The 144179-nt window shown below is 41.3% G+C and overlaps 3 protein-coding genes across 8 annotated transcripts; 1 reads left to right on the top strand and 2 right to left on the bottom strand.

Annotated features, from left to right (window-relative positions):
- Positions 1–958: 958 nt before the first annotated feature.
- On the bottom strand, positions 959–69234 carry WDR37 (WD repeat domain 37). 3 transcript variants are annotated; one of them, XM_043509585.1, is made up of 15 exons: positions 68981–69225; positions 60437–60468; positions 57266–57443; positions 50529–50625; positions 46330–46425; positions 46103–46167; positions 40843–40978; positions 38923–38994; positions 33805–33849; positions 31223–31299; positions 26872–27109; positions 25970–26111; positions 9135–9269; positions 8653–8767; positions 959–4736 (listed from the first exon to the last, which is right to left on the bottom strand). In XM_043509585.1, exons 3-15 carry the CDS (start codon positions 57401–57403, stop codon positions 4605–4607), a joined length of 1488 nt encoding a protein of 495 aa, XP_043365520.1. In that variant the 5' UTR covers positions 57404–57443; positions 60437–60468; positions 68981–69225; the 3' UTR covers positions 959–4604. The 3 variants fall into 3 exon arrangements, with proteins under 3 accessions (XP_043365520.1, XP_043365522.1, XP_038247036.1); XM_043509587.1 differs by having other exon boundaries at positions 58808–60468; positions 68981–69182; XM_038391108.2 differs by lacking the exon at positions 60437–60468 and having other exon boundaries at positions 68981–69234.
- A 15332-nt stretch (positions 69235–84566) lies between these two features.
- IDI1 (isopentenyl-diphosphate delta isomerase 1) lies at positions 84567–98562 on the top strand. 3 transcript variants are annotated; one of them, XM_038388804.2, is made up of 5 exons: positions 84567–84789; positions 88343–88506; positions 89519–89611; positions 92915–93045; positions 94239–98562. In XM_038388804.2, exons 1-5 carry the CDS (start codon positions 84665–84667, stop codon positions 94554–94556), a joined length of 831 nt encoding a protein of 276 aa, XP_038244732.1. In that variant the 5' UTR covers positions 84567–84664; the 3' UTR covers positions 94557–98562. The 3 variants fall into 3 exon arrangements, with proteins under 3 accessions (XP_038244732.1, XP_038244733.1, XP_038244736.1); XM_038388805.2 differs by having other exon boundaries at positions 84568–84789; positions 88346–88506; XM_038388808.2 differs by lacking the exon at positions 84567–84789 and adding an exon at positions 86705–86723.
- Positions 98563–99082: 520 nt separating this feature from the next.
- Positions 99083–121812, bottom strand: GTPBP4 (GTP binding protein 4). 2 transcript variants are annotated; one of them, XM_038388802.2, is made up of 17 exons: positions 121615–121812; positions 118928–119098; positions 117437–117540; positions 117221–117357; positions 115707–115807; positions 115240–115332; positions 112751–112942; positions 112599–112664; positions 111719–111808; positions 107666–107776; positions 106148–106225; positions 105972–106023; positions 105240–105340; positions 103146–103343; positions 101689–101754; positions 100098–100241; positions 99083–99321 (listed from the first exon to the last, which is right to left on the bottom strand). In XM_038388802.2, the coding sequence occupies exons 1-17, from the start codon at positions 121660–121662 to the stop codon at positions 99169–99171; spliced, it is 1905 nt and encodes a 634-aa protein (XP_038244730.1). In that variant the 5' UTR covers positions 121663–121812; the 3' UTR covers positions 99083–99168. The 2 variants fall into 2 exon arrangements, with proteins under 2 accessions (XP_038244730.1, XP_038244731.1); XM_038388803.1 differs by lacking the exon at positions 121615–121812 and adding an exon at positions 121412–121614.
- Positions 121813–144179: the final 22367 nt, after the last annotated feature.

Here is a 144179-nt window from a genome sequence, read left to right on the forward strand (position 1 = left end):
TCTCTTTCACACCCTGGGCTCCTCACATAAGTCCCATTCTCCTCACCTAGCCACCCATGTTTCCACTTCTCAGGCTTCTCACACAAGTCCCCATCTTCTTGCCCAGCAAGTCCTTGTCTCATCCCTCCAGACACCTCTTACCAGTCTCCCTGCCACTCCCTTGCCCAGTCATTCCATTTTCCCACCAGCCCTAGTCTCCTCACCCAGGCAGAGATCCTTCCCTTCCCCAGTTCCTCTAGCAATCTGGTCTCTCCAGTCTCCTTCCACAATAACCACATTTCTCCACACCCAATTGGTTCCCAGTCCAAATTTTTCTCCCAGTGCTCCTCATCTGAATTCAGTGCCGCCCCCCTTCCCCCCACAAATACTCCTTGTCCCAGTCATCTCACCACATCCTGGCTCTCTCCTGCCCCCATCTCCTTCTCCCTCCTCACTGGTTAGTCCACTTTTCTTGACCAGCCAGATCCAGTTTCACTTTACCCACCCCAACTCCCAGTCAGTTTCCTTCCCCACTCTGCCCCAGGCTCCTTGTCCCAGTAACTCCCCTTCCCATAGAGTCTGTCTCCCAATCTACTCCCTCCCCCTGCTTGGGTCTAGCTCTTGCCCATTCAAGTATTCAAATCAGGCAATATCCTCCCCTCCCAGTTGCCTGGGCCCAACAAGGGGTATATTCAGCAACACCAATTAACACTAGTTCAGAGTTGGAATAGTGCCACCTATTGTATCCTGAGCTCCAAACCCATACCTATTCTAGGTTTTTCTCCTTGAAGGTTTTGCATCCTATTGCTTGCTAGACATGACCCTGCTTAGCTTGTGGGACCAAACAAGAACAATGTGGAATGTTTACATGATACTGACAACTCTACATGAACATTTTAGAATGGATTTGAATTCTGCAAGGTGTTTCCATAGCAATTGTCATTCATTTTTACATGGATGTTTGAATCTACAAGATCACTTAATCTTTATTTCAGTTTATTGTAAGTGATATCAGTGGTAAATTAAAATTGTACTGTATTCATTTTAACTAGTTTCTTTAAGCACAAAAATCAATTTCATACAATGTTTTTTAAAAAGGGTGTTTATAACCTGTGCAACAAGATGCAATTAAAGGTTTGCTTATATGGAATTTTGGGGAAAAAATGGAAATAAAAGACATTTGAGCCCTTTTAAAATCTATATTGAACTGTCAGCGTAGCAAATTACAACACAGAAGTCATATTTTCAGCTTTAGCCCTTTTCCAGCAGCAATCTTCCTGCCATTGCCTTGGAAACTGAACTAGAGTAGAAGAAAGAGATCAGGGTTGAAAATTATGGTGGTGGTGGGGAATCATTTGATTGCTTTCCCATAGGCTGCAATACTGAGTTAACAGCAATACTAAGGTAATAAGAACAGAGTTTATGAACAGCAAGTTACAAAACTCTGTTGAATGATTTAATGCATTTTCAAACTGTAATGAAGAAAACACTAAACATCTAAAAACAATCAGCAGAATACAAGTAAATAAAAACAAGTAGTTTCACATATTTATAAATTCAGGATTTTTCCCAAAAGAAATTGGTTTTCACAGACTTCGACAACAAATAAGATGTTTCACACCAAATTATTCTGACTGTGAAGTATGTACAGAATTAGAGTCTGTGAAAACCAATATGCACTGCTTATGGGGAAACACCCTCCCCCTCACAAAAGACCTCTGAGTTTGTTCAGTGATGCATCCAAGTGACGTTCTGCATCAATAATGAAAATATGTAACAGCAACTTTCCTCCATTTTATGAAATGTTGAATTTGTTCAGCACTCATTAGCTCTCTTTTGAACACTCCGGATTCCATGCATAACCAAAACTGAAATGCTTACACATGTTCAGTCAGCGTAACATTGTCCACCACCAATCTTTGCGTTACTGGAAGGGGAAATGTATGGCCTCAATATTTCATCCAAGTAGTAGAATATATAAAAGTTAAAAGATGGTACAGTCATTCAACTGATTAAGTATTAGTCTGCTCCTGAGAACCCGTCTCTAGCACCTTGGTTGGTTCCTCCACTCCATCCCCAGAGAAAATAAATGTATACTCCTTTCTGATGTCAGAGCTTGATCACTCTGGTGATATAAAGGCCAGCAGCCACTGGAAACAATTACAATTAAACTGCATAGATTCTAATGGCTGTGTTACATATGTGTATGTTAAATACAGTTTAGGATAGTAGAATCACACTATTAACCTTTCCTCCTACCTAAGTTTGTCAAGTCCAAGCAAATTAAATGGTTAATCATTGCTCAGGATACTGGATATGGACCAACTTGGAGCTGCTTTGATTCTATTAGCAGGAGGTGCACATGGCAAAAGTGTGAATATTTTTTTTTAAAGTATCCAGACTGCATCTGTGTTTATGTTTCTTTTCCTTCCTCTCAAAAGTATGTTTTAGTCTTGTCTGTAAAAAAAAACATGTCTGTAGCCCAACACCAACCCAGTGTGTATGCCCCAGAGTAAAAAAAATAAAAAAATAAAAAATCTGATGAGAGTTTAAATTCTATCTTCCAAATTGTTAGAAACAAAAAATCACTTGACAATTACCATAGATACTGTGACAGGGTCCTCTAAATAAAAGTCTTCTGATACCAGCAGTTAAAGCCTACAGCAGATCATCTGAACCCATCACTATCAGGTATGAAAGTGTGGCAATTCTGAAAGACTACATATATACTGTTACTCAGAAAAACAAGTGTTTTGAAAAATCAAGCTACTGTAAGATGTTCTGCTCTATGAAGTCGCCACATATATGCTCTTTTAAGTCTCTCCATTAACTACCTCACCCCTTAATATCCTTTCATAGTTTTATGCTTCAGCTTACTGCTAGGACCCCAATTTTTTCATAATTACTTAATGGTGCACTTATTCTCCCCTCCTACTGCACCTCTTTGCCTTCATATACTAATGAATGAAAGATCCGATTAACAAATCAGCCTCTCAACTTCACTCTAAACAATGCTGTAGAGGACTCAAGCTCACCTTTTGTTTCATATAATCATAAGAATGTGATTAGAAGATCATAATACTTAATATCTTATGGCAATCCACTTTAAATATCCTACTATATAAGAAGCCACCATCTAATTACTTTGATCTTTCATCTTATGCTGTGATATGTCATACACGTAGGGGCAGAGCTAAAAGGTCGGTCTAAAGCAGCCTTCCTCTTCCTTCTGAAAATGTCAGCTGTCATAAGCATTTGCTTATTTAAGCAACAGCTGGGAATAACTCAACACAATGCCAGTTCAAGGCTAAACACAATGAGGAGCAAAGCCAGTGAAAGATCACTTGGGAGTAAGGAGGGAAAAGCTACAGAATTATTCCCTCTGGAATGGAGAAGGGACTGCAGCAGCCCTAGTTAGAGCTGAAAGAAAAAAGATGACACATGATGTTTATCTGTGGTATTGCCCCATTAGCCTTAAGTGTTAATTATCTTAAAAATCACATTTGGCATGATTGTCTTTCTCATCTTAAAGACAGTATTTCAGACACAGACCAAAAGCACTTTCTCAGGTTATGGAAAGACTCAATTTATCCTGACCAAAATTCATTTTTTGAGGTAGTACTCATTTACTTCATATTGCTGGCTCAAAATAAAAATAGGGAAATGAACCCATTTAAAAACATGTTCACTGAAGATGTAAAAACAAACAAAATTTCCTTTCTGGGTAGGTAACCAAAAAGTGTCAAATCCTTCCTATATAAGTCAACTCACATTCAGTGGAACATCTGAAGCTTTCATAAATGGTTTATAACTATAGCTATAAACTAAAGTGCTTTAAAAATTTGCTTGAATAGATTTCAGTGATTAGAATCATAATATTCTGGATTTTTGCTCGTGTGAGATGATAGAAGATTGGAATGAGCTTTATGCATGAAGGGCAGAATGAACATTTTCTTGTTCTTTTTCAAGAGAAATGTGCAAAAACATCCTGACTGTTTTAACGCAGCATTCTATGCACACTACAAGAGGCTGCTTGTTTTTTTCCTTTCTCAAATCCATGTTATTTCTCCAGTAACTAGAAATAAAATTGGAGTTGAAGTTACACTACATTGCAGCACTAAAAATCATACTTCGGACAGATGCAAACAAGAAAATATGTTTACCATGATACTATTACTGAAATTCACACTTCTTGAAGTTCAGCCCTGCAGACTCCTTTTAACACAAGGCAGATATGTAAAATTATGGAAAATGCAATAGACTACTATATATTCTTTACAATAAGTATATAAATTTCACATTTAAGTCACAAATGTAATGCCCTACTGTTCATCTAGCAAATGCTGAATAACTTACAAATACTTATGTGCTCTATATAACAGTGAACTCCTTTCTACTGACCAGTGGATGCTAAGATATAAAAGTTCATACACAAGACAAACTAATTTTTAAAAAAGTCACATTTTCTGTACATTACATGCAAATGGTGCACAATGTGGTAACAACAAAGCGCTCCTTTTAAGGGAGAACTTTTACAATGAAGGCAGACTAATATTCAGAAGAGTCTGCAACAACAAAAAAGTTTACAAGTCCATGGCAACAAAAGCAAAAATTCTTCCAGCATCTCATTTTTCCTGTAACAAGGCAGGGATGTTGATGTTCCAGCCAATAGCTTGACGATCAAACCCACAGGTAAATAGGTTACATATTGGATGGTCTTCACTCCAAGCTGAACAGCAAACCATTCTTCTATGGCCCTATTACAATTTAAATAAATAAATTAGTATTACATTAAACAAAGGTGTTTTAAAATTAGCAACCTATTCACTATATTAATTCATGATGAACTGATATAAGTATCTGTTTGCATTTACCAAATAAGCCTATTCAAATAGATTTTTTAAAATTATCTAAAAGGTCACATCAGGATTAACCTTCCAGTATCTTAAGTGCTAGTGTTTAACAGAACACAGAACGTTATTAATTTTTATTAAAAATTCCCAATCTCTCTCTTGCCATGCATACTTCTATCAGAAAAAAATAGCTCTCAAATATAATGAAGTACATTTGGCAAGTTTTAGAGCACAAAAAAAATATAGAACAAGTTAGTTTGTAAAATGAAAGTTTATATGCCATGAATAAGGCTATGTTTTAGTCATGGGTATTTTAGTAAAAGTCATAGACAGGTCACGGACAGTAAACAAATATTCACGGCCCGTGGCCTGTCCATAACTTTTACTCTGACTAAAACAGGAGGCAGCCCTGGGGGCACCGTGGGTGCTGGAGGAGGTGTTCCAGGTGGTGCGCTATTGGTCCTGGGGGCACATGGCCAGGGGCAGAAGGGTGTGGTTGCTGGGGCAGGTTCCCTACCCGGCTCCTGGGAAGCAGCGACCTCCAACTCCTAGCTCCGTGTGCTGCCTCTGCTCCATCCCAAGCCCCAGTTCCGCAGCTCCCATTGGCTGGGAACCCCGTGTGGCACCTGGAGGCAGAGGCAGCATATGGAGCTAGGAGCTAAGGGAGAGGAGTTCTTGTCGCCCTACCGGGGAGCCCCCACAACATACAAGCACTGCCCCACACCCCAATCTCCAGCGCTGAGCCCCCCCCCATACCCAAACTTCTGCTGCTGGGGGTCTGGGGGCCCGAGACTGCCTCAGCAGCGGTCAGTGCACTTGGTCCAGGGGTTGCCTGAACTGCTCAGGCAGCTCCCAAGCCAGCCACACAGGCTGCTACAGAAGTGATGGAATCTGTGACAAACACGTAACCTTAGCTACGAAGTCTGATGTGGATCTCTTGGAATATTGTGAAAGACAATAACTTTGTTTAGAAAAGCAGGCATTGGACTTTCTATAGAAAGTTTCACAATCATTTTAGTATGACCATACAAATCTGTGCTGCTGATATTAAAGTACTACTAACCTAAAGGAGCATTTACAGTCCAGAAAAATCTACATCCTACAGAAAAAATTTCAGAGATTTGTAAACATGGTTTCTCCAGAACAGCAAGAGTTCTGAAGGACTTTGTTCCTTTTACTTATTTCCTGTAAAAATGTATCTACAAATTTAACAGAAAAGAGCATGAAACTATGAAAATCTCTCAATCCCTCTCCCCATTTCTATAGTCTTCAGCATTTTACAGATCAAGTAGCACGAAAATCCTCAATTTAAGAATTACATCCTCTGTTGAACTGCTTTGCTGCGACCTACTTGAATTGCTTTCCTGATGCATTTTAGAATTAAAAAAGAAAAGGAGTACTTGTGGCACCTTAGAGACTAACAAATTTATTTGAGCATAAGCTTTTGTGAGCTATAGCTCATTTCATCAGATGCATTCAGTGGAAAATACAGTGGGGAGATTTATATACACACACACACAGAGAACAATGGTTAACAGCAGTTAACAAGAACTTAGGCTTGAATAGAGACTGGGAGTGGATGGGTCATTACATAAAGTAAAACTATTTCCCCATGTTATTTCTCCCCCCACCCCACCCCCCACTGTTCCTCAGACGTTCTTGTTAACTGCTGTAAATGGCCCACCTTGATTATCACCACAAAAGGTTTTCCTCCTTCCCCCCCTCCTTCCTGCTGGTAATAGCTCATCTTAAGTGATCACTCTCCTTACAGTGTGTATGATGAAACCCATTGTTTCATGTTCTCTGTGTGTGTATATAAATCTCCCCACTGTATTTTCCACCGAATGCATCTGATGAAGTGAGCTGTAGCTCACGAAAGCTTATGCTCAAATAAATTTGTTAGTCTCTAAGGTGACACAAGTACTCCATTTCTTTTTTGCGAATACAGACTAACATGGCTGCTACTCTGAAACCTGTTATTTTAGAATTAAAAACAGGATTAATGCCATATCGCAAAATGTTTTTAGTTATACCAAATAAAAGACAGAAACCACTTCTCTCTCAAACACTGCCCCCTAAGGGTGTGTCTACCCAACAACAACAACAAAACCCTGTGGCAGAGAGTCTCACAGCCCAAGTCAACTGATTCGGGCTTGCTCTAGCTCTACAGTGCTAAAAACAGCAGTGGAGATGTTTGGGCTCAGGCTGAAGACTGTCCCACTCTCACTGGGTATCACAGCCTGCGCTCCAGCCCAAGCCTGAATGTCTACACTTCTACATTTAGTCCTGTAGAATGTGCCCAAGTCAGCTGACCCAGGCTGAGACATACTACCACGGGGTTTTTTTGGGTTTTTTTTTTTTTTGCTGTGTAGATGTACCTTAATAGGGACCCTAAAGATCATTTGTTGGTCTCACCTGAAAGGTGAAAGTTCTTTAGCACACAGTATCCCTTAAAACTATGCTGGGGCACTGGTAATACTGGCTTATATGAAAGAGTATCACCAACTGAATCACCAGCACCCTGGATCCTGCCTAATTACTGATCTTGCCCAGAAGTCTTAATCTACTTTTGTTTTTTTAAAAGTATTATCAAAAGTTACTTTCTGTAAGAAAAATAATAGCAGCCTGTTCAGTCACATTCCAATGGCTCTGCACTCACAAGAGATTTGGTTTTGGTTTCTGATCATTCATTCTCTTAACAAAGAAGGGCTAATACTACTGTGGAGTCATGACATTAGTGCACTGTGGGAGAAAAATAATGTCTCACAACAGCTACCCCTCAAATCAATTAACAAGCAGTCCCAAACAGAATCCTTGCCATCCCTCAAATCACAAGGCTGAAGCATCAAAAAACCAAACTGAAATACTGACACTTCAATACTCCCCTCCCTGTTCCTTATGGTTAAACTATTCTTAAAACCCTTCCTTTAAACTGTCTTGCAGTGTTTTATAGCTGTTGCATTCCAGCCCCAGAGTGGGCTGAGTTTCAGTGGCATGCAATATGATTTCTATACATCTACTTTCCAGGAATGTTGTGAGACGCAGAGTTTGTAAAATGCTTTCAGGTCCTATGGAATGCCTGAAAGATGCTATAGAACTGCAATATTAAGTAAGTTTACTCTAATTTTAAAGGGTAGTTATTGTTAGAACAAGGGACTATATAAAAGTGGCACCTAATTACTCAGATCTATTTTGCGTCTATTATGAGTCACCTAGCTGAATTTTTCAGGACCGTTTTTACTACATATTCCAGTTAACATATTCCAGCCCCCTACACAAAAGGAGAGAAAAATGTTGCGGTTTTTTTTTTTTTTTAAACCTACACATCAGCTCTATTACTAAGTCCCAAGTCCAAAATGGATACTAGCACAAGCATGGGAAAAAAGCATCACTATCAAAAACTTCAGTTTGCAGGATGGACTGAAACATTTTTTTACTTGTCAACTAAACAAATTTAATAGGCAATCACTGAGAGACCTGGAACTTCAAGATGTTATCTAGTCAGTCATTTTTCAGAGCAGATCCATGTTCTAAGATACACTTTACATTTAGACTTCAAGTGGTTTTTAAACATTCTTCACCTCATTTATAACATTTTAAAAAGTCAGAAACACTTCAGCACAGAGAAGTCAAGGTGAAACCAGCTAAATTGAAAATATACATCATACATATTTTGAGGATTCAGTAAAAAAAATTAAAATATTAATTTATCTGTTCCAAAGTTTGCAAGATTTACCCAAATTTAGAAAACTCAAAATGTTTTGAATTAAACACTAATTTTCAGTAACTGACAACATTTTCACTCCAGAAATTCAGCTACCTGTCTGTTACTGCGAGGAAGCCGTGCTAATCGCACTCCTGACATGTCAAATAATCTAACCTGACGGTTGTCATGTGGAAGGGCAATGATTCTTTGGCCAACACATACATTAATCCTGCATAGAAAAGATAAAAGTAGGTTATGTACAAAACTGAGCCTGACAAACAGGACTTGACAGTACAAGTCTGAGTTCATTGACAGTGATGTGGTTGAATATTTACTATTAAATTTAACAGTATAATGAGTGTATTACAGCAAAGATTTTTTTTTATTGGAATAAGCTTGATCATCTGTGGCACACGCACACGGATGCACAACTACCACCAGAAATTCCAGGAAAGCAAAATTATCTGCTTTATAAGAAGGCTTTTTACAAATCCAACCGAAGCTTTGTTTTCACTCTTGATCATTGAATTTTAGTTTAGGTTCAACACATTTTAATTGAAATTTTTTAGGGTTAATTCAATTGACTATTTGTTTACCTGTTCACTGCAGAGTCTGTACGGATAGTAGCAATAGGAGATCTCATATTTTTCAAGTCCCAGACTTTTACAGTACGGTCATCGCTACCCGAAACAACATTGTCACCCACTGTGAAAACAGCTGATGTCACGGTGCTAAACAATTGGGAGTAAAAAAGAGTAATAATCAAAGCTTCAGGAAGAGTTAAGGAACCTTGATTTCAAATTCTTCTGTTAACTATTCTTACGTTCTTTTAAATGTGTAATTTGCAATAGATAATTTTAAACCAAAGTGACTAAAAATTAAGGCAATCTTCAAGTGAGAGATATTAGACTTTGAATAGGTTTCAGAGTAGCAGCCGTGTTAGTCTGTATTCTCAAAAAGAAAAGGAGTACTTGTGGCACCTTAGAGACTAACAAATTTATTAGAGCATAAGCTTTCGTGAGCTACAGCTCACTTCATCGGATGCATCCGATGAAGTGAGCTGTAGCTCACGAAAGCTTATGCTCTAATAAATTTGTTAGTCTCTAAGGTGCCACAAGTACTCCTTTTCTTTTAGACTTTGAATAAACTCTCAGTGGAAATGAGGGAAGCCAGGTCACTTGGGACATAAAGCTAGACTGGACAAAGCCCTAGGGGAAAAAACAACACTGTAGAGAAAAGTGCTCCACTGGTACAGACAGACTAGAGAAACTAAGTAGTCATAAGAACTGCCATATCCGTCAGACCAATGGTCCATCTAGTCCACTATTCTGTCTTGAACAGTGGCCAGTACCAGAGCTTCAGGAGGAACATACAGAACAGGGCAATTTTGGAGTGATCTATCCCATCCTCCCCTTGCAGTTTCTGGCAGTTAGAGATTTGGGATTGCCCAGCTACAGGGTTGCATCCCTGACCCTCTTGGCTAATATCCCATTGATGGACCTACCCTCCATGAACTCATCTAGTTCTTTTTTGAAACCAGTTATGCTTTTGGCTATCACAACATCCCATGGCAATGAGTTCCACAGGTTAATTGTATGTTGTGTGGAAAAAAATTTCCTCTTGTTTGTATTAAACCTGCTGCCGGCTAGTTTCATTAGGTGACTCCTGGTTTTGTATTGTGAGACAGGGTAAAAACACTTCTCTATTAATTTTTTCCTCACCATTCATGATTCTATAGATCTTTAACATATGTCCCTGTCCACCCTTGTCTCTTTTCTAAACCCTTTCCTAATGGTTCCTAACACTGTTTGTTTCTTTGACTGGTGCTGCGAACTGAGCTGAAGTTTTCAGAGAACTGTCCACGGTGACTCCAAGACCTCTTTCTTCAGTGGTAACGGCTAATTTAGAGCCTATGTGTATATGTGTGTAGTTGAGATTATTTTCTCCAATGTGCATTACTTTGCACTCACTGTTTAATTTCATCTGACATTTTGTTGCCCAGTTTTGTAAAATATCCCTGTAATTCTTCAATCAGCTTTGGACTTCACTATCGTGAATAATTTTTATCATTTGCAAACTTTGCTAGTTCACTGTTTACTCCCCTTTCCAAATCATTTATGAATACACTGAACAGCACAGGTCCCAGTACAGAGGACCCCGCTGTTCACCTCTTTCCATCTTGAAAGCTACCTTTGTTTCCTATCTTTTTTTTAATTAGTTCCTGATCCATAAATGGACCTCTGTCTTATCCCAGGAATGCCTGCTTTTCTTAAGAGCCTTTGGTTGGGATCCTGTCGAAGGGTGGTTGAAAATCCAAGTATAGTACATTGACTGGATCACCCTTATTCACTTGCTTGTTGACACCTCAAAGAATTTTAATAGACTGGTAAGGAATGACTTCCCCTTTTACAAGAACGGTGTTGACTTTTCCCAAATAAATCATGTTTATCTATGTCTGATAATTCTGTTCTTTACTATAGTTTCTACTAACTTGCCCAATCTTCCATCTCTAATTTTAGTTATCAAATCATAACAAATCCCTCTTCATTCACTCTGGTCACGTTGGCAGAAGATAAAATACTAAACTATTCATTAAATGGAATGAATGCTACATTTAAAAGGTAAAATTAGACTATTTTAATCTCCCAGTACCCAAGCTTCTATATTTTTCCTGCCAAACTGAATTTCTGTACTGCTTTAGTCATTTGTGTTGTCCACATCAGGAAGAAAATTAAGCTCCTTTAGAGACTTCAGACGAAGTTAGAAAATGTTTTGGTTTAAAATATTTTTAGATTTTATTGTACACACACACACACACACACACGCGCACACACACACACACACACACACTTGTAATGGTATATAGACACATTTCATGGGTGCATTTCAGATACTGCTAGAAGATTTGTCAGATCATCAGCTGATACTTAGGATCTGACCCATTATACCTAAATCTGTGATATGCTAACATAAAAAAAAAAAAAAAGTATCAGCACCCGTAAGGAAGAAAAATGGTGCCAAGAAATGTAAATACAGAATGTCAAATATATTGCTGAACTCTAATGAAGGATGAAAATGTTATGATAAGTGACCATAAAGAATACTCATTTAGTTGTTAAACTTAAAACGATAGATCTCAGGGGTTTTGACCTATTTCTTCAATTTTATTTCATTAATATAAACACAAATTCTCAACTAAAAATTTGTTGGCTAGTTTCCACGTATCCAATGTACTTTCTTCCCTCTCCTAAACCATTAAAGTATGCTTCTCAGCTCGGTTTCTATGGATATGATTTAATGACCTATCCTGTAGCTGAGGTCAGGCACATCAATTTCTTGGAATTTAGTAATTTTAATTTAAGATGTCAGTTGTTCCTGTCATTTCTGTTGTACTGTGAGAATTTGATTTCATGTCTATTCAGACTACTGATTGAGATTAGCACTATCCAGGTCACAACGGACCAGTTTACGCAAGCCCTCTTAATTTAAATTGACATCAAATTAAACTCTAATTAGGTCTCAACTCCACTGTATTAATGATACAAAGTTTCTTAATGCACTATTAGAGTGCAACTAAGCTATCCAGGAAATTCACACAGCATGAATCAAAGGTGTTCACAACCCAATCTTCAGAACTCCATGCTCCCCAGCACAAAAATAGAGACATTTGTGCACCTAAATAGGACTTTGGGGCCACAAATACCGAAGGCACAATCTGGTTCCCACCAATCACAATTGCAGGATGGAGCCCTTGGACAGCAAAGTAATAGATGCCCTAGATGACTGGAATGAATACCCTTTCCTTGTAAAATTACTTCATTCTTGGGCTGGAGAATTTTATATGGTACATGTATTTTCCATACTATGCAACAGAGTTAAACAAGTAGTAAAGCTTTCCTCCGAAGTATAACCTACAAATACATGGTTTCTGTATGATGCTACACTAGCTCTTTATGCAACTAAGAAAAAGAGTACTTGTGGCACCTTAGAGACTAACAAATTTATTAGAGCATAAGCTTTCGTGAGCTACAGCTCACTTCATCGGATGCATCCGATGAAGTGAGTTGTAGCTCACGAAAGCTTATGCTCTAATAAATTTGTTAGTCTCTAAGGTGCCACAAGTACTCCTTTTCTTTTTGCGAATACAGACTAACACAGCTGCTACTATGAAACCTGTCATTATGCAACTAAGAGACTCCTCAGTAGTAAGTTTGTCATAGGGTTTCCCCAGAAGCCATCAAATTAGATTTTTCCCCCTCCACCACATTGACTGTTCCCCTCCTGGATCTCTTCAATAGAGAGGAAAAGAGGGTATGTCTACATTGCAATTAGACACATGTAGTGGGCCCATATCAGCCGACTTAGGCTTGTGAGGCTCGGGGTAAGGGGCTGTTTAACTGAGGATCCCAGAGTCCAGGCTCCAGCCCAAACCTCAACATCTACACGGCAATTAAACAGCATAGGCCAGCCACAGGTTTTTAATTGCAATGTAGACGTACCCAGAGAAGGTGCAGTTGCCACCACCTCCCTGCAGACAGACAAGCAGTAAATTATCAGTGCTTAAACTACTGTTAGATAAACAAGTTTACTAAGCACCAATTCTAAGTTTCTTTAAGGTGGAATGCATTGAATGAAACATTCAAATTGCTTGTAAATTAAATTCAGAAATGGTTGCAAATAATACCATTGGCCTAAGTGTGTGGGCCGGTGCTGTGCTATTCTCATGCAATTCAAATCATAGCTCACTTGAAACTCCCTATTATTCCAATTTGGGGCTTTTCTTGATATGAGACTGGTAAAAATCACATCAAACTGTAAGACAAAATAGGAACAACAAAAGCCAACATTTTTCAGTTACGAACTAAAACAGAACTTGAACTCAGGGGGTTTGCTGAAGCAGCCAGTTAATGTGTTAGCACCAAACGTTTGGAGACCTAGAAGTTAAAAATAAATAAATAAATAAATAATTTAAAAACTCAAGCTTTAGCTGTACTGAATACAAACCATTAATGTAAGAAAAAAAGGAAGAGATTAAATAACTTCTCCCTTCTTCTGCTTTTACTGGCCTTTAAGTGGTTCTAACCAAGTTAAAACTGTAGTTAACATCCCCTAGTTTAAATTAATAAAATGCATCAACAAAAGATCATTAGACCCTGTGTTAATGGAATGCTAAAAGACATTAGGTTTTTAATAACTCAAAAGGATGACAGGCATTGTAGGACAAAAAACTGGCAAAGAGGCAGTCGTCTTATGACACCTTAAACCGTGGGTCCCACAGGGAGTTTGGTGTACTACTACTGTTCTCCAGGAAAGCTTCAGACTCTGCCAAACCCCAGCAAAACTCATTTATCTTGTCGTAGCGAGCAGCCGAGCATATACTTCCAGCTGACAGCGTGGCACTTTCTCACCACACACCACTGCCTGATCTGGAACATTCTGCTCCCTCCGTGGGTCTCAATCAACGGAAATACTGTAATGCTAGCACTCCTCATTAGGACTAACAGCTGTCTCTCCAGTCACACAGAGACACAAAACTATTTTGCATAACAATCTGCTGAAATTTCACACACAGGAAAAAAAATGATGTTGAAAATGTTGGACCATGAAATGCCGATGCAGTATGCTTTTTGGCACCATATCAAAAAAATTAACTCTATAGTTTCCTTTATTTGCAGTACACACTATTTTAGAAAATGTTAAACATGTAACAATAATACAGTGCTTTTTGTATCGAGGAAGATGCCTGTATGGTCTTGAACACTAAATATTTTGTGAGAAGTTATGACCAGGTACTACTAGGGTTTCGTGCAGGCCAGCTAGTTGAGCTTCCTTCTGAAACTGGACTTACAAAGAAAGACAAACCAGACATTGTGATTAACTGATTTTTTGCTATTCAATAAATTACTACTCAAAAGTGTTATTTTTATACAAATGCAGTGTAGTTATAGTCAGGTCGGTCCCAGGATATTAGGGAGACAAGGTGGGTGAGGTAATCTCTTTTATTAGACAACTTTGTGCTGGTGAGAGACAAGCTTTTGAGCTTACACAGAACTCTTTCTTCAGGCCTGATTACCTTTCCTAGACCTGAAGAAGAGCTCTGAGTGGCTTGAAAGCTTGTCTCTCTCACTACACAGAAGTTTGTCCAATAAAATATATTACCGTGTTTATATAAAGTACAAGTTATAAAACTTAGAAACATGACAGTTGAAAGAAAAAAACCCCACATTTTCTCTTAGTAGAGCAATAAGATACAGAATAGTTATTTGGAACATAAAGGAGATCTCCTATAACAATTCCTCCATATACCTGATTTTAATGCAATTAAAACAAATGCTGTACACCACTATTATAGAAAATGACTATTAAAAGCACTTTGAGATTATTAATTTGATTATGCTCTCTGGACAGACATAACAATTTAAGAAAATGTCTAGTTAAAAATTCAGTGTAATGCTCCCAATAAAAACCAACATTACATATTTCATTATTTAAAAGTAGAGACAGTACAGTTAGACAAATTTAAATTCTAATTATATATCTGTATATCTCAAATTATAAATTTGAAATAATTTGCTCAGTTTACATTTTAATATTTTCCCCATTAGTTTGGTGACAATAGTATTTTCCCACTGTAAGCATTAATTATTAATTTCAAATTAGTTTAGATTATAAACCAAAATGTGTTGTATTATTACAGCAAAAGTGATAATTTTTTATTTTCCTTCATTGGAGTTATTCCAAGTCAGTTGAAATGAAATGAAACGAAATGAAATGAGAGAAATGTGTCCATTTACTGACAGGAGGAGGAAATGTATGATCTTTTCCATTCATGTGTATCTCAAATATCCGAAATCAATTTAAAATCTTATCAAATGCCAAAATGTTGGTCCACTTAAAAATATTGTCAAAACTGGTACAAATAGAGTCTTTAGCCCACCTGCTGATGCGGCGTAATGGCCAGTAACTGCCTCAACTGTCAGTTTCTTTTTATTGCAGTTGCAATGAAAAACTAAAGAAACTGTTATGCCCAACTCTACAGAGAAGGTGGGGAAGGGTGAGCACATAGGGAATATGTCAAATACTTGTAGTAATTCTTGTCAGAAAGCAGTAGGAAAACGATATTCCAGAGCATATACTGTATTAGATCCCAATATAAAGACTCAACATCTCCACAGATGACTCTAAAAAGGCCATAAAAATAGGTAAACAAGCTTGGAAATTATTTATACACAAGAGTGTGGAAAGAGTGTGCAAGAACAAATAAGTACCACAACTCACAACACTGCACTAGAGACATTCAAGACATGTTGGCCATAGTATCCAGAAATGTCAGGAAGCTATTGGGGAGACACCCTAAATTTGGCAAGAGTCAAAACCATACTGCTTAATATACAGTGTATAGATAACTTGATACTGCTGTTTTGCAATTCTCTTGGAACAGTTGTCTTAAGTTAGCATCACTGCATGTTGATTACATGCACATGCATATGTCTAATCTGTGAATGAACATCTAGTATTTAAGTTTCAGAGTAGCAGCCGTGTTAGTCTGTATTCGCAAAAAGAAAAGCAGTACTTGTGGCACCTTAGAGACTAACAAATTTATTAGAGCATAAGCTTTCGTGAGCTACAGCTCACTTCATCGGATGCATTTGGTGGAAAAAACAGAGGAGAGATTTATATACACACACAGAGAACAAGAAACAATGGGTTTATCATACACACTGTAAGGAGAGTGATCACTTAAGATAAGCCATAGCTCTCCTTACAGTGTGTATGATAAACCCATTGTTTCTTGTTCTCTGTGTGTCTATATAAATCTCTCCTCTGTTTTTTCCACCAAATGCATCCGATGAAGTGAGCTGTAGCTCACGAAAGCTTATGCTCTAATAAATTTGTTAGTCTCTAAGGTGCCACAAGTACTGCTTTTCTTATCTAGTATTTAGATGTACAAGTTTAGGACACCACAAGTATACATGGAAAATCTGACTAGAAGATTCAAGGTACAGGGCTAAGAACTTATTTTCAGTGCTCAAAAGTGTGCCAGACACTTTACAGTACAGACAAAAATACATGGTTCCTGTTCAGAATAGTTAATCCATTTACAGATGAATTGCGAAGCAGGGTAACAAAAACAAAATGAAGGAGGAAAGACGAAGGGTTACAATTATAGGATCATACAGGTATTAATTAGCGGTTTGAACACATCATGAAGCTAAACATTTTAAGAAAAAAAAAGTAACATATGTGAACACTCGACCAATTTCTTATCGATATTGCAATAACAGAGAGGGTCTTAATGAGGTTATATGAGAAAGTAGTCTGGAAAAACCAGTCTTAGAGGGCATTCCATGCACAGGGACAGTAAGTAACTACACAGTCATAGACAAAGAAGAAAGCCTCAATGCTAGCATCACTAGCAGAGTGAAGGAGGGGGAATAACCTTGAGAAGTAGACATGCTCTAACCAGTTGTATTGGTGTCAACTTAAATCCAACTTTGCAATGTTTCATTTGTGTGTAGACCTTGTCCAGGTCCTCTGCACAGAGGTGAACTTCATTCAAAAGCACATAACCAGCAGATATTTCCAGCAAGGTTAGGAATTACATCTTAGAAATGCTCATTTGGAAATTTTCATTGATCAAATACTGGCTGAAGTCCCCAATCCGGGATGGGTGATATTGGACTTTTGACAGGTTTCAGAGTAGCAGCCGTGTTAATCTGTATTCACAAAAAGAAAAGGAGTACTTGTGGCACCTTAGAGACTAACAAATTTATTTGAGTATAAGCTTTCTTGAGCTACAGCTCACTTCATCGGATGGACTTTTGGTATCAGAAAGTAGCTGGAAAAATACAAAACACTTTGTAGGTAGCATGGATTAGACAATTTTTGCAAGAAGGGAATGGATTTTTCCATCATTTGATATTCCAGATAGAACTGTACTCACATGAGCTTGGTGGGAAAAAATTGTGGGCTTTCCTGGATGCTGATTCAGTAACCCTCAAAAATACTTAGCACCCACAAGTGTCCAAAGATTAGGGCCAATGATGGTAGAAGGTTGCTTATCCTCCAGGTCAGAAACTGATTGCTTACCTGTTCTACAGCCTTTCAAAAACAAAAGGTTGGTACTGCTTGGGAGCATGGGGCTGGAACCAACAAGGGTTATTTGCAAGGTGTTCTGGACACCCCTGAATTCCTACTACTGCACTTTTAAAGGCAAGGGCTGGATGATTGCACCCAGTTGACAAAGTGTGGCTTTATTAACATGTGTTCCACTCTTTCAAACCCCAGAAGCACATCCTCTACAAGAAAAGAGGAGATTCCCTAGTTTCTGCTGAAATTTTTGAGACATCCCCAAAACCTGTAGCCAACGCACGCCTAAAAGCATAACTCCAAGACAGCAACTCTCATTTTTGTAATACAAGCATCAGAAGCTGCCCTCAATAAGGGTTTTTAAGGAAATGAAATTTCAAGGCTCTCTTTCACAGAAAGAAAGACTCCCAGAGTTTCACAATTTCTCTTTCCCATAAAGCTTGGTATTTTTTGCCTAGAACCACTACAGAGAATTAGTATACTGTCAATCAGGAGGGAGGGTCACAATTTTCTGACAGTTCCAAACTTTCACAATTCTCTTCCTCATGAATGTTCCTCAGTTCCAGTGTGAATTTATTAGCTAATCTCTCCTGAAGAGCTAACGATCCTGTAATGATACTTTGGGAATCGGAGATAGGAACGGAGTATAGACAGCTACATAATATTGCAGCTGGAGTGTGAAAATAGGTAAGCTGGTAATGGGAATTACATGATTTCAAAGGTCTAACCTCTGACTGTAAAACAACCGAAGAGGACAGATAGCATTTCTCTACATGCACTGTTTTTGAGGTGGCTATACTGAATGATGGAATAATTGGTAGGAGCAGGTTGGAAGAACTGTCACTGATACGAGGAGTTCACATGTACTTTGAAGGATCAAGTATGCCTCATTTCTGGAGTTTGCATCAGCAGCTGCACACGGAGGTAGTCTTGTTATGGGGACTGTCAGCAGTCTGGTGGCACACACGACTTTTGTCTCTGGTACGTAGTGAGGGGTAAGCGGAGGCAATGTTTCTGCAGGAATCCTCAGGTCAAGGGTAAAGGCACGGTTTGTGTGGAGTAGGCAGGTTCAGTGAGAGTCTGACAGCTCATGTTGACTATGCGTAACCTAACCCCAAGTTTTGCCTTAGAACTAAAGTGTTAGACTTTGTCCAAGTGCTCATGTATTCCATTCCCTGAGCAGTCCATAGCATGTGTGTTATTGGAATGTTGGGGCATCACTCGAAGAGGGCAGAGTAAGGTTATGTTGTAGAGTAGCATGTGCCTTAACTCTATTTCCTGATTTTCAGAAGTACGAGCATATCTGAATGAGACCTGTGACGGCTTGACATACTACTGAGCAACCTTAACTCTGTTGTAAAGTTCTTTGGCATTTAATTCCCTTTGTTTAAAAAAAGAATTATTTTTTTTCTCAACAGACCCATGGATCACAGCCCAGCTCTCCTTGTCCACCACTTCTGGCTCCATAGCAATGATTATCCAGGTAACTGAATGCCATTGGCTGTACGTTATTCCCTTCACTGTTCCTGCATTGTTTCCTGTCTCTCCACTTGTCCCAAACAGCCTAGTCCTCCCTTCTCAATCCTCCTCGTCATGCAGAGACTGGTGTTGGCATGAAACTTGCAGGCTGAAGTGCTAGAGTGAGGAGGCAGGTACAGTGCAGGGACAAGCACAGAGTCAGTGGGGACATGTTTTGAAAGAGGACAGACTTTTCATGGCATGAGTGCAGTGGGGAGTTATGAAGGGTAGTGCTGAAGCTGCCAACATCCCCCACTGAACAGGTCTACTCCCTCCATTCCACCCCACTCTTCCCTGCACAGTTCCAGCACCTCCAACATTCTTCTTCTCTCCATTTCCCCTTCCAAATGCTTAGGCAGTGCTCCAATTCCAATGCTACCTCCATCATACCTCCACAATTTGAGTAACCATGTGGATTTTAGAGCACTCCGCAGCTCTCATTCAAAGCTTCTGACTCGATACCAAACTATATTTTAATTAAGAAAAAGACAGTTACCTTTTCTGTAACTGGTGTTCTTCAAGATGTGTTGCTCAGGTCCATTTCATATTAGGTGTGTGCGCTCGCCACATGCACTGGTGCCAGAAGTTTTTCCCTCAGCAGTGTCCATAAGGGACCGGTTCTGGTGCCCTCTGGAGTGGTGCCCGCATGGTGGGGTATAAGGGCGCTGCCGGCTCCCCGCACCCTCAGTTCCTTCTTGCAGAAAACTCCAACAGTAGGGAAGGAAAGCAGTCATGGAATGGAAATGAGCAACACATCTTGAAGAACACCAGTTATGGGAAAAGGTAACTGTCTTTGAGTGCTTAATCTGTCCATTCCATATGAGGTGACTCCCAAGCAGTACCCCTGGAAGTGGGTAGGAGGTCACGGATGAGAAGATTGCAACACAACTCTGCCGAACCCAGAGTCATCCCTGGCCTGCTAAGTGATAGCATAATGAGTAGTAAACATGTGGACAGAGGACCACGTTGTGGCTTGAAGGGCTTCGGGCGTCACTATCTGGAGTCACAAGCAAAGCATGGGATGGGCTGCACCACTTGACTTGAGCTGGGGCCCAACTTCCCGAGTGGGATGTTGAGCTGCCCGACACAGGTCTTGGCTCTCCCCATGCCCTTTCCGTTCCCTTGCGGGAGGTAGGAGATCTTCTCCTCAGTGTCTTCTTGAGCTGAGCCATGGAGGAAGACTGGTGCTGGCTCGTGGACGGCACCGGGGGAGCACTGCGCAGTTTCTGCACCACTGTGTTTGGTGCAGAGTTGGACCACTGCTCCGGTGCCAGAGTGAGTGATAACTCCATTAGGAGTGATCTTAGATGGATATCGCACTTCTTCTTTGTCCTAGGTTTGAAGGTCTTGCAGATACGGCACTTGTCACTTATGTACACTTCATCTAAACACCTTAGGCAGCTGGTATGTGGATCGCTGACAGGAAGAGGCAGTTTGCAGCGAGCACAGGGCTTAAAGCCTGAGGACTGGGGCATGCTGCAACCCCTGGATGAGTCCTGTCCCAGACTAATGAAGAGTTCAAGAACTACTACTAAGTTCAAGAACTAACTACTAAGGGTAACTAAAACTACTAACTATATATAATTATTTTACAGGATTTCAAAGTTCGCAAGAGCAGAGAATGAAACTTCGCTAGCTAAAGCAGTGGACGTACTAGCACCGTCACTTGCGGCAAGAAGGAACTGAGGGTGGGGGAAGCCGGCGGCACCCCTTATACTGCACAGTGTAGGTGCCACTCCAGAGGGCGCCAGAGCCGGTCCCCTATGGATACTGCTGAAGGTAAAACTTCCAGCATCAGTGCATGTGGTGAGCACACACACCTAATATAGAATGGACATGAGCAAGCACTTGAAGAACGAGAACATACAAAATCAACATGGCACATATTAAATGGATTAAAAACTGGTTAACTGCAAATAGGGAATAATCAAGTGGTTTATTTCTAACAAGGTCCTCAATGATTGGTTCTTGGCCCTATGCTTTTTAATATTTTTATCCATGACCTGGAAGAAAACAGTATCACTAATAAATTACACAGATGATAAAAATACTGGGGACATGGGAAGTAAACAAGAGGACAGGTCACTCATACAGAGCAATCTGGATTGCCTAGTAAGCTGGCTGCAAGCAAACAATATGCATTTTGAATGTAAAGTATGTAGGCCATACTTACAGGATGGGACTCCTATCCTGGGAAGCAGGGACTCTGAAAAGGACTTGGGGGATGATAGTGAATAATCAGCTGAACATAAGATCCTAGGAGTATAAACTGGGGAAAAAAGAGGAGAAGTAGTAGAGAGGTTATTTTACCTCTGTGTTTGGCACTGATGCAACCACTGTTGAAATACTGTGTTCAGTACTGTTGTCCACAATTCAAGAAGGAAATTGAAGAATTGAAGGAGAGGGTTTTGAAAAGAGCCATTAGACAGATTTAAGGACTAGAAAAAATGCCTTATAGTGAAAGACTCTAAAAGCTCAATCTGTTTAGTTTAATAAAGAGACGGTTAAGAGATGACTTGATCAGTCTGTAACTAACTACATAGAGAACAGAAATTTGATAGTAAAGGGCTATTCAATCTAGCAGACAAAATACAATAGTTGGAAGCTGAAGCTAGACAAATTCAGACTCAGAAATAAAGTGCACATTTTTAAACTGTGAAGGTACAACTCACCAAAACTCATTGGAACAACTCACCAAAAACATGCATTCTTTGGAAGTAAGACTAGCATTTTATCATGTGCCTAGGACATCAAGTCTGGAAGTCTGATTTAGTTACTTTTGAGAATCGCACCTACTGATTTCTCTTAATTACGTCTGGTATACATGGATCAAACATGAATGGTAGTCTAATTTTTCATTATGTTACCTTTTTAAGACACACAGCAAAAATTCAAGAAGTATTTTTAATGTAGAGTGCTTTTATAAAAATGTAACATGTTCTAGAATTAGCTTAGAACATGTGCAGCATTATAATAATTCAATATTCAACTTGAAAGACTTAGAGGATAGCTCTCAGAAAACATGCTATCTGCAATTTATGATTTTAAAGATGCTCGAACAAAAATCAGGTGACATTACAGTTTGAACACAGATTTTAAAGACTGTTTTCCTTCAATGTGGACAGAGACACTGTACTTTTAAGCCATGTTATATTTTGAGTTTTAATATAGTGCTGAGAAAAAGCTTAGTTTATCATATCATCTAGTTCAGATTCCCTCCCTCATGCATCTTTCCAATTTTTTTAAACAAGCAGCTGTTTGATGCATAAACCTATCTAAAACAGAGAAACTGTACTGTCAGCCCTAAGTGGCTAAAGCAATGGATGCTTGAGGAGAATTTCATTCTGGTTTGTTTTCTCTTTTCCTAAATTTGGGACTCTTCTGGAGGCTGAGTGCCCAAGTGTTGTCATGGAATATTTTCAGCATTTAATAAAGGGTTATGGTGCCATCTGTTGGAAGATGATCTGAAAGCAGTTTGAACAATATATTGCAAATATTTAACTGTAGGGCTCTGTGATGAACGCTCTACATGGCACAGGTAAGAAGAGTATTCAGAATTCCTCTGAATTATAATCCTACTGAAATTCACATTTAGTCTCACATTACTTACTATCTCCTACTGATTAAGATTACAAAGCAGATGCTAGGCCCCACTTGAACAGGAAGTGCAAAGTTTTACTCCCACTTTAGAGATAAAAGTGACTGAAAAATCATTTCTTCTGATGGGGGAAGAAAAATGTACTTCTGATCCATGTACCAACAGGATCCAACAGTGGTTTTGAATCTCAACCAGAACAAGTGGGAATAACAATCTGTGACTTCAGGGGGAAAAACCACAAAAGTGGCAAGTTAAATCATGTACGTGAATACTATCTATCCTCACAATCTACATCACCCACACTACTTTTATATATTTATACACATATACAGTCAATTTTTAAAAAGTACTTGTATATTCCCTTGGATCTTTTAGATAAAAACAGGTTACATATTCCCAAGTTGATCAACCTATAAACTGCATGATAATTCTTGAAGATGTCATGTGAATAGTATCTTAGAAAAAAAATTTCTGGAATACAAGTAGGAAAAAGGAGATTGCTCCAGTCACCCACCCATAAACTGACACTTAAAAAATTGTTAAGCAACAATGCCAGAACTAATAAATTTGTTAGTCTCTAAGGTGCCACAAGTACTGCTTTCCTTTTTGCGAATACAGACTAACACGAATGCCAGAACTGCAAGCTTTTATGATTCTACTTCTGTCTTCAACCAGCTTACAAAACCGGTGCTGACTAGGAACCACCAATGACTAGGTCAAACAACAAAAAACTACCCACTCCCAGAATTTAAAGTGACACTCTCTCAAGAGAGCCTGTAGTTGTTCAGTGGAACAAGCTACACACAGGAAACTGCTGGGGATGAAGAAGTAGTTTGGCCTAGAAGGAGTACTAAGACTTTAGGTAAGATAGACATGCAAGCAGACTGTTTGAAAACCCTTTTTCTCTAAAAGATTTGTTCCTACCGCTAAACAAACAGTACTTCTGATGTAAGAAAACTTATGGTCACTATATACCACTGGTCAAGACTCCCAAAGGGAAGAATCACAGGTGCCTAACTCAGACCTCTGGCTGATAACAGTGGATACACAAGTACTCTAAGCCATGACATGGGCTACGAGTGGGAGAACTGCAAAATTCCAATCCTGGATAGGTAAAGACACAAGAGACCCAACACCTGATGGGCTGCACTCAGAGATCCCAAGGGGGACAGAGGCAGCTAGCCTTGTCACCATGACAAATGCACTATTCCTTTTAATGTGTGAGCCTAATAAAATTCTCAGTGCCACAATGGGGTAATTTACACCTCCATCAATTCCTTCTGTTATACCTCATTCCAGTAGGCAAAAGAGCTGCTCTCACACTACATAATGGGAGCAGAGCATACCCAGCTATGCTAGAACATTGTGGGACTTATGTGCAGCACATAAAAACAGACAAACGGACCAGAAGTATGTCATCTATGAACTACGGCGCCTTCCTCTTACAAGCAAGCTTAGGATCTCTCTCAGGTATAATATCCTGCTTGCAGCAAAGCATCATCTCTTCCACAAAGTAAGAATTCTAAGCATCTCTAGGATCTAAGGCTGTAAACGCATTCTTCTGACATAAAGGTACCAAAAATAAAGTAGATAAACATATAATTGATATACAGTAAAGTAAGAATTTTTTAAGTTAACTATTGGCAGGAGAGAAAGTGCTATATCAAATCAGTCAGATAATGCTGACCAAACTCTGATGCAGGACTCTAAAGGTGACAAACATGCAAAAGAATGACACACAAAAAAGGGAAGACAAATGGAGACAGGAGTGATGGTTGAAAGCTGAAGAAAGTGTGACCAAAAAATGGTCAAAATTTGTCTCTAGTGTTAAAAACATAGCCCCCACCACAATCTGCAATAGTTCAGATGGTAATTTTTCATCTTCAGTCTTCGATCCTTTTCAGCTTTTCCAGCCTCTCAAGATCCATGCGATTTGACATCATTGAGTATATAGTGACGGATCTCGTACACCAGTAAAGCATTAATTTTCAAATCACACTTCTTCCCTCTGTGCTCTGTATGTATAACCTGTGAGTATTAAAGCACAGGGGGAAGGAGTATGAGCAGCACAAAACCTAATTCCTCTTATGTATAGGCCACAATTAACAAGTCCACAAACCAATTCAAGCCCTCAAGCCATGGTTCAGTCTACTCTACTGTAAGAAAAAAACAGATCAGTAAATGGCTAATTGTGATACACTGGCACCCATCATAGTTTGGAAGTCATACACTTGAGATAGTGTATCTGAGTTTGGAACAAGGAGGTGGACACTTACAAAAAACTATTGATATAGCAAATTTCAAATTATTATTAAGCAACATGGAAATATCTAAATGAGAATAAAAAGAAACTCCCATTTAAGTCAGTGCTCACCTTTTGGGAACCCCTGCCCCCACACATACATCCTCTGATAGTCAAGCTTTGCTTTCAAACTTCACAAACAGCAAGGGCTTTTAAATCTATACCACTTTCTAATTTGGTTAAGATATTTAGGATGTTTGCCTTCTGCTTTCCTCACCTCCCTCATTTTTGTTTTACTTAAAATAAGAGTATGCTTTGCCACCATATTCAGAGATTCATACAGCGACTTCCGTTATCTTCAGTAGAAGCCAGCAGATAAGCATCAAATCCCATAACTCATCACAAAAGTTTTAAACACATCAGTCATTTTTGATAGGTGAAACAGTGTCTGAAATATTTGCATGCGTCTAATTTGTAAGTATAAGTTGTGAAGTTAAAAATTACTGCAAAATGAAAAAGAGTACAGAAACTTAAAATGTTGCCTTTAATTTGTTTTCTTGGCTCTGTACAAGTCACCTTTATTTCACAATTAAGACTACAACAAATAAGGGGGGGGGAATTTCTCTTAATATTTTACAGCAGCGTTCCTAAACTACACACAACACTGCTTAAACAAGAATTTACAGTAAATTTAAATGTAAAGAGCATGAACTACTTATTAAAGATGCCTAATTAAAAAGAGACCTATTGTGTAAGCAACAACACAGCAAGTGCAATTATTGCTTTTTTAGCATTTAATGCCACAGTATTATATTTGCAGGAGAGTATTAAAGGGTTTCTGTGAAAGGCAAAGTTTCCTAAACTAACACAGAGATGGTCTTAATATCATAAAAACTACAGGAATCTTTTGGTACAGTTTATCAACTCAATAACATTCATCCATTCTAAATACGTAAAAAACCTGTGAAACAACTGTCACTTACTCTGTGTGGCCCTGAAAGACATTCACAGAATGGATAGAAGGATCTCTGAAATCCCACAGACGGAAGGTTGTATCACGTGATGATGTCACCACAAGACGTTGAGTGGGATGTGTACAACAATGGGTTAGCTCTTGGTCATGCCCTACAACCACAGATGAGAACATTTAAGGTAACGAAAACACAAGACTTTTCATTTCCACAAACATTTGGAATGAAATGCTGATCAGACACAATTTTTGTAAAAAAAAAGTAATTGCTCTGGTAACAGTAATTAGTAATATTACTGCTGTTGCAGACATTTAGAGCTGTATTTGAAAGTTACAATTTAATGACTAGTCATTTAATCTGACCATTAAGTAGCAATATATTACTGCTACCTAAAGTAGCAGAAGAATGAAAAACAAAACTTAAGAAGTACTAAGAAAAACTGCAGCACTAAGTTTCAAAAACAATTGCTCAGTTTTATAGGTTATATCAGATGCTCAAAGAAGAATTACACGTTCATGGCATTCAAGGAATTAATATCATACATAAATAGTGATAGGTTTCAGAGTAGCAGCCGTGTTAGTCTGTATTCGCAAAAAGAAAAGGAGTACCCGTGGCACCTTAGAGACTAACAAATTTATTAGAGCATAAGCTTTCGTGAGCTGCATCCGATGAAGTGAGCTGTAGCTCACGAAAGCTTATGCTCTAATAAATTTGTTAGTCTCTAAGGTGCCACGGGTACTCCTTTTCTTTTTTTATAAATAGTGATGTAATATTTATGCTTATGTTTTTTAAGTCCCTGCCTGCCCCAAAAAGACACATTACTCATCCAGAAGATTTTGATGTCTGGAAGGAGTGATCATTACCAAGAAACAAACCAGCAACCTTAAAAAGCTTTCATATAAGCAAAGAGATACCTGTCAGTGAATGGACAAGTTCAGATGTCTCCACATCATACAGATTTGCTGTCCTATCCCAGGAAGCTGTTATAGCTTGCTTCCCTCCAACCAACCAGTCAGCTGCTATGACTACTCCTTGATGGCTTTTCAGGGAGGTTAACGGAGCTCGGATAGTGGGACAGTCACTGGAACCATCTGCATCTCCATCAGGTTCATCTTTATCTGAAAACTCAATTTCATCTTCCCCAGACATTTGCTGTTAATCACAAGAGTATAAATATGAACATTTTTTCTATTTATCAATGGAAAGTTGTACTCCAAAAAGCCACTCGCTTGACATAGCAATACCAGCAAAAACAAAAACAAAACAAAAAAAACCCTATACTCAGACAGCTATACATGGGGGAGATGGTTTAACCGTATTCCTTTTGCTGGCATAAGCTGCATCTCCACTAAGGGGCTCTGCTGATATAACTATACCAGTATAGCTGTTCCAGAAAAGCCTTTGTAGGGTAAGCTACCCCTTCGTAATGCACTATATTTCACTAGAACTTATGTATCTCTCAGATGACACTGAGCTATATATCATGATTAAGCACTAAATAATTAGGGTAAATAGCATTTACAGTATTATTGAGGGATGTAGGGGGAAGCAGAGGAGTTGAAGGCAAGTATATGTAGAGTCACAGAGAGATGTAAGGGGCAAAATCAGGAGAGGGGAGGATGTGGAAGCAGAGAGGGGTCTAGGAGGAGGCATCAGGTCACAGTCCCCATAGACCTTGCCCCTCCCCATTTCTTACTCCACATGGCCTCTCTGCAGATGGTGTTTAGGATCCCGGTGCCTCCCCGACATGAGCAACTGCTCCACTTCCCATCCCACAGCAGCTCCTGTGCCTTGTCCCAGCTACAACTCAGAGCCCCACTGTATCCACTAGCACCAGGCACTGCTGAGCCTCCTTTCCTGGGGGTCGGGGGGTTGCAGGAGGAAGGCAAGGGCCAAGCACTTCCTCCAGAGCTTGCTGGGCTCCCGATATGTCCGGTGGCTATATCCCCAGGGCCACTTTGACGTGGACTGCACATGGTAGTGGTACCTCCTCCTCAACTGAAGTTTCTCCCCAGAGGGCTGAGCTTTGGGGGTTACCTCGCTCCCCATCTTCCCTACGAGTTGCTGCATCCCCTGGACTCCAAAGCAACCCAAGCAGCTTCCTCGGGACCAAGTCCAAGCCTCTCTCATTTTACTTTCACTTTTGCTGACAAATCCCACTGCGTAATGGGTGCTATCGAGTCCTGTTCCAAGGCCAAAGCATATTCCCAGGCAGCCCCCCAATAGAGACACCCCAGCATCTTCCTGCCGAGATTCCAACACCCCCAAGTTCTGGGAAATCAGAGAGATTCAGAATCCTGAGCCTTATAATGAGCTGAGATCAAACACCAGATCCAGACACTCTTTTCCCCTCACACCCCACTCCTCCTCCACATGCTGGGTGAGTCAAATGTCATTCTATGAATTTTGGAACTTCCCCTGTTCTCAACCCCAATCATATCAGGATTTGGTCCCCCATGCAGAAAAGGCTGTGGATGCAGGGAAGACAGGAAGACAGGGAAGAGTAAGCGAAATCATCCAAGTTTAGTGTCAACCCATGACATACACACCAAGAGATTAATTTAATGTGCGACACATAGTATGCAACAAGGTATGAGATTGATGTTTTACAGAGACCCACAAGACATGGGATCAATGCATGGATGGTGCACACATACCAGTTAGATGTAAATAACGTGTACACCTTTTAAGTGAAAGTAATGAACTATTGAAACAATTTACAAAGATGCAGGTGGATTCTCCTTCACTGACAATTTTTAAATTAAGATTGGATGTTTTGGAGATCTACTCTAGGAACTGTTTTGGGGAAATTTAAGGGCCTTTGTTATATAGGACATCAGACTAGACGATCACAGTGGTCCCTTCTGGCCTTGGAATCTATGAATCTATTACCCCTTTAACTCTTCAACAGGGTTATACCAACATAGCTATGGCCCTGTAGCTTTCCAGTATAGCCTTCACAGTGTAGACATCCTCTTCATTTTTTCATTTGCAAAATAAAAACATTACTTTCCTACCAGATTTGGATGCTAGGAGGAGCATTTATATAGATCTTTGATAATGGAAAGTGCCAAAACAAGTAAACCACCATATATAATTAAAATTTTCAACCTGAGTTTGGTAAAAATTTTCCTCTTTCTTTGCCACTAGCTAAACTGACTGGGGAAAGGGGCTCTCTCTCTCTCTGAAAATCTAAAATATATCCTTGCTAACTTGAAAGGGAATTTATATTTGCCATGACAAATCAGTGAGAAATTATCTGAAATGGCTGGCATTCAGACAGCTAAAAATGGAAGGTTACAATAGAAATACTGACAGTATTAACTGCATATCCACTCATTGCTTGACTAAGTTGCATATTAGCTCACTATTCTGTTTTGCCCCTAATTTATGGAACTATGGTATAGGATTCTTTGCACGGAAATCCACTAGCAAAATATCCAGTTTAAACATACTTTTACGCAGCTTTATTTTTTAGGTAGAAGTATTTGGTTTGATAACAAGTTAGAGGGACTGATAAAAGGTTATGTGGTTAACAAAAATCAACAGAACAATAACAATTTAGGCCCCAAATTTCAGTTATTAAAAAAGGATTTAAACACCTCTAGAAGTGTTTCCACTGAATTTTTAAACATGTCGAAGACACCGTTGGAATGAAACATTTCTTTACAGTGTTTGTAACCAAAACGCTACAGCACAAGTGCATGAGAATCAAAGTTAAAACAGACTAGTCTCTCACATCTGAAACCCTACTGTGCCATTATCACACTAATAATTCCTACGTACCCTAGCCTCCAAGGACAGACTGGACATTAACCTGTAAACCATCTAACTTACCCTACGCATAGGTCACAGATGTCAGAGTGGGCCTGAAATCCAGATACACTAGTACCATAAACCAGAAAGGTGGGTGAAGATACCTCATACAATAGAAGACCATACCTTTAAGTTATACATGCAACAAAAAACTAGGGTTCCTTGTGTGGTAGCTGGTACATTTCAGCCTAAAAGGAAATGCCCAAAGAGCAAAGAAAAAGCCCAAGTCAGCTGGCATGGGCCAGCCCAAGGTTTTCCTCTGCTGTGTAGACATACCCAAAATGTATAGCATATACAAGTACACTGATGGAGCTCAGTCTCATTAGATTCTGTCTATTTGGCAGATCAAAGAAAACACTGCACCAGAATCTGTACCGTAGAACACAGCAGCTTTGTGATTTAGCAAAATTAAGTTAGCAGGTGTCTGTGATAACTGACAGTTTCTCCCTAGTTCTTGGCAAAGATTTAATAGCAAAAGACTGAAGTGTGACCATAATAACTAATATTACACTACTTTTAGAAAATATACTATAGTACATCTGTATAATGTTTTAAAATAAAAAATGTCGACTAAAACTGATCTATACTTACTAAAATAATGAAATACATAGAGGCGTTATCCTTATTATATTTGCTCACTTAGACCCCAATGCAGAAAAGAACTTAAGCACATGCTTAATTTTAAAACATATATTTAAGTCTCTTTGAGGCCCATACATAAGTGCTTTGCTGAATTTGGGACTTATGTAAGCCCAGATACTGTAAGACTCACTAAATGTGAGTAATTTTACATTTGTGAATAGTCCCATGGATGTATATATTTAAGCATTTTCAGGATCAGGGACTAATTCAGGAAGTTTGGTAATCCATAATAGGTCCTGCTGTTATTAGTACAAGTTAGTGAACTACTACTGAATTCAGTCTAAGTATTGCGGAATGGATACAAGATAAAGCTAAATCCTGAATACCAGTTCATTATTCATGCTAGTTAAGACTGATACATATGGACCCATAAACAACCTACTAACGTGTCTCAACAATTTTTTTTAAACATGGTTAGAGGTGCACTCAACTTTAATCTCATTTTATACAACTTTATTAACAACTATATTTTGGATTACAATGCAAAATTTTACTTGTCACTATTCTGTTTAATTATTATTTTAATCTTTATTTGGAAAAAAAAATCAACGAAGTCAGTTGCATTTTCAGATTCAGTGCTGCAATATATGTCTTGGAAACACGAAAGGAAGGCCACAGAAATTAATCTATTGACCACAGAGTTTTGTAATTGTCTTTTCACAAAAATGTAACATTTGGGCCAAATTTGAGTTGAAAATATCCCTTTAAATAAGAGTGTCTATTACACTTCTATATGTAATCATGCCACCTAAATTGGATGAAGATGCCCTAGAATCATTTTTTAATCTGTGTAAGTTTATTGCTTACATTGCAGTCTGCTGTTGGCTGAGGCATGGGCAACTGTACCATGTATCTCCAAATGTGAGCCGTCTGGTCTCCAGATGCTGCACAGAAATAAACTGAATAAGTATATTTCCATAAACACAATACAGAAAATGTTTTGTTTTCACATTTTGGCTATGCTGCAGGAACAACACTTTTTTCTAACAAATTTTGGTAAGACTCAGCATAAATGGTTGTTTCCAAGGCTTGACAGTTTGCTGAGAACATGATTCATTATGCAAAAGGGGAGAAGTCATCCAACTTAATTACACCTAAAATGAAAACATTCACTTTCTTTTCGGGAAAACACACTGTTGAAAACAGTGTATACGTGAACATTTTATTAGTCTTCTGTTCCAAAACACTAAGATGTTACTAGCAAATTTTAACATGGATTTTATATTAATAAAACAATTGATGTGTCCTCAATGTTTTAGGAAATAAAAAGGAATTTTCTCCCCATGTTCTTTCCCATTGTCATCCAAGGATTTTTATCATCAGACACAAAAATTAAGTACGATTATAAGAAGAATCCAAACCAACAAATATGTTTCTACCTTAAGTAGCTCAAGGTAGCATCAAATTTTGTAAGGTTACAGACCTACCAGTTGCTGCATAAAGGAAAACTAAATCTCGATAGCATATGTGAATTAGAAACAAGGTAACTCTCACACACCCGTGGCCTATACAAAGTACATTCCATGAGGATTTCAAGTTCTTGTGAAAGTACACAGGATATTGTGGGATCTGCTGCCCAACTGTGTAATAAGAAAAGGGTACAAGCTGGTCTCTGTTACCGCCCCTATGAAAAAGTATGAAGCGAGATGGCTTCTAGCTCATAGTGGAATCTCCAGCACATATGGCTGGTAGATCTAAATGAGAAGTATTCTTTGGCATGTTTTTTCGTGAGGATTTGAGGCCCTACAGTGATGCTAGAAGGAGGAGGATTGGTAGAAACAAGGCTACACTCAAGGTTGGTGTTAAAACTTTATCTGATAATTTCCTACCTTCAGCATTCTGGGTTTATTATTTTCCATTATAAATTCACTTCACATAGAGGACAGTGTAGAAATAGCTAGAGGTTAAGAACTTTGCCATTTTTCAGCATCCCATATCTCAAAAGTGGTTTGTTTGAGCAACTTTAATTTAAACAGAGAAAACTCAGCTTTGGCTTTTGGAGGAAGGAAAATGAGGTTTATAATTGCAACAGTATTTCAACCTTACTGCTATTATTAGGGCTCTACCAAATTCATGGCCACGAAGAACACGTCACAGACTATGAAATCTTGTCTCCCCTATGAAATCTGGTCTTTTGTCTACTTTTACCCTGTACTATACAGGTTTTCATGGGGGAGACCTGAGAAGGGGTCCCACCCCAAAAAGGGGCTACCAGGGTGGTGGTGGGGGGTAGGGAGAGGAATCGCAAGGTTATTGTAGGGGGACCACCACCAGCAGCAGCTCTGCATTCCGAGCTGGGCTCCCAGCCAGCAGCCATAGCTCTCCAGCCGCCCAACTCTGAAGGCAGCGCTACCGCCAGCAGCAGCACAGAAGAAAGAATGGCAATACTGTGACCCCCCTACAATAACCTTGCAAATCCCCTCCACAGAACCCCATTTCGGGTCTGGACTGCTACAGCTACACCACTGAAATTTCTGATTTAAACATCTGAAATCATTAAATTTACAATTTTTAAAATTCTATGCCTGAGAAATTGACCAAAATGGACCTGTGATTTTGGTAGGGCTCTAGCTATTACATAACTCTAAGCTTGAGCAGATTCAACTATAAATGCTAGAGAAAAACCACCACAAAAGATTGTCTGGGAAGAAATATTTACATTCATAGGTACGTATATGGTCCCCATAACCCTTGTATGCCTCCCAATCTTGAACATGTTTTTCCTCATGACCCCTGTTTAGCAGGGAAGTTCCAATATGTCCATTTACCTATGGGGAAGTAAGGCACAGAGATATTAAGTAACTTGCCCCAGAGGTCACACAGGCAGCCTGTAATAAAACAGGCAACTGAATCTCAGTCTCCTGAATCCTAAAGCCAACACCTTATCCCTGAATCATATGAACCATAGGATTAACCACATCCTACAGATTTGAACACGATTCTGTATTGATAATGTTATGGCCAATGAAAAGGTTGTCACACTCGTAACATATATCAGCCACTATACAGAGAATATCCTTCCATTATTGCCTTTTGAAGTCTATAGTTTCTTCATTAATATTAAAAAGTATCATTAGGTTTTTCTTTATTTGAAGAAAATTAGAATAGAAAATAAAAAAGTAAAATGGCAATGAGATATTTATTACTCCCATTTGCACACTAAGGACTACTAGATATTTCCCAAATCAGAAAAGACATGATCTCTGCACCAAAAGCTTATTAAATTAGAATGAGTTGATAAATAGTAGGGAATTGGAGAAGGAAAGATGGGGATAATATCAAAAATATCTGCTACTCAGCAAGAGTTAACACACAGTGTTACAGTAAAGTGTGGTTTATTTTTACTTTCTTATGACTAGCACAATTCATGAAACAAAAATTCTACATACCTGTAAGAGCTACTTGCTCCGTTGGATGGAACTTTATAGAATTTACTGTGTAAAACAAAACCAAATTTTAGGTGAAAGTTACAGGAAAAAATCTTTTAGAAGTCAGTTTAAATGGTAAAAACATTTAAAAAGTAGGGAAGAGTCGAATTTTATCCTGAAGGCTTGTGATAAGATAGTATGGTATAAGTACTAGTCAGCATGGATTTGTGAAGAACAAATCATATCAAACCAACCGAGCAGCTTTCTTTGACACAGTAACAAGCCTTATGGAAAGGAGAGAAATGATGGATGTGTATATCTTGACTTTCAAAAGATTTTTAATATTGTCTTGCATGACCTTCTTATATAAAAATTAGGGGAATACAACCTAGATGGAACTACTATAAGGTGGGTGCATAACTGTTTGGAAAATTGTTCCTCAGAGTATTTATCACTGGTTCAGAGTAAAGCTGGAAGGGCATATCAAGTGGGGTCTGGTTCTGTTCAATATCGTCATCAATGATTTAGATTATGGCATAGAGGGTACACTTACAAAGTTTGTGAATGTTACCAAGCTGGGATGGGTTGCAAGTGCTTTGAAAGATAGGATTAAAATTCAAAATGATCTAGACAAACTGGAGAAATGGTCTGAAGTAAATAGGATGAAATTCAATAAGGACAAATGCAAAGTATTCCACTTAGGAGGTAACAATCCGTTGCACACATACAAAATAAGAAATGACTGACTAGGAAGGAATACTGTGGAAAGGGATCTTGGGGGCATAGAAAATCACAAGCTAAATATGAGTCAACAGTGTAACACTTGCAAAAAAAAAAAAAAAAGGCAAAACATTCTGGGATGTATTAGCAGCAGTGTTATAAGCAAGACATGAGAAGTAATTCTTCTGCTCTATCTGCGTTGATTAGGCCTCAAATAAGAGTGTTGTGTCCATTCTGGGTGCCACATTTCAAGAAAGATGTGGAAAAATTCAAGAAAGTCCAGAGAAGAGGAACAAAAATAATTAAATATCTAGACCTATGAGGGAAAGGGTTTGTTTAGTCTGGAGAAGACTGAGGAGAGCACATAACAGTTTTCTAGTACATAAAAGGTTGTTACAAGGAGGAGGGAGAAAAATTGTTCTCTTTAACCTCTGAGGATAGGACAAGAAACAACAGGCTTAAATTGCAGTAACAGCAGTTTAGATTGGACATTCGGAAACACTTCTGAATTGTCAGGGTGGTTAAGCACTGGAATAAATTGCCTAGGGAGGTTGTGGAATCTTCGCCATTGGAGATTTTTAAGGACAAGTTAGACACCTGTCAGGGATTATCTAGATCAGGGATCAGCAACCTATGGCACGCATGCCAAAGACCGCACGCGAGCCAATTTTTAATGGCATGCTGCTGTCTGCCAGACCCCAGCAGACAGCAGCGTGCCATTAAAATTCCTGCCTGACCTGGCCTGCTCTTTTCCGCCCCCCCACCCACCACTCTCTCCTTGCAGGGCAGGCAACCTTCCCCCAGCGTGCTGGGTTCCTGGCCCTCCTTCTCTTCCTCCCTGCTGCCGATCACCTGACGGCCCTTGCTACGGAGTGGGAGAGGGAAAAGAGGAACCAAAGCACACTCTCTGCTCCGGAGACCTTGTGGAGGGGGGTAGAATCAAGGGATATCCCCTCCAGCCCCCTGCTGTGAGCTGCTCGGGGCAGAGGGCTGGAAGCACCCCCACGACCCCAGCCCACATCCCCAGCCCTCTGCCCTGACTCCTGCATCCCCTCACACACACCACAGCCCCCTGCCCTGACCCCTGCACCCCCCTCACACACCCCCAGCCCTCTGCCCTGACCCCTGCACCCCCCCACAATCCCAGCCCTGACTCCGGCACACACCCCCCACAACCCCAGACCCCTGCCCTGAGCACCAAACAGGAGCTCCTGCACACATACCCATATTCCCACCTGCACCCCTCACACCAAATGGGAGCTGCCCAGGTAAGCGCTCCACACCCAAACCTCCTGCCCCAACCCTGAGCCCCCTCCCTCATTCTAGCTCCTGGCCAGATCTGCACCCCAACCTGCTCCTTCACCCCCAGCCCTGGTCTCAGCACACTCCCACCCTCATCTCAGTGCAGAGAGAGGAAGAGAATGACTAGAACCAGGGAGAAGGCAAGTACCTATTCTATGTGGACAGGCCAGGACCCCTGGCCGGCAGCGGGCTCAGCGGAGCCGGCAGCCAGGACTCTTATCATAGAATAGAATATCAGGGTTGGAAGGGACCTCAGGAGGTCATCTAGTCCAACCCCCAGCTCAGAGCAGGACCAATTCCCAATTTTTGCCCCAGATCCCTAAATGGCCCCCTCAAGGATTGAACACACAACCATGGGTTTAGCAGGCCAATGCTCAAACCACTGAGCTATCCCTCTCCCCCCGACTCTGGCTAGCAGGAGTCGGCAGATGGAACCCCAGACCGGCAGCGGGCTGAGCGGCAGTGGACTGAGCTGTTCAGCCCACTGCTGGTCTGGGGTCCCGGCCACTGGCCCTGCTCAGCCCACTGCTGGTCTGGGGTTCTGGCTGCCGGCCCCTTGCCAGCCGGGGTCCCCGCCACAGGCCCCGCTCAGCCTGCTGCTGGCCTAGGTGAATGGAACCCCAGGCTGGCAACAGGCTGAGCAGGCCAGCGGTGTAAGATCAGCATTTTAATTTAATTTTAAATGAAGCTTCTTAAACATTTTGAAAACTTTGTTTACATACGACAATAGTTTAGTTATACAATATATGGACTTAGAGAGCGAGACCTTCTAAAAAACATTAAAATGTATTATTGGCACGCGAAACCTTAAATTAAAGTGAATAAATGAAGACAACACACCACTTCTAGGGTTGCCGACTCCTAATCTAGATAATACTTAGTCCTGTCTTGAGTGCAGGGGCTTGGATTAGACCTCTCGAGGTCTCTTCGAGTCCTACAATTCTATGATTCTAGAATTATTAGCCACATAAACCTACGTAGACTAGTTTATACACAAAGATAAATGTTTCTCACTTGTGACTACAATTAAATAAGCCACCTAGTGGATACAGCAGAAATATTTAATGTTTAATGACATGAGCAAGTAATACAAGTAACCTTATGGCTGGCAGATGGGCCTTTTTCTACCTTAGTGAAAATTTCTTAAGATCCACATACATTTGCAGGACCACAGAAGTCTTCACACTCAGTGTTGAATAATATAAGGTAATGAAGAACTCTTTATACTAGAGTTATTGTATTAAATTCATTTTTACGTTTGAACAAGGAACGTATACTAGATTTCATGCTAGCTTTTTCATCTTCCTCTTTGGCCTCAGTAAACAATTAGTTGTTTGCTGAAGGACTTCAATCAAACAACTTCCTACAAAGTTACTAATAAGGGCTGGTGAAACATCATGTTAAATAGAACATAACCTTGCAATAGCAGAGGTCAATATTGGGCCTACCAAAGTAGAATGCCAATAAATCCTTTAGACTATGTTCCAACAACTGAGAGTCAAACATATTTTTTCACTACACATTTCTAATAATTTTTTTCGTTATCTGTATATTGCCCTTCTGAAATGCTTCATGAAAAAACTGTCACTTAGAGTAACTATTCTATTTAGTAAAAAGTTGTTTAATTTTTTAGAATGCCTGTAATTTAAAAATATTATGGAAATGTTTTAAACAAGTTCTTGGGGTTTTTGTAATATATTTACAAAGCTAGCCCTGAAATTGTTTATACTTATTAATTCACAGATCAATTCCACATTGCAATGATTATTGCTGTTTTACTTTACATCTGATGTATTCCATTTTAATTGCTCACAGAATATGAATTAAGAGAGTCATACAAATCAATGAGAATTGTATTAACATGATAATTTAGGACCTTCATCGTGTTTAAGTGTTCTGCATATAAATTAAATACATTTTAATTGTTTGTTTTAATAAAATTGACTAGAACCTTTGCAACTTTCACATTTAATTATTCAGTAACTCAAAAATGAACATCTGTAAGCAAATGAAGTGGTTGAAACTTTCAACATGATTTTTATAAAGCTACCATATCCGTAGCAGCTTGAGATATTTGAAAGCCTAGATATTAACAAAGCATGTTTTAATTACAATATTATTCATTTTTATATGTTTTCAAAAGAATCAAATACATTTAAGAGTTACCTATTATACGCGGGGCAGGCATCACCTCCCATTATCAGGTTTGCCAGATGCTTCCCATCATAAGACTCTGTTTTTGACTGCTTTTAACTTTGCAAAACTAACTGTTCAGGCTAAAATTTTCATGCCAGGTGTCTGCCTCCAAGTGAGTATTATTAGATAATTTCAGCCAAAACAATTCTGCAATTTCCAAGAAAAGGCTAGGAAAAAGATACATTTTGCCCATGTTTAAAAAGAATCTGTCAACTGTCTTTGAGAAAAGCTAGCACTCTCCGCTTTGGAGCAAGGACCTGAAATTTGAAAACAGGGATGCTGTTATGACAAGGATGTGCCGTTTGCTATTCCAGTGAAAATCCACCTGTGCAACCTTTATTTGACTGCCTTGTTCATATGCATTATGATAAGATGTGATTATGTAATTAAAGACTTTTTCCCCCATACGATCTCTTTCATTCAGTGCACAGGACAGACCTTTTTTGGTGATGAATCAGCACTGTGTAGCACTGTACACTATTTTCTGTTGGACCTGTAAAATGGAGATGATATCTCCTCATCTCAATGAGGGATTGTAAAACTAAGTTCATGTTTGTGGAATACTCAGATATTATAAATTAAAGGTTGCACAGACCATCGTGATTCTAGCATATTCTACATTTGGAGTGCATGACTTGGCAATCTTAATAGTGTTCTTTTAACAGTTTTTGTCTGTATAATGTATTTTATTCTCAACATTGATAGAAGTATTTTACAAGTTAGCTTTAAAGAGGAGCATTGTCAGAAAACATTTTTGTAAGACAAAGATTAGGGAAACTTTACAATGGAATTTTCTAATGGAGTTGGGAACATTTATAATGGAAGCCATTATAGAAAGATTAACATGTATGTATGCATACATACACATACATATATATATGTGCACCCAAACCCCATTCCAAGCACCTTGTATGCTCTTACCTGATCCAACATGTCCTACATATTTGACAAGGCACTTTCCTGTTTCTATACTCCACAGCAAGGCAGTATGGTCTACAAAGGTTAAAGCAGAAGCATTTGTAAGCATTTCAAATATATGAAAAATTTTATTTTTCAACTACTATTATACAAGCCTTACAGTGAAAAGCATAATTGCTAGCAGGACAAATGAAATAAGCTTCAATTGACTAAGTACTTAAAGGAAAGCTGCATTGTATTTTCAAAGTTTCCATTCACTACACCTTGAAAAAAATGGTTAGTGTCAATTATAAAATTTAACAGGAAGCTGCTACTTTAAATCAAGTTAGTTTGAGATGAGTTTTGACCGGCATGTTCTACTTCTAGAAGTTGTATTCTATTACTTAGAAAAAGATGAATGGAACTACGTACCCATCAAGTTTAGGCTATTTTTATGCCATTAAAAACACTGCACAACTGAAGTGATGGGAGGAAAAAAAAGTCAACTTAAAATGGAACCCACAAGAGTGTTTGCTTCTTTCACTCAAGAAGGCCTTTCAACAGATAGAAAAGGAGTACTTGTGGCACCTTAGAGACTAACAAATTTATTAGAGCATAAGCTTTCGTGAGCTACAGCTCACTTCATCGGATGAAGTGAGCTGTAGCTCACGAAAGCTTATGCTCTAATAAATTTGTTAGTCTCTAAGGTGCCACAAGTACTCCTTTTCTTTTTGCGAATACAGACTAACACGGCTGCTACTCTGAAACCTTTCAACAGATAGGAGTCCTCAGATTGCAAGTAAAAAGCATCCAAGCTAATCTGTTGCAGAGATGCAACAAAAGGAGAAAAGACGTTTCTAAGTTGAATCAGGACCTAAAACGTACAGGGCTTTGTAAATTAAAACAACTCATTTGTACCTAGAAGCAATAGTTCAGTCTGTAGTGCACATATGGTAAGTGCTGCATACACTGAACACCACTAAGCATCTCCACATGCTGATCTACTCTACAAGGTAACACCAATTAGAACATATTATCCAACCTAGAGGTAACAAAGCTTTACTTTCTCAGTGTCTGTCCAAGATAGGGACTCATATGGAGGTGATGCTGCTGTTGCCAAAAAACATTTAAGTGTGAACTGACGGCTGTAGTATCTGCCTCGCAACTGAGGGAGAATATGCATTAATAAGGTCCTCAATCTGTGATCCTTACAGATCTTCAGCTGCTTCTAGATGCTTAGGTAGCATCAAAAACCAGGATTACTTTCAACTGTATGCCTCAGACACCATACAATTAAATGTATGGAAGCAAACACTACTGCACCTCTGAAGAGAACTGTCATCACTATATTAATGATTCTGCTTCCCAAAGGGCATTAAACACACACAAAACCAGACACAGGCTATATGTACACAGTTAACAATAGGTCATCTCCCCCAATTGTTGTATCCCATGTGAGTACCCTCCAAGTTAACAACAACCCAAAATTACCTTATGGGATTTCTGAGAAAGGAAGGGAAAAAAGGAGCTCCCTAAATGATACTACATCCATTCCTTTTAGCACACTGAATAGCCATTAAATTGTAAGTGGATCACCGCTAACTCAGGGTTGAAGGCTAACACACAACTAGGATACTTGAACTTTCCCACATATATCCAGGCTAAACAGAATTTCAGATAAATCCATTTCATTTTGTTTAGAGAGTTTAAGATGTCGAACCTCCTTAATATAAATCTATCATCAGGGTAACTATATAAACTACTTGAAAGGACAGTTAGCCAAACAAATGCAATTAAATCAAGATCTAAAATAAAAGACCCATGAAGACATACTCATATATAGAATGCAACTAAGCTTTCACTTATGCTTTAAATCTAATCACACTACTTACTAAATCTAACACAAACATTGTGAGAGATACTGGAATTAAAACAAAAAATTACCAGCAGATGCCGTCCCCAACACCACTGGCTGAGTTTTCGTGACACTGACATCCCAAATACCATCCCTGTGGCCAACATACTCCTTCACCAGTTGACAGATTGCCCTCGATGTTGTAGTTTTGAAACTGGATACAATCTATAATAGCAGAAAGAACAATTTATTTTTCCTATCAATCAGCAGATAATTGTTAATCACTCCCCAAAAGGCACTATGCACAGCCTTTGTTAACATAAATAGATAACATTTTTCTTATAGTTCATTATTTATCAAGAGTTTCTTGACCTTTAACTGAAGAAAAATAAGTCTTTTGATGCATATGCTCTCAATGTTTTCTTATGAAGACAATGGGACACATTTTGTCCTGGGTTAGAATAATGTAATACAAATGAGATGGCACAGATACCACCGAACAGAATTTGGCCCAATGTCTACGCTTTCCATTCAGTTTGGTAGGAGGTCCTTGGTTATAAGAATTTCCCTTCCCCTCTCCACAAATGGTTATGTGCCCGAGGGTAGCTTGTATTTTGCTGTCTGATGTGAACTGTATTGTTATATAAGTCTGGGAAAACTGGTTTTCCATACAATATGTAGAGCTGCCAAAAATGTGTAAAACAAAATTCCAAAAATGTTAAGCCACTTTTCTTCAAAATTGCAAAAAAATTCAATTAGTTTTAAGTCTTTAACATTTTGCAGTATATAAGAATTGACCAGGAAGCATATGCAAGCAGTTCCATTTGCATGATAATGAAGCATTCTTTCACAAAAGTGTCAAAAAATCAGAGGCTAACAAAGTTATATCTGAGCCACTTGCTGGTCAAATTCCCTTAGATTCAGCGCTGTTATGAAGAACTTTTTATTAAATCAAAATTAGTATTTAGATAAGTATTAACAGAACAAGAAAGCAGATAACAGAACCCAGGGAAAAATACCCATCTTACAGGAAAATAAATGATTATATTAGTGCAGGAACACTGTACACAGTGGTGACCCATCCATATTAGGGTATCTGAATTGGATAAATTCCAGATCAAAAGGAAGTGGAAGCAAGATAAAAATAAAATTTGCCTTGCCGAAACATGACAGACTTCCAGAGACACGCTGAAACTAAGCACGTACAAACAAAAAATCCCCCAATATAAAGGGGATAAAAAACAAATTTCGCTCATCTATGATGTAGGTATTACTCCTTCATTTTCACAAGCTTTGGGGCTCATTTAACAAGTGTGTTAATTGTGTAAACAAATTGTGTAAATAATACATCCTGAAAAAATTCTTAACAGAATGATAATTATGAACAGATATTTTAAGTTATGTAGTCAGACACTGGTTAATTGAAACCCTAAAATGTCTGAACTTAAAAGCAAATAGGATCTTAAATAATTCTACATTTCAGCTACAAAGAATTTCCTCTATTAGAGGTTTTACTCTGGAAAAATATTACTAAGAATGAAGTCCTATTAATCTGTGATGACTGAACTAGACAAAGACATGGAATTCAAATATCATGTGATTAAAACAAAGTGAAATTGTTCCAGGAAAGAGAGACTTCATAAAAACAGAGAGAGCCTGGAAGAATATTGAGAATTAAAATATTCCCAAGGGGTTTTTTTGCATGTTGTCTTCTAATGATGAAATCCTCTATAAAGTCAAAATTTAATTGTTAATAAACAGAACAGCTTCAAATCAACAGAAGCAACAATCACTTAAGGATGCATTTAAAAGGAAACAGGTTAATCCTCACAAAACAAGGTAGAGATTAGTAGTTTAACCATACTGCAGAATTAATCAAAAAACCTTCAAGACAATCTTAAAATGCAGCTTTCAGATTTAATATACTCCTTAAAACAAAATGGAGCCATGTATGCAAAGCAGAATAGTAGAAGGAAGTTACAGGAAAACATACCTCTCAACTGCTTATCATTTAAAAGTTACATATATATACATCTTTCAGCTCTTGAGCCTACACTCCCCCCTTGAAGATGCCATTAAAAGTAACCTAGGCAAAGTCATTTTATCTTCAGTTTTGGAATATGATTCTGTCAGTTTAAGTTCTTATGCATTTTCTTCCCATTGTCATTAAAGTCTCTCTGAAAAAGAGCTTCAACAAGGCAGGCTTGTCAAGCCATGTATTTAGACACATCATACTTTGAGCATCTGGCATTTGCCTTCATTTTTAAAGCCCTTTTTAGTAGTCATTGCTATATTTTTCTGTTAGAAAAATCCTTTAATTACTTACTCTTCAAGAGTAAGACTTATGTAAAAAATGGTGCTCATAGAGAAGAGCTAATTATTTACCTTGTAATTCTGCTTCTCTGAAAACCATTTGGCAGGAATTCACCGATCCACTTCCCACAGATTTGATGGGTTTGTTTCAGGTGGTGTTTATGTTTGAATTCTAAGTTTGTGGTTTCTGATTTTGAGCCATGATTTTTTCTATGCAGGAGTTCTTTGGGGATTGTCTTAGTTTTCTGGAAGGAGCCTTCCCAGCACCCCACCACCACCAATTAAGAATTGACTGTAATGTTCAAACACAGTAGCTGACTCTCCTCAGTTTGGTGTGTGGCCAGCACTGATAGTTGACTCACACCCAAGACCACTATTACTGACTTAGTGATAAACTTTTAAAGCCTGGGCAGTTTTTACTGTGCCACACTGGGGAGCTAAAACTCAGGAATAAGAATTCTGTACCAGATATTAACTTTACATGAGAGGTAACAAATGAAATCTGTTTTCCTTTGCTTTCTCCCACTTCAAGCACAGGTGGTTTTATTTACTGGAATATTTTACTACTACTTCCACCTCCATGAACTACGGTGCAAAGAGGAAGCAAAAAAATTATTCAAATACCACTGAATCGATTAAAAACCCCTTTCACGGGAGAAAACTTTCAAATATACCTTCCGTGGATATTAATTTAAGATATACCTATTAAAAATATGCCCTGTCACTTGCTATTTAAGATATTTTAGATAAAGTCTTCTTTCATAGAACTGCTCACTTTCACCTTCTTGATCTTGTATTGACATCTTAATATTAAGCCAGTTACAAGTTATTTCCATTTCGAAAGGCGGATGCCAAAATGGCATTTAACTACACTACAGCATCAGTAGAAAGAAGAATGAAGAACCTGATCAGTCAAGCACAATACAGCAGTCTGACACTTAAAGTGGAAAATTGAGGCTCCATTCCCTCTGACTTAGCCATACAGTTGCTATCCTACAGCTCTTTGGCAGATTTCCCTATGGAGTTTGAGTGCAAGAGAATTTTTTTTAAACCAGATATTATTCTGTATATCTTTCCTGAACTTCTGTCTCTAAGCGCACTGTAGTTTCTTTGTTTTACAGAATTCAAAGAAAGAGTGACTACCTTCCCACTCAGAAAAGTGACTGTTCAAAACGAGCACACTCCCACAAACTGCAGAGGTTAAACTCGGCAGAACACAGTGGGAAGAAATGCTACTAGTTCAGTCTTTTTTACTCTTCTGATTCATTGTTTTGTATATACAAGCAAGAGCAGTAAATTAGTAATAATAAAGAGTGTAAAGTCTTCTGACATGGCACAGTTGACAGATATGATACCCATGAAAAATTATGAGATTCTGCATGTTCCACCATTCGCCATTACTTAGCTGTACATGCATACTGGCACACTGGGAAGCAAAGCAGTTACCCATGAGTCTCCACCCCATATTTCCCAGCTTCCCACGTAGAAGTTGCGAGGTCCACCTGCTTTGCCTGGGAAAGAATTTGAGCGCTACATTGCAAGCAATTAAGAGAAGATAAGTATTCAACACCTGCTTTACAAACAGTAATTTCTGCATATTCATCGAAATGAAAAGTACTATTCTGTGACTACAAAATAGCTGTACAATTAATCCTATGTTGCCCATATTTTAACTAGCCTTGTTAATGAATTTGCAATTTATGCATTACAAAAAATGGGGGTATATTCTCATCACATTAGTACATGCAGACTGATCCACGACAATAGGAATTTTATAAAAGTCTTCAGGGACTAAGGGAATAAACTTGTTAGGTTGGAATAAATAATAAAAAACAATACCCCGTTCTTATCCTTTTGTTTCCCCATATATGAATTTTGTCTACAGAAATCCATACACATTAAATACAGACTTTAAAGCCAGCCCAGTGCATCTCCTTACTTTTTATTTATCTAGATTATATACAAAATATTAACTTTGAATCACCCAAAAAATTAGCACTGTGTTAATTTTTAGCATTTACTTTCTTATACTAATGTTTTCACAGCTTGTTGGCAGGCCTTTGAGATTGTCAGACTAATTCAAGGGGTAAAAGGGAGCAGAGAAGAGAGTGGGGCCTGAAAAAGGTGCAAAAAGGTTAGGTCTGCTTCACCATACTGTATTCATATTACCACACTTCCAAGTAGAGAAGTAAATGGCTCCTGTAAAAATCTCCCACAATGCCTCTATACTCCCACAGCAGCATATAATGCAGCTAACCATGGGAACAGTCAAGTATTTAATCTACAAGGTCGGGCACCATTTTTCATTGCAAACGCATCTGCTGCCCTTCCCCATGAAGCTACCAATGAATGACCCTCACACCAAGCAAAAAAGAGCAGCGTGTAGACATCTAGTGGTTTGGGAATGGGAGGGAGAAAAGACTGGTAGATAAAAAAAAACACAAGATACAGGAATACAGAAAAATAAGACCAAAAATGGAGAGAAATATCAACGTGGGGACATAAATGGTAAGACTGTGGCAACTGTGAAGAGACACAGTGCAAGAAGGGGTGCCTGTCTGCCTATTGGAAAGGAGCATGATGGAGAGGTTGGGAACTTGAAGATCAAGAATAGACAACCTTTGATAGGAAAAGCTCAAAACCACACTACATAGACAATCAACCAGTTTAAATCAATTCAGCTGCAAGGCCTTCTAAGGATAGTTTTAGAGGTCATTCCCAAAGAAGTCCTTAGTCAAAACTTAACAGTTAATTTTGTATTTTCAACATGAAAATAACAATAATTCTTTTGTAGTTTACACTACCACAAAATCCCATACTCCAATTTCTATTAGCATTCTTAATCATATTTTCCAGAAGTTTAGTATAGCACTTCTGAAGTGAGGGATAATTGCTGAATCCAAGATAGATACTACTCTTTACTAGGCATGTTTATTTAGAAATGGAACTATACCGCTTAACATACAATACGTTATCATGTAAAAACAGCCACGTTAGTCTCATGAACGTTAAGAAGAGGTTTAGTTTGTCTCATACCTTGCTGGTAGATGCCTTGTAAGTGGTCTTCAATTTCTGTGAAAGCTGACTGGTACTATGACTGGCTGTTGAGACAAATAAGTTCAAAGGAAAATATTTCGGGTAATAAGTTTGTTAACTTATTTGTGCAATGGTATCAATTCCCTTTAACTAAATTGTAAATTTTCTTAAGCTAAGTAGGAAAAGCAAGCTACAGAAAACCTAATATTTGTTAATATTTATCTTACCTTTTGTCTTCAGTTGTCCTTTGCTCAGTTCAGCTCCGTCAATTGTCTGTCCTTCGACTGCTAAGCGCTCATTAAGTGTATCGATCTCTCGACGTACTAACAGTAGCAAAAAAAGTCAATATAAATAAGCAATTAAAAGCACATCATTAAAATATTGTACTCTAAGGAATTTTGTAGTATTAAGTCATCTATTTTATGTTACGAGTCACAAGAGTAGTTTATTATAATCTTATAAAAGCAGTCTGCATGTTCTAAACAAAGAAAAAATGTCATGCTGAACTTCCCAACCAAAGATAAACCTTGACCCAGGTTCCAAGGAAACTTTGCCAAATAGTCTTATCACTTCTCACTACAGTTTGCTAGCAGATGTGACTGAACACTAACAGGACAATACCTGTAATGTGTGTAGAACTCATGTATCAAACTAACTCCACTCAAAAAATGGAAATTCGGGAAGTGAATGCAAGTCTGTGGCCTCATAGCAGTTATTTCATCCACAATTAGCAAATCATTTCTAGGTTCTATTAAGTTATAAAGCAGAGTTTTTCCTTCTGTATGCTATCTATTTAAAGCTAGTGCACTGCTGAAAATCAAAAAAGATACTGTAGGGCAATAGCATATTGAAGCTAATTAGATTAAACAAGAACACTCATTACTCCTGGGGGAATTCTGCGCTACTGTGCATGCGCATAATTAATGAGCCACGCATATTTTAAATTTTTTGCGCAAAAAAAAGCTTCTGCCAAAATGTTACTGCAGTTCCACTTTTGCCCACCATATGCACTGTGGAACTAGAACACAGCAGCTCCCAACCAGCTACGGAAGAGAAAGAGCCTGCAGAGACTTCTTCACAGGTCAGGAGACAGGGGCTACGGAGAGACAGACAGTGTGCGGGTGCTAGTGGGGGGGTCAGACAGGGGCTCACAAGGGCTAGTGCAGGAAGACAGTCTGGGGCAGGGGCTGAATGGGAGTGGAGGTGCAGGTCCACATGATGATGAGGGAAGTGGTTCTGGGACACATAGGGACAGGGGAGTGGCTGGGTTGGGGCACAGAGCCACATGGGGATGGGGGAGGGGGTGTCTGACTAGGGGTGGAGAGACATGTGGATAGGGGGGTGCAAGGACTCATGGGGATGCAGGAACACATGGGGACAGGGGCAGATGTGCCTGACTGAATGGGAGAGGCTAAGGGTCAGCCAGGGTCTGCATGGGGGAAGCTCCCTAACAATCCCTCCCAGCCCCCACAAAAAACCTGTTCTATGCTTTTCCCCACCCATACCAAACAACACTCCAAGTTCACACCCAGGCTCCTTCCCAGCAATTTACTTCCCTCTCCCTCAGCACCTCTGTTATCCTTGACTCCCCCCAGCCTTTGCACTGCTTCTGTGGAGTGCAGGAAATACTGTTCTGTATAACAGTTTAAATGAGTTATTACTCAAGAGTTCTGTATTAATATGCCTAGTAAGGAATCCATTTGTCAAAAAACATTTCCTGGACCTTTGTTGTCTGTATTGTTACAGACATACTCGCTGACAGGTATTTTGAAATAAATGACCAAAAATAATTGAAACTGGTGTGATTGTATTGTGTTATTTTGACAAATAAAATATGCAGAATTTTAAAATATTGTGCACAGAATTTTTAATTTTTTGGCATAGAGTTCTCCCAGGAGTTACTCATTTTATTCCTAGAAGTATCTTAATTAAGATTAACTTATACTTAAAAGAAGAATTCAACGTTTGTACTACACATTTAATGTGTGTCATTCAAGTGTTCCGTAAACATTTACTGTAATACAGAAGTAGTTTTTGCATGTAAGCATAAAAAACTATGTTCACAACATGAATGAGAATCTCAACACCACCTTTGATACTGTGTGCATACAGTATTGCACAATTTACTTTTACTATTACTTCTCTAAACCACCCATACTCACCATTTGTACTATACAATTTTTTTACAAGCAGGGCTGGTAGCACCACTAACTAAGGTTACCCAATACTTCCTATGATAAAACACGGTTTTCAATGTTTTATACCTTTGCCAAACTTAATTGCTTGGCTGAAGTTTTCCATGCCTGGTGTCTGCCTCAGGCTAAAGTTTATTAGAAAATTTCAGACAAAATGGTTCATCCACCTCAGAGAACAAGGCCAGGGTAAAATATGTTTTGCCCAAGTTCAATTCTGAGAACTTTTTCTTTTAAAAGCTCTTACTCCTGTGTTTTAGAGCAGAGATTTGAAATTTGGCAGAGTGACCTTTGTGCCAGGGATGTACAGTTTGCTGTTTCTATGAAAATCCATCAACATTTGGCCAAATTACAGGCATTTGGAAAAAAAATAGCAAGTTTGCACATACTCAGTAGAAACCTAGATTTGAGCACCTAAATTCCCTGAAGATTCCGTCCACAATGGGCAGTCTCCAGCCAAGAACTGAGCAGGACTTTCCCTGAAACAGCTCTGGGTTGCTGGAGGCTGTGCCATGTCTGGGCATCTAAATTGAGATCAGGGACACACTCTCTCCCCTGTGCTCTCAATGACCACTCTGCTGGGCTCAGGCAGCATGGAGGAGGAAGCTGGTTGATTTGAATGTAGAGGGAGACAAAGCAGACGTGTTGGTTCAGTAGAATTGGCACAAGGAGCCCGGGGGAAAGGGAAGAGGGACTGGCTGGACAAGGAGAGTAGGACTGGGAGCCAGTAGGTGGAAGAGGAGACAAATCAAATGAGTAACTGGGGAGAGAGCCAGGGAAAAGAGACCGTGACAATGAGTGCAGGAGCGTGTATACGTGGAGGGGGTGGGATGGACACTGCAATTAGACAGGGAGCTTTGGGATGGGAAGCCAGAGGGGATAGGGAACGTGTGGGATGTAATGGTAGGCCAGGGCGGGGACAGAGATCAGATGAAGAGCTGGGAGCGGAAACTGTGACTAGCTGGGCACTGGGGCTGGAGACAAGGAGCTGGGAATGACTGGACAAAGAGACTGGGATTGGGATGAGAAGCCTGAGTGGAGAGTGGGACTAGCTAGATGAGTAGAATGGAATTGAGACACAGAGCCAGGGCGGGAAAGAGAGAACTGGAACAGGGACAGATTGGAGTGGAGGGAGTGGGACAAAAGGGGTCATACTGTGGGGGAAAAGAGGGAAGAGCACAGTCCCCTCCAGAGTCTGGAATGGAACCCAAGACAGCCTGGTCCCATCATTCCTCTGTTGTCAGCAAATACCTGCAAAATCCACTGGCAAAATGTCCCATATTCCCCTCTAGTGCTAATTCACACAGAGGATGGCAATCTACTATTGCTACCAGTTACTCCTAATTACAAAGGGGTGTGTGGTGGCTCTGAAGGTTCCAACCCTGCTGATGAATGATGTGGGCGTCTACTAGATGCCAGATTTTTTTTTCGGTTTGCTTTTTAAAAATACCAAGAAATTACACACACAGCGTTCAAAGAACTTTAAGGCTGCAGAGTTGAACACTCAAAAGTTAGGAAATATCAGAATTAAGGTTTGCTGTCCAAGCTTAATTTGAGCCCTTGTGTATATGCATTATGATGCAGTCTTAAATTACATGATCACATACTTTTTTTTAAACCAGACCCTAGGCATTTCCCAACTTTTGAGTGCTTAACTTTGCAACAATGGTCTTTTAATTTTTGTGCGAGTATAATATACTAACTAATCAGGAAACCCCAGGTATTGACTAATGCTAATATATGTATTGTGAATCCTCTTTACTAAAGTAGCCCACACTAACAAAAAATAATGGTCTGTAGACATACTAGATCTCACAACCTAATCAGGGTTATGTCCAATTAATACCTTGATTGGAGACCTCTAAGAAAACCTGTGTCATGCAGGAAGCTTTACCGCTGATATGGGAGACAGCAGGCTTCCCTTTGAGTCAATACTGAAACAATTCTCCAGTATGGTGCTAAGGAGCACAATGCTGCCAGAGTTCTATCTTTCAGGTAAGACACCACAGGAGTCCTAACTCCTTGTGGAAAAGATCCCAAGGCACTTTTTCAGAAAAGGGGCAGACTCCAATTTAGGGATATGATTTTAGGTGATTTGTAAATTCTTCACAATGAAAAGTCCTAAATAAGGGTACATTAGTTTCTAGCATACAGAGTATTTTATGACCACAATGAATCCTACTATAATCTAATTCCATATAGTTGTTTTCAAGTTGTAAGAAAACCATACTCACATTCCAAATTTTCAATATAAAGGTTTTCAAACTCTCGCTCTATTTGCCCAAAAAGCTCCAGAAGTGTATTCCGAACAGATGAAGGAAGTTTAGTATCCTAGAGGGGAAAAAATGTTAACACTGATACCAAGTTTTAAGTTTATTTTTTAAAAAACTATCAGCAGTTAATTCTGTAAATACTGAAGTTATGATATAATAGGAATGTTGGGGTGCTGAGGACCAAAGATATTTGTTTTAATAAAGAAAATCATTTCTGAACATTAGTTTGTTAGCAGAGCATTTAAATTATATTTCTACTGTAGCATGCTTATATTTTCACTTAGTCTGAGGCTGAAGAGTAGGACAAAATATGGTACTTTATTGTAGTGATCTGAGTTTTTAAACTGGTATTTTGTTTAAATAAAGCTATTCAATACCTATGAAGTTCTATAACTTACAACATCATACATTTTAATTTCTTATTACATTTTTAATAGAGCAAGTCAGCAGATACACGGGCAAAAGTAAAAACATTAAATTATTCAAGTAATTCTAGCTGTAATAATTAAAAGCCTGAAACCCCAAGACTTCGTGGAATCACAAGTTCAACTGCTGTCAATTCACACCCTCCTGGCTGCATGAGATTTTTTTTTAATTTAAATTCCAAAGGAAAGTTTGCTTTTAACAAAACATTCTCCAGCAGTGCTGGCACCCCAAATAATGCAACATTATGATAACTGGAAATTAAATTGAAGAGAAAGGAGTTTATTTTCTTTGTCCAAGATGAACTTTCAAGTTGAACTGAAAGAAAGAACAGAAGCGGAGCCCATGTTCCTGCATGTAATGTTTCTGCACCAGCCCAAGCACAGTGTAGCTGAAAAACGGACTCCATTTTTCTCTCGTCTACAGCCTTTGATATCACCATCCTCCTAATTTCCCAAGTTTTCAACTTGTGATTCTATTCAAGTCTCTCCCTACATATATAGGCTGTAAGCAAGTCACATCTGATTTCCTGACATCTCAAAATCTCAGTCATTCACACCTCCATGGCTAAAATTCTTGCTTCCTACACTGACTACTACAGCCCCTTCTTGCTCTGCTCAAGTTCATGAAAAATGCCATAGCTAAAATCTTCTTTTCCACAACTAACACCACTCCTTCTCAAGTCTATCACTGGTCTTCTTTCAGCGTCTACATCAAAATTTCCTCATTCTCAGCATCAAGATTTTGCACAGCTATCCCCTGCCTACCTCTCTGTTCATTTCTTCCTACTCCTCCGCATTACCTTCACTCTGTTCAACCTCCTGTCCCACTGTTCCTTTTGTATCATTTTATGCCATCTAAATTCTCTTCATTCAAATCCCTATTTAAAAAAAGGAAAAAACTCACCAACTTTCCCCAAAACCTACCCAGGTTAATCACCATAAGAAAATTATTCTCCCAACTTTCAGCAAAAACACAAGTGTGAGTGGCACTGAAACCTAAGTGTAGCTTCCCAGACCTAACTTAAAGGAGAGGAGATGTTTACTCTTTCAGAAAGAGCTTTTTCACCTAGTAATCTGGAGTCTTTAGTTAAACGGGTTTCAACAAACAACTCAAAAGGTATAAACAATTTGACTAAACCTCCCCTTGGAAAAGGGAAACTACAGCACCAATTTCAATCTCTTAACTCAATCTCAACAGTTCTTCCATTCTCCAGTACAGAGGAAAACTGGTATTTGTAATGTAAAACACAAGCAAGAAAACTCTTGGGCTGTATTTTACACATAATAAAGTAATAATGGCTTCATTTTCAAGCTGTTTTCCCTGTAAAGGAGAAATATCAAACCTGCTGGGTTAAATAAATTCCTTATTTTCTGCTATAGGGCAATTTATACCAAGATGCTGCTTGTTTTTTCCTGTGTAGATGGTTTTAAAAATTAAAAGTGTGTGTATTATATTATATCTTAAGGTGTTTCCAGTTTATGAAGTAGTCATACCTTGGAAGTACAAAAAATGAATAAAAAAGTTGAAGAGCTTATTAGCTTGAGATGTGGTTATGACCTAAAACAGGAAGCACTCTCCAATTGAAATAAACAAAGTATCAAATTAAACACATACAAAACAAAATGTTGCCAAACTTCAAAAAACATTCACTTTGAACAGTTAGCTATTCTGGCCACCCATCATCCATCTCCTCTCTCCTTTCATCTCATTATTTCTAATACATCTCCTTTCCTCCCTACAGATCATCAAGACTTTTCTCTCCACAGTAAATGCAACACATTTCTTTACACAGTATTCAGAACTGAATTCGAACAGATGAGCTGGGATACTTCCCTGTATACACAAATGTGACAATTATTCAAGAGAGAAAGGGTGTTCTTGTGATAAAAGCACTGGACAGGGACTTAAATGATCTAGGTTCAATTCTAAGCTCTGCCACAGAATTCCTGTATTGACCTTAGGCAAATCTCTTGTTGTTTCATCGGCCCATCTGCAATATGGGGATACATAGTACTTTTCTCCCACTCTGTCTTATGTATTTAGACAGTAATGTCTTTGGGACAAGCAATTTTCTCACACTCTGAGCAGTGGGATTTCTATGTGCTGTTCATAATACAAATAGTTCTGCTACCAAGGCCTTTGGCTGCTTTGCTGAGAGGATGGTGAGTAAACCAGAAGAAAGTAGGTAATGAATCAAAACGATTTAGCTTCTTTAAAAAGATATCATTTCACTTTCTTCAATTTTACAGGACATTTTTTGTTTCATCAGCTTTACAGGACATTCTTTCATACATGCTGGAATCTCTTTAGATAGAGTGAAGGTGAAACAACTGCCTGTTGAAGACAAACTACTTAGAATTGCTAAATACAAAAGTGTACTAGAGAAGGAGGATTATAAATAGCCAGAACAGAGTGAAAAACAGCTATACACAGTGATTATGCAAATCAGTTACCTAAACTCAATGAATTGCATATTTGGGGCAAAATTGTATATTTATGTCTCTAACTGTTAAAATATCAGGTTTCAGAGTAGCAGCCGTGTTAGTCTGTATTCGCAAAAAGAAAAGGAGTACTTGTGGCACCTTAGAGACTAACAAATTTATTAGAGCATAAGCTTTTGTTAGTCTCTAAGGTGCCACAAGTACTCCTTTTCTTTTTGTTAAAATATCCTTGCACTACGGCTGAGACATTTCTCTTTCCTTTCTTCTGTTGTTGATATTACACAATAACTGAAGGTGAGCTATTAATTGTGTGTGTTAAATTTTTAGTTTGCCAGTTGTATGTTTTATGTTAGAGACGTTTTCACTAAAGTGAGAATTACTATGCTCACAAGATATAAAGCAGCAAATTTAGTAATTCCTCTGTGAGTGCTTTAAGCATATGGGAAATAATTTCCATAGCTCAAAACTCTGAGCCCTTAAACCACAATCATCTGCCTGACCAGGTGTTCCAATAGCCAGTAAAAGGTAAGTAAACTTAAGTTTCTCCAAAGATACATTTATCAGACGCTCCAAATGGTGATGTCTCTGGAAAATGGGAACTAGCAAGACATGTTATAAATAGGATAAAGACCACCAAGTGACAGCATCTCTTAAATCCACATAAACCTATGTTAATGCAATATTAAGGTTGAAAACTGAAAATAATCTAACATTAACTCACTTACAGGAGTTATCCTGTGCACACCTGGATAAGTTTAGGTTCAAGTATGCAATACATGCAATGTAGCCACAATTACATTGAGAACATTAACTAACTTCCAGACTCATGTTTCAATCTGCAAACCTCAGAACGGGATTCATAACAAAACATTTTATAAAAAGAAAAGTGAAGAGGCAAAATCCAAATTTGTAATCATTTAAATTTCAAACCTTTGCCTCTATTTCCTAGTTTAAGCAGCTACAAAGAGCACATTGTGAAGACTGGTTTCAAAGTGGTAGCCGTATTACTCTGTATCAGCAAAAACAACGAGGAGTCCTTGTGGCACCTTAGAGACTAACAAAATTATTTGGGCATAAGCTTTTGTGAGCTAAAACCCACTTCATCAGATGCATAGAGTGGAAAACACAGTAGGCAGGTATAAATACACAGCACATGAAAAGACCCCCCAGTTAGTAAGGCAACTCCCATCTTTTCACGTGCTGCGTATTTATACCTGCCTACTGTATTTTCTACTCAATGCATCTAATGAAGTGGGTTTTAGCCCACGAAAACTTATGCCCAAATAAATTTGTTAGCCTGTAAGGTGCCACAAGGACTCCTCGTTGTTTTTGATCGTGCAGACTGTATCAGATAAAAGGAAAACAGAGCCAGGCAACAAAAGCAAGTGGGTGTAGTCCCAACTTCTGTTGTGAAGATGACAATAAAATAGGGGCACTCTAAAATTTAGGTCAGGACCTACCTACTATCAGGGAAAAGGGCACTACCAACAGGCTGCACTGTCAGCTGTTTCAAAGGCTGTTTCGGAGAAAGCCTAAGCACTCAGATGAAAGGCTGAGGATAAAAGGATCCTCAAGAGGCAACAACAGCTTACTTCACTTGGTGGGGAAGTGTACGCAACCAGGAAGTGAAGTACCTAGAGTCAGCAGTCACTGAGGACAGAGCAAGTGATACTGGAGAAACCACTATAGAACGGAAAATCTAAGTTGGGAAGTGGAAAAAAAAAAACTTTTTGGGGGTGGGGGTAGAGGTGGACAACAACGAAATTTAAGCAATGGAACAAATTACCATATATTTTCATAAAATAATAAAATTTCATCTAATTGGGATACCAAGGGGATTGACTTGATGACCCAATATACGTGCCATCTTTAATCAACCTCTAGTCTCAAAAACTACTTTGTTTTTTGCACAAACAAAAACCTCAGAATTTAATGTCCCAGCACAATCCATGACAAGACAGGACTGGGGATAGACAAGAACAACGGTTAAAGAAGGGAGACAAATTAATCAAGTGTGGTCTACAAACAAACGATGTGAATTTAAATCAATTTAGTTACCTTCAGTGCAAGTTATCTAAAAATGACTTGAATCACTTTTACTGTGAAATAAAAGTGTTCACACACAGACTTTTATAAAACAGATTTAATTAAAAGTTTGTATGTAGACCAGCCATTAGACAGCCTTATACAAATGTGCTTGTCAGCAGAATTTAGCAAATTTACCAGGAGCCTACAACTAAAGAACGAGCCCTAGTCAAGGCCAGAAAATCCTTAACCTAGGGTTAAAATGTAATTTAGACGCTCAAACCCAGGGTTCCCTGACAGACGTCAGCTAACTCAAGTCCCACTAACCCTAGGCTTACATTGTTGGGCACGTATACCCTTAGTTTAACAGCCTGCTAACTGTTTGTATTCTTTGATATTAAACAAAAACTACCCATCTTTAATTTATTTTAATATTTACCATATAAAAATACAAAATGTCAGCAGCTCTTAACCTCTCAAGCTTTGCCCTTGTTGTCCTGGTTGCTTTTAGACCAATGCCTGGAGTAATCGAAAATAACCTTTCTGCTAGTCCAGTATCTCAGCTGTCCCTTATCACTGCTTGTTTAAGTCAGGAAGGAAGGTAAGAAGATATCCTTTCTGAGACTATTACCTATTCACAAAAAGAAAAGGAGTACTTGTGGCACCTTAGAGACTAACAAATTTATTAGAGCATAAGCTTTCGTGAGCTACAGCTCACTTCATCGGCTGTAGCTCACGAAAGCTTATGCTCTAATAAATTTGTTAGTCTCTAAGGTGCCACAAGTACTCCTTTTCTTTTTGCGAATACAGACTAACACGGCTGCTACTCTGAAACCTGTCATTACCTATTCAGTACTTCAGAAAATATGAGACACAAAAATGGATGTTTTATATAATGAGCTGAAAAAATACAGGTACTAACTATAAGGATTAACTTTAAACACAGTGAAGGTTTCTTTAGAAGTAAGTTGCAAACTAACCCAAAACTTAGAAAAAGCTAGTTACCAACTCTAAATGAGTAACATTATGGGCTTGATTACAAGGATTTTTGCTTTTGTCTAGCAAAATGAAGCAATATACCTTTGTCTCCTCAGAAAGGGTAACTTTTCAGAGAGCCTCGCACAGTTAGACCTATTTTTCCTTTGAAGATTTATGACTACAAAGAAGTTCATGACTTCTTTATCTGATATTTTGTTCTTAATATTTCAAAGTCATCTCTCCTGGACAATTCAGTTAGAAGTCTGATATTCTTTGCCAAGTCCATATTGCCCAGTATATGAAGTTAATGGCTGTTTGGAACTTAACTGCATTATGTTCTCCCACCCCATTTCCTTACAAACTCTACATTTGTACTGGAAGACTTACTAAAGCATTCAAAATCACTTCAGGTTAAAATGGAGTCAAGTTTGTATCTGTTATCAGAGTTCTGGGCAGGTAAATGAAGGTTACACAAGAATCCTGGATTTGTCATTCTCTGCCCTGAAGAAAGTACACAATTATCTCATTTATACTTGAGCTGATTTGTACAGACTGTTTTTAACATGGCTTGACTGTTAAAACCAGTTTCCCAATAAATGTGGCTAGGCTATGTTCTTAGGGGCATTTATTTTATGGAAGGGTATTACAGCATAATTTGTAAAGTTTTCCCATTAACATCTGTCCACTTAAAGTTCCAGTTTAACTAAATATTCTTCATGACTTAAGTCTGTATTTATTTTTCGGTACACAAAGAAATAAGACAGTTCCATTATTTATTTGTAAAGAGTTTTAAGAAATTAGTTCTTGAATATCAAACTGTTAGTTTACCTGCCCTTCCAACATCTCTCTTTGCAATCCCGTCCTTTCTTGCTCAGAACTGTTGGTTCTTCGTATAGAAAGACTGTGCGATTTGCGCTTCTGCTTTGCTTGCCGAGCAGTTGCACAACTTCCACTTTCTGTGGGCATTACTTCAAGGAAATAACTTCACTGAGACGCCTATGATAAACTAAGGACAAGTATTAAGCATTACAATTTGCTCTACATAACAGGCCACAGTAAGAAGTATTTCTTGGAATGGAAACATTTAGGTCTATTGAATTCTAGTTTTGTTTTAGATTTCATTAAGCCCTTCCAGGAGGGACCGATTTCTATTAAACTTACAGCTGTAATTTAAGTAACTAATTTTTAAGAGTTTAAATATATGAATCTGAATAAGTAGAGAATGGAATCACATTACACTGCATTTTTTCATTCGTTACTAACCCTCCACAAAATGAAAAAAAATAATTTCACTATCTTGTGATTACTAACCACTTTCCAAATTAAAATCTAGAGATAGCTCCAAAATGCTTCCAGGAAACAACCAATATTCATATTGTATTTCACTGAAACACATGCAAAGTTAAAATCCAGCTGGAAAATGGAAGTACAGGGACTTGATAATTGAGGGACACTGTCAGGTTACAAATATATAAAACCACGGTTTGTTAGTCTACACAATTCCATAAGTGTGCTTGCTTTTTACCTCTAATGATAGTAATTTAAAGTAAGGTTGAAAAATTTGAAAATCTAGTCTTTCAACATTCACTCAGCTTGTATAAAGAAACTAGCCTTGTCAGTTTCATGTTTGTTTATAGTCAATTTCATTTAATTTTTAGTTAGTCAAAACATTTCTATAAATATTAGGTTTCCTAAGGCTGTTAAAACAAAAGCCAAGTTATATACCTGACAGTATCTCTTCAACTAAATTTACTATACATGACCCACTGTGTTTCTCAATTTAAGAAAATCAAATGATTTGTTGCATAAACTATTGGAGAATATATACTTCGTTGTCAAAAATTTAGTTTAATTTTGAAAAAAATCTAGGAATTATAACAGTTGTTTTAAAACTGGTTTCAGTATCAGTTTCAAAACATTTAATTTTTTTGAATTAATCGCAATAGCAATCTCAGTTTTACTATAAAGCAATTCAAATAAGTTAAGTTCTCACTGATTTAAAACTTTGTTGATAATGTAACATTGAGATAACTGGAAAAAATATTCATTCTCCAGCCTTAATGATTTCTGAAAAAGTAATCACAACCCAAAGAATAGCTGCAGTAGTCTGCAGAGCAAAAGGAGAGCAGAGTTGGCACAGCTATTAAGGCTGAGCTATTAACTAAACTTCCTAAAGAAGTTAATCAGAAGAAAAATTACATCAGACCCATGGCCATCTCCAGTTTAAGATCTGCCAAAATACTAAAGCTTGAGCAAGCTAGGAATGAGCACCATCACACTCTTTACAACATTACATGTTAACTCATTTGGTTTTCAACATTTTTAAATCCTGCATTATCAAATATTCAGCCAATGACAAAAGTAACTTACTGAAAAGTATTATGGGCTAAGTAGACAATGTCCTTCAATTTGCTTTGATTTTTATATATATATATAAAGTCCATCAGATTTATATATATATATATATATATATACACACACACACACACACACACACACACACATATAAAAAAAATCTGATGGACTCCAACTGTTAGTTAAGGTTTGAATGCTTGCTCCTGCTCTCTCTCTCTCTCTCTCACACACACACACACACACACTCTCTCTCTTCTTACTTAAAATACAAAGATTATTTTTAGAGGTTTTGGGCCCCTTGATGTATCATCTGTTCTATGAGTACCACTAAACTTCCAGTACCAAACCCACAATGAATCTAAAATAAAATCCAGGCTACAACAGTATCTAAAATGCTTCCACTAAGTCTCACTGGGTACTTCGCATTGCCCCCTTACTCTCTTTTATCTGTGGTTTATTAGAAGAAACTAGTCACAACCAGGTTCACAAAATCATTGGGATGCAAAGAGGAGGGAGAGAACTGTACTTTTGTGTAGGATGTTTCTCATTTCACCCAAAGTTTTTTATTTATCACATAAAAGGAAACTTAGTTACTTATAAAAATAGGATTGATGTAGCAAACAACTCTAAGATTGATGAAAATAAACTGTTGGGTCTGTTTTAAATGTTTCACTTTGAGTCATTGTCCTTGATCAACAAGGATGCCTAGATAGTTGCATTGAGGTTACACTACTCCCTTCAATGTGCACTGCCTTGGCTTATTAAAGGTATTTCATTTTGGTAGGTCTTTACAGACTGCTTCACAACAGTCTTTCTAGACTTCTTTCCCCCACTAGTTCTGGCAACTGCATACCGATACATTTTACACTGGAAAAAATACAGACTAATAACTTGAAACAGTCAACTGGGAGAAAAAAATCATTTCTCCCTGAAAAATGTGTACCTACTGTTATACCTAATATTACAATAACTGAAAGATTAGAGGAAAACATCATTTCTCTATTATTTCAGCTTATTTTGTCCACGATAGCATTCTAACACTTTTACTGATGATCAGTTGCACACTCTCTTTCTCATGCACCAGCACAATCACAAGACTCATGCACTACTCTGGAGTCAGTTCACATGCACACTCTTCCCCAGCCCTTGCATGAAGGTGTTTACTAGTACAGGAGCAGCAAAGCTGACATTGAAGAGGCAGCAGGCAAGCATGTGCATAGAGAGGGAGGGAGGGGAAATAGAAGGGACCAGCTTAAGTACATTCAGAGTTGTTGCTCTCGTGCCCACTATAAAAACATTTAGTAAAGGAGCAGAACACAACAACAAAAACCTCCATAATTAAGGATTTTTTTAAAATTTAAATAGTATGTGTTGGTTTAAGATTTGTTTAAACAATTAGCTAATTCAAACAGTCAAGTTGACAGTATCCCTTTAAATATCCGTATGAAAACATTTTCAAAATTGTAAAAATGATTTTTTAGTCAAAAAGGTGATCACAATATAAGCTACATTTTCTATGATGTAGACTTTACAAAAAATATCTTTGGCAATATGATCCTACAGCATAAAACAATAAAGGTGCTCATTACTGGCAGTTACCTGGATGCCCCTTATTAGGTAATGCTTTCAAACAATTAAAGTTACCTGTCCAGAGTATCAGTGTCATGTTACATATCCTATGAAAACCATATTAAATATTGATTAGTAAAACAGCACATAAACCAAAGTCTTTCACATCTTTAGCTTGAACTCTTTAGTAACTAAAACATGCAGACAAAAAAATAACTGCACGTCAATATTAAGCACCATATTTGACCCAAACAAGGAGAAAGACTTAAAACTGTCATGTTATATAGTTAGTCTGATTAGTCAAGTATATTGGCTTTTTTTCCTGCTGATTCAGGAAGTTATATCAATGGTTTCTGAAAAGAGCCATACCCATCTCTCCTCTGCTGATAGAGCTACCTGGCTGAAGAGCCAGAATGGGTCAATGATCCACTTGCCTCCTGAACCCTGATTCCAAACCAAACAGAACTTCTCAAAGCTAATTCTTAGTCTAAAAGGAGGGCAGCTGATCAGGAATAAACAAACAATCTGTACAGCAGCAGGATCTAATAATGCAATATTGTTAAACAGCATTCTAGTTGCATTTTAGAGTGCTAATACAGATGTACTATAAAATCAGCACAATGAGTATCTGTACTTATTCTGCCACGAAGCTTCGGACAGCTCAAGTGTTACAATAAACGCCTGAATAATATCTTCTCCTACAGTGATTTCTCAAAGCCTTGACATAATAAAGATGTGTGTCAAACTCATTTGCTACCAATCAGCACAAGCAGGGACAAATGATGTACTCTAGAGAATAGCCTATGTTGTGAATAATCACCTATTCTTACAATGCCATATTATTCATATATTTCAATTATCCTTTTTTGATACAACTAATAAACATTTTAAAATGTGAGAAAGTAAAGCTCTATCACCTACCTTTCTGTAATAAAAGTTACCATATATTGAGTCAATTATAGTATTTTGTTAGAGTTGGAATAGATTTGTGTAACAAATTATTGTTGTGCTTTATTTGACTATGATGATGAAGCAGCAGTAACTAATTCAAATTAAGGTGCAAACTAGTATTAGACTTCCATTCTTTTCAGAAAGGCACTTACTGCAACAGTGAACGTACTCTGCTTGCATGTTTCTTCTCTGTTGTTTGTTGTTCAGGAGTTAAACAAGTTGTGTAATGCAAGGAAAGAATGCAAGGGGCAAGCTTGTTGCTGCAAGCCAGAGAGGAAATCCATTTTAGGAAGTGTCAGAGTGCAGATGGAATGACTAAAGCACTGCAGCTCCTTTTTTGTTCATTCAAAAAAACATAAGAGTTGGGAAAAAACAGCGAGGAGGTCAGGGAGAATGAAGAGTTTGCAGCAAGATCTCTTTTACCTAAGAACCAAGTTCATTTTCCTCATTCCCTGCTCAGTTTTGTTAAATTCTATCTATATTGATATTGAATACTTTAGAGGTTTTAGATTTTCAAAAGCAAATAAGGAACGTAATAGTCCCATTACCTCCCATTAGTCCTAAATCCCTTAAGTACTTTTGAATATCTCCCTATCAAACATTAAGTTTCAGAACAACAATTAGCTATTTTAGTGTGCAGTACATAATGAAGTAGATCTGAAAGTTCCTTATTACTGCTGAACAGGAGGATAATTGCTAAAATGAAGTCCGATTAAACAGGTCGATGTCAAACACTTTTAAGTCATTGTTTTCCCACAGGTCATGTTTGAAAATAAAAGTGATTAATTATTGTTTGGCAAGCCTTTCATTGTATGTGACCGATTTTGAAATTAACAGAAGTTTTTAATTGAATTCCTAGCTTATGCAGTTATGTTCTCAGTGTCCATATAGCTCTAGAAATTAGTGGGAACACAACGCTTCCATTTTGAGGTACTCTGTGAACACTTATTTTCAGGGACACTGAGCATTCGCAACTCCCTCATGAATTCAGTGGGAGTTCCAAGCGTTCAGCAGATTTGAAAGTCAGGTAAAATGGCTTTTTAGGATAAAATAGTTGTTCCTTCTAAATAAATACACATTTAAACATTATACCATATTAGATATCATAGTAGCAATGCTAAAGCTAAGGATAATCATTGTAAGGGTGATCAAATATTTAATCTATTTGACACTTATTACAAGACTAATTTAGTTTCAACATACACTGTAGCATATTATCATTTAGAAAACAAAATTATAGACTGCAACACAGGCAATGTCAATTTCAACATTACATACACAATACATTCATTTAATTATGGCATAACTAACATTGCAATTTTCTTTAAAAACCAGACAGTGGAAGTGTAAACTCTCAGTAGCTATTGTGACAACATATTTACTTGCTATATCAAACTATTACATTTTTTCAGTATTCTGTTACTTTTAGAAGGGTCAGAAAGGAACCTCTCCACGGATGGTAACTGAACTTCCCATTGGGCCAGCTGACAAATTACTCTGTTAAATGCCATGACTTGAAATGCCATGGCTTGAAAAGTTAACTAGGCAGCTACTAGCCGGAGACAACTAGACAAAAGCCAATGTGAAAGACAGTAAGAGAACCCACTAGTGAAGTTCAAGTGCAATGTACTGGTGAAAAGCCCAGCCCTCATTCCCATGTTCTGAAGAGGCAATAAATACTGCCCCAGATCCATCTCAGGGCTCCATCTTTCATTAGCCTATCTCAAATCAGTTATCCAACAACAATTATGTGGATCCCATCATCATAGTATCCAAGTGCTTGATAATTATATGGGAGGTAGGGAATTATCATCCCTATTTCATAGATGGAGAACTGACACAAATGGTAGATGAAATTATTTGTGCAAGGTCACACACAGCAAGTCTATGACTGCACTAGGAATTGAAAGCAGGTCTCTTGAGACTCCGTCTAATGCTCTACCTCACATGATACTGACTCAGTGCCTCCCACTGTAAAGCAAAGTGACACCATCCTTTTAAATGTATGAATTTATTCTCTCTCAAGGGATTATTTTTCACCTGGAATAGTAATACAGAAATGTTGAAGACTTTTTTAAAAAATATAGTCTCACACTGCAGTATCTAGCCTCTGACAACAGCTAGACCTAGAAAATGTAAAATTTTGATATATTGAAGGTGGACAAGTCTCTAAATCTACCCAGTAGACAAACTCATAGCACATCTTTATTGCTTCAATTTAACACACAGAAATAAAGCTCACCTCTCTAGGTACAACACTGGCTATCCAACAGCACACTAGTTCATATTAATCATATTTTCACAGTGACCTGATAACTTTATCCAAGACTTTTGAAGGAACAACATTTCTTCAGTGAATCACTGCCTGATATTCCGGTAAGGTATGTTTAAGTAGCCTCCATGTTATTTCAACAGATTTTAATTTCTTAGAAAGATACAAACTACCTTCCTCCAAACAATTCTGAATGTCTCAAATTCATGCACCACAATGCAAATCTAACAGTAGGGTACAGTCTTCTTGTGAATCAAATGGAAAAGCGCTTCTTCTTTTTTTTTTTTTATGACTACAGCTATTTGATTATCAAGAAACAATGAGGAATCCAGGTGAATACAAAGACTGAGTATTTGAGGAGTTTTATTCTTATTGGGTAGAACTTAGGCATCTCATTCATGGGCCAGGACCTCACTGTGTTAGTGTAGCAGGGTAGTCACCCCGCTCCAGCCCTGAAGGGGTTAAAGCAGCCCTGGAGAGGGCTGTGGCTGGGAACAGCTAGGCTGATTGGGGGAAGTAGCCACAGCTGGGGCCACGCCCCAATCAGGCCATAGCTGGCCCTATAAGAGGGCTGAGGTCCAGAAGCTGTAAAGACTCTCACTCTTGCCCTAGAGTGAGAAGGGCTACTACCTGAGAGCAAAGTACCTAGAGCTATAGCAGTGCTGGGGAAAGGCAAAAGGTGCTAGGGAGCTGGAGCTCCAACCTGGTAAACCTGCAGGCCTTGGTAAAGGCCCAGAAAGGTACTGGGGCTGCTGACGGGGAGCCTGGGAATAGGCAGAGGCAGCTGATCCTAACCTCTTGCCAATGATGAGTAGCCATTACACTGCAGTCTGCCGCAGTGAGCAGGGGTTAGATGATGACTGGCAATAGCTACTGAGGCAAGGTGGGTTTAGAGAGTTGGGGGATCCCCTGGGAGGGGAGACCCAGAGTGTGGGGGTACTACTGGGGCAGAACCCTGAGGAAAAGGGCACCAGGGTCTGGGAGGGACACGGGGCCAGTGGCAGGCGAGGCACCGGTCAGGAGGAGGCGCTTTGAAGGCTGGAGAGCTAATTCCTGAGATGACTAGCAGGAGGTGCTGCACCGGTGAGTTATCACCCTGCTACAGTTAGGTACTGGATAAACAGTATCTGGGTAGCTAAATTGCTATTATGCTCTTAGTTTAATTTTTAAAAATAGACTATTCCCTAACAGCAATAAACCTCTTGTGAGTACGTTAGTTATCCAATAGCTAAGTAACTTTTTTTTTATTGGTTAAATAGTTAACAAAAAACCACATAAGAAGGACTCTAAGGGTAATACTTCTCAGTAAGATCACTCAAGTACTAGCAAGAATCCAACATTTGTACAACACCTTGTCTCAAAGCATTTGTAAGTGCTCTAATTTATCCACTATACACCACAAGCTTGAACATTGTTCAAATGGCACACACAAACACTGCAATGTCCAATCCTCCCAATTTCAAACATTAAGTGAAACTCTAAAACTGGTCAAACATAACCCAGAGAACATCCAAACTGAGCACTGCTCTTTAAATTACGAAAAGACTGTAGACTCAATACCACATTATGTAGCATCTGTCAATGAATCAGGAATAGACAACAATGACCAGTGGTTACTGGAAGAACCCCTAGCATACTGTGAGTCTCTCCTGACAAATGCTTGATAAGGTGGCCTAGTGGATAGAGCACTAGACTGGGACTTAGAACACCAGGATTTGACTCCCAGCTCTGCCATTGACTTGCTGGGAGACCTTGGACAAGTCAATATACTCTGTGCCTCAGTTTTCCCATCTGACACTTACCTCCTTTACAAAGCACTTTGAGATCTACCAATGAAAAGAATATTTCTGTATTATTACAACGATCCGAGGATTGTGTCATTTTTACACTTTGGCAAGCTATGCAAGTATTGCCATGTGAATAAAGGTTTTAGACTGGTAGCCATGTTAGTCTGTATCAGCAAAAAAAAATGAGGAGTACTTGTGGCACACTAGAGACTAACATTCATTTGGGCATAAGCTTTCATGGGCTAAAATCCACTTCATAGGATTCATGCAGTGGAAAATACAGTAGAAGATAGATATAAACACACAGAACATGAAAAAATGGGTGTTGCCATACCAACTGCAATGAGACTAATCAATTAAGGTAGACTATTATCAGCAATAGGAAAAAAACATTTGTAGTGATAATCAGGATGGTCCATGTAAAACATTGGACAAGAAGGTGAGAGCAATGGGGGCGGGGGGGGGGGGAATTAGTACAGGGAAATAGTTTTTACTTTGTGTAATGACCCATCCACTCCCAGTCTTTATTCAAACTTAATTTAATGGTGTCCAGTTTGCAAATTAATTCCAGTTCTGCAGTTTCTCATTGGAGTCTGTTTTTGAAGTTTTTTTTGTTGAAGAATTGCCACTTTTAGGTCTGTAATTGAGTGACCAGGGAGGCTGAAGTGTTCTCCGACTGGTTTTTGAATGTTATAATTCTTGACGTCTGATTTGTGTCCATTTATTCTTTCGTGTAGAGATTGTCCGGTTTGGCCAATGTACATGGCAGAGGGGCATTGCTAGAACATGATGGTATATCACATTGGTAGATGTGCAGGTGAACGAGCCTCTTATGGTATGGCTGATGTGATTAGGCCCTATGATGGTGTCCCCTGAATAGATACGTGGACAGAGTTGGCAACAGGCTTTGTTGCAAGGATAGGTTCCTGGGTTAGTGTTTTTGTAGAGTAGTTGCTGGTGAGTATTTGCTTCAGGTTGGGGAGCTGTCTGTAAGCAAGGACTGGCCTGTCTCCCAAGATCTGTGAGAGTGATGGGTCATCCTTCAGGATAGGTTACTATTGTTACTCACACCTTCTTGTCAACTGTTTGAAATGGCCCATTCTGATTATCACTACAAATGTTTTTTTTCTGCTGCTGATAATAGCCTACCTTTAATTGATTAGGCTTGTTGCAGTTGGTATAACACCCATTTTTTCATGCTCTCTGTGTGTGTGAGATATATATATCTCTTCCTACTGTATTTTCCACTGCATGCATCTGATGAAGTAGGTTTTAGCCCACAAAAGCTTATACCCAAACAAATGTTAGTCTCTAAGGTGCCACAAGTACTCCTTGTTTTTCATGTGAATAAAGTATCCTGTTCCAAACTAACCACTTCATCCCATGTTCAAGAAAACAGTTTCAGTACACAAAATCTATTTAAGCAAACTAAGTTTTAAAATGAAGTGCATTAGGCCACATTTCCACTGGGAAAGTATATTATATTAGACAGCACTAATATGTTTTACTTAAAATGATAATTTAGTAACTAGTCAGGGGAGAAAGTAAGGGGTACGGGCCGGTAGGGCGTACCGGTAAAAGGTAGCCGCCAGTACCACCCGTACCGCTGACTTTAAAGCACTGCCGTGGCAGCGCTTTAAGAACTCTGCTTAAAATGCTGCCACAGCAGCACTTTAACATCTTTTGTGCCCCTCCTCCCCCCATTAGCGGCCCTGCCAGGTCCCAAACCAGAAGGGCTGCCAATGGGGAATGCTACCCCACCCCTTCCGGGGGGAGAGGGCAACGCAACCCCGTACCGGTAAAAGCTGCATTTTACTTTCACCTCTGTAACTTGAATAGACGTGGACAAGTGATCTTTAAGAACATATTAGCTGGCCATGGTTAACACTAATCTCTAAGGTTAACTACAACCAGCTAACATGTTTTTAAACAACTGTCCTCGTCCACATAAAGGACAAAGTTATGTTTAACGTTTAAGACACAAGGGGCTGGTCTATACTCAAACCGGAACCAGAGTAACTAAATCAGTTTTAATGCAAATCTACGTATGGATAATTATTTCAGATTAAGAGTTTCCTATTTCAATTTAATTTAAATTGGTTAAAAAAATTTAAATTAAATCAGAATAGGACATTATTTGAAATAAGACTTCACACAGACTTGTATTGAAACAACTTTAAAGTTGTGAATTAAAAGTCATTTAATTTGGTTCCAGTTTGTACACAAGCCTCTCATTAAAAGAGTTCCTAGCGTGATGCGTTTACCTAAACAAAAGAACACACAAAACAACAGAAGTGAGTGCAGTTTAGAAGCTGCCTAAAACTAAGTATGTTACTGATGAAATCAAGTTTCTATTATGCAAACATCATAAAAGGTACTCATTTTTTCTAAATCCAGTTGTTATATATAAATGAAGTGAGATTTTGCTGTAATGAAGAAATATTTTTAACACCACACATTTATGTTTCCCTGAAAGGTTTATTCAGTGGAGTTGAAATCAATTCAAAGGAGCTATGCCAGTTCATTAAATAAACCTTCCATGAAACAGGGTTACTGACAAGAACGTATTAAAACGATGACTACGATTGACAAACTGGAAATGCTATGAAATTCAAAAGTTGACAAAGACAAGACATGTAAAAGTTTTTGCCCCAAAACACAACATGAGGGACACAATAACTGTATTAATTCCTGAAATACAACACTTATTCTAGTCTTTGTATAAAGGTTTTCCATTCCCTAATTTTAGGAAGGAAATGAAACAGCACGTTTCCTTTCACTTAACAGTGTAAACATGCTGATAACTCCTGGAAATTGACTGTGAAGCTTTAAAAGCTTAATTTATAAACACAGTTAGAAGATCTTTGTCACTTGTGGAAGAGTAAGGATTTGCCTGGGTCCATAAAGTTTCTCCTCATGACACTGCTGTACTGTATGCTAACTGAGCAGCGGCAGCATGTGACGCGAGCTGTGCCTGTAACGCTCATTTAACTCCCAGAGAAAATATAATAAAGGGAAATTCTTCAACGCAACTGGTTCCTCGCGTACCAGCCCTGAGCAAGGGGAAACGGGGAGGTTATTTCTGCTGCAGCTCAGGGCAGCAACCGTAAAATCAAATGGCCGCGCACAGGGAAGAGCTCCCAGGGCACGGCCAGGGTCCGGCGGCAACACGTGGAAAACCCCCTCTCGTCGCAGCATTTGGGGACCCTGCCAACGTCCCTCACCCATGGCTCAGAGCACCCGTGCCGCCCTAGCGGTGCCCCCCCAGCAACACTCCCTCCCCGCTACGGAGCGCCCTCGCGCCGCCCCTCACCCACAGCCGGGGCCCGTTCAGACCCCTCCCCACCGTCACCCCGACTCCCGAGGGGAGAAAGGAAGCGGCCCCCGCCGCCGCCGAGGAATGGCGAGGGCCCCACCCCAGCGGCAGAGAAGGGACAGTGTCCCGGGGGAAGGAAGCCGGCCGGGGGTGGTGGGGGGGGGCGGGAACTGCTTTAAGATCCTCCCCCCTTGGCCGCCTCGCCCGTCCCGACACCGGGGGCAGCCTCCTCGGGCGCGAAAATGGCGGAGGGTCTGGGACCGGGCGGGGAGCCGAGGCCCCCCCGCGCTCACCTGTCACCAACGGCCAGGGCCGAGTCCCAAGGGAGCGCCGCGCACGACCCGGGAAAGGAGGGCGGGCGGGGCCGGGCCGGGCCGGGGCCTAGCGCGGAAGGCGGACGGGACACGCCGTAGGAGGCGACAGCTGGTCCGAAGCGTCTCTGAACCGAGCAGCACCAAGAACCCGCTCACAGGAGAAACCCGCCAACATCCGGCTCCGAGCGGAAGCGCCGCCTCCACCCGCACCATAGAGAAGGGGGGGGCTGCGCAGAGCGTAGCTTGGGGGCGGAGCGAAGGCCCTGGGCCCCCGGGAGGGGCGGGGCGGGCCGAGGGGGACACAGAGCAGATCAATGGACACAAATCGGACATCGGGCCTCACACCTTTCAAACCCGGCAGGAGAGCGCTTCAGCCTGTCTGGCCACTCAGTGACAGATTTAAGGGTGGCAATTTTACAACTACAATACCCACCTGCTGAAGTGAAGAAACAGACTGACAGAGCCAGAAGAGTACCCAGAAGTCACCTACTACAGGACAGGCCCAACAAAGAAGATAACAGAACGCCACTAGCCATCACCTTCAGCCCCCAACTAAAACCCCTCCAACGCATCATCAAGGATCTACAACCTATCCTGAAGGACGAGCCATCGCTCTCTCAGATCTTGGGAGACAGACCAGTCCTTGCTTACAGACAGCCCCCCAATCTGAAGCAAATACTCACCAGCAACCACACACCACACAACAGAACCACTAACCCAGGAACCTATCCTTGCAACAAAGCCCATTGCCAACTCCGTCCACATATCTATTCAGGGGACACCATCATAGGGCCTAATCACATCAGCCACACCATCAGAGGCTCGTTCACCTGCGCATCTACCAATGTGATATATGCCATCATGTGCCAGCAATGCCCCTCTGCCATGTACATTGGCCAAACTGGACAGTCTCTACATAAAAGAATAAATGGACACAAATCAGACGTCAAGAATTATAACATTCAAAAACCAGTTAGAGAACACTTCAATCTCTTTGGTCACTCGATTACAGACCTGAGGGTGGCTATACTTCAACAAAAAAGCTTCAAAAACAGACTCCAACCAGAGACTGCTGAATTGGAATTAATTTGCAAACTGGATACAATTAACTTAGGCTTGAACAGAGACTGGGAATGGATGAGTCATTACACAAAGTAAAACTATTTCCCCATGGTATTTCTCCCCCCCACCCCACCCCCCACTGTTCCTCTGATATTCTTGTTAACTGCTGGAATTAGCCTACCTTGCTTGTCACCATGAAAGGTTTTCCTCCTTTCCCCCCCCTGCTGCTGGTGATGGCTATCTTAAGTGATCTCTCCTTACAGTGTGTATGATAAACCCATTGTTTCATGTTCTCTGTGTGTGTATATCAATCTCCCCTCTGTTTTTTCCACCAAATGCATCCGATGAAGTGAGCTGTAGCTCACGAAAGCTTATGCTCTAATAAATTTGTTAGTCTCTAAGGTGCCACAAGTACTCCTTTTAATTTTGCAACAGGAAAGCTTCAGAAACAGACTCCAAGGAGAAACTGCTGAGCTCGCATTAATATGCAAACTAGATACCATTAACTTGGGTTTGAATAGAGACTGGGAGTGGCTGGGTCATTGCACACATTGCATCTATTTCCTTATGTTAAGTATCCTCACACCTTCTTATCAACTGTCTAAATCGACCATCGTGATTATCGCTACAAATTTTTTTTTCTCCTGCTGATAGTAGCTCATCTTAATTAATTAGCCTCTTACAGTCTGTATGGCAACTTCCACCTTCTTTGTATATATACACACACACACACACACACACACACACACACTTACTATATGTTCCATTCTATGCATCCAATGAAGTGGGTTGTAGCCCACAAAAGCTTATGCTCAAATAAATTTGTTAGTCTCTAAGGTGCCACAAGTACTCCTGTTCTTTTTGTGGATACAGACTAACACGGCTGCTACTCTGAAAGAGTAAAGATCACGTGACTAGGAGGCTGACCTCTGCAGTGGTCGGGCCCCAAGTAGCCACAGACGCATCGAGAAGACAGAGCAGCCCGCTGGCTGATAGCAGCCGGTGGCTCCATCCCAGCGGGGCAGCATATGCACACGCCAAGCCAGAGGCTAGACGTACAATGGGCACCTCAGAGAGCAATTAATGCTGTTTATCACAGTGTAGCTCCCAACCTAGGTGATACCAGCAGGCTGGGTAGACCCTGCCTAAACTGAGAGTAGGGATTAGACAAATGCAGTATAGATGTATTGTCATTATCCCCAAACATTAACAACAGAGGGCGTTGAACAGGAAGGGTAGCTTGGGGCAGCTCGGGGCAGCTCAGCAAGCTGGGACGTGGTGTGTAGAAGCTGGCAGGATGTGCTCCAGAGTCAAGGTTTTAAATCACACACAACCTACATCTGCCCCAGACTGAGGGGTATTCAGTACCTCTCCTCCCAAGGGTTGCGTCAGAAGCCCATTAATAAAGAGCAATGTTAACTATTTAATTGCTGATCAAAGCATATAAGAAAGGAGGCAGATTATTATGGAGGTGCTACTCAGCTCGAAAGTTAAGAAGTTTGGCGTTAAAAGCAGGAATGCCATCTCTTTCAGTTTGTCATCCCCAGACTTACAGGTCTTACTCTGAGCACACAGTGAATTTTCTAAGAATTTACAAATTAATTAGTTAGTTTAATTTTAAAATGTGGCCTTTAAGAAATATAGCACCCTGGATCAGACTTTCCTCCCAAATTATGGTTAATAATGGAATAATAAAAAACTCTTCAAGTCTGCCCTATTGTTAAAACTCATTGAAATCTTGTACATAGGCTCTATTTGAATAAATATTTAAGGATTAATGGTCATTTATGGTTATTATGTTTTGTAACAAAGTTGATCCTTCAGCAGAAGCTGAACTATAATGATCTACTTCAGAGGAGTCCATGAAGAAATACCATCTTTCAAAATGAAAAGGAGTACCGGTGGCACCTTAGAGACTAACAAATTTATTAGAGCATAAGCTTTCGTGAGCTACAGCTCACTTCATCGGATGCATTTGGTGGAAAAAACAGAGGAGAGATTTATATACACACACACAGAGAACATGAAACAATGGGTTTATCATACATACTGTAAGGAGAGTGATCACTTAAGATAAGCCATCACCAGCAGCAGGGGGGGGGAAAGGAGGAAAACCTTTCATGGTGACAAGCAAGGTAGGCTAATTCCAGCAGTTAACAAGAATATCAGAGGAACAGTGGGGGGTGGGGTGGGAGGGAGAAATACCAGGGGGAAATAGTTTTACTTTGTGTAATGACTCATCCATTCCCAGTCTCTATTCAAGCCTAAGTTAATTGTATCCAGTTTGCAAATTAATTCCAATTCAGCAGTCTCTCGTTGGAGTCTGTTTTTGAAGCTTTTTTGTTGAAGTATAGCCACTCTAAGATCTGTGATCGAGTGACCAGAGAGATTGAAGTGTTCTCCAACTGGTTTTTGAATGTTATAATTCTTGACGTCTGATTTATGTCCATTCATTCTTTTACGTAGAGACTGTCCAGTTTGGCCAATGTACATCTCAAAATGACTATGGTCTCCTATTGATCTTAGTGGAACTGTGGACACAGGCAACTGTCCCTTAAGATGCCTTTTTAAAAACATGCTAAGAAGTGGAAATGCATAGTTAGGACCCCCAAACTAAGTCTGCTTCTAATGACACATGAAGGGAAATAAATTTAAATTTATATTTAAAAACACACTAGATCTTATGTGGGAATACAGACACTATAATGCCTTAAAATAGTGGATGATATCATTATAGCATAAAGTTAATTTTGTCAAGGTGCTCTAATTGCACATTTCCATACCTGAATGGATTTTGATTTGTTTTAAATTTAATCTTAACTCTGATTTTCTTGGGTTTACAATATTCAGGAATAATCCTAGTAATATATTTTATCTAAAATACAGATATACAATTCCAACCCTGTTAACTCCATTTTAATTGTTAGGGAATCACATTATGATCTGTGCAATGTACTATAATAGGCATTTTAAATGAGTGGAGTTTGGGATACTACTTCTACCTTTTTTTGCCCAATTCAGCATTTCCTACCTCCTCTTCTGAATACATAGCACAAAATATATATAACTGGGTTTTCTACATGTATTGCAGTAAGGAAGTAATAACTCTTCTGACCATAACTACAGTGCAGCCTGAATTATCCTAACTGTGATTTTCCCAGTCTTCTGTTATTCAAGCACCAGCTATCCCATCTTCAATCATCTCTCAATTATCCTAATGCCCCTGCTGTTTGAACCACAAAAGTTACCCCTACTCCAATTACCCCAGTCACTACCATACTACAATTACCCCTGTGATGCTGGCAGACCAGTTGCCAGCTCAGGCCGAAGCCCCAGGTCAATTCACTTGTGCATTAGTATAGATCAAAATAATTGTTAAATGTATAAGAGTGTATTTGTGTTTAAACTTCATGAAAACTAATGGTAAGTTGCTAGCATTGTTTTCACTTATCTGTATCCTGTTATAATGTAATAACATTTACATTGCGAATACCCCTTTAACTAAATAACCCATCAACTGAGAAAGAAGCCTTGTGAAATGCAGCTGAAGAACTGTAACAGAAAAGTGCTAATTTCAAAAAAAGTGGTCATTATGTGTGATGATCCGAGGCCAAAGACTCAAAATGCATTCCTCAGTCTATCAAAGGAAAAGCCCACGGCTGTAGCGAAACAGCTGTTTTCTGTGAGAAGAAGCTATAAGTATCGATTCAAGGAAAGATCCTGCATCTCCGAACTGTTTGGATTCTAACAAGGCAGAACAACTGAACAAGAAGACCGAGATTTCTAGAGTTATGCTGGGTGGCCCTGAGAGACTTTTGGAAAACTGACAGATTACTACATCTCTGCAACCATTGAGAATTATAGATTGAGAGTCACCTGTGCGTATATTTTACCTGCTTTAACCTCAATAACTTTCACTTTATTTTCTTAGCTAATAAACTTTTAGTTAGTTCACTATAGAATTAGCTATCAGCATTGTCTTTGTTGTAAGATCCAGAGTACCAATTGATCTGAGGTAAATGACTGACCTCTTGGAACTGGGAGCAACCTGATGTGATGTGATTTTTGGTATAAGTGACCTTTTATCACAAAGGCCAGTTTGTCTGGATGGTAAGTGTGTAAGAGGACTGTCTGTGACTCAGTGGTCAGACTGGTATAGTGATCGAGTTCACATTTGTTAGTGGCTTGGGAAATCTAATTATAGAACATACCACTAGTTTAGGGTGTCTGCCCAGTTTTCTGACAGTCTGCCCTGAGGTAGGCACTCTCAGTTGTGAGCCACACCATACACTGTGATAACCCCTTCACTCCAAATATTTCCACCTGCATATGGATTCATCCAGAAATTAAAAAGCAGACCACAAGATTCCATATTTGGTGGAGGCTTTAGAGACATGTGGTGCATCCCTCTCCCATTGAGCCCATACTCTCAGTCCTGGGGCAGGTGTCCTTGAGAGTGTTTCTCTCTTCTCCTCCCCCTCCCCCCCATGGAACAATGGCAACAGGATGATGCAGGATTTGTAAATGAAAGCAGAATCAGGCCCTATAGCAATAAGGGGAGGATAAGGAATGTAACAACCATCCCTGTAGTACTTAGGGACCTGGGAACCAGAGAGAGGACATCCTGCAGAAACTACTAGGGAGCAGAACTCCACTAATTACGGCTTCTCAGCCTTAACCACCAGGTGGCAAAACAGACACTCCCTCCTTTCCATTTTCCTGAATAGACACATCTAACACTACAGCGTAGCTTGGCTTTAGACTTAGGAAGCTAAGAGGAGAATCTGGAGGGAGAGTTGCATTTCCTGGGCTCAAGTTCTTCCAACTTGCTAAAGGAAGAAGGCAAAGCCCCCCTGTTCAGTGTTCAAGCATTAGAAGAGAGAGCGCCAAGACAATGCAACTTTCAGGCTTTACTCCTTCCTCCACATAAACAGTCCTTTCTTGTCAAGCACTTCTTCAAAGTAGTGTTCTCTAGGTTCCTACATGTAAGCATACTAGAGACTACAGCTTCTCAATAAGGGGTACTATCTATTGTAACATCCCCTTTACCATCTCTAAGATAGCAAAATTAAACAAATACCATAACCTGCTTAATTAGTTTGCTTTCCCTTAAAGTCTACAGACCATCTCATCATACAATTTAACATTACTTGGGGGAGGAGGGGGGGGTTCTTTTGATTAACTCTTAACTTGCTTGGCAACCAAGATATTTTCCACAATTTAACATTAGTGGAGAGGTTGGGAGGTTTGTTCTTTCACACCTTAGAATTGTGCAAGGTCTTGTCTACATCTTACAGGTGGTTGAATATTATAAACAGTGCAAGTCTTTCTTGTGATGAAAGAGACTGCCTTGCAGTTGGTTCTTTGGGTGGTATGTTGTTTTGAGAGTGTCAGTCGCTTGTTAGCCTGTATTCCTTCAGTGTCCTGCTGATCAAGCGTCAGTAGAGTGCATATTTCACCATCCTCCAAGGACATGTTTTTGTTTTGCATTTATAGTGGGTAAACATATTCGTTTGTTACTTCGGTGCAATACATGCCAATGCATAGCTACGTTATATGAATGAGGATTTATCTGTTCAAAAAGCATAGCTTGCTTCCAAAGGGCATGATTTGTTCTGAGGCAATAACATTATCCTAAGAAGCTCTCCCAGCTGTAATTCTGGGAGGTCTTGTCTTAGCTTTGTAGGCTTTGGCCTTTGCATGTCTCTCTTTGTTTTTGTCTGTTGCTCCTTCCACCACTACCGGTTGTAGTAATGGAAAGATTATAGGTTTCAGAGTAGCAGCTGTGCTAGTCTGTATTCGCAAAAAGAAAAGGAGTACTTGTGGCACCTTAGAGACTAACAAATGTATTTGAGCATAAGCGTTCATGAGCTACAGCTCACTTCATCAGATGCATTTGGTGGAAAATACAGAGGGGAGATTTATATACACACAGAGAACATGAAACAATGGGTTTTATCATACACACTGTAAGGAGAGTGATCACTTAAGATGAGCCATCACCAACAGCAGAGGGGGGAAAGGAGGAAAACCTTTTATGGTGACAAGCAAGGTAGGCCATTTCCAGCAGTTAACAAGAACATCTGAGGAACAGTGGGGGGGGGGGGGAAATACCATGGGGAAATAGTTTTATTTTGTGTAATGACTCATCCATTCCCAGTCTCTATTCAAGCCTAAGTTAATTGTATCCAGTTTGCAAATTAATTCCAATTCAGCAGTCTCTCCTTGGAGTCTGTTTTTGCAGCTTTTTTGTTGAAGGAGAGCCACCCTCAGGTCTGTAATCAAGTGACCAGACAGACTGAAGTGTTCTCCGACTGGTTTTTGAATGTTATAATTCTTGACGTCTGATTTGTGTCCATTCATTCTTTTACGTAGAGACTGTCCAGTTTGACCAATGTACATGGCAGAGGGGCATTGCTGGCACATGATGGCATATATCACATTGGTAGATGCGCAGGTGAACGAGCCTCTGATAGTGTGGCTGATGTGATTAGGCCCTATGATGGTGTCCCCTGAATAGATATGTGGACAGAGTTGACAACTGGCTTTGTTGCAAGGATAGGTTCCTGGGTTAGTGGTTCTGTTGTATGGTGTGTGGTTGCTGGTGAGTATTTGCTTCAGGTTGGGGGGCTGTCTGTAAGCAAGGACTGGCCTGTCTCCCAAGATCTGTGAGAGCGATGGGTCGTCCTTCAGGATAGGTTGTAGATCCTTGATGATGCGTTGGAGAGGTTTTAGTTGGGGGCTGAAGGTGATGGCTAGTGCGTTCTGTTATTTTCTTTGTTGGGCCTGTCCTGTAGTAGGTGACTTCTGGGTACTCTTCTGGCTCTGTCAATCTGTTTCTTCACTTCAGCAGGTGGGTATTGTAGTTGTAGGAATGCATGATAGAGATCTTGTAGGTGTCTGAGGGGTTGGAGCAAATGTGGTTATATCGTAGAGCTTGGCTGTAGACAATGGATCGTGTGGTATGATCTGGATGAAAGCTAGAGGCATGTCGGTAGGAATAGCGGTCAGTAGGTTTCCGATATAGGGTGGTGTTTGTGTGACCATCGCGTATTAGCACCGTAGTGTCCAGGAAGTGGATCTCTTGTGTGGACTGGTCCAGGCTGAGGTTGATGGTGGGATGGAAATTGTTGAAATCATGGTGGAATTCCTCAAGGGCTTCTTTTCCATGGGTCCAGATGATGAAGATGTCATCAATGTAGCGCAAGTAGAGTAGGGGCAGTAGGAGACGAGAGCTGAGGAAGCGTTGTTCTAAGTCAGCCATAAAAATGTTGGCATACTGTGGGGCCATGCGGGTACCCATCGCAGTGCCGCTGATTTGAAGGTATACATTGTCCCCAAATGTGAAATAGTTATGGGTGAGGACAAAGTCAAAGTTCAGCCATCAGGTTAGCCGTGACATTATCGGGGATACTGTTCCTGACAGCTTGTAGTCCATCTTTGTGTGGAATGTTGGTATAGAGGGCTTCTATATCCATAGTGGCTAGGATGGTGTTTTTAGGAAGATCACCAGTTTCCTCAGGAAGTCAGTGGTGTCTCGAAGATAGCTGGGAGTGCTGGTAACATAGGGCCTGAGGAGGGAATCTACATAGCCAGACAATCCTGCTGTCAGGGTGCCAATGCCTTAGATGATGGGGCATCCAGGATTTCCAGGTTTATGGATCTTGGGTAGCAGATAGAATACCCCCGGTCGCGGTTCTAGGGGTGTGCACCTGATCAACATCCTCTACAGCAAACAGGGAAAGATTAAGAATGAGCTCTCAAAACTGGATACTCTCATAAAGAACCAACCTTCCACACAAACTTCCTCGTGGCTGGACTTTACAAAAACTAGACAAGCCATTTACAACACACACTTTGATTCTCTACAAAAGAAAAAGGACATTAAGCTATCTAAACTACTACATGCCACAAGGGGCCACAACAGTGCTTCCCGTAACCCACCCAGCAATATTGTTAATCTATCCAACTATACTCTTAGCCCAGCGGAAGAATCTGTCCTATCTCAGGGCCTCTCCTTTTGCCCCTCCACCCCCACGAACATGATATAGTTCTGTGGTGACCTAGAATCCTATTTTCGACCTCTCCGACTCAAGGAATATTTCCAACACATCTCTGACCAACATATTAAACCACAGAGACCTTCCTACCAACACTACAAAAAGAAGGATTCTGGGTGGACTCCTCCTGAAGGTCGAAACAGCAGCCTGGATTTCTACATAGACTGCTTCCGCCGACGTGCACGAGCTGAAATTGTGGAAAAGCAGCATCGCTTACCCCATAACCTCAGCCATGCAGAACACAGTGCCATCCACAGCCTCAGAAACAACTCTGACATCATAATCAAAAAGGCTGACAAAGGAGGTGCTGTCGTCATCATGAATAGGTCAGAGTATGAACAAGAGGCTACTAGGCAGCTCTCCAACACCACTTTCTACAAGCCATTACCCTCTGATCCCACTGAGAGTTACCAAAAGAAACTACAGCATTTGCTCAAGAAACTCCCTGAAAAAGCACAAGAACAAATCCGCACAGACACACCCCTGGAGCCAGGACCTGGGGTATTCTATCTGCTACCCAAGATCCATAAACCTGGAAATCCTGGACGCCCCATCATCTCAGGCATTGGCACCCTGACAGCAGGATTGTCTGGCTATGTAGACTCCCTCCTCAGGCCCTTCGTTACCAGCACTCCCAGCTATCTTCGAGACACCACCGATTTCCTGAGGAAACTACAGTCCATTGGTGATCTTCCTAAAAACACCATCCTAGCCACTATGGATGTAGAAGCCCTCTACACCAACATTCCACACAAAGATGGACTACAAGCCGTCAGGAACAGTATCCCCGATACTGTCACGGCTAACCTGGTGGCAGAACTTTGTGACTTTGTCCTGACCCATAACTATTTCACATTTGGTGACAATGTATACCTTCAAATCAGCGGCACTGCGATGGGTACCCGCATGGCCCCACAGTATGCCAACATTTTTATGGCTGACTTAGAACAACGCTTCCTCAGCTCTCGTTCCCTAATGCCCCTACTCTACTTGCGCTACATTGATGACATCTTCATCATCTGGACCCATGGAAAAGAAGCTCTTGAGGAATTCCACCATGATTTCAACAATTTCCATCCCACCATCAACCTCAGCCTGGACCAGTCCACACAAGAGATCCACTTCCTGGACACTACGGTGCTAATAAGCGATGGTCACATAAACACCACCCTATATCGGAAACCTACTGACCGCTATTCCTACCTACATGCCTCTAGCTTTCATCCAGATCATACCACTCGATCCATTGTCTACAGCCAAGCGCTACGATATAACCGCATTTGCTCCAACCCCTCAGACAGAGACAAACACCTACAAGATCTCTATCATGCATTCCTACAACTACAGTACCCACCTGCTGAAGTGAAGAAACAGATTGACAGAGCCAGAAGAGTACCCAGAAGTCACCTACTACAGGACAGGCCCAACAAAGAAAACAACAGAACGCCACTAGCCATCACCTTCAGCCCCCAACTAAAACCCCTCCAACGCATCATCAAGGATCTACAACCTATCCTGAAGGACGAGCCATCGCTCTCTCAGATCTTGGGAGACAGACCAGTCCTTGCTTACAGACAGCCCCCCAATCTGAAGCAAATACTCACCAGCAACCACACACCACACAACAGAACCACTAACCCAGGAACCTATCCTTGCAACAAAGCCCGTTGCCAACTCTGTCCACATATCTATTCAGGGGATACCATCATAGGGCCTAATCACATCAGCCACACCATCAGAGGCTCGTTCACCTGTGCATCTACCAATGTGATATATGCCATCATGTGCCAGCAATGCCCCTCTGCCATGTACATTGGCCAAACTGGACAGTCTCTACGTAAAAGAATGAATGGACACAAATCAGACGTCAAGAATTATAACATTCAAAAACCAGTTGGAGAACACTTCAATCTCTCTGGTCACTCGATCACAGACCTAAGAGTGGCTATACTTCAACAAAAAAGCTTCAAAAACAGACTCCAACGAGAGACTGCTGAATTGGAATTAATTTGCAAACTGGATACAATTAACTTAGGCTTGAATAGAGACTGGGAATGGATGAGTCATTACACAAAGTAAAACTATTTCCCCATGGTATTTCTCCCTCCCACCCCACCCCCCACTGTTCCTCTGATATTCTTGTTAACTGCTGGAATTAGCCTACCTGCTTGTCACCATGAAAGGTTTTCCTCCTTCCCCCCCCTGCTGTTGGTGATGGCTTATCTTAAGTGATCACTCTCCTTACAGTGTGTATGATAAACCCATTGTTTCATGTTCTCTGTGTGTGTGTATATAAATCTCTCCTCTGTTTTTTCCACCAAATGCATCCGATGAAGTGAGCTGTAGCTCACGAAAGCTTATGCTCTAATAAATTTGTTAGTCTCTAAGGTGCCACAAGTACTCCTTTTCTTTTTGCGAATACAGACTAACACGGCTGCTACTCTGAAACATCAGATATTCTTGTTAACTGCTGGAAATAGCCTACCTTGCTTGTCACCATGAAAGGTTTTCCTCCTCTCCCCCCCCCCCCCCCCGCCAGGCTGGTGATGGCTTATCTTAAGTGACCACTCTCCTTACAGCGTGTATGATAAACCCATTGTTTCATGTTCTCTGTGTGTGTATATATCCATCTCCCCTCTGTTTTTACCATCAAATGCATTCGATGAAGTGAGCTGTAGCTCACGAAAGCTTATGCTCTAATAAATTTGTTAGTCTCTAAGGTGCCGCAAGTACACCTTTTCTTTTTGCGAATACAGACTAACACGGCTGCTACTCTGAATTCTTCATACTTGCGTTTCTTACAGTTTGAAGAGGTCATTGTCATCCACGAAATTAACGTAGAGTCCCTGAGCCTCAGTGCCCTCCCCACCCCAGGGCTGAAGCCACGAGCGCTGGCTCGCCTCACTGCGGAGAAAGCGCCAAGTCTCGGCACCCCCTCCCCACTGCGGGGCTGGAGCCACGAATGCTGACTCATCCCCCTCTCTCAGGGGGAAGCCCCAAGCCTTGGCACCCCTTCCCACCGCTGGGCTGAAGCTGTGAACACTGGCTCATCCCACACACAGGGTGAAGCCCCAAACTCCACGCGCCTCAGCTCACCTGTCAAAGAGCCACATGCAGCTCGTGAGCCATGGTTTGGCCACGCCTGCATTATACTGTTACCTATCAGGCCTGATGCACTCACTAACCCAACGTTGTTGTCATATGTACATAAAAGGAATTTTGTAAAGTATTATATGTAAACTGGTGATACACTGGTGTTCTGAAAATTACTACATGATGTATGTACAAATTGTGTACATTTGGGTGTGTACTGGAAATACATTCTTAAATGTGTTTGGGAGGCAGTGCATACATCTAGCCTGCCCTAGACAGAAGAATGTGCATTTATCTGTCTGATTGGCTTGATTACATGCAGAGGTAAACAAAGCCATAAAGCTAACAAGCAGCCAAGATGACATGCTGGCCACTTCTGGGAGTGGCATGGGACCAGGGCAGGCAGGGAACCTGCCTTAGCCGTAAGAAAGGGAGTACTTGTGGCACCTTAGAGACTAACAAATTTATTAGAGCATAAGCTTTCGTGAGCTACAGCTCACTGAGCTGTAGCTCACGAAAGCTTATGCTCTAATAAATTTGTTAGTCTCTAAGGTGCCACAAGTACTCCTTTTCTTTTTGCGAATACAGACTAACACGGCTGCTACTCTGAAACCTGCCTTAGCCCTGCCGCACACCACTGCCACCCCAGAGCCGCTCGAGGTAAGCGGCGCTGGGCTGGAGCCCACATCCCAAACCACTCCTGCACCCCAATCCTCTGCCTTGAGACCCCTGCCACACTCCACACCCCTCCTGCACTCCACTCCCCTTCCCTGAGCCCCTTCCTGCACCCCCTCCCACACCATAACCCTCTGCCCCAGCCCTACATTCATGGCCCTGCATACAATTTCCCCACCCAGCTGGGGCCCTCGGGACAAAAAGTTTGCCCACCCCTGGCTTAAGGGGTTGGGGTTTTGGTAGGGGAGCCCAGCTCCGGCTCAGGGCTTTGTGAGATCTAAAAGGTCTGAAACCCAGGAACACCTTAAGGCTGCGCTTCCTAATACCCCACTATTGTCCAAATTTCAGTCTGCAAAGTTCAACCTGCATGAGATACCCAGCTGGGGAGGTAGTCCCTAAACAACACAAGGGGAATTAACACAAACAGAGTTCATACTAGAGAGAAGGGGAAGTGCCTCCCTCTCAGGGTGTACCTGAAACAGATCCTCCATTCTCTCAGGGAGGGACCTTTGAGCAGCTGCTGCTGGACAAGAGCCTACCTTCCCATAGCAGTTACAGGTCTACTCTCTACCATGGCCTATCACAAGTGAGCTGTTCTGCTCCCTTTTAACTCCTCCCCAGTCTGGGCATCTCTTGCAGGTTGGGCAGGGCTGGCTGAGTCCTTAACCCCTTGTTGCCAGTGTGGGGTTTATAAACCCCATCATACTGTCATGTTAATGGCATTCAGTTACTGGCAACAGGCATGCTGCTTATTGACAACTTTGTGGAAAAAAGGCCTTGGCCACAGACAGGTTTGCAGGGCTGCAGCTAGGGAAGGAAGTGCTGGGATATGCACAGTACCTCTCCCTGTGCTCTTAAGCTGCATCCTGCTGTCAGGCTCAGCACGTTCCAAATCTTCCTTCCCTGCTGCAGTCCCACTAACCTGCCTGCTTCTGGGACCCACCACCCTCACAGGAGATAATGTGCTGAGGCACCCGCATCTCTACCCAGCGCGGGAACCCTGCTGGAGTCCAGGTGCTAAGGGCTAGGAAGGGAAGCTGGGAGGTAAGGCTGCAGGCAGGACAGGGGGGCGCAGCGGCATGGGTGCGGAGGCTTTCCATGGAGAACAGGGCAATGGGTGCCTGAAGAGCTGTGTAGTACTTTTTGCTACCCTCTCTGACCTGCACTTTGCCCTGGTACCACGGGCCACACCTTAACACATCCCAATGCTTCCTTCCCGGGCTGCAGCCCTGCAAACCTCCCTTTTGTTTACTGGCAACTTTCAGATAATAGTAATTTTTTGCTGAGAACTGAGAGGTGCTAAGAAGGGATATCCACTCCATTTGTAGCACTTTGCACCTGAGGAATGTGGCCAGACTTTCAAAATGTAAAAACTAGGACTCTTCTTGTACAACAGAGATGTGTGTTGGAGTCTCAAGCACCTTAAGGTATTAGGGCTCATGCTGTGCAGTGGTCCATCTCTGCAGAATTTATGGGAGGATCGAAGCATTAGCTGTGAGACACTCCAACCTACAGGATTTGGGGAGAGGCCCACAGGTGGTGGTTAACTCTGTCCACACTGAGCTCTTTGGAAAGTTCATAGCGATGTGAATTTGTTGGTGAAGTGTGCACTGAATGAGACAAGAGTCCTCAGGAGCCATTAGAGGTTTGTGCATCACATTTAATTTAATTTGGTGAACAGTTCATTTAATTCATTTAAATGTTATTTAATACATTTTATTTAACAAACCCGCTGGAAAAGCCACCCAAAAAACCCCTGTTAGTTTCCAAATAATTTAACATCACTAAGCAACAGTAAACTTAGTTAGCATGTCATTTACAAATTCAAGCACTTAAAAGCAAGGACATGAGCAAGTAAGAACATCGTATTTCATACTATTCACAAAACTAAACATGTTAAACCCTAATTCTTATAAGCAAAGGCCTACATGTGCTATAATTTCATAGCTTTAAAGTACTCCATATGATGATTGTATTACTTCATCTAACCAAGAACTCACATATGCTGCTGCAAAATCAAACTAAATTCTGCAGAAAGGCCCACTGTTTCACTATTTCCTTATGCACCCCCTTCTGTCTGTATCTCTTTGGTGTCTCTTGGCTTAGATTGTAAATTCTTTGGGGGTAGGGATAACCTTTTTGTTCTGTGTTTGTACAATACCTAACACAATCTGGTCCTAGTTCATAAGAGGGGTGCCTACATGCTAATGCAATGCAAATAATAACCTCCCCAGCACTTTTTTAGGGGGGCACCTAAAGCATGACACAGATCAGGATCATGGGGAATAAATACATTAGCTGGATGGTTTTGCTCAAATGGCCATTAGTGACATGATGGTTCCCAGTGCTGAGGTTTGAGGTGCCCCCTGTAGGTTTCAGAGTTAATGCCCCATTGTGAAGAAAGGCTGAGGCCCACACAGTCATAGTGCAGTCTCATTCCAGCTCATCTTCACTGCCAGGATGATTAACCCCTAGCTTCCGGGGGTCGCTCCTGCGGCAAAGACACAGGGTCAAACTTCTCCACGGCCATACGCGCAGCCTCATCCTCGCTTCCCCATTGGTCAGTCGCTGCCTAACCCTCGCTCGCCATTGGCTGTTCCCGTTTCCTCTACTCTCACTCTATACGCGGTCACTAGCTGTGATTGGCTAGGCTGGATGGGGGTCCGCCCCGCCCGGACGCGGGCCCTACGCCGAGGCGCGGTGGCGCGATCGGGCGATGCGGTGACGCGCGGCTTTCGGGGCGCCGCTATTGGCGGCCGCGGGGTGACGGGCGATGTGGCGCGCGCTGTGCGGGTTGGCGGCGGCTGTGGGTGGCAGGGGCGCCGCGCGCTCTCACACCTCGCGACTGCCCGCCGCGAGCCTGCTGGGACGGGGGGCCCGGGCCGACAGCCCCGCGGGGTGAGCGCAGCGGCGGCGCCTGCCGCAGCGTCTCTGGCCGGGGGGGCGATGCGGGAGGGAGTAATGGGAGTAAACGGGGCGGGGGGCGCTAACGGGAGCAGACCTTGGGCATGGTCTGGACGGGGGGTGGTGAGGTAGCGTATGCGGGGGAGTCGGGGCATGGGAGTGGGGGTGTCAGGGGATAGGCGGATGCGGGGTGGGGGTGCCGGGGGGGATGGGAGTGGGGGTGTCGGGATAGGTGGATGCGGGGTGGGGGTGCCGGGGGGGATGGGAGTGGGGGTGTCAGGGGATAGGCGGATGCGGGGTGGGGGTGCCGGGGGGGATGGGAGTGGGGGTGTCGGGATAGGCGGATGCGGGGTGGGGGTGCCGGGGGGGATGGGAGTGGGGGTGTCGGGATAGGCGGATGCGGGGTGGGGGTGTCAGGGGACAGGAGTGGGGGTGTCGGGATAGGTGGATGCGGGGTGGGAGTGTCGGGGGGATGGGAGTGGGGTGTCGGGATAGGTGGATGCGGGGTGGGGGTGTCAGGGGACAGGAGTGGGGTGTCGGGATAGGCGGATGCAGGGTGGGGTGTCGGGGGGACAGGAGTGGGGTGTCGGGATAGGCGGATGCAGGGTGGGGTGTCGGGGGGACGGGAGTGGGGGTGTCGGGATAGGTGGATGCGGGGTGGGGGTGTCGGGGGGACGGGAGTGGGGTGTCGGGATAGGCGGATGTGGAGTGGGGGTGTCGGGGGACAGGAGTGGGGTGTCGGGATAGGCGGATGTGGAATGGGGTGTCGGGGACGGGAGTGGGGTGTCGGGATAGGCGGATGCGGGGTGGGGTGTCGGGATAGGCCGATGCAGGGTGGGGTGTCAGGGGGGACGGGAGTGGGGTGTCAGGGGATAGGCGGATGCGGGGTGGGGGTGTCGGGGGACAGGAGTGGGGTGTTGGGATAGGCAGATGCAGGGTGGGGTGTCGGGGGGGATGGGAGTGGGGTGTCAGGGGATAGGTGAATGCGGGGTGGGGTGTTGGGACAGGAGTGGGGGTTTCGGGGGATAGGAGGATATGGGGTGGGGATGTTGGGGGGAGTGGGGGGGTTAGGAGGATGAAGGGATGTTGGGGGGACAGGAGTGGTGGTGTTGGGGGAAATAGGAGGATGGGGGTGGGGATGTCAGGGGGACAGGAGGATGTCAGGGGACAGGAGGATGGGGGTATCAGGGATAGCAGGATGGTGTTGGGGATGCCGGGGGACAGGAACGGAGGGTGTCAGGAGTTTAGAGGATGGGGGTGTCAGGATTGAGGGATCTCACACCAAGGTCTCCCAGTCCTTTATCTGACTTCCTATAGGGTCTGCTACTGAGCTCTCTGGGATTGGGGATGAGATGTCAGGGGGAGGGAGGATGGGTGATATTGGGGACTGGGGTTGGGAGTTTCAGGGGAACAGGGACTTAGGGGGATGGAGGTGGGGTTGAGGGGATATTGTGTGGAAGCGCCTTTTACACCCCTGGCTCTTTTTAGTGTGGGTGAATCTTCTCCTTAGCTAAAAGAAAAGGAGGACTTGTGGCACCTTAGAGACTAACATTTATTTGAGCATAAGCTTTTGTGAGCTACAGCTCACTTTATCGGATGCATCCTTAGCTGTAACTCCTCATCCACGTCATCTGGTCCCAGCCTGAGGCCCCAGGAGGATCTTTCTGTGCTGGGTGTTTTCGTGCGATTGCGTGGGTGTGGTGTGTTGGTGGTGTGAAACAATTTTTTAAAATAGCAAAAGGTAACTGTAAAACCCTCAGTCATTTGTAGGAGCCTTAGGGGCAGACAAATCACATATAACTAACTTTAATTCCTCATAAAAAGTATAAATTGATTTGTAGCACTAGTAAAGTCTCTGTACAAACTTATCACATCTTGGGCAGATCTTGCAGCTCTTTACGCGCAGGGAAAAAAACAGGATGAAAAAGGTATTTAATTAGAAAATTGTTTAGAATACACTGCCCCATGTTAGTTTCTGGGCATACTGCACCTCAGACTCCTGCTCTCTCTCGTTATTGCAACACTGCGATAAGACATCTCATAGTGGTCTCAGAACCCTTTAGTCCAAGCCTGATCATCTACACTGCAATTTTTAGCCCCACAGCTCAAGTCCTATTAGACCAACTCAGCTGACCCTGGCTCTAAGACCCAGTTCTGTGAGTTAGTTTTATCACAGTGTAGATGTACACTCTGAGCACACACCCTCTTGGTTTCGGGCCTGTAGTTGTCATGTGTCTCTCAGGGTGGAATCATGTAATTCTCCCACTCTGACAGGGCCCTAGATTGCATTTTTCTATGTATGAACTGTGATTATCTCAGCAGATCTGATTTATGTCCAGCTGCAATTCTGTTCCCTCTGTGGGGCAATGACAGTGGTAAATCAGTGACCAAATAACCTCCTTAAAGCAAGCATTTCATAAAAAAAAAATCTTAAAAATATTAAAACAGATTGTACATGTTTACCTTATCAGATTTTTAACCATCTTTCACATGGAGACCCTGGTAGATATGACTTCTTACAGTGTCTTCCACTGAGCTTCTCTCTGTCTCAGCTCGTCTCCCTACTCAGAGCTTACTGACAACTCCTGAGACCGGGGTGGCCAACCTGAGCCAGAATTTACCAATGTACATTGCCAAAAAGCCACAGTAATACGTCAGCAGCTCCCCATCAGCTCCACCCTCCCAGCACCTCCCGGGGAGGAGTGAGGGCATGGAAGGCTCTGGGGAGGCAGGGCCTGTGGCAGGGCCAGAGGTTGAGCAGTGAGCACCCCGGCACACTGGAAAGTTGGCGCCTGTAGCTCCAGCCCTGGAGTCAGTGCCTATACAAAGAGCTGCATATTAACTTCTTAAGAGCTGCATGTAGCTCCAGAGCCACGGGTTGGCCACCCCGCCCTAGGCAGTCTGGCAACTCCACCCTCCTTTGCAGGAGTCATGTCACTTTTTAGCCATTTGTAGTCCTTTGATCTGGTAATCTCTAGCTTTGGCAAAACAATCTTTGTAACTTGTTGGAAACTGAGTCCTTGAATGTAGCAGATTGCCTCATTGTCTTTCAAGTATGTCCTTGGGAGTTCCTATCTGGGAAGCAACTGTGCTCCCTTCACATACATATATGTTCATGTGGTCCAGGCCATATGATTAGTTCACAGAATCTGGTTTGGGCAAGCTGATCTGTACCATATGATGCAGGATTTCCTATATCAGATCAGATACCCAGCGTCCTTCCATACCTGCTCTTTCAGAGAAGAGTGACAAAAATCCCTAAAGCATCTAGCTAATATTGCAGTGCAGTACAGTACATACTGTGGGGTAGCCAATAACTTCATCTCTGTGCCAATCCATTTACATTTATCAGAATAAAGTTTGCTTAGCCTTCTCTAAACAAAATAACTATAACTTATTGTAAAACTATCCACAGTATTAGAGTCTACCACCTATGGCAGCAAATTCTGAAGGCTGAACATGTGATGTGTGAAATATTCTAACTTCTTCTAAATTTGCTGGCCCTCAATCTCATCAAGTGATTGTCTCTTTTGATCACTTTTTTCAGTAGAAAGAGAAGTACCACAGCTATGCCTGAAGTAAACACAGATAATCTTGATGAGCAGCAGGTGCAGCTTTTGGCAGAGATGTGTATCCTTATTGATGAAAATGACAAGAAGATTGGTGCAGATACCAAGAAAAACTGCCATCTGAATGAAAACATTGATAAAGGTACAGTTTACATTGATAGGAAATTATGTTAATCATTGTGTGATATATATAAATAAACATAAACCTGGCCTTGAAGAGTTTACAATCTAATTTTAAAGCAAGATGCTACAGTGGGAACAACAAACAACTGGAGGCAATAAGGAAGGGAGAATAAAGATGATAGTACTAGGAACATATTGCTGTGAACATTAGCAAGGTGCTTTTGACTCACAAATTTTTTTAACTTACTAAATATAAGCAAATAGATATATTATAACAAAATAAAAGTATTAGAAGACAGTAATTAATTTTAGTAGGTTTATTTTTTCAAATGGCAAAATATAACCACTTCACAGAGGGGAGTTAAAAGGGAATTTGTCTCAATCTTATATGCTGGTTTGTGTCTACTGGAAACAGAATCTGTATACTTCTCGAATGCTTATCCTTTTTATTTTTGGTGGCCCAATAAATGGTATTTCATTTAAGGTTTGCAGATTGCTTTTGTGTACTCACAGTAACAAGGAGCTTGTCCTGGAGAAGGATAGAGAGCTAACATTTTTGGGGAAGTTATGTTTTTAAATTCTACTTCTTATTCTATGCGCATTATTGTGAGTGCTGGATGCCTTCCAAAGTAAAGTTTGGGATTTTAACAGCCTGTTCTACATTATCTCTCTCTCATATAAAATCTCACATAAGGACTAAGCCCCGGTAGTGACTTGCCCAAACATGCTTTAGATAAACTTGCTTCAGAGACATTGAGCTTAATTGCAGTAAGATATTGGAAGCAGATACTTATAAATTTGTGCATGTGTGGGAACAGGAAAAGCTAACATTTAACATAAGTCAAAATACAAAATCTAAAGTGTTTCTTTTTTTTCCACTTCTTAAGAAAACTTTCTAGCACATAAGATTGAGGAAAAAACCTTTCAAAGATGAACCTGTTCTGGTTCCGTGATCTTTGCTATTGTACTTGCAGTTCTTTTTTAATCTTGTATATCAGAGAATAATACTTATGTTCTTATGTCTGTTTTAGGATTATTGCACCGAGCTTTCAGTGTTTTTTTATTCAATACAGAAGATAAGTTGCTATTGCAGCAGAGATCCGACGCTAAAATTACTTTTCCAGGTTCGTACGTAAACATTTCATGCTAAGGTAAAAAGCTGTGTTTGTGCCCCTCTTTCATTTCCCACCATAACTTCCTCTACAGACTTTAACATCAGTTTCCTTGGGGAGAGGAGAGAAAGTTAATTAGTTTTGGGCTTTTCCAGAGGATGAAGCCAATGTATAGGCACATCAACTTCTTGCATTAGAGAATAATTATAGCATGGATTAGAGAGACCTGTTGGGAGAGATTGTCTGAGGACATGTGCAGACATGTTTATGCAGGTCCAGGGAGTGCTTGTAACTAACTTTTTCAATAGAGAAGAGCTAGAAAACAAAGTGGGAAAGTGCAAATGGAATTTGATCCTTTAGATTCCACTTGGAAAGAAGTGCAACTGAAGTTTCTCAGGAAAAAAAATATTTTGCTGTTGGAAGATGATCCTGAGTTGAATCTGAAAACTGACTCCTTTTATTTGACGCTGCTGTTTTAGTGGTTCTCTTTCCACCCTACCTCATGAGGTAGCAAAAATACTGCTTTTGATCAAAAGGTACTGTGCCCCTATCTCACTGTCTAGAAATGCTCAGAACTGAGTGTGCATACCTCAGGGCAGACTGTCAAAAACAGAACAGACACCCCAGACTGTTGGTATGTACTATAATTAGATTTCACCAAGCCAGTAACAAAAGTGAACTCCTAGATCACTGTATCAGTGTTACCGTTGAGTCACAGTCCCCTTAGACTCTCCAGTCTATCTTGCTGTCCAGGCAAGCTGGACTTAGTGAAAAATGGTCACTTACACCACAATATTCAGGTTGCTCCCAGTTCCAAGAAGCCAGTCACTTATCCCAGATCAACTGGTACTTTAGATCTCATGTCAAAGACAATACCCGAAGGCAGTTCTGTAACAAATTAACTAAAGGTTTATGAACTGGGGAAAAAGAAATAAGCGTTATTGGCAGGTTAAAGCAAGCAAACATATATATGCAAATGAGTTGCAATCTAAGTCCTAAGAGTGACAGAGCTGTAGTGATCTATCAATTTAAAGGTTTCAGAGTAGCAGCCGTGTTAGTCTGTATTCACAAAAACGAAAGGAGTACTTGTGGTACCTTAGAGACTAACAAATTTACTTGAGCATAAGCTTTCATGAGCTATAGCTCACTTCACTTCATCTGATGAAGTGAGCTGTAGCTCACAAAGCTTATGCTCAAATAAATTTGTTAGCCTCTAAGGTGCCACAAGTACTCCTTTTCTTTTTATCAATTTAAAGTATCTTTCAGGGTAGATCCAGGTGTAACTCCTGGGGGTGTATGGCCTTGTGAGAGTTCAAAAAGCAAAGAGATGGAAAATTTTGTTAAGTCTTTGTTTTATTGCCTTCATTCAGCCTCCAGTTCCATAGGATGAGTGTCCTTGCAAGTAGCATTTCCAAGATGTGATAGGGCCCTTCACCAATCCTTTGTATTGATTGTTTCTTTTGTGCGCTGTTGCACAAAATCCCATCTGATTTTGATGGTTCTTCTGAGTGGGCAGGAGACACTCTTCCCATCGGAGTTCAAATTTAGAGCAAATATTTTCAAAGTTATAAAGCAAAACTTATATATTCTCTTATAGCATGAAATACAGACATTACAAATAAAATGAATGCATGCAGCAACTAACAAACATACTATAGAGTCTAAGCCTGCGGTAGTCAATAGGTGGACCACGGGCCAAATCCAGACCAGCAGACACTTTTGAATGGACCACAAAATCTGTTTATTTGCTACTTATAATTATTGTTACTGTGGTGTGAAAAATGTTTCTTTGTAGTCTGGACCTTGACCGTGAAATTTGGACCTTGAAAAAAAAAATAGACTAACCTTGGTGCAAGCACTAAATACAGTCTTAGAAAACTAATACTGATTTTAAGCAACACTAACACACAAGTGAAATGGTCCGGTCTGTATAGCTATGAGTTTGTCAGTTTTTAGCTAATGCTTGGAGCTTTGGCAAGAGCTTGCACCTGGCCTGCCAGCGTCATAGTCACCTTGCAGCGTCCCTCTTTTTCTCCTTTCATGCTTTGGTCTTTTTTCTCACAATCTAGTTCTTTATTAATGTCAAAACAATAAGCAAGACAACTTACAGAGAAACCTAAATATGCCTGTTTCCATTTAGAACTGTGAAACTCATCTTAGACTTGAAAATGTCTAAATCTTGTCCATTCCAGAAAAATCTCATTGTATTATGAGACTGCTGCTTCAGTCAAAGCAGTCAGACATGTGCTTTAAATCCCATGCAGGTCAGTAGGATTTAAACATGTGTTTAAGTGCTTTGCACCTGGGTTTTAATGATTATTTATAGACTGGTTTGGTCACCTAGAAGCATTTACCATGCTCCAATATCTGTAATTAATGTGAAAACATTCAGTTCAGTGGGTGGTGCTCTTTTCTACCAATCTAAGGGCTTGTCTATGCAACTGCTTAGTTTTACAGCAAGCTAGGGTTTGAATCTACTCCTGCCATGGGCTAAGTATCTATATGGACCCTGGTGCACCTTGATCTACCCCACTTTAAAACTGGAGTAGATTAAAATGCTCTGGGGCAGTGTGTGGCAGCAGGATCCACATGGATACTTAGTGTTCAGCAGGCTAGCATGGGGTATATTTAACACCCCCCCTCCCCCGCAAGCTTGCGGTAAGCTAAAAGCTTGTCTTCATTACCAGGCTAAGTCGACCTAAGTTACGCTACTCCAGTTACGTGAATAACTTCACTAGACCTGCTAAATAGACACCCGCTGCATCAATTGCAGCAGCATTGATCATCCAGTAATGAAGACAAGTCCTAAGTTTTGTATAGGAAAGCCCTAAATAAGCAAGCAACATTTGCAGTTCGTACTCACTTGTCCTGCCTCTTCAGAGCTGATCTGCACTGTCTGCTGGGGAGTATCCTTTGGAGTCTGTTGTTAATCAAACTTTCAGACACTCCAGGTCTAAAGTCTACAGGATAAACAATGCAGAGTGTTTCCCCTGCTGATCTTGCAACACTAGATGAGATCCTCTGCGGGGACAGCATTTATTATCCAAGGTGATAATGCAGCACGAATAAGGCACTAACATGCAAAATTGGGTTAATTTTAACTTCTGTTAGAAATATTTGATTAGGGGAAATCTGTTTCTGTTTTTTCTCAAACACAAACAAAGGAGTAGGAAAGGATGCTCAAGCTTTAAAGTGGAGGGTGTTTAGACATCTTTTTAAAAAAAACATAGGGACTGGTGATGCAGCTGTTCTATACTAGATTTCTGCAATGTATTTTGCTGTTCTGAATATTGACTGCACACAAACTTTTTACAGATTGTTTTACCAACACTTGCTGCAGCCATCCACTAAGCACCCCACTAGAACTGGAAGAAAATAATGCCCATGGTGTTCGGCGAGCAGCACAGAGGCGATTAAGAGCAGAGTTAGGAATTCCTCTGGAACAGGTAACAGAGTGTATTGCTACAGATTAATAATTTACCTGAAGAAAAACTGAACAGTAAACTTTTGAATTTGGCACAAAGTAACTACCTGCTAGGATTTGTAATCAAAATCTTACACTGAAGAGGAATTAAACTGTTTAATCTTATAGGTCCAGTTGCGTAGGGAATAGATGTAAATATTGGTGAGTCAATTGGCACAAGTGTCTTACAGATTCTAAAAGTCTTGTCCAACTGCCTACTAAAGGATCCTGGAAGGCAACGCACAAAGTAGAGACATAGGATTCCAAATAGTGTTAAAATCAAAATTATTTACAAGAATCTGAAATAAATATTGCCATCTGTTGTAAGTTACTATAAATTAACAGTCATTGCCAAGAAACCCAACTGACTGTTAGCTGCCTTTGGTGTGTTTTATATTCTACAATGAACACACGTTTGTGAGGCACTTGTTGAAAAATATCCTATTCTCTCTCTCCCATAACTGGACCCAAATACTTTAATCCTGGATACAGTACCAAAGCAATAAAATAAATTGTTCACAAAAAAAAAGGATCCTTCAAGAGTACTTCTTCCTTCAACCTAAATATAAGGCAAAGAGTAAATAACATGGTGCAAAGTAAGACTTCATCATTTCAGTTTAAATCCTCTGTTTACTAACATGGGAAAGGACTTTTAATCACCAGCTTTAAAAAGTGACCCAACAATATTTCAATGATTTTAAAATACAAATTGGCAATGAGAGGTAGGGCTGCTGTACCTAGTCAATTATGAAAGTTGAAAGGGGTAACAAGTAGGATACCTGCCCGAGTCCCCTGGCAGTGTTGGATTTATTTTTTTAAAATTACTTCACTATTTAAAAATGTTTCTTCTGTTTCCATGTAGAAAAACCCACACAAAACCAGAAAGCATACTGGTGTATAGGGAAACAATGAAGCCAACTCAACAGGAGTGCTGTCACATGCACCAACTTGGACAAAAAAATTTTTTTTCCTCTTTGTGTATTAAAAATAAGCTTCAAACTTTTTTCCAGACCAAAAATGTATGTTGGAGTGTTTTTTAAACTGATAGTGTCCCTTCAGAAAGGTGATGCATAACAGTCTTGTTTTATCCACTTCCAAAATATATTAATTAAAATATCTTGCCTGTGTCTCCCTATCTCTTACTGCAGATTAGTTAATTAAGGATTTTGGTTTTAGGTAACTCCAGAAGAAATCTCCTATCTAACGCGAATTCACTACAAGGCCTGCTCTGATGAGATCTGGGGAGAACATGAAATTGATTACATCTTGTTTGTGAAGAAGAATGTAACACTGAATCCTGATCCGAATGAGATCAAAAGCTACTGTTATGTGACACAGGAAGAACTAAAACTACTCTTGGAAAAAGCATCAAAAAATGAAATCAAGATTACTCCATGGTTCAAATTAATTGCAGAGACTTTTCTTTTTAAATGGTGGGATAACCTGCATAATTTAAATAGATTTGTGGATCATGAAAAAATACACAGAATGTAAAAAGCTCTAAGTGAATGTAGTGGTGAGGGATAACAGTGGGATGCTGTCTTAATAGCAGTAAGGTAACTTGTAATTCTTAAGTTTTGAATACTGACAAAAATGGTACATCAGCAGTACCTATTGTAGGAATTTCTGTTCCTATGCATAGTGATGTTGTGGCAGTTGGGCTGGGGTTTTTGTGTTTGTTTTTTGAGCCGGGGAGCGAGCAGGGCTGTTGGGTTGTGGTTTTTTGTGTTAATTTACAGCTGAACAACAGTGCTGGCCTGACAGCATGGGTAACTTAAGTCATCTTTTCAGAGCAGGCAAGCTGTGATGTTACCCAAGTACTGAAAAAAGTTTGGAGGGTAAAGCCAGCCTTGATGACTATAAGTAAATAACAGTAGGTATAGTATATGAACTTGTTTGGGGCTTAATGAATACTAAGATAGAAAGCCCATGTAGAAAAGAAATTGTAAACCTTTATTTTGAGGGGCACTGAAATACATTTAATGGAGCTTATCCGGTATGAATTTTGTACAAGGAGATGACACAAATAGACAACAGCAAAGTAAGCTTCCCTGCATTGCCTTTCCATGCAGTGCCTATAACCTGATGGGGAGTGATGCTCTCTAGTACATAGAGGATAATCCAGTCTCTAACTCCATTTAGTTCAAAGAAAAGGAGTACTTGTGGCAACTTAGAGACTAACAAATTAATTTGAGCATAAGCTCTCGTGAGCTACAGCTCACTTCATCGGATGCACGTAGCTCACGAAAGCTTATGCTCAAATAAATGTTAAGGTGCCACAAGTACTCCTTTTCTTTTTGCAAATACAAACTAACATGGCTGCTACTCTGAAACCTCCATTAGTTCAGTCTCCATTGTGACAGTAGATATGTGCCACTTCTGATGTAGCCACCCAGCCACTTACAATTAATCTGACACATCTTCAAAACTCAGTTTATGGACGCAGTTGGGTTAATTAAAGGAACTTTGTCAATTAGTATTTATACTAGTTCAAGGACACTGTTTAACTAGCATCTCTTTATCTTTTATAAAAAACTATGGCTTGTTAATTCCTCTATTGCTTTTAAGATCCTTTTTCATCAAGGAAAAAACTGATTTATTAGGGAAATGCTAACAAATGCACAAAGTAAACAAATCAAACTTCACAGCTATGTCAGTCTCAGTAATACTTTAAATTTTCATTACAACTTCTAAATGTGTTACTTTGAAAATGTAAGTTACACAAACATGGGTGTGTCACATGAAAATCACCTGGAGTGACTGGTTCCTCTGCTCTTTTGTACAAGTTTGAAGTAGAATACTAATATCACTGAAGACTGCCACTAAGTTTAACATTTTATTGGTATTCTAAAGCAGAAAATGAATTGCAACTTAGATGTTTTCATACAGGGCAATTACAATGGAAATCTGTTCTTGCCTAAAAAAAGTGAAGGACAAGGCTATTAACTGCAGTCCTTAAAAGGACATTTAGGAACAAAGAAAGAAGTGCGACTTAACCATTGTTAGAATGCAAATATAAGAACCTTGGTAATTCACTAAGTTCTTTGAACTTAAACACTTAAAATTACTATTGGTAGTGTGGTGGGAGTCTTGTGGAGTGGAAGACAGTAAAACTAGGTTGAGGGTTCTCCGTTAGAATCAGAAAGCAAAGAAAGCAGTATGACCTTTAATTAAACCTTTCAAGAAAAAGGTAACACCTTGTGACCCCATGACATCTTCCCCCTTATCTTTAGTGGAGCAGCCTTGAAGTGTTGTAGAGGATTAAGTAGTATTATTTCTAAAATTCCTGATGACAAAAATAAACATTGTCCTCTACATGAACCTTTGAGTGTGGTTGTGTTTTGGGTCAAGCCACCATTTGGCACTGTTCTTCACTTCTAAATTTTAGTCAACTGTTTTCCTGGTTCTTTAGTTTTCTCCTCTTCCCCCTTCAATTTACATTGTAGGCACCAAAATGGAACTACAACCCCCCTGAAACTGAGCCTGTGGTTCGTACAAGCAGATCATGGTGGAATATCAAAACACTTATGATTTGAATTATTGAGAGGTTCTAAGGAGAGCTGTTCTGGCTGATACTGGACACTAAAATAGAGCCTGCTCTATTCAAGTTAGGTAACAATCTGACCAGATAGTGAAATTAAGCCAAACATTTACCCTGAAAGCCTGCCTTTAAATACAAAAGTACATGTTGCTGTAAAGGTGTATATTAAAAGCATATGAACTAAAATATTGTTTATTCAGGTACGAGTTTTTTCAGACGAAAACCAGAAGATAAGTTTTTTTGCTCAGTGTGATCTGAATTGAGACAACTTAAGTGTAAGAGCTCGAACGGCATTGAGAACTGAACGCTAAATGATGCCTTCTGTAAAATCCATTCTGCTTCAATGAAGTCAGTGTAATTGTAGGAGCATAAGAAAATAAAATTTCACAAGTTATCCCTATGTATTTTCTCTATCGGACCAACAGTCACATTGGGTAAAACTCCTGGCAACCACTCTAGGATAGAAGTGACAGTATACAACTGCCAGTTGCATTACCCAATCTGAAGTTTTGCCAGAGCATTGGCAAGAAAAATTCCCAAGAAGACCACTAATCTTAACACAGGTCAGGGCTTTTGTTACAAAAACAGCTTAAACACTTTTTTGTAAACAAAACTAAACTCAATTTACAATAACCTGCACTTCTAGGGAAGTACTATATTAGTACATAGTGCTTTTCAGAAATGAAGGGAATATGTTTATAACGCACAACTTGTCTCACTAGCATTAAAAAATGGGGAAGAAATTCAACAGTACAAACAATCACAACTAGTGCTTCATTACTGTATTGTCAGTGAAAGCTAATCATGTTCTTTAAAGTTAAAACAGGAACTGAAGTATCAGAGGAGAGGACATCTGCTGAAATTGCATTTGTGTATATCTAGAGACATTTCACTGAATACCCCCTTAAACTAAAGAAATATTTCACTAAAACTGTCCTATTAACTGCTTTTGAAGATATTACACAAAGTCTGATTATCAGAATTAAACCAAAGATGGGGAAGACCATTCTACTCCATAGCAGAGGGATGTTACAATAAACTAACTATAACACAGTTCAATAATGGAAAGTGCATGCTGCTTATTCAATTCATTAAACAAATAGATTAAAAAAAATACATCCCACTCAGGCAACAGAGTTCCCATCCCAATTCAAATGAAGGGATGAAAGGCACTGCCAACCACTTAAAAGACAAGATTATCTCTTTGGCATAAAAAATAGCAGATTCAGCAATTGGGAGAGTACATCTTGCCTGGAACAAATATTGAAAGCCAAAGACCAAAGTTTCAACATGTCAAAACAAAAGTACTATAGCTAAATTTGCCCTGATTTTGGCCAAAGTGTAAAAGGCAAAGTTCTAGTCTCCCCTTTCTAAACATTATACTCTTGCAAGTTTTAAATTATACACATTTTAATCAAATTCTTATGCCAAAATATTTCCTTATACTAGTGCTGGAGGTTTTAACATCCACGTTTTTCTTACTTTATACTATACATAATGAGGCTACCATGTGTGTCAGGGGACATGGCAGGGAAGACAGGCTTGGTTATCAGACAGAGATAGCCAGCACCACTCAGCCCTTCTGACCATCAACAGTTTTCCCAGTGCCAGAAGAAATTATACTTGCTATTTTATTTTAGGGTTGTAGAGAATTAGTGCTGTGCTCCTCTATAGTTTGGAAAGTCTAAGCATACGCTCCCCAACACAAAAAGTCTTTTAATAGTTTGGTTTACCTCTATTACTGCAAAAAGTACCTCATTAAAAAAAAAAAACTTCTACGTTGCAGTGTAAATTAAATTAAATGTCCTAAACACAACGGATTAAACAAGCTCCTTCTGAGCTGAGAACAAAGATAACAGATCCTATTGATTTACTAAAGAACATGTATTCTTGCCTATTTTTCATTTATAACAGGTCATATGCAAATTAGGTTCAGAAACAAGCAAATGTTTCAATCATGATCATTAAAAAAAAAGGAAGTGCTCTAAAGCATTGGATTTTTTTTTAAATTTAAGATACTATTAAAGTCTCCAGCTTTGCATGTGCTGAATAAGTGTGTGATCTTATATAACAAGCTATTTGTAATACTGTGCATGTGGCATAATGCTAAATATTACTGTTATTTTGTTATTGGCAATAATGTATTTTTTGGAACTACTGGATGTAAAATATCCTTAAGGCCATTTTAACTGGCCATGCTAATGTAAAGTTTCTTGTTACGGTTACAGTTCTTATGACAACATCCCAAGTCCATTTGGGTTTAATACCATCAACTTCTGTAGTCATTCAGACGGTTCATCTGGACTGATGCCAAGCTGATGTCCATTCAAAACTTTGGTTCTAGTGGTGATAGTCAGATCAATTTCCATGGCCTTACTAACCCACTTTGGACTACGGGAACCAAAATGTCAAACTCTCCCTCTGTACATTTAGATCTAAATAGTTACCAAGGAAAGATTTCTGCATTTCTTTAGAATTATTTTTGTTTCCAAATTATACAATCTAGATTTTATTAGGAAAAAAACAAACAGGACAGCAAAGTAGCTTTAATTCAGAAAAATGTTTTTATCTTCTCTGTGTTGTACCAGATTTCCTTTTGCCAGACAGTAAATGTTTGGGTTTAAGGTCAAACACATGCCTATCTGCCTCTCCTTTCTTGCCCAAGCGATTCATTTTCTTTTGAGAATTCTTCATGATAGTCTTAACCTTCTTCACCATCTATATGAAACAGAAATAAACATTTGAGAGAGATTCTCCCTTTCTTTCTCCTCAGCAAGAAACTTGAACAAAATTCTATTTAAAAGTCTAGCAAACCCAAATTGCAGAATGTCGGGAAGGAGATATCAAAACAGAGGCCAAGCACAAACCATCATCTCCGCAGTTAGAGACAAAGAGAGGGTTATCAAGGCCACATGTAAGAAAAAGTGACAAAGGGGAAACAAATCTCCTTTCCAAACAAAGTTAGCTCAGTTAGAAATTCCTTCAAATGAGAAGAACTTAGGCTAGCATCCTATTTCCAAATATATTAAGAGTGACCTAATTAGATCTTTGGGCATCTAAACATTTAGACACAGGATTTAAGTGTCAGATTATGAGATGTGTGAAGTTAATAATGAATTCCATTTCAATTTAGATTGCCTTTCCTTCTCAGGTGTATAAAAATAAATGTATTAAATTATGAGTGTTACCAAGTGTGTTTTGTGAAAGACATTTTAAACATTTTGTATTACTACATTTTACTTTATATGTTGTAATTTTTCAGAGTGCATAAGGAATCCGATCAATATCTGATTTTAAATCATGAAGAGCAGACAAATCCCCTCCACAAAATATATACTGAAAAGAGACCAGAGCAAAGTTTCATTGAAGATCATTTGAAACTTTGTACAAATAGTAAATCCTCATCTATATTCTATTAAAAATATCTGTAAATGTGAACATGTACTGTAGCAGTTACTGTAAAGTTTATATAACGTTAATGAACTGAAACAAACCTTTGCATCTCGTAGACCAGAAGTGTCACGTGGTGTGCGAGAGGAACTGCGACTGCGTGCTGCAGACTTAGGGGGTTCAGATTCTTCACGTTTACGTTTCCTAGCAACACTCCTGGATCTTCTTGCTTGGACTACGTAATGTGCCTGAAATTCACAAAGTAAGCATTAGAGTTGCTATTGTCTATTTCAAATAGAATAATTTAAAAATCACTGTAAAAAGACATCCTGTGGCTTTCTGTGATACAGTACTCTTGGCTCTTTCTCGTTAAGCTAAAGACCATTGGATAAAGTCCTTAAGTCCACTGTTGATCAAAGTTCTGTGGTATTTTTTATGCAAAACATCACCAAAATGCACTTAGTATCACTCATTCAACATTCTCATACTGATTCCCCTTAAATACTACGGTGTCTATCTTTCTGCACCAGACTTTTGAGGTAGATGACTTCAAAAATATCATTCAGAAAAGTGAACACATAATAAAGATTGCAGCAGCTCAGCAAAAACAAACAAAAATAAACTTTACACAGTGGGGAAACCCAGACTAAGGTAACTACCAGTAGCTTTATATGATAAAGCATGAAAAGGCTTCAAAGTCACGACAACCAGCATCACTCCACACCAGTCTTAGGCTCCTTCCTCTACAGAGTCTGGCTGAGATAGCAGGCCTTTGGGAAGTATGGCTCCTAAATAAACCTGGATTCCAAGATCTGCAGACCATGAGTATTTACTTCAAATGTATAATGGCCCCACTTATTATTCCTAACGTCTCAACCCCTTATTATCTGAAGACTTTGGTCTCACCTGAGACCTCTGTATATGGTTGTGCTATATTAGGAGTATAAATAGGAGTGCTGGGATCTTGTGATACAATAAAGTGGCCCCCAAAATCCAGGGATGGACAATTTACTCCGTGACTGCATTACCTGCTAAGTGCTAGTCAGACACTTAAAGTCATGCCTGAAGAAGAGCTCTGTGTATGCCTGAAAGAGTGTCTTCTTTCCCCAACACACATTGATCCAATGAAAGATATTACCTCACCCACCTTGTCTCACTTAAAAAAACAGTAATTTATGGTGCTGATGTATGATTAGCCTGCTCAATCTGTCACTGTCTTTAAGCCACATTTTTAATGGGCATTTATCCTAATAAATATTTTGTCCTCAAAAATTAAAAATACTAAAAATTGTTGCTCTTTAATTCTGTATCCCCAAAGTAGACTCTTGTACATTAAGCTTATCCTGGAGAGCTGGAATCCCACCCAAATCAACACGAGGTGTTCTAATACAAGACAGCAGTGCCGATACAAGCATATCATTGTGAAAAAAGATGGCAAAGAAATCTTTTCTAGTTAACTAGCATGGCCTAACAGTAGAGATCAATCAAGCCAGATAAAGCAACAACAGAAGTTCTGCATGTCCACACATGAATTAATGGTCCGGTTCACTCAGTTTATCAACTGTAGAGGTAACTGACAATTTAGGGGGATTTTCAAAGGCATCCAAAAGGAGTTCGGCACACAACTCCAATGGGATTTTCAAACCCTCACTCTTCAAACATATATTTGTAATACTTAATTAGCAAAAGTCTTACTTCATCTTTACCAGCCATGTCAAGACCAAGACTGCTCATCTCCTTCTCTAGTATCTTCCGTTGGACCTAAAAAAAAAAAAAAAGATAAAGAAAATGTTTCTTTTAAAAAGGTGGTTCCATATGTTTTCTTAATCAAACAAAATGTCTATGTATTATACATACACCCATCATTATATGGACATATACATTCAATAAACTGCAGAGCCACATGATAAATGAATTTATCATTCACTTTTGATCACTTTGCTGGCTCTCTGCCCACTAATCCATCTTCATGGAATTATTTTAATAGTCCAAACTCTACAGCAACTTCAAATAGCTGCCAGGTTTTGCTGTTTGTTTATTAAATCTACTTGTTACATAAATATTTCCTTATCTTCCCAAAATGTGCAAATTCTAAATGTGCAATTCCCCCTCTTTTACCAAAAATTACATATCCACTATTAGCAAAATTCTAACCTAGGACATTAAGAGTTTTCTAAAAATGTCACAGCTTTACAATATGACTTCTTGCCATCCTGCTGGGCTAGACACAGCTGCTTTATATAATTGGAAAGAGTTTCCCGAACTTTCCAAAGGGAGCCAGCAATCACTTCCAGCCCAGGAATGGTCTAAAATAATAGTTTTTATGTTAGTGACATTTTTATGTATACATTGCTATTTTATATCTTTGCAAGAGGTTTTCCTGGCTCTCTCCAAGCCACATACACTTAGACTCATGATAACTAAAGAACACCGGGTTTGCAGGTGAAGAGGGAAAACCAAACCCACTACAAAATTTTTAAATAAATTCCTATGAGTTTTCCTATATTGTATATTTAATAGTGTGACATAATGTGATGGTACTACTGGCATTTGTTTGGCATGACCTATATAACTCACTAAAGTAGAGTTTTGGACACAGCAGGCCCAGAGGTAATACAAAGAGAGAAGGTAGGGAGAGAGCAGCAGGAAAGAAGCGAGAAGGGGCAGAACAACAGGGAAGAAGCCATGGGGAAGATCAGTTCAACTTGTTATAGAACAGCCAAATTTAGGATTATGCTGCCATAATTCTGTTTTAGGTTTTCAGTGTATTTATGACCTCACCAGATCCCCTTAATGGAATTACAGCTCTATTATATAGTTTACCAATTTTTATTTAATAAGCTAAAAGGTCCAAAATGCCAGATCCATTTCTTATGGAGGCTCCCACCCCTTCCCTTGTCCAACATGTCTCAGACTGTTCTACTGCTTCCCCCATATTTCCACATCTCTTTACCTACCACCACAGTAGCTATTCCTAGAACTCCAGTGGCATTCTTTGAACCTGTTTTTGGCAAGAAAAGGAGGTGTAGGGGAGAAAGTGCTACACTGATTGATAGAATCCTGTAACTGAAATCACACCTAATAATGAATCATTTGCCATTTGCATATTATCCATGAACAAGACCATATTACTGAAAGTATTTTATACTTACCCTTCTAGCTGTCCTAGGCATTTTTGGACCCTGAGTATCTTTTTCCTTGGATTCCAGAATTTTTAGTTTCTTTTTTTCTCGAATCTGTTGTGCCAATTGTCTGATTTCCAACATTTCCTCATCTTCACTTTCTGGTTCACTGTCATATTCCCCAGCAGCTTGCCTCAGCTCTTCCTCTTTCTCTAACTCTTCCAGTTTCTTAAAACGTAAAGAGATCAAATGAAAAACAAGTTATTTGTATCACAGTTCAAAACAACTGCACCTGTATTTCCCCACAGTGACTCATGAAGGGAACCCACTCTCAGGCTTCCAGCTCCCCAGCCATTGTCAAAGGCCTGTGTCTCACTCCAGTCTGATCAGAATATTTCCAGGCTGCATAGTCCGACTATATTGTGTTATCTTGGCAGAGACAGGCTGTCCAAGCAGACTTGCTTGCTTTCTCTTCAGAGATGGCTAAAAGTGCCACAGTTAGTTACAATTACCACACAGCTCATAAAAATGTCTACTTTATTCTTAAAGTAACAGGCACTACTGAGAAAACATTAAAAACTTGCATACATGCTAATAAGCTTATCAGAGATCACCGCAAGCTAATATTGGCTCCAGCAGAAGCAGCCCTTCTCCAAACTCCACCCAAGGGGTTTCCTTGTAGTTTCAAGTTCATCATCATTTCAGCTCAGAACAAGCACACCATCTTATGGGCCTCAGAAGGTGCAGTCCTTCCAATCCTTCCCTAAGGATTGGGACCTTCTGTGGGCAAGGGTCTTGTCCGTTTGCTGGATCAGAAAGAAGGCCATGAGTCTATTTAAAACTAAGCTATTTATCCAAAAATTCATCCTCTGTCTGTTGTTCCCTGGAGTATCCAGTTTGAATTAATATATGTGAACCTGTCCAATAGGGTGGTTTCAAAGGGCTGATATATAGGAGTTGCATACAATTCCACAACAACACACACACACACTTTCATTTTTAATATAATAGACTTGAAAGATATTAAACCTAATTCAGCAAGGTTTAACTTAATTCATTAAAGCTTATCTTAATTCCATAAGGCTTGTCTAGGATACTGCAGGATATCCTCAGTCAGTCACAGTCCATATTTAGGATCAGAAACATCTTGTTTATAGTGTTTACCTTTAAAAGGGACACTATCACAACCTTGTGGTCAGACTGTTTCCATGTAAAGAACCTTGATTCAATTTCCAAATGTCAGTCTCATCCTCTGGGCTAGAAGGCACTAGAAAGGCAGCACACTCAGCCCTTGAAGAAGGGAGCAGCTCATGTTACTCTATGATGATCCTTCTAACCAACCTAAGCTCCAGAGTGAGTTCCCTGTTATTTCTCCTTGGCTCTTTATCATAAAACAGAAATGAAAACAGCAAGAGTTCTCTACTGCTTCGTCAAATTAAAAGGATGCTGTCAAACAGTTTAGGATTAACACTCAAACTACTTTAACACTCAAAATATTTTACTTTATTCTGGCAGTGAAGGCATAATAATAATTCACTAAAAAAATTATGATCATTCTGTTTCATCTGTCACTGCAGAGTCAGACAGTGGAAGGAATGCACGTTCTCTAACAAACCTTATTTTTTAAGATGTTATAATGAAAAAGATCAACATTGATTCTGATGGCAAAGCGAACTATTTGCTGAGTCACTATAGACAGACACAACTGACACTCAGTATGAAAATATCATCTTTACCTATGATAAATTTTGTGTTCCTTCCAAGAATACACTAAGAAAAGTTACAAAACTATAGTTTAAAGTATCATGGGGTAGCCGTGTTAGTCTGTATCCACAAAAACAACAAGGAGTCCGGTGGCACCTTAAAGACTAACAGATTTATTTGGGCATAAGCTTTCGTGGGTAAAAAACCACTTCTTCAGACTATAAACCACTATATTTTGTTACTTATGAATTTAAGAAACTTTATCAGTTTATGCATGCATATCAGAAGAGAAATAAACTGAAGTTTTACTAACTTAATACATCTGTTGATTCATACCACTTGAAGACAGAAACAAACTAAATTCAATGAGAACAGGAGAGAATATCCTCAACAGTGTAAAACAAATAGCATAAAGCTCACCCTCATGATATCTGGATCAATATAATCAGCTATGTTATGTCCTTCCCAGATCTCAGGTATCTTATCATATTTTTCAGATGAATTCATTAGATCCCAATATTCTGAAAAAAAGAAATTAAGCAAAATTAACCAATACTTTAACTTGTTGAAACATTTTATAGAAAAATCCATGATGGGAGAAAATATTTACACCATAATATAAAATACAAGTCTCTCTCTAAAATGGAAGAATTTGATAACATACAGAATCCGTGCCACACAGAACTTTACACTGGAAGTCTTGTCAAACAGTGATGATGCATGTAACACACAAATAATGAGCAATAATAATATAAGTGAAAAAGAACACACCAAATTATTCTCTCCACAAATCAACTATTTCCCTTAAGACAAGGATCATGCTAGAATATGCATCAGATATGTTCAAGCAGGACAAAAGAAACAGAAGAGCTGAGTCATCAAGCCATTCATTCCGTTTCAGTAATTCTACAAACTGGAAGACACTCCAAACTACATCACAACAGAAGTGAGAACAGAAAGCCCATTTTTACTAATTTGGAATTAGAGAAAAAGTCTGCTAGTGATCACTAAAATAGCAGCAGGGATATTTAAGATTGAAATAGTTAGGATAAGATTTTCCTGCTTGAAACTTTCTGCTATAAACACAAAAAGACAACTTCAGCCCAATTTCACTTCCTAAAATAATTATACTGAGACTTGAACAACACTTACTCTGAAGATCCAAAATATAATCATCTCCCATTTCCACTTCAAGATCTCTCTCCTAAAAAGACATACGTAGCATAAATATTGTACTTTTCAATGATCACTCTTTTATTTTGATTTTTTAAATTTCACTACTAATTCCTCAATTCAAGGGTGTCAAATCTATTCTGAAGGCCACTTACCCTCTTCTTTTTAGGTGCATCTACTTCCATGCGTTTCTTACGTGTTACTGCTCCCTCAGGAATGAAAGGTGGCCTTTCCTGAAATTAATGCAATAAACATGATCACAAAAGCATGTGATTCTTTTCTTTTTTAATATAATGTGAGAATCCCAAATTTTCTGTAATGCAAATAAAACATTGTTACTATATGTTTCTCTGTAAGAAAAAGTTTCAATAATCTTAACCGATTGTGAAAGTCTGTATCCCTATGTTCACGCTTTTTACAAAAACTATAATGGATTTTGTACAAAATATGCCTTGTCAGGTATCATTTGAAAACTCAGTGTGCTGATCATTTTGTCCTGGTAAAACGCTAGTGGCAATATTGTATGTAAAGTTATAAGATTCTACTGTATAACATTATTGAGTCATATTCCAAGTTTAGAAAAGCAGGCACAAACTGCTTCCCCAAAATCAAAAGGCAAACCTATACCTCAGCCAGGTTTCAACAAAATTCAATGGACTTTCCTTGGTTAAGCGGCCACTCTTTGGCAGGAAAGGGGTGTGTGAGTGAGAAATTTACATCTTGGCAAAAAAAAAAAAAAAAAAAAAAAAAAAAAAACAGCTGGAAGTCCCCGTCCCACAGACTGTGTCTCTTGAATCCCAACTGGAGATGATCCTCAAAGAGGATGAAAAGATATAATAATGGGGAACAGATGCCCCAAATTATCTCTCCCTTTATCTCTACTCACAGCATCACCACCACCTGAAGGACAAGGAAATTAACACTGAACTAGGGGAGGAATCCTGCCTGAAAGGATTCCAGACAGTAAGACTTAGAAAGCATATGGTAAAGCAAAGGTTTCTCTTGAATTTATTTAGCTTAAATTAGGAGTTAATTATGTTCTACCTTTTATTTCTTTGTAATCAATATTGACTTTTATGTCTCATTATTTGTAAATCACTTAAAATCTATCTTTCTGTAGTTAAGAAATGGGTTTTTTTTTTTTATTGTTTTATCTGAACCAGTATATATTTGGATTGAAGTGTTTGGGAAACTTCATTTGAAATAAGACTTGTGCATATCATTTTCTCTTAACGAAATGATGGACTTTCTATGAATTTGTATTGTCCAGAAGGGTGCTGGGCAGTACGAGACACACATTTCTGGGGGGAAATCTGACACTGGGAGTTTGCTGATGTTGCCCCGCAGTGTAATTCATGGGTGGCTGGCTATAGCACCCATACAGTATAGCTTAGAGTGATTTATATGCTGGAGGCTGTGTGTGGGAAGACCAGGAGTGGTTGCTCTTACAGCAAAGCAGCGTAAAAGACACCTCAGGTCAGAGAATTGAGGGGACACAGCTATCCATCAGTCCAGTTTGTAGCCTGGGTAATGTCAAACTGATTCACTATGCCAATACATTAACTGAGATCCTGAAATTCACAGGATTCCAACAAAATGAATCCCCACATTAAGTTAGCAAAAAAGGATTTTCAAAGACTACTGAAAAATATATCCAAATTTTAATAACCTACCTTATTATCTCTTTTGCTTGGTACAGCTAAATGTAGTCGGTTCAGCACTTCATTCACCTTATTTCCTTTCATTTTGGTATCAACGCGATGGGACAACAGTCTGTCACAGGCCTAAAAAGGTATAAGGTGTCATTAATTATTATCGGGGACAGAGAGAAGGCTGCATGATACAGTGATTTAATGCACTGCCTTTTTACCTATGGAGACCTAGTTCAAATCTCATTTTAAGTCACTGTTCTCCCCGCCACACAAAAAAAAAACCCTCTCTTTTAAAACTCAATACAAAAGCAGCTATGTAACAATATTCATATTTCAGTTATAACTAAATGGGAACGGAATCTCCTACAGTGAGAATCTACAAGCAATACAGAAAGAAAAATCAAAGCAACAAAGGCTTATAGAAGAAAAAAATCTCAGTCAAGTTTTTTTTTTTTTTTTTAAGAAATCTGGAAAATCATGCCAAGGAAATGTGATGAATTATAGTTAAGGATCTGGTTGTCAGATTTGTTCAATCTTGGATATGGAGTTTGAAAATAGTTTCCAATGTAAGGCACGAGTAATGTCCAGAAAATGGTTCCCAAAAAACAAACTGTCTTCATATTTATTTCTAGGGAGACACAGGACCTTTTCAAAGCTTAGCTTTTGCTATTATGTAATAGATAAACGCCCTGAACACCTTCCTGATCCCCCGCTTCTCAGTCGTCCTAAGGGGATCTGCCGTGGCAAAGGTACCCCTCAACAAGGCAGACAAGATTGTCCGGCAGTTGGTGAAGAAGTGGCTGTTCCTTCCCCAGAGGGCCAGCAATGAACTGGTCTATATCACCCACAGGCATGGCAGTGCCAATGTCCCCCGCATGGGTGACCTGTGTGACATCGCGGTGATCACCCATGCCTTCCGCCTGCTGATGTGTCCCGACATCATGGTAAGGAACATCGGAGCAAACGCCCTCCATGACGCAACAAAGAAGCGGATCGGCAGAGTCCCCTCTAACCAAGACACTGCCAGCTTCCTGAGCGTTTCCCTGGATGGCGAATTCGGATGGGACGGTGGCGACATCACTTCACTGTGGTCCCGCACTCGTAATGCCACGCGCCGCCTGGGGAAGCGCATCGGTTGCTGCTGGGAGTGGTGTGAGGAGCGCCAGGAGCTGGGAATCCTGGTGCCGCAGATCAGGTCCGACGACAACACCATCGTCACCCCAAGCACCAGGGGCATGCTGGAGAGGACCCTGAAGGCAGCCATCCACTCGCTGTACATGGAAATCCTGAAGTGTAAACCGGCCCAGGGTAAAGCATTCAAACTGACCAGCAAATGGGACACCAGCAACCACTTCCTCGCCGGGAACGGCTTCACCCATTTCGCTGACTAGCAGTTCATCCACCGTGCCCGGCTCAACTGCGTCCCTCTCAACGGAGCCGTCCACCACAGGAACCGAGACAAGCATTGCAGGAAGTGCTGCTACTCCAACGAGACCCTGCTGCACATCCTGTGCAGCTGCAAGTCCCACTCCAGAGGTTGGCAGCTGCGCCACGCCACCATCCAGAACCGCCTAGTGAAAGCCATCGCACCGCGTCCGGGGGAGGTCGCCGTGAACTGCGCCATCCCCGGCACCGACAGCCAGTTGCGACCTGACGTGGTAGTCACCGACGAGGCCCAGAAAAAGATAATCCTCGTCGACATCATGGTCTCCTTCGAGAACAGGACCCCAGCCTTCCGCGAAGCCTGAGCTCGTAAACTGGAAAAATACACCCCCCCTGGCCAACACCCTGACAGCGAAGGACTACAAGGTGCAGATGGATGCCCTGATCGTCAGAGCCCTGGGCTCTTGGGACCCCTGCAACGAGCATGTGCTGTGGACCTGTGGGATCGGTCGACGCTACGCACGGCTCATGCAGCGCCTCATGGTCTCGGACACCATCCGACGATCCAGGGACATCTACATCGAACACATCACCGGCCACCAACAGTACCAGGAGGTGTGAGCCGGTACAACATCATGCATCAACTATGGGAAAGGGACTGAGAGACTTTTTCCATTGGACCATATGAACTGGAACCATAAACTCACTGAACATTAAACCTCACCAAATGAGGATAGATCCACCCTCATCATCGTATCCGCTCATTATACTCCACACCTGAACATTGCCATTATATGGACAACATAACCCCATAGCTCAATGTCTGTACTTTGACCCATTAAACTTTTACCCCCAATTGGGGAGATTGCAGATTATGCATTCCTTACACCACCCACTCCTAAACTGAGTTTCGCACCCCTTGATAATCTTAATCATAGAATATCAGGGTTGGAAGGGACCTCAGGAGATCATCTAGTCCAACCCCCTGCTCAAAGCAGGCACAATCCACAATTTTTGCCCCAGATCCCTAAATGGCCCCCTCAAGGATTGAACTCACAACCCTGGGTTTTGCAGGCCAATGCTCAAACCACTGAGCTATCCCTCCCCCTTTGTACCTTATTCCCTGATAACCAGAAACCTCTATGCTTAAACTCTGTACCATTTTCTTTTTACTTCAACATTATCTTAATAAAATTATTAAATCTAGTGGGCGTGTTTTATTTTTAGCTAAGAACAATTCTTTGCTGGCCCAGACCAAAAGCAGGGCCAAATTAATGACTATCTTTTTTTTATCCCTGCTAACAAAAGGTCTGATGGGACAAGAGTTCAAAGTAGGTGGAATTTCCTCATGTGTTATTTCTGTGTAGCAAGAGACACACTAGTCTAAGACGGGGTGGCAAACCTGAGCCTGAGAAGAAGCCAGAATTTACCAATGTACACTGCCAAAGAGCCACAGTAATACGTCAGCAGCCCCGTATCAGTTCCCATCCCGCCCCACACCTCCCACCCACCGGCAGCCCCGCCGATCAGCACCTCTCCTTCCCTCCCCGCACCCCCCGATCAGCTGTTTCGTGCCATGCAGGGGGCTGGGGGAAGGGGGAAGAGCCAGGGCACAGAAGGCTCAGGGGAAGGGTCGGGAAGGGGTGGAGTGAGGGCAGGGCTTGTGGCAGAGCCAGAGGTTGAGCAGTGACAATCCCCAGCACATTGGAAAGTTTACAAATGTAGCTCCAGCACCGGAGTCGGTGCCTATACAAGGAGCCACACGTTGGCCACCCCGGTCTAAGAAATGACCAAACAGCATCTGCACAAGTAGTCAATTTAAGATTAATATCTGAAAGACAATGGAGAAGTTCCCATAGTACATAGTATTTCCACCAGGATTAAAGACGCTGCATAGAATTTATATAAATCTAATCAATGATTCGCAGGGGTTCTCAAACTTCATTGCACCACGACCCCCTACTGACAACAAAATTACTCCATGACCCCAGAGACGGAGGGAAGGAGCCCGAGCCTGAGCCCCACCACCCCCGGCTGGGGTGGAGCTCAGAATTCAGCTTCAGCCCTGGGTCCCAGCAAGTCTAATGCTGGCCCTGGTGACCCCATGAAAACGGGGCCATGGTGCTCTTTGGGGTCCCGACCCACAGTTTGAGAACTGCTGGATTAGAGTTATTAATAATTTTAAAACTAACTCTTCAGTGCAAATCAAGATCCAGGGTTTTCATTTTAATGTGTATAATTTTTTCTGCCATTTTAGATTTTGTGACCTACAATCTATTTTACATCTACTGCATTGTTATATGCTGGGATAAGAGCGGGTGGCTATCATTCACCTGGGATCCTCAATAAAAAAAGCAATAATTTTCACAAAGCCCCCGTTTCAGTAAGAAAAACTGTACAATAAATATGTCCGAAGTAAAAATCATGCTTGCTTGTCTCAAGCTAATCTCCATTTATTCACATCATAGAAAGCAATAAACAATTTTGCTCATCCAGCAGTATCTGCCCAAGGGGAGACCCAAAACTTGAACATTCGAGTGTCATAGTTTCTCAGATACACAGGAAAACTTGCTATATCTGTCTCAAACCAGAGCACCAGTCCACTACTTTATTAAAGACTAGATTCACAAACAGTAAAACAAAACTTAGATATTTGGAACAAAATTTGTGCAAGTAAAAGAAGAAACTCACCTCTGTTTTAACTTTAATCACACCTTCTTCTGTTAGAGTACTTGTCTCTATGACAGGAAATCCTTCCGCTTCTAAATTTTCAAACATTTTCTGAAAAACAAACAGAACACACAAAAATAAAGTAAGTTCTGATTATTTCTTAAAGATCACTGTTTCCAACTCATTAAACAAAGTCAAACTTCTAATCTCATCTCAAAATAAAAGTTTCTTCTGACATTATTGAGCAATTGTATTAATAGATGTTTTCCCTAAAGAGGAACTACAGAAACTTTGCATAAACTAACTTTTACACAAATATTTTATGGGGATCAGATGTAAATAGTAAGTTAAGTAACAAACAGAAAAAAAATATACACATTAGATACATGCTCAGAACTTGTAAAAATCAAGGTAACCCGTGTGCATATGAAAAATCAGGCCTGTGTGTGCAGATACTGCTTCATCTGTAACTTCCATTTAGACAGTTCAAGATACTGTGCTTCACACCAGTACTCAGTCGTCTCTACCCAGAAACTGTTAACACTGGTCTGTGTTATGCAAGACTTCAGATCAGATGACCTTTTCTGGCCTTACTATCTATGAAATCAACAGGAGCTATGCGTGCTTTGCACTTATGAAAAATCAGGCTAATCTCTCTCACACACATACCCCCCCATACGTGGAAATACGCAAAAACACATCTTAGTAGGTATTCAAGATTATTTTATTTTTTTAAAAAACAAAAATCAAGACCGCCTTACTCTTCATCAGGTTATTGAAAACTGTCCAATTAAGAAGTTATACAATGAAGTTCACCCATGCACATTATAACTCATACTATTCCACGACAAATGCATATAACGCATTTGTAAATTATGAAAAGAAGAAAAGGCCTTCTAACCTGATTTTCTTCAGGAAGTTCAGAAATCCTTTTCACGTCACACTTGTTTGCTACAATTATAAGAGGCTAATAGAAAGAAAGTAAACAATATTATTCAGCTTACTGTTTCACATTGTGAAAAATTAGATTTGACTAATGTAAATCAGATCTACCTTATTAGCAAATAGTGGTTTAATATTTTTGAAGAGTTCTAGCTGCTCCTCCAGACTATGCCCGCACTGCTCAGATACATCCATTACAAAAAGCACAGCAGCACGAAGATGTGCAAGCGCTGTTATAGCCTGCATCTCAATGGTATTCCTTTCTTCCAAAGGATGATCCAAAATACCAGGGGTATCTACCACCTATAATTTAGATTAACATAATTAGCTCACACCTTAATATAACATATATTAGCCACAGAAGTAATAAGATCGTGGGGATTAGAGATGAGGGGAGAAAAGTGATATGGACCAATCAATCTTTCACAGTATGTTTGTGATTACTGGTTAGGAAAGAAGCAAAGCAGTAACATATCAAACCTGTCCTCTGCTCCCTACATTGGCTTCCCACAGAATATCAAATCAAGTGTAAGGTTCCTATCTTCATAGCCCCCCATGACCAGGCCCCAGGATATCTAAACAATCATCTAAAGCTTCAGGACAAAGACCATGATCAACAACTATACTCCTGAGGGAATTCTGTGCCAAAAAAATACAAATCCTGCACACGGTATGTTCAAATTCTGCATATTGTCAATAAATAAATGTGGAGGCTCCAAGCATGGCAGTGGGGAGCACAGGCCACTGGCTGAACAGATATGAAGATCACCCCTGTAGCCCTCCCTTCCCCCGGGACATGGACTTGGCGGTGAGGCTGCACCCAACCCTGACACAGCACAAGGGCTGGGCCTGCCCTAAAAACACTCGGGGGCCCTGCCCCTCCACTCTAGCTGCACCAAGATAGTAAGCGAGAGGGCTTCGAGTGTGGGGGGGCTGGCTGCATGCAGGGGTGAGGGTACATATGCACAAGGGTGGGGCTCTGGATATAGGGGGTCCAGCGGATGGGAGAGCAGCTCCCTGCATAGTGACCCCTCCCCTCGTTCACCTGCGCATCTACCAATGTGATATACGCTATCATGTGCCAGCAATGCCCCTCTGCCATGTACATTGGTCAAACCGGACAGTCTCTACGTAAAAGAATAAATGGACACAAATCAGACGTCAAGAATTATAACATTCAAAAACCAGTCGGAGAACACTTCAATCTCTCTGGTCACTAGATTACAGACCTGAGAGTGGCTATCCTTCAACAAAAAAAACTTCAAAAACAGACTCCAACGAAAGACTGCTGAATTGGAATTAATTTGCAAACTGGATACAATTAATTTAGGCTTGAATAGAGACTGGGAGTGGATGGGTCATTACACAAAGTAAAACTATTTCCCCATGTTATTTCTCCCCGCCACCCCCCCGCCTACTGTTCCTCAGACCTTCTTGTTAACTGCTGGAAATGGCCCACCTTGATCATCACCATAAAAGGTTTTCCTCCTCCCCCCCCTTTCTGCTGGTAATAGCTCATCTTAAGTGATCACTCTCCTTACAAAAAGGAAGTCTCTAAGGTGCCACAAGTACTCCTTTTCTTTTTGCGAATACTGACTAACACGGCTGCTACTCTGAAACTATGCATGAGTAGTGGCGCAGAATTCCCCCAGGAGTAAACTATGCTCTTCTGGCGTAATGGAACTCTCAACAATAAGAGTAAAGCTTGTATGTGCATGAGAGCGCACCTTCTCTGGGGGCAGTCCGAGACTGTGGAATGAACACCGCCAGGAACTTAGGAACCTCACAACTTTCTGCTTCAAGTGCAAAGCACATTTCTTTGACCTGCCTTCTCTAACAGAAACACATAGCAACAAGTATATTTATATTAAAGAGAGAGAGAGAGAGAGAGAGAGAGAGAGAGATCGCCAAAACAAGACATTCTACTGCACATGCTTCTTTCTCTGGAGAAAGAAAGAGAGAACAAAACATGACAGATGTGTAGTTATGTGGCTTAATATACTACTGGAAAGTGCTCAGATACTATAGTGATAAGCATGGTATAAAAACCATATAAAAACCATAAGAATAGACGCTGACAATAGCAACTATATATATATTGTTTCCTTTCAACCACGAGTTTGTAAATTCATTCAAAGTAAGAACATGAAAAATGAATAAGACGACAATAGTATTCGTGTTAAAATAAGATGAGACCGAGTACTTCAAATTATAGTCAGAGAAAAGAGTATCACAGTAATACAAGGAAAGACTACCTGAAGTTTGTGTGCATTTTCACTTGGACTGAATCAGAGGGAGGGAGACCTGCCCTGACCTGATCCAGTCTGGAGATGACTCACTTTCCATTACTACTCAGGAGTTATGCAAGTGCCCTGTCCCTCCCAGAAACTGAAAAACCCCAGGATCTACATTTTTAGAACCCCTTCTTATAGCTGACCTTACTCAGCACATTATGTAAAGAGAGATCTTACACAGCAGTTCTTTAGGTACAGTACTTTAGAAACAGACATCAGCAAGCAAAATGGTATTCTCAACAGCAACAGGATCCTAACCAATTCATTCCTGTGGAAACAGAGCAGTAAGTTAGCAATAGCTCTTACCTGCCAACGCAGATACCTATAATCCATGTGTCCCACAAAGAGGGATTTTGTGGTAAAGGCATAAGGCTGCACTTCCACATCTGCTCTTGTCACCTTAAAAAAAGAAAAATCCCCAAAGAAAGATTTTTTTCATTTACTGAGACAATTATTTTCCTGACAGCAGCATATCAATTATAATGCACTTCCTTTACTACACCAAAATGGTTAGTCTCAATGATTTTCTATAGAAGGTTAATACACTTTTTGCTCTCTCTGTGAGAAAGATTTCACAACACTGGGGAAGCTTATGATACAATAAATTGATTTAAAAATAAATCTGTTTTTCATTTCCTTCTACAGTCCTGAGATTCATACTAAATCCCTAACCTTGTACAGAGACCTGCTAGCTAAGATCCTTGGGTAGAGTCCCAATATTTCAAATTATTTAAAAACTTTGAAGTAATATTTTTTACAACAAACTCACATACCTTATTTATAAAGCTCGATTTTCCAACATTTGGGTAGCCACACAACAGAAGAGTTCGTGTATTGGGATCAATAGTTGGCAAACGGGACAAATGTTGTCGCACTGAAAAGTTTAAAAAGCTTGACTGAATTACATGGGTGATAAAATAAAGTTTAAATGTACTAAAATAGAAGGGAAGACATCTTTCTTTGTAGATGGGAAAGTTTCTGATTTTATTTCAGAAACAACATTATTCATAAACCACATTTAATTTAGACATTTTTGCATTAAGTTTCCATTTGTAAGTGCTTCATAAAGTGTTAATAAATTATTAATAAAGCACGTTACAAGAATGAGTTGAATACGTTATAGTTATAAGCATCTCAGTAGAAGGTGTTCTAGATGGTTATAAACAACCTATTGGACTTTTAACAATTAACCATTTATGAAAACATTTATTAACCTAGATAATCTATTTACAAATAGAACCTTAATATAAAATGTGACTGTTTCTTGTAAATATTATATTTTAATTAACACATCATCCCTCTCAATTAGATATAATATGAACAAGAGACAAAGGGCTACAGAGAAAAATGTATAAAAAAATATTTGGCCTCTATTAAATCAGACACAGGGAATTGATACAGATAAATAATGACAGCCTATATCATTTAGTCAAAGTAAATCAAATACTAGGAAAAATGCACTGTACAAACATAATTAACTGTGAATGCAATGCAACTGTCAACAAGATGGGCGAGATAATTTCTTTTACTGGACAATCATTTGTTGCAGACAGACAAACTTTTGAGCTTACACAGAGCTCTCTTTCAGGTTTGGGAAATGTACTAAGTGTCTCAGCTAAATAACAGGTACAACAGACTGTTTAGCAAATATAGTTAACACATTTCAGGGGATCATTATGCTAAACAATCTGTTCCACCTTGCATTTAGCTTATGACACTCCGAGTACCTTTCCTAGATCTGAAGAGCTCTAAGTAAGCTCAAAAGTTTGTCTTTTTCACCAACAAAAGATGGCCAAATAAAAGATATTAGCTCACCCCCCTTGTCTCTCTAATATTCTGGGACCAACAGGGCTACAACACCACTGCAAACAACAAGAAATCTAATCAGTTTTAGAAACAAGTTAAGAATACTTCAAGGTACTCAATCTTTCCAAGACTCCTGCGCCAATTATTTGTGCCAATTAGATTTTCCTGTTTTTTAAAAACGTTTTTCCCTCTCCTCTTGCCATGCCAAAAAAAAAAAAAAAAAAAAAAAATCTCAGAAAAAGCAGGTATATTTGACTGACTATTCAGAAGAAATAGCGAAACTAACTAGCCACAAAATGTTGATAATTTCCCAAAGTAAATAAACTGAAAAAAGAAAAAATATTTCTCCTCAAACCTCTTTCAGTTAAAGTAAGTTTAGATGCTATTTATAAAAACAATTGGTAAAAAGTCTTCAGGCATAAGTCTGTATTTTAAATTCTCTCTTCAAAATGCTTCATTTTACCATATTTGCAATACATACCTTGTTCCAAATATTCTAAACTTTGCTTCTGCCTTTTGATAATCGTACACATACGTCCCAGAGCTGCCCGTTTCAACTGTTTGCATCGATAAAGAGAATCGCCATACTTCATCAGGCGCACATAATCTTTAGAAACACTATTACGGGAGGAAAGAAAATATTAATCTGTTGTTATGACAAAAACAAGCCACAGAAAAATAAATTAAGGTATCTTACTTGTCAATCAGATTCTTGGCAATATTAATCTGTCCTAAGGCCAACTTGTAATGATCTTTGTCATAGAGAACATTCATCAAATCTGCATAAAAAGGATGGATATCCTAGAAAAGCATAAAATAAATCAATCAAAACCTTTTCTGAATGTTTTTTCATGAATGTAAGACTTCTTACTGCTGATTTCAACTTTTTCATAGATACAAGAAACCACTGGTACAGCTGACAAGTACAAACTGAAGACCATTCTCCATATCTAAAAATCTCTAAAGAAAACAATCTGCTTATCCAAAAATTTGAATGCTTTTTCCATAACTTTGATTTCCTGCTTTATTTTTCATTGGACTTCAGCTAAATTTCTGCTTGTGCCTTTTTCTTTGTAAGAATATTTTTTGTTAAAAAGGAAAAAATGCAAGATTATATTGTATAGAGGGAAACTGCAAGCCTACTGTATAGTGCCAGCCTTTTTTCTAACATACTTCTGCTACTGTGAGAACACAGCAAAGTAATTCCTCTCTTTCACTGAACGCTAAATTCTGTAAGATTCATCTCTAGTTAGGCAGACAATTTTTCATGCCTGAATAAATTCGTCAGCATATGAAGAGTGTACCTTCTTCACATCAATTCTTTTTGAAGAGAGTTTACAACACATCCCTTCATCTCTTTGTAAAAGAATTAGAGAGAATATTTTATCCATCTATGTGATTTATTTTTAGAAATTTAACCACATGATATAGATACCAAACTAGTTAAATACAGAAACTGTACTTCAGAACTTTGTAATAGAGATCAGGCATTAGAAATAGAAGTCAGAAAAAATCCCATGCAAACTAAGGTCTCCATTCTGCATTGGATTAAGTACAGGCATACACGAAGTCCCACTGAAGTCACTGAAGACTGCACATCTCCAACTGCAAACTAAACTTACTGTTCAGACTGTAAACACACTGATCAGACCTATATTTGGATGCTCATTCTTTCCTACAAAACATTTGAATGGCAACAACTGTGAAAATAATAATACCGTATGTTTCTTTAGCACCTTTCACTAGAAATAGGAGGTCACAAAGTCCTTTAACAGGCTATATTTCTTTACCCATCATTCAACTGAAGTTTCTATCAAATTTAAATTTATCTAGAAGTTAATGCTAAAATTCCCTCTCCTGGAAAAAGTGCTGTGGGACCTCTAATCACCACTAGTGGTTAAGACTTTGATTTTACCTCTTGTCTACAAGATGTGAGCTCCAGAAAAAAGTTGTCCTAACACACTGTTCGAGCCCTGATTCAGAACTTTACTCAAAAGAAATAGAGCCATCTGAGTTATCAATACCTCTTCCTGCAGATATAAATTTTTCTTCAAAAGTCTCCTATCCAAGTAGTAAGTCAGCTTGATTTTGCTTAGCCAACAAAACCTCACAATTTACAGTCACAGCATTAGCTCTAATGAATTTAAGGTACATTTTCTTTCACTTATCAATTGCCAAAGTCACTTACATCTAATTTTGGGAAATCTGTTAAGATTTGGGTGAGTCTGTCATGGTAATTTTGCTGGGTGTATTTAACTTTTCTCATGTAAAACTGTCGAATGCGGTGGATTTGATAATGCTTATGAATGACTGTCGGAGTCTTTCGCTGAGTCTTCGACAATGTCAGATCTATGAAATCCTGCAGTTAAAGAAAAGTACAATTATCAGCAAAGACTGTATTACTTATTACTAAGAACCCATATTCTAATATGAAAGTTATTTAGAAAAGGAAATCAGAGCAGTTAAGTGTTTTACAAAAACACCTAAGCAGTTATTGAAAGAATCAGTACACACTTCATATATCATATCACACTTTTACCTGCAATTAGGTTGACAGAACACAATGCATCCACTTTCTATCACTGTTGTGGAAGTTAAGAATTTTGCACAGTGTGTAGGATAACCAAGTTTATTGAAACAAAAAAGGTGTTGTGTGGCTTCAAAGGCATCAATAAAAAACATGGATCACATGTCACTCCAATTTTAAGATATCTAAACAAGTCCTTCCATTTAAATTAAGTTCAAACCTCCAGTCCCATGCACCACCCACAAATTTGTAAGCAGAACCTTTCGTTCTTTTATCCAGTGTTCATTTCAGCTATTTAAGATACAGCCTCCTTTTCCTACATTCCTTAACAGTTCAGGGAACTGTCAAGTATCCGCTATCAGTGCTAGATCTCAAATGATCAGGGTGGGCAGTAAGGTGTTCAGCTGAAGGCCCAAATCTCTACAGCTCCCTCGCTCTCTGCTGCTGCGTCAGAGTCCAAGTTTGGTGAGGCACACATCATAATGAAAGGCTTCATTCGCCCCCCCACTTTTGACTGACTGTTAAATAGGAGGGGAAAAGTTGTTTGTTTTTTGTCCAGGTAAGTATTTTATTGACCCACTCGGAGTTGTGTACTGAGTTATGCATGTGCAGCACCTGCATACTCTCACAATAGATACTATATGAAACCATAAGTTATTGTTAATAAAAACATTTCTCTATATTTTCCTGTTGAGGCAATTGCTTATAATATGCACATTACTGTCCTTTCTCCAACCATCTGACCACCCCACTCAGGCTTCTAACCCTGATGAAACTCCAAAGCCAATTTCACACCATTTTCACAGATTTTAAGCAACTGTCTCTGAAGAGGGGTAATGAAGGGTTGGGCGAAGAAGAGTCAGCAGAAGCCTGCGGGAGGCAGGCACCCATCAGCATTGTCATCGGTATTAACATACGTCTCTGATAATGGCACAGAACTTCTGAAGCTCAAAATAAGGATTGAAAGCAGGCCATTTCTGCATTTAGAAAAGAGATGGCCAGAAAGAAAAACAAAAGGTGACTGTCCCGGGAAAACCAAAATGTATAAACTCTCTTGGATGTAGCCATTTTATATTGATATCCCCCAGAGAACCTTTAGAGAGAGATTTACTATGTTTAGTCCCAAGAATTTATCTCAATCTTAAATTTGTTGAAGTCTTTTTTAACTAAGACAATTTTATTCACATTTCAGACATGAGTAATAGGTCACTTTGAGGGAGTTCTCCCGCATACCTAAGGTTACGCACATAGCAGTGATGATAACTCAGATTATCACAGAACAATAAATTCCTTATAATAATCACTACTTGCGATAGTACCTTATGTTCAGTACCCTTTGTGTTGCAGATTTGCATTGTTTAATGTCTCCCCTGTAAAGGTTAATACTGAGCACTTACATAGTAAAAACAGTATATAACTATTAAATAGAGTAATTAATCTTTGCCAGGTAACTAAATAGATTACAGAAAGGAAACTGAGGTACAAAGATTTGTTTAAGGCCAGACAGCAAATCAGTAACAGTCTGGATTACAATTACAGGATTACGCACACCTGCTCCATGATACAATTTAGAAAATTCCTGCCAGTCAAACCCTAGTTTGGTTTAAATACTAACAAGCTCCAAGTTTCTGCACCGTAGGAGGGACTGTTACTGAAAATGTGTGCTTATGTTTAAATTTGACTAAGACTTTGCTAGCTTCCTGGAAAAGCACAAGACAGTGAGAGTTGATAACCATCACCTTTTCCCAGGACACAGTGAGAGTTGATAACCATCACCTTTCCCCAGGACACTTCACGGCGAACACTGTTTCAGTGAAACCAGCCTGATGCCACCACGCCAAGGGCTAGATCGGCTGTCGGGCTGACGTGGTTTTCTATCACAAGTGGAGCAGAACTGCACTCAGGGTTCAGGGGGGCTGGATCTGCCCGCACCAGAGAGGCACCCCACTCTCCTGTTAGCTTCACAGGGCAGCGGTGCCTCTGACATGCACGTAGCCCAATACTCCACTCCTCCCCCCAGCTCCTCTGCTGGCCCCCTGCCCCCCCACTCCACTGCTGGGCCCCTGCCCCCAACTTCCACTCCTCTGCTGGGCCCCCCCCAACTCCTCCCGCCCATCACACACACACACACACACACACACACACCCCCGCCGTGTACACGGCCGGAGGCTGCCCGGGGCAGCGAAGGTCCCACGCGCCGGGGACGGGGCGGCGCTCCTGACACACATGGCTCCAGCTCAGCACCAGCTGCCGCCCAGCGGCCGTTAGGAGAAAGGGGGAGGACGTGCGCCCCCTCCCCGCCGCTACCACGGCGAGGGCGCTGGCGGGGGACGGAAGACGAGCTTCACCTTAGCGGAAGGAACCACCATAATCTTCTTAAAGTTGTAGAGCGCCATGGCTGCAACCGCCCCGCGTGGCTAGCCGGGTCCGGAACGGCCGTCTACAGTCTCGCGAGACTTCCAACGAGCTGCGAGCCGCTCAGCCCGGGACAAGAGTTAAACTATCGGCCCTTTGCCAGCCGCGCGCCTTGGGCACAGCGCCCCCTGCCTTGGCGCTCAGAACTGCAGCGCCGCCCTGAGGCCCGGAAAAGAAAAGGAGGACTTGTGGCACCGTAGAGACTAACACATTTATTAGAGCATAAGCTTTCGTGAGCTACAGCTCACTTCATCGGATGCATTCGGTGGAAAATACAGTGGGGAGATTGATATACCCACACAGAGAACATGAAACAAGGCGTTTTATCATACACACTGTAAGGAGAGTGATCACTTAAGATGAGCTATTTGCATCCGATGAAGTGAGCTGTAGCTCATGAAAGCTTATGCTCTAATAAATTTTTTAGTCTCTAAGGTGCCACAAGTACTCCTTTTCTTTTTGCGAATACAGACTAACACGGCTGCTACTCTGAAACCTGTCATTGTAAGGAGAGTGATCACTTAAGATAAGCCATCACCAGCAGCAGGGCGGGGAAAGGAGGAAAACCTTTCATGGTGACAAGCAGGTAGGCTAATTCCAGCAGTTAACAAGAATATCAGAGGAACAGTGGGGGAGTGGAGTAGGGGGGAGAAATAACATGGGGAAACAGTTTTACTTTGTGTAATGACTCATCCATTCCCAGTCTCTGTTCAAGCCTAAATTAATTGTATCCAGTTTGTAAATTAATTCCAATTCAGCAGTCTCTTGTTGGAGTCTGTTTTTGAAGTTTTTTTGTTGAAGGATAGCCACCCTCAGGTCTGTAATCGAGTGACCGGAGAGACTGAAGTGTTCTCTGACTGGTTTTTGAATGTTATAATTCCTGACGTCTGATTTGTATCCATTCATTCTTTTACATGGAGACTGTCCAGTTTGGCCAATGTACATGGCAGAGGGGCATTGCTGGCACATGATGGCATATATCACATTGGTAGATGCGCAGATGAACGAGCCTCTGATAATGTGGCTGATGTGATTAGGCCCTATGATGGTGTCCCCTGAATAGATATGTGGACAGAGTTGGCAATGGGCGTTGTTGCAAGGATAGGTTCCTGGGTTAGTGGTTCTGTTGTGTGGTGTGTGGTTGCTGGTGAGTATTTGCTTCAGATTGGGGGGCTGTCTGTAAGCAAGGACTGGCCTGTCTCCCAAGATCTGTGAGAGTGATGGGTCATCCTTCAGGATAGGTTGTAGATCCTTGATGATGCGTTGGAGAGGTTTTAGTTGGGGGCTGAAGGTGATGGCTAGTGGCGTTCTGTTAATTTCTTTGTTGGGCCTGTCCTGTAGTAGGTGACTTCTGGGTACTCTTCTGACTCTGTCAATCTGTTTCTTCACTTCAGCAGGTGGGTATTGTAGTTGTAGGAATGCATGATAGAGATCTTGTAGGTGTTTGTCTCTGTCTGAGGGGTTGGAGCAAATGCGGTTATATCGTAGAGCTTGGCTGTAGACAATGGATCGTGTGGTATGATCTGGATGAAAGCTAGAGGTATGTAGGTAGGAATAGCGGTCAGTAGGTTTCCGGTATAGGGTGGTGTTTATGTGACCATCGCTTATTAGCACCATAGTGTCCAGGAAGTGGATCTCTTGTGTGGACTGGTCCAGGCTGAGGTTGATGGTGGGATGGAAATTGTTGAAATCATGGTGGAATTCCTCAATGGCTTCTTTTCCATGGGTCCAGATGATGAAGATGTCATCAATGTAGCGCAAGTAGAGTAGGGGCATTAGGGGACGAGAGCTGAGGAAGCGTTGTTCTAAGTCAGCCATAAAAATGTTGGCATACTGTGGGGCCATGCGGGTACCCATCGCAGTGCTGCTGATTTGAAGGTATACATTGACCCATTGCAAATACTCACCAACAACCACACACCACACAACAGAACCACTAACCCAGGAACCTATCCTTGCAACAAAGCCCGTTGCCAACTCCGTCCACATATCTATTCAGGGGATACCATCATAGGGCCTAATTACATCAGCCACACTATCAGAGGCTCGTTCACCTGCGCATCTACCAATGTGATATATGCCATCATGTACCAGCAATGCCCCTCTGCCATGTACATTGGCCAAACTGGACAGTCTCTACGTAAAAGAATGAATGGACACAAATCAGATGTCAAGAATTATAACATTCAAAAACCAGTTGGAGAACACTTCAATCTCTCTGGTCACTCGATTACAGACCTAAGAGTGGCTATCCTTCAACAAAAAAGCTTCAAAAACAGACTCCAATGAGAGACTGCTGAATTGGAATTAATTTGCAAACTGGATACAATTAACTTAGGCTTAAATAGAGACTGGGAATGGATGAGTCATTACACAAAGTAAAACTATTTCCCCATGTTATTTCTCCCCCCACCCCACTCCCCACTGTTCCTCAGATATTCTTGTTAACTGCTGGAATTAGCCTACCTTGCTTGAAAGGTTTTCCTCCTTCCCCCCCCCCCACCCGCTGCTGGTGATGGCTTATCCTAAGTGATCAGTCTCCTTACAGTGTGTATGATAAACCCATTGTTTCATGGTCTCTGTGTGTGTATATAAATCTTCCCTCTGTTTTTTCCACCAAATGCATCCGATGAAGTGAGCTGTAGCTCACGAAAGCTTATGCTCTAATAAATTTGTTAGTCTCTAAGGTGCCACAAGTACTCCTTTTCTTTCTACTATTACAGCTTCCCAAGATCAAGTCCCCTATCCTGTATGGAGGGCTTACATTCTTTGTTCCCGAGATGAATGACTCTACTTACTGCTAAACATATAAAAATGCACATTTTGGTTGCTTTGTGCCTGGTTTATCAAGCAATCCAGATTGCCCTGTATCAGTGACCTATCTTCATTACCTATCCTTCTCCCACTGTTTGAGTCCTCTGCAAACTTGATCAGTGATGATTTCATGTTTACTTCCTGATTTCATGTTTACTTACATTGATAACATTGTTAATTAGTTCAGGCCAAGACCTATGGGACCTCACTAAACACACACCCTGCTCCATGATAATTCCCCATTTACAATTAGCAGTTAGTCATTTTTTAAACCACTTAATGTGTGCCATGTAAATTTTGGCTCATTCTAGGTTTTTTGCTAAAAATGTCACATGGCACTATGTCAAATGCCTTACAGAAAACTAAATATAATTACATCAGCACTAATATCTTTATTAATCAAACCTGTAATCTCATCAAAAATAAAGTTAGCCTTCTTCCATAAACTCAGGTTGATTGGCATTATGTTGCTCTCCTTTCATATCAGCTGTTCCATTATTTTTCCCTGGATCAGTGTCAGGCTTTTAATTATGCAGGTCATCCTGTTTACCCTTTTTCAATACTGGCTCAACATTAGCTTTCTTCCAGTCATTTGGAACTTCTGCAATAGTCCGAGATTTATTGAAAAATTAACATTAATTGTCCAACAAGCTCCTGTTATTTTAAAACTCTTGGATGTAAGTTAGTGGTATGTGCTGATTTAATAAGGTGTTCCTTTAGCAGCTGCAGTTTAAAAATCCTCCTGAGTTATGATGAGAAATGGGAATGGAAAGTGTATCAACAGCCCATGATATGACATCAGTTCCCAAACACAGAACAGAAATATCTATGGTACACTTCTGCTTTTTCTGCATTAATAATACTGTTTCTATATAGTAATAGACAATACCTTCAGCTTCCCCTTTCTTCCATTTGCTATATACTGTTTTTATATCCACCTTCACTTCCCCTCTAAACCAGATTGGTTTTTTTAACTAGTGTGGCCTTCCTTCAATTGTGGGATTATGGCTTTTTTGGCATCTCGTAAAAGTGTTCTTAAACACTGCCCAGTTGTCATTCACATTTTTCTGTTTAAGTTCATCCTTCCAGCTGATTTGGCTTGTGGTTGTTTTCAGCTTTCTGAACCAACCATCGATTGCTGTGATGCTTTCTCGGGGTGTCCAGAGCTGAGAGAGTTATCTTGTAATCAGGGCCGTCCCTAGCTATTTTGGGGCCCTATGCAGCCCCCCCACCCCCGCGGGGAGGGTTTGTGGAGCCCCAGGCCTCTATGTGGGGGGGAGGAGGGAGACTGGCCCCAGGCCTCCGCGGGGGGGGGGGGGGGGACAGGGCTGGCTTGGGGACAGGGGGAAATGCCCCCCAGCACTCACCAGCGACACAGCTGGGACTGAGTCACTGTACTTCCCACCACAGGTGAGTGCAGGCCGGCCCTGCTGCAGTCCTTAGGGGCGGGAAGAGGTGGGGCTGGGGCGGAGCAAGGGGGGGCCCTGAGGAAGAAGCGGGGCAGGGGCTGGAGCAGCACGCAGCTGCGCAGGGCACCAGGGAATTTGGTGCCCAAATTTCCTGGTGCCCTACGCAGCTGTGTACTTTGCATATGGGTAAGAACGGCCTTGCTTGTAACACCTGTGCCTCCATGAGAGAGAGAGAGATTTGTTGCTGCTAAACTGTGTGTCAGCTCCCTGAGACTGCTGTCTGTTAGCCAGCTGACCAAACTTCTCATGATTTTGCCAGTCCTTTTCTTGCACGTTACGCTTGAAGCCTCCAGTTACTGAACGCCATGGAAGAACATTCTTCTGCAGTATCCAGCCCATCATTGGACACTTACAGAAATTACCAAGTCTGCTGCCTCTAAAGAGACAGCATACACACCAGCCTGTTGGCTCAGCTGAGGACTGAACTGAATTTATAATATAATAAGTTTATTAATAAAGAACAGAGATTGTAGTGATTCTAAGTAGAGATAATAGAAACAGAAAATGGTTACAAATAAAACAAAAATACAACAGAACCTTGTTTATCAAATCTAATTGGGACCAGGGCCAGATTGGATAAACAAAAATTCAACTAATCCAGAGAATGGAAAAGTGTGAGGCTGTAGTGCCGTCTAGCAGCCACAGGAGAGATCACTCGCTTCTGGACCTGTACACGCTGGTTATTCAGTTAATATGGAGAGCCAGATAATAGAGGGTCAGATAAACAGGGTTCTACTGTATAATCATGCTTTCTAGTGATTAAAAAGTAACTCAACAAGCCACTATCCTTGTCTAAGATAAGCTTCTTACCTAAAGCATCCTTTTAGTGTCACCTTCCTACATGGAAGGGGATCCACTCTTTCAAAGTTAGAGAGCTGGCGTCTGTGTCTCCTAAGGGCTGGATAACCAGATGTCCTTTTGCTTTCCCCAAAGTTCGTTGTCCTTGTCTCAAGAGTCAGAATGACCCCTGGCTGGTTCAGGCTGCAGTGTGTCCTCCAGTGTGCTGACACCATGCAGTTTCCTCCTCCTCCTGATAACTGGTGTTTACCTCAGATGCAAATTAACTGCCCATTGTCTCTGGCATCACCTTGCTCAATTTACATTAGAGACACAGGCAAACAGGCAAAACTTTCCACTGTCTAAGATAAACTTGTATGCCCCCAAAACTTATTTTAAGAACATGTTTCCAGCACACATACATAACTCTTTACATACCATCTGTATATAACTTCCTACACTATTAGTGACTGGTGTGTCACTGGCTTTCATTTGATACTTCACACAACATGCTTTATAGATAAATAGTATGTCAGCAATGTGTTAGGAGTTTACAGAACAGTGTGCCCTCTGCCAGCTGGCACTGAGGCGCTCTTAGGGTCTCAATTATTGATTTGGACTTTATGCTATTGTACATAACAAATGTGATCAGGTCATGATTACTTGTACCTAAGCTACCACTAATTTTTAGTTCTGTGATCGGTTTCTCTTTATCTATCAAGACAAGGTCTAACATAGAACTCCTGTAGATGGTATGCAACACTTTGAGTTAGGAAACTGTCATCTATAATATTTAGAAATTCCAAGGATGTTTTAGTACTGGCTGCATGAGACCTCCAGCATGTGTCATTCAGACTGAAGCCCCCATGATTATGCAGCTTTTTTTTTTTGCCCTACACATGAGAGAGAAATGCTTAAGGAGCTTGTTATCCTGTTCCCCTGTGAAATTTGGTGGGCTGTAGCAGACACCAGCTAATACCCCCATCTTGTGCTTTTCTGTTACAACATTGATCCATAAGTATTCAAGATCATTTTCTTCCGAATTATCAGTGACTCAGAAACAGGTTATACCATGTTTGACAAAGAGTGCCTCTTGCCCATTTGATCCTTCATGAATAGGCTATAACTAAGGCTAAGTTTATGTTACAGAGGTCATGGAAGTCACGGAATCCGTGACGTCCAGAGACCTCCCTGACATTCTCTGCTTCAGTTCCCGGGGCTGCAGGACTCTGGAGCTGACAGCCAGTCGGGCCCTGGCCGGGTTCCAGCAACAGGTGACAAGCGACAGAGGGCCCCTGCAAAGTTCCAGCGACAGATGACAGACTTCTGAGGGGACCCTCCTAAGGGTTCCAGCGATAGACGACAACCTTGCGTGGATGGCCTTGGGCGAGTGGCTGGGAGTGTCCCATTTTGTCTTTGTGAAATATGGTCACCCTGCAGCTTCCGGTCGCCATGGGTAAAGGGATCAGAGTAGCAGCCGTGTTAGTCTGTATTCTCAAAAAGAAAAGGAGTACTTGTGGCACCTTAGAGACTAACAAATTTATTAGAGCATAAGCTTTCGTGAGCTGCAGCTCACTTCATCGGATGCATTTGCAAATGCATCCGATGAAGTGAGCTGCAGCTCACGAAAGCTTATGCTCTAATAAATTTGTTAGTCTCTAAGGTGCCACAAGTACTCCTTTTCTTTATGGGTAAAGGGAGAAACCCGTAGCTCCAAGCCACAACCATGGAGCTGCAACATCAAAAGTCACAGACAAGTCACAGCTTCTGTGAATTTTTGTTAATTGCCCATGACATGTCCATGACTTTTACTAAAAATATCCATGACAAAACCTTAGCCTTAGCTATAACCATTGATTTTTCACATTCCAATCATGTGAATCATCCCAAGAGGTTTCAGTCATTCCAACTAGATCCAATTTATGCTCAAGTGAGCAACTCCAATTCTTGTCTGTCACTCAGGCTCCTAGCACTGGTTTATAGGCAATTAAATAATTTCTTCTCTTTACGTCCTTTGGTTTCTTGATTATTTTTGTTCTCACCACCTGAGTTTTGTGTTAAATAAGTGCTCATTTCTTCCCCCTTTTTACTCTTTCCTTTTGTTGTTAGTTTGAGGCCTTTCAAAACCTTTCTACCTTATACCACTTACCTAGCCAGCTTTTCACTTCCAGAACGTTCAGCCTCCTTTCTTCCTTTGCTCATGGGACAGGAATGATCTTCAAGAAAATCACTTGAATATTTTTCTATCTCAGCACCCTTCGGAATTCTCTGAAGTAGTCCATAACCTGAGAGATATTCCGCGATGAAGTGTCATTAGTACTGATATGCACCATCACCTGTGGATCCCAGTCCATCAACATCAGAAGCCTATGCAGTCTTAGGGAGATGTCTCTTGTCTTGGCTCTGGTAAGACAGCACACCATTCTGTTTCCCCTAGGTTCTGAATAATGGAGGGGGAGCTTTGGGTGGGAAGCAGTGAGTTGGGGCACTGATTTGGGAGAATGAGAACTCTGTATGGGGAGCAGTGAGCTGATTTAAATATCACTCAACATGGGGTATTAATGAAACGTTTTGCTAAACACTGCTCATTTTTTTAATATAGGCAGGTCTCAAAGTGGAAAATCAAGAAAAGCAAAGAGAAAATGACAGACATAGAATCATAGACTTTAAGGTCAGAAGGAACCATTAAGGTAGTCTAGTCTGACCTCCTGCACAACTCAGGCCACAGAATCTCACCTACCCACTCCTGTAGCAAACCCCTAACCTATGTCTAAGCTATTGAAGTCCTCAAAATATAGTTTAAAGACTTCAAGGTGCAGAGAATCCTCCATTAAGTGGTCCGTGCCCCACACTGCAGAGGAAGGCAAAAAAAACCCAGGGCCTCTGTCAATCTGCCTCAGAGGAAAATTCCTTCCCGACCCCAAATATGGCAATCAGCTAAACCCTGAGCATGGGGACAAGACTCACCAGCCAAACACCCAGGAAAGAATTCTATGTAGTAACTCAGATCCCACCCCATCTAACATCTCATCACAGGCCACTGGGCATATTTACCGCTAATAGTCAAAGATCAATTAATTGCCAGAATTAGGCTATCCCATCATACCATCCCCTCCATAAATGTATCAAGCTTACTCTTGAAGCCAGATATGTCTTTTGCCCCCACTGCTCCCCTTGGAAGGCTGTTCCAGAACTTCACTCCTCTGATGGTTAGAAACCTTCATCTAATTTCAAGTCTAAACTTCCTGGTGGCCAGTTTATATGCATTTGTTCTTGTGTCCACATTGGTACTGAGCTTAAATAATTCCTCTCCCTTCCTAGTATTTATCCCTCTGATATATTTATAGAGAGCAATCATATCTCCCCTCAGCCTTCTTTTGGTTAGGCTAAACAAGCCAAGCTCTTTGAGTCCCCTTTCATAAGACAGGTTTTTCATTCCTCAGATCATCCTAGTAACCCTTCTCTGTACCTGTTCCAGTTTGAATTCATCTTTCCTAAACATGGGAGACCAGAACTCCACACAATATTCCAGATGAGGTCTCAGCAGTGCCTTATATAACGGTACTAACATCTCCTTATCTCTACTGGAAATACCTCGCCTGATGCATCCCAGGACCGCATTAGCTTTTTTCACAGCCATATCACATTGGCGGCTCATAGTCATCCTATGATCAGCTAATACTCCGAGGTCCTCCTCCTCCTCTGTTACCTCCAAGTGATGCGTCCCCAGCTTATAACAAAAATTTTTGTTATTAATCCCTAAATGCATGACCTTGCACTTTTCACTATTAAATTTCATCGTATTAGTATTACTCCAGTTTACAAGGTCATCCAGATTTTCCTGTAAGATATCCCAGTCCTGGCAATACCTCCCAGCTTTGTGTCATCCGCAAATTTTATTAGCACATTCCCACTTTTTGTGCCAAGGTCAGTAATAAAAAGATTAAATAAGATTGGTCCAAAACCGATCCCTGAGGAACTCCACTAGTAACCTCCTTCCAGCCTGACAGTTCACCTTTCAGTGCGACTCCTTGTAGTCTCCCCTTTAACCAGTTCCTTATCCACCTTAAAATTTTCATGTTGATCCCCATCTTTTCCAATTTAGCTAATAATTCCCCAAGTGGAACCATATGAAATGCCTTACTGAAATCAAGGTAAATTAGATCCACTGCATTTCCTTTGTCTAAAAAATCTGTTACCTTCTGTGACAAAACTCTGCCCTTGCCTCCGTGGGTCCCACATTTTCTGGCAGATTTCGCTAGCCTCAGAGGCTTATTGTGACCCTCCACATAACCCTTCTTTCTCTAGAGACAAGGGTCACAGTCTACTGAGCCATTTTCATCATAAGCCAGCGAGGGAGGTGAGGAGAACTTATCCTTCCTTGCAGTCTCTGTTGACTCCCAGTCTCAGTGATTAATCAGGGGCAAAGGTGAGGGGGGAGCCCAGGCCCACCCACCCTCCACTCCAGGCTCCAGCCCAGGGACCCTAATAGAATCAGCTATGGTAGCTGACCTTTCAGAAACATGACATGTACAATTCCCTGGGCTACTTCCCCCACAGCAGCCCTCACTTCCTCAAGCTCCACTTCACCCTTACCTCAGGGCCTCCTTCCTTGTGCCTGATATGGTGTGTACTACTCAGTCTCTCCAACAGCACAGCTTCCTCCCACAGCTCCTGAGATGCACACCCACCTGACTAACTGGGAGGCTTTTAACTAGTTTCAGCCAGCCCCTGATTGGCTTCAGGTGTCCCAATCAACCTAGCCTTCTCCCTGCCTTCTGGAAAGTTCTTAAATGGCCTGAGGTGTCTTAATTGACCTGGAGCAGCTGCCATTTCACTTATCCTGGTCCAGGGATTTGTTTAGCCTGGAGCGAATCTCTCTCTCTCCCACTACTCTTCCATAGCCATCTGGCTTTGCGCCGTCACATATCCCCCCCTCTGCTCAACACCATAGAGTTGGGCAACTTGGGACGCCAGGCAGTATGCTCGTGACAGACCATCAGCGTTGCCATGGTGGCATCCAGCCCTGTGCCGTATGCGGAACTGGAATGGTTGGAGGGATAAGAACCACCTGGTGACCCTTGCATTCTTTTCCTTATTCCGCTGCATCCACTGGAGGGGTGCATGGTCCGTCACAAGAATAAATCGCCGGCCTAAGAAGTAATAACGCAGTGTCTCCATAGCCCATTTGACAGCAAGGCATTCTCTCTCGACTACTGCATATTTCTGTTCTCTTGGGAGAAGCTTTCTGCTTAGGTAGAGGATTGGGTGTTCCTCTTCTCCCACCATATGCGTCAGAACTGCTCCCAACCCCACCTCGGAAGCATCTGTTTGTAAAATAAATTCCCTGTTAAAGTCTGGGGCTATGAGTACGGGGTCATTACAGAGGGCCGTCCGAAGGTCTGTAAATGCCCCCTGTGCTGCGTCAGTCCACTTTACCATGTCTGGATCTCGGGCTTTCACCAAGTCCGTTAGGGGACTTGCCCTAGTGGCAAAGTGGGGAATAAACTGTCGGTAATAGCCTACCACGACTAGGAACACACGGACCTGCTTCTTTTGGGTCGGCCGGGGCCAGTTTTGAATTGCCTCTAGCTTATTCATTTGGGGCTTCACTATGCCCCTTCCCACAATATATTCCAGGGACCTAGCCTCTGCTAGCCCTATGGCGCATTTAGCGGGATTAGTAGTGAGGCCAGCTTGCCTTAAGGTGCGCAGTACTTCCTCAACTTTCTCCAAGTGGGTTCCGCAGTCTGGCGTATGGATGATGACATCATCTAGGTATGCAGCTGCATAACTTGTATGGGGGCGCAGCAGCTTATCCATGAGGCACTGAAATGTGGCTGGGGCCCCATGTAGCCCAAAAGGGAGGACGGTGTACTGGAATAGCCCATCCAGGGTGGAGAATGCTGTCTTTTCTTTAGCTTCTTTGGTCAGAGGAATCTGCCAGTACCCTTTCGTCAGATCCAGTGTAATCAAGAATCGGGCACTACCCAGTCGGTCAACCAGTTCGTCGATGCGTGGTATGGGGTATGCATCAAACTGGGATATTTCATTCAGTCGGCAAAAGTCATTACAGAATCTCATGGTACCATCAGGTTTAGGCACTAGAACAATTGGACTGGACCACTGACTGTAAGATTCTTCAATAACCCCTAATTCTAACATTTTCTTTACTTCGGCCTTGATTTCCTCTCTTTTGGCTGCTGGGATTTGGTAGGGTCTCAATGTTACCTTGGCTCCGGGGATCGTGCGGATATGGTGATAGGTCTCAGTCGTCCGCCCTGGTTTTGTAGAGAACACATCTCTGTTGCAATTAATCATGTCGGCTGCCTCGATCTTTTGGATCGGTGTCAAGTCGGATGATGTCCTCACTTGCTCGTGTAAGTTATCCTCCTAGGGAAGGGTCTCCTGCATGACTAAGCATGTCTCTCAATCGTGCCAAGGTTTTAGAAGATTGATGTGGTAAATTTGCTCCGATTTCCGGCAGCCTGGCTGCCGCACCTTATAGTTCACCTCTCTCACGGCTTCGATTATTTAGTAGGGTCCCTGCCACTGGGCCAACAGTTTACTTTCTGCTGTGGGTACCAGTACCATCACCCGATCCGCTGGTTGGAACTGTCGAAGCTTTGCTTCGTGGTTATAATGGGTTCGTTGGGTCTTCTGTGCTCTCTCCAAGTGTTCCTGTACAATGGGCGTAACTAAGGCTATCTGATCTCTTTTCCGCAGTACATGTTCAACTATGTTCCTTCCAGGATTTGGCTCCTCTTCCCAGGCTTCTCTGGCTATATCCAATATGCCCCAAGGGTGGTTCCCATATGTAATTTGAAAGGAGAGAAACCCGTGGAGGCTTGCGGAACCTCCCGGATGGCGAATATGAGGTAAGGCAATAGGGTATTTCTTTCCCATCCCAGCTCACCACTTTCCTGATCATGGCCTTGAGGGTCCTATTGAACCTTTCCACAAGTCCATCTGTTTGCGGGTGGTATACAGAGGTCCGTAGGGCTTGTACATGGAGCAATGAACAGAGATCTTTCATCAACTTGAACATGAAAGGTGTCCCTTGATGAGTCAATATCTCCTTGGGTAGCCCAACCCGGGCAAAGATCTGTACAAGCTCCTTAGCTATTGTCTTGGAAGCTGTGTTGTGCAGGGGAACAGTTTCCAGGTACCGGGTTGCATAGTCCGGTACAACAAGCACATGTTGATGGCCCCAAGCTGTCTTCTCTAGGGGCCCTACCAGATCCATGGCTATCCGTTCAACAGGAACCTCTATTATTGGAAGAGGTACCAAAGGAGCCTGCAAGTGCAGGCAACACTCCGGACAAGAGGTGCAGTATCGCCGGACATCTTCATGTACTCTTGGCCAGAAGAATCTCCACAAGATCCATGCCTGGGTTTTCTCTACCCCTAGGTGTCCTCCAAACAGGTGACTGTGGGCGAGACTCAATATGGCTTTTTGATGTTTTCGTGGCACCAGAAGTTGTTGCATCTCTTGCTCCTGCATTTGCACCACGCACTACAGGAGATCTTTCTTCACTATAAAGTAAGGTCTGGGACCCCAAACCTTCCCATCCACGGGTTTCCCATCAATCTCGGCCACTTCTTTCCTGGCTTTATCATATCTGGGGTCCTCCTCCTGGTCCCGCCCAAAAGTTTCTTTCCTGGGACTAACCTACCCAAGCTCCCAGGGGCCGGCTTCTGCTTCTTCCAACAGCTCGCCGCCGTCATGGCTGGGGGCAGCTTCTGGCTCATCTTCTGTGGTGGAAGATTCTCTGTTGGCTGCTCGCATCCATCTGCCTACTAGAGAGGTCTTCTGGCCCTGGGTCAGGATCCGGGTTCCCAAGGCCTTCGCTGCCTTCCTCTCCTTTTTTGTCTTCGAGGTCTTTCGGGGGGCTTAGAACAGATCCTGAGAAATCTCAGCGAACTTCGGGGGTTGACATTCCCCCGGTGACAAGTCGCTGTCCTCAGGGTCCCCATCTCCCTTCAGCCTCTTCGGGAGGAGTAAATTATCAAACCCTGCATAGTCCCTCCCAATGACTACAGGATATGGGAGTTTAGGAACTACGCCCACGGTCACCTCAGTGGGGTTTCCCTGAACTCTATCTCCACTGGGATGGTGGGGTAATGGTTCATGGCCCCATGCATGCACATCACTGCTATGCATTTGGCTTGTAGCAGCTGACTATTTTTTACCAGCTTACCTGATATGAGGGTGATAGCACTCCCAGAGTCCACAAGCGCTGTAGTCTCTGCTCCATTTATCCTCACTGGCCTGGTGTAATTATGCGGGGCTAATGTGACCCCCACGAGGTGGATAAGGGAGCATGGGACCTCCCAATCCCCCAAGTTAATTGCATAGGCTCCTCGGTCCCCGGGACACTGTGCTGCTATGTGTCCCCACTCCCCACCTGCATAACATCTATAATTGCTTTTAATCACTCCCCTATCCCAGGGGCTAGGGGGTTTAGTTCCGGGGTTCCCTCAACTCAGGCCAATCCCTTCCTTCTGGGATGCCCGCTGGTTTTCGCCCCCCCCTTCCACCTAGGACTCCCCAGGGGTTTGGCTGCCCAACCTTCCAGGGTTGGGGTCAGGTGCTTGCTTCGAAAGGGGCCTTCCTTGGGTAGTCGGGTCAGTCCCCTGGCTGTCATCCATCTTTCTACCAGTGTTATCATCTCGTCGTAAGTGGACGGATCATTCTGGCCTACCCCATTAGCGGAGATCTGGCAGCAGTCCCCTCATTAATGGTCTATGACCAGGGTTTCCAAAATCTCCTCCAGCCTGCACACCTCGGGCTGTAACCACTTCCATGCGAGGTATATGAGGTCGAATAGCTGGGACCTCGGGGGTTTGTTCTCCTGGTATTTCCACTCATGGAACCTTTGGGCCCTTACCGCTGCCGTTACCCCTGCTCATGCTAGGATCATAGAATATCAGGGTTGGAAGGGACCCCAGAAGGTCATCTAGTCCAACCCCCAATCTCTGCCTTCAGACGGGTATAGTCAATGGCATCTCTGGCAGGCAACTCAAAGTAGGCCTTCTGGGCCTCTCCAGACAAAAAAGGTGCGAAGATGCTGGCCCAGTGCTCCTAGGGCCACGCCTAGGCTGAGCAGTCCTTTCGAATGAGAGGAGATATGCCTCTACGTCATCTCCTGACGTCATCTTTGGCAGACAACCAGTGGCCCTCAGGGTTTGCGTCCCGTTGGACCCTGGGCCTGGGTGGTGAGGATCTTCAGCTGGTCCACCACCTCTCTCAAGAGAGCACGATCTTGGGTCAGCTAGCTCATCAATAATTGATTGGTTTCCTGCTCTAGCCGCATAGACTCCTGTTGTGCCATTGCCTGAACCCGGGTGGCCTCCTGCTGGGCTGCTGTGGCTTGTACCAGAGCTCTTACCACCTCCTCCATTGTGGTACAAAGCAAACAAACAAAAAACAAAAATCCAAACCCCAAGTGCATTTTTTAAAAAACAAAAACAAACCTCTTTCTTCCGCCACAATGTGAACGAAATCCCACTTATTCATAGATTCATAGATACTAAGGTCAGAAGTGACAATTCTGATCATCTAGTCCGACCTCCTGCACAGCGCAGGCCACAGAATCTCACCCACCCACTCCTATGAAAAACCTCACCCATGTCTGAGCTATTGAAGTCCTTAAATCATGGTTTAAAGACTTCAAGGAGCAGAGAAGCCTCCCTCAAGTCAACCATGCCCCATGCTACAGAGGAAGGCAAAAAACCTCCAGGGCCTCTCCAATCTGCCCTGGAGGAAAATTCCTTCCCGACCCCAAATATGGCAATCAGCTAAACCCTGAGCATATGGGCAAGATTCACCTGCCAGATACTACAGAAAATTCTTTCCTGGGTAACTCAGATCTCATCCATCTAATATCCCATCTCAGGGGATTTGGCCTATTTACCCTGAATATTTAAAGATCAATTACTTACCAAAATCCCATTATCCCATCATACCATCTCCTCCATAAACTTATCAAGTAGAATCTTAAAACCAGATAGATCTTTTGCCCCACTGCTTCCCTTGGAAGGCTATTCCAAAACTTCACTCCTCTGATGGTTAAAAACCTTCGTCTGATTTCAAGTCTAAACTTCCTGGTGGCCAGTTTATACCCATTTGTTCTTGTGTCCACATTGGTGCTGAGCTGAAATAATTCCTCGCCCTCTCCTGTATTTATCCCTCTGATATATTTATAGAGAGCAATCATATCTCCCCTCAACCTTCTTTTAGTTAGGCTAAACAAGCCAAGCTCCTTAAGTCTCCTTTCATAAGACAAGTTTTCCATTCCTCAGATCATCCTAGTAGCCCTTCTCTGTACCTGCTCCAGTTTGAATTCATCCTTTTTAAACATGGGAGACCAGAACTGCACACAGTATTCTAGGTGAGGTCTCACCAGTGCCTTGTATAACGGTACTAAAACCTCCTTATCCCTACTGGAAATGCCTCTCCTGATGCATCCCAAAACCGCATTAGCTTTTTTCACAGCCATATCACATTGGCAGCTCATAGTCATCCTATGATCAACCAATACTCCAAGGTCCTTCTCCTCTTCCGTTACTTCTAATTAATGCGTCCCCAATTTATAACTAAAATTCTTGTTATTAATCCCTATATGCATAACCTTACACTTCTCACTATTAAATTTCATCCTATTACTATTACTCCAGTTTACAAGGTCATCCAGATCCTCCTGTATAATATCCCGATCCTTCTCCGAATTGGCAATACCTCCCAGCTTTGTATCATCTGCAAACTTTATTAGCACACTCCCACTTTTTGTGCCAAGGTCAGTAATAAAAAGATTAAATAAGATTGGTCCCAAAACCGATCCCTGAGGAACTCCACTGGTAACCTCCCTCCAACCTGACAGTTCGCCTTTCAGTAGAACCCGTTGCAGTCTCCCCTTTAACCAATTCCTTATCCACCTTTTGATGTTCATATTGATCCCCATCTTCTCCAATTTAACTAATAATTCCCCATGTGGCACGGTATCAAATACCTTACTGAAATCTAGGTAAATTAGATCCACTGCATTTCCTTTATCTAAAAAATCTGTTACTTTTTCAAAAAAGGAGATTAGGTTGGTTTGGCACGATCTACCTTTTGTAAAACCATGTTGTATTTTGTCCCATTTACCATTGACTTCAATGTCCTTAATTAATTTCTCCTTCAAAATTTTTTCCAGGACCTTGCATACTACAGATGTCAAACTAACTGGCCTGTAGTTACCCGGATCACTTTTTTTTTCCTTTCTTAAAAATAGGAACTATATTAGCAATTCTCCAATCATTCGGTACTACTCCTGAGTTTACAGAATCATTAAAAATTCTTGCTAATGGGCTTGCAATTTCAGGTGCCAATTCCTTTAATATTCTTGGATGAAGATTATCTGGGCCCCCCTGATTTAGTCCCATTAAGCTGTTTCAGTTTTGCTTCTACCTCAGTTATGGTAATATCTACCTCTATATCCTCATTCCCATTTGTCATGCTACATTATCCCCAAGCTCCTCTTTAGCCTTATTAAAGACTGAGGCAAAGTATTTGTTTAGATATTGGGCCATGCCTAGATTATCTTTAACCTCCACTCCATCCTCAGTGTTAAGCGGCCCCACTTCTTTTTTCTTAGTTTTCTTCTTATTTATCTGGCTATAGAACCTTTTACTATTGGTTTTAATTCCTTTTGCAAGGTCCAACTCTACTCGACTTTTAGCCTGTCTCACTTTATCCCTACATGTTCTGACCTCAATTAGGTAGCTTTCCTTGCTGATCCCTCCCATCTTCCACTCCCTGTATGCTTTCTGCTTCTTCTTAATCACCTCTCTGAGATGCTTGCTCATCCAGCTTGGTCTACAACTCCTTCCTATGAATTTTTTCCCCTTTCTTGGGATACAGGCTTCCAATAGCTTCTGCAGCTTTGATTTAAAGTAATCCCAGGCCTCCTCTACCTTTAGATCCATAAGTTCTTCAGTCCAATCCACTTCCCTAACTAATTTCCTTAATTTTTGAAAGTCAGCCCTTTTGAAATCAAAAACCCTAGTTGCAGATTTATTTTTGTTAATCCTTCCATTTAGTTTGAACTGAATTAGCTCATGATCACTTGAGCCAAGATTGTCCCCTACAACCATTTCTTCTATGAGGTCCTCGCTACTCACCAAAATTAAATCTAAAATGGCATCCCCTCTAGTCGGTTCAGCAACTACTTGATGAAGGAATCCATCAGCTATCGCATCTAGGAAAATCTGAGCCCTATTATTATTACTAGCACTGGTCCTCCAGTCTATATCTGGGAAGTTAAAGTCTCTATCATTGATCACGCAGTTTCCATTAGTATTTACTTGATTAAAGACATTAAAAAGGGCTCTATCCATATCCAAATTAGATCCCGGAGGTCTATAGCACACCCCAAGCACTATCGTAGGAGAGGCTTTACTAGTTTTCTTCCCCAATGTAATTTTTGCCCAGACGGACTCTGTCTTATCCATTGCATCGCTTCTTATTTCTTTACATTCTACCTCATCATTGATATACAATGCTACTCCACCCCCTTTACCTTTGTTTCTGTCTTTCCTAAAGAGCACATACCCTTCAATACCTGTAGTCCAGTCATGACTACTATTCCACCATGTTTCTGTTATCCCTATAATATCTGGTTTCACTTCCTGCACCAGTAGCTCTAGTTCCTCTATTTTGTTACCTAGGCTCCTCGCATTGGTGTATAAACATCTTAATTTTTGCTGTTTGGCCTCGCTCACATTTTGTACCCTATTAGGCACAGTCATTCTACAGCCAGTATAACCTATTAGACTAGTATCCACACCGCCCTCGCTCCTTATATACATTCTCCTACCCCCGGCTGTATCCTTTCTTACTTCATCTTCTTCCCTCTCACTGCTAAAATCTGGCGTGGAAATTTCCTGGACATCTCCCATCCATCTCCCCCTAATTCCTAGTTTAAAGCTCTCTTTATCAGTTGTGCCAGCCTCGATCCTAGAAGTCTATTTCCTTCCCTACTCAGATGAAGTCCATCCCAAGAGAACTGTCCTCTGTCCGTGAATGCCTCCCAGTGGCCATACATCCCAAAGCCCTCCTTATAGCACCACTGCCTAAGCCATCTGTTGACAGTCATAATCTTGTCACACCTTTGTTGCCCTTCTCTAGGAACAGGAAGGATCCCGCTAAAGATCACCTGAGCCTAAATTTCCTTAAGCGTCTTCCCCAGCCTAACATAGTCTCCCTTAATACTTTCCAGCGAGAATCTAGCCGTATCATTTGTTCCCACATGAAGGATAATTAGGGGATTCTTTCCCGCTCCCTTTAGGATCCTTTTCAACCTCAGGTCTACATCCCGTATCTTAGCACCCGGAAGACAGCACACCCTTCTATTCTCTGGATCAGCTCTAGTTACAGGCCTGTCTATTCTTCTCAATAAAGAGTCCCCGATCACATAGACCTGCCTTTTCCTGGTGACGCTGCTATTCTCCAGTCTCTCCCCTGTTCCCTCTGGCTGCAAGTTCTTTCCATTCCTATTTTCCCTTATAATCTTCTTCAACCCATCCTGTATCCTCCTGGGGCTCATATTTGGTGTAGTCTCCCTTGACTCTTCCGCTTTTCCTATAGGACTAGCCTCTCTTCTCTTCTTCCTTACCCTTCCACCTTCAACAAGTACCTGCTGAGCCCCTTCTTCATTTTCCAACTCTGCAAACCTATTCCTAAGATCTATTTCTCCTTCACTAGCCCATCTTTTCCTCTGCCTGGTTCTTTTAGTCACATGTTTCCACTGACCACTTTCCTCACCCAGTCTCCCCTCAAAATTCCCCAGCCCTGCTTCCATCCGTGAGTCTGAGCTTTTCCCTTCAGATACCTCATATCTTTGCTCCATCATCTGCTCAAACCCCTTCCTAAACTCAACAAGACTTTCCACCTGCATCTCCAAACCTCGGATCTTTTCCTCCATCAGCTCTATCAGATGGCATTTCATGCAGAAAAAACTCTTACCGGTTCCCCCCCTCCAGGATCATGTAACATGCCACAGCTTCCACATCCAGTCATCCTCAATGTGTCTTCCACTACAGGAGTCACTCCCACAGCTGCCTCCATATCTGTCATTACCTTCCCACCTAAGTCCTGTTAATCTGGGAAACACAAGCCACAACAAAAAGACCACACCCCCCAGCAAAAGCAAACCCCAAACAAGCACCACAATCCAAACTCCCCTTGCAAACTCCCACTCAAACTCCCCTGTTTAGAGCTCTGTTTGCTCGCTCCTGTGCCACTGCCTGACTGGCTGGCTACCTTTATAGGACCTCTAGTCATAAGCCCCACCCCCTAAGCAGGGCTCAGCTGCTCTCCCAGCACAAAGCCCCACCCCCTAAGCAGGGCTCAGCTGCTCTCCCATCACAAAGCCCCTACACACACACAAATACTAAAAATACAAAACCAAGTACAACTACCTTCTCCTCCAACAGAACTCCCTCTCAAACTCCCCTATTTAGAGCTCTGTTTGCTAGCTCCTGTGCTGCTGCAGCTGTCTGTGCCGCTGTCTGACTGGCTGGCTACTTTTATAGGACCCCTAGTCAGAAGCCCCACCCCCTAAGCAGGGCTCAGCTGCTCTCCCACCACTTCTGACACCAGTTGTGACAAAGCTCTGTCCTTGCCTCCGTGGGTCCCACATTTCCTGGTCGATTTTGCTAGCTTCAGAGGCTCACTGTGACCCTCCACGTAACCCTTCTTTCTCTAGAGACAAGGGTCACAGTCTACTGAGCCATTTTCATCATAAGCCAGCGAGGGAGGTGAGAAGAAGTTATCCTTCCTTGCACAGTCTCTGTTGTCTCCCAGTCTCAGTGATTAATCGGGGCAAAGATGATGGGGGAGCCCGGGCCCACCCACCCTCTACTCCGGGCTCCAGCATAGGGACCCTAATAGAATCAGCTATGGTAGCTGACCTTTCAGAAACATGACATGTACAATTCCCTGGGCTACTTCCCCCATAGCAGTCCTCACTTCCTCAAGCTTCACTTCACCCTTACCTCACGGCCTCCTTCCTTGTGCCTGATATGGTGTGTACTACTCAGCCTCTCCAACAGCACAACTTCCTCCCACAGCTCCTGACACGTTCACCCACCTGACTAACTGGGAGGCTTTTAACTAGTTTCAGCCAACCCGATTGGCTTCAGGTGTCCCAATCAACCTAGCCTTCTCCCTGCCTTCTGGAAAGTTCTTAATTGGCCCCAGGTGTCTTAATTGACCTGGAGCAGCTGCCATTTCACTTATCCTGGTACCAGGAATTTGTTTAACCCCTCTCTCTCTCTCTCTCTCTCTCTCTCTCTCTCTCTCTCTCTCTCTCTCTCTCTCTACACCTCTACCTCTACCTCTACCTCTACCTACTCTTCCATAGCCTTCTAGCTTGGAGGGAGGTGGGAAGCTGCTACTCCTGCTGCTAGGCCCTAAGCTCTCCCTGCTACTCCAGCTGCTCCCCTGGCTGGGCCAGACACCCCCCACCCCGTTCTCTGCTACCTGGTTGCTGGACCCCCCACTCTTGGGTGCTGCTACTGCTGCAACTGCAGCCCTGGGGTGGGGAGGGGGCTGCTAGCCCACTCCCCAGAGGGGAGGAGTGAGGGACCCCAGCCACTGCTGTTGTGGATACCACCACCAGCACCACCACCTGAGAGGGGTCCATTCTGCCTGCCTGGACCACCACCTGAAGTTCCTGGAGCTGCTGCTGCTGCAGAGGCCGCTGCCTGGAGCTGCTGAAGCCCGAGGAAGAGAAGAAGAGGATCATCTGCCAGTGCGGCAGCACCTAGAGACTTTGCAGACCACCGTGGAGGGGGCCCTAAGACTGAGTAATTTTCAAACTGAGCTCTTGTGGTGCGGGTTTTGACTGTGTTTGTAGGGACACAGGGGGTATGGCATGGAGCTGCCCCCCGATCCATCTCTGTGTCCCCCCAACCCCCACCACTATTACCACCACCGCTGCCCCCTCCACCACCCCCACTGGCTGTATACCATCTGCCTCAGCTCCTGCCTCTGGACTCAGCTGCTTGCTTGGCTTGCCACACCCTATTTCCACCCTTTGGGCCAGAAGCAGCAGCCAGCTAAAAAAGACTTGTGCAAGTGCACATGGGCACATGTGCCCCCCCCCGGACTGCCTACCCCCCAGCTTTGCCCTTTACTACCTGCCCCATTTGCCACTTGCTTTGCCTCCTCTTTTGCTCCAGCCCCCCTTACTAGCTTCAGTTTGTTTGCCTGCTCTGCCCATTTCCTTCTGCAGCCTTTGTTTGCTTGCCCCCCCCAGCCTCTGAAGCTAGCCCCTTGGTTTCCCTGTTCTACCTCCAGACCGCTTAGCCCCTCGCTCCGTGTGCCCATGCACCCTCCCATGCGCTTGTGCAATTCCCCATTTTAGTTGCAACCCTCTTCACTACACCCTCAATGTTGTTGTATCCCCCCCCTCCCCTAGTGCACCAAGAGGAGCCGGAATTCCACCTTGTGTCGGTGACTGACCCCTAACCCCTGATTGCCCCCCGTCCAGCCCACCCCTTTTGGTGCCCTCCTCCCCTGCCTGGAGCCTAGCGGGGAGGAGTGGTCGACCTGCTTCCCCTCTCCCCTCCTCCTTTTGGTCTGTGGTCAGCCCCCTTTCCTCCTTGCTCATGATGGCGGGGGATGAGACGGGTGAGACCGCTCCAGTAGCCCGAGCTCCCCCTCCCCTGCCTGCCCCTCCGTCACCCCCCCAAGCTTCTACCTCCGCTGCCAAACCATCTGCCATCACCCCCGCTGGGGCACCAGCAGCGACGGGCACCAGGGTGACCTCCACTACTGCCACGTCTATCACCCCCTCAGATTTGGGGGGAGCCCCCCCAGCTGGCGGGAAGGGCCAGGGGAAGAAGAAGGGGAAGGGCCCCGCTAAGAAGACCAGGCCCTCCATGGCAGGGGCTGCCCCCAATGCCCTGGCCCCATCTCCAGCTGGGGCGCCCCTCCCCGCTGTTCCCTCCACCAGCTCTGCAGGTGTCCCTCCCCCGGCCCCCAGACCATACGCCCAGGTGGCGGCAGCCCCCCCGCCTGCTGCTACGTCATTTCTCCAGCCCACCGCCTCCGCTACCATCTATAGCGGCTGGGGCCCCTTTCCCACCATGACCAGGAAGCACGGCGTCCGTTGCCTCCTGGTGCCCGCCTCACTCCACGTGGAGACCTATGTGCGGGCATTGGCGAGGGGTGGGGCCCACGGCCATTGTGGCGGCCTCCAAAATGTACGGCAAGGTCATCTTCTTCTTAACATTGGAGGCCGCCGCCCAGGAGGCGGTGGAGAAGGGCCTGGCGGTGGGGGGCGTGTTCGTCCCCTTAGAGCCGCTAGAGGACCTGGGCGTCCGCCTGGTCCTGATTTCCGTCCCTCCCTTTCTCCCCAATGCCGCCCTGTTACCTGCCCTTTCTACCT

This window comes from Dermochelys coriacea, chromosome 2 (assembly GCF_009764565.3).
Source record: "Dermochelys coriacea isolate rDerCor1 chromosome 2, rDerCor1.pri.v4, whole genome shotgun sequence".
NCBI lineage: Eukaryota > Metazoa > Chordata > Testudines > Dermochelyidae > Dermochelys > Dermochelys coriacea.

What these genes read in the sequence shown, in the direction of transcription:
- WDR37 (XM_038391108.2), bottom strand. Translation starts at nt 57,403, where the DNA reads ATGCCCACAGAAAGTGGAAGTTGTGCAACTGCTCGGCAAGCAAAGCAG. An exon ending in TTATATTGAAAATTTGGAAT is followed by an intron (nt 46,426 to 50,528) that starts GTGAGTATGGTT and finishes TGCTACTGTTAG; the next exon opens with TACGTCGAGAGATCGATACA. An exon ending in ACTTGTCCATTCACTGACAG is followed by an intron (nt 26,112 to 26,871) that starts GTATCTCTTTGC and finishes CTGTGGTTGTAG; the next exon opens with GGCATGACCAAGAGCTAACC.
- IDI1 (XM_038388804.2), top strand. Translation starts at nt 84,665, where the DNA reads ATGTGGCGCGCGCTGTGCGGGTTGGCGGCGGCTGTGGGTGGCAGGGGC. An exon ending in CGGGCCGACAGCCCCGCGGG is followed by an intron (nt 84,790 to 88,342) that starts GTGAGCGCAGCG and finishes CACTTTTTTCAG; the next exon opens with TAGAAAGAGAAGTACCACAG. An exon ending in GAATGAAAACATTGATAAAG is followed by an intron (nt 88,507 to 89,518) that starts GTACAGTTTACA and finishes TGTCTGTTTTAG; the next exon opens with GATTATTGCACCGAGCTTTC.
- GTPBP4 (XM_038388802.2), bottom strand. Translation starts at nt 121,662, where the DNA reads ATGGCGCTCTACAACTTTAAGAAGATTATGGTGGTTCCTTCCGCTAAG. An exon ending in AACCACTATTTGCTAATAAG is followed by an intron (nt 112,665 to 112,750) that starts GTAGATCTGATT and finishes TCTTTCTATTAG; the next exon opens with CCTCTTATAATTGTAGCAAA. An exon ending in CAAGCAAAAGAGATAATAAG is followed by an intron (nt 106,226 to 107,665) that starts GTAGGTTATTAA and finishes CATTAATTTCAG; the next exon opens with GAAAGGCCACCTTTCATTCC.